The sequence below is a fragment of the Thamnophis sirtalis genome, unplaced genomic scaffold, assembly GCF_051295495.1.
Source record: "Thamnophis sirtalis isolate CommonGarterSnake01/CBP01778 unplaced genomic scaffold, rThaSir2_p1.2 scaffold_6, whole genome shotgun sequence".
Classification (NCBI taxonomy): Eukaryota; Metazoa; Chordata; class Lepidosauria; order Squamata; family Natricidae; genus Thamnophis; species Thamnophis sirtalis.
Window position 1 is genome coordinate 35,243,082 of NW_028261386.1, and position 126,516 is coordinate 35,369,597.

A 126,516-nucleotide genomic window follows, 5' to 3' on the forward strand; every position below is an offset into this window, starting at 1 on the left:
ATCCTGAACAGGGCCACCAGGCGACACTCTGCAAATGCAATAAGGATAGAGAAATAATGTTATTTTGCTGCTCTTACTTTCCACTTACTGCCAAGGTGGGTGTTAATACCAGCTCTTTGTTCTTCCCTTGTTTCCCTCCAGTGGTGTTCTGGTGTCTTTTAACCATTTTCAGAACCCGCAGCTCCTCCACAAACCACAGGGTGCATGGGTCAAGAGACGCCTTGAAGGTGCAATCCTGTCTAATGTTTGTACTACCCTTCAATTCCAGGACGTAACCAGAGCTTTGGAAGGCCCATTCAGCAAAGCCTGCAAGATATCCCACTGCTCCCTCTGGAAGATATTTAGGTCCATTAATCACCACTGCTCAAATTGGCCTGGCTTCCCTGCAGAAGAGGGCAGCATAAAAGAATCTCAAGGACACAGTGTGTGATCTGACAATGACAGGGGGGATAATGACAGATCCCACATTGCCATTGCTCTGACAAGAAGAGCATATATGGCATGTGATCCCTATCCTCAGTTGGGCTAGAGATTATTTGGAATAGGTCCATGGGTCACTTACAAGGCCAAACCCAGGGGTGGCAGATTGAAGTTCCTCAGGACCACAAATCAGGGGAATTCCACTGCCACCCCTGAGATGGCCTCCAGGCTCCAGTTGCTCAAGTGGGGAGGTTGCTATGCAGCAACTTGTTGTGAGTGTACCTACTTTTATTGAACATTAATACAAACAATAATAAACCAATGCCTATCACTTTATTACAACTATACTATTTAACAGTGCAGAAGAAAAATATGCTTATTGAAGCTTGGCATTTAGTTCCCTTGTTACAAATACAAGAACTTGCATATAAAAGATATAAAATACACTCCAAGAGAACGTCTCAAGTCAGGAGAGAAAAACTCTGGCTGAGTGTCAAAAGGTTGTCTGTATGGCATTACCCCAAAATCTACAATCACCAATCCAGTTCATGGGCCATACAACTTGATTAGAAATGTCATATCTGGGTTACAGCTTCCCATCCCTCAATTACACATGATTGTGACATGGAAATGTTTGTGATCAGTTGAAAAATAATAAGGGATGTGTCTGTCAGAAAAAGGAGACAATATTATTTCTTTTGATGAACAGAACATGACTCAAAAAACACATTGGAAACTTTCATTTTCCACTTATCTGCCACCATTCCAGAAGAAAAAGCAACACAGAGATGTAAGTACTTTGTAAGGATGAATATAAACAATTAAAAGATTATGGAAAAGATAAAGAATGCCTTCATCTGGATAGTTATATCTATAATTTTATCTACAGAGTGTGTGTTTGGTAAAACTCATACATATTTTATTTGGATTAATTGATAATTAAGACTGAAAGTAAACTGGAAGGAAGGACATGTCAAAATTAACTCCAGATGTTCTTGCCTGCACTACAAGAATACACTTGGTCATATGACCCGTGTATCTTAACCACTAGGTCTATGGGATGTCATCCACAAGGGTAAAAGAAAACTCTTACACTTCTAAATTAAAATAGCACAAAGAGGAAAGAGGCATATGCCAAATCTCATAGAATGAACATTAGTATAAGAACAGGAACCCACTGACCAGCAATGATAGAAACATCAATTTAAGCTCTGTTACCAGAATTGAAAGTCAAGTTAGAATTGTTTCTACTGCTACCTGAAACTGCAGAAGATACTGCTTCATGGAGAGGTTAAGTCTGAAGCAAGCCAATGAATGCATTCATGTTCATTAACAAGTAGCTCATAATTGGGGTTTCTAAAGTCACAAAAACATCCAGCACCTTATCCCAAAGCCCCAACAGAATTGATCCTTTACTATTCCAAGCATTTCTCTCTTTGCTTCTGTAGCGGTTTTTCCCAAGGTGGCTTGTAAAGCAAAATTATGTGAAAGGTATTACTCTTAAAATTATCAGTCATTAAAATACGTGTGAGAAATTAAAGAGCCAGCATTAAGGATGAAAATTGTAATTAAAAGGTCTTCTAAATGGCCTATAATACTAGAAGACTATTGGCAGGAAGAAAATTCAGTAAAGTGAGATCTTTCACTGCAAAGAAAATCCTACCAAACTGAAGATCAGTCGTGCTCCGTGCATGATCAAGATGGCAACTGGCAATTCTGAGACTGTGGAGTATTCCCAGAGCCACCTCTTTTGAAATCTCCAGGGGTCACCATAATGGTGCAAACCACCAAGCAAAAGAAGTGATTTTTCCACAACCACTTTGTAAAAGTTATTTGTTATAAATATGTGTAAGACCACTTTTACCTTTAACCATTGCTTCTTTAATCCATCCCTTGTTTTCCATCTCAAACAGCAAAATCCCAGTCCTTCCCAGTTTGGTAGTTCAACTGCATTAGTAACTGATCTATCAGTCAATTATCAGTATTATTTCTGGAATATTGGTGGTTATTGAAAGAACTACAGTACCTAAAAGGTAAAGCCCCCCCCCCAAAAAAAAACCCTACAGCCACTGCTAGAATTTTTCTATTGTATGTATTTAACTGCAATTTACACTTCAAATTGCTCCCTCACTACTTACTTTTTAAAGCAGAAATAGGTGTGGGTATTTGCCTGTCTTCTGACTCAGCATTTATCTGTTTAAGTGCAGCTGGACCTGAAGGTTTGTACATGATGTTAACTCATAAAATCCTTTCGTTTTGGCCTTGCATGTTTTGGGAACTTAGCCAATTGTGGCTAAATTCAGTAAACATGATAAATTAATTCATACCTTCACCCAAAGTGTGAACACAGCTTAAGAGTTGTTTGATGGGAGAAAAGTAGTTTGCCAATTAAACTCTTGCTTTGCATCTAAAAAAATCCCAACTTCAGTCCATAAGATCTCCAAGTTGCCATCTAAATGCTGGAGAAAAATCATACTGATCTACATCAACCATTGCTCTGACTAGACAGTTCCCTAAAAGTCGGGGGGGGGAGTTTTTAGGGCAGTTCCCTAAAAAAATAAAATAAAAGCTGTGCTGCATGAAAAGCTTCAACTGCATATCAAATTCTCATGCAGCAAGAGTGAGGAATCTCTGCCCCACCCTTTGGAAAGTCCAGGAACACATTGCATCCTCCATGACCACTGCATTCTTGGCTGTTTGAAAACCTATGATTTATGGAGGATTGAGCATCCCACAAATCTGGTTACTTTTAGGCAATCTTGAACAAACTTCAACTTAAGTATTTTTCTATTTATTAAAAGAAAATACTACCTGCCATTTTGCAGGCTGGAAACAATAAACAAACACATTTTGTTTTTGAGAAGTTGTTAGAACTGAGGTATTATCCCTAGGGAAATTCCTGCAATTTTTATTTCCTTGTCTTTCTCTCATTATATTATATTATTGAAAGAAATCTCTAAATGATTATACTTCAGACACATGAAGAATGATGGGTTTTATACTTACCCTACATTGATCACAATTCCCTTTTCTCTCTTTTGGCTCAGGTTTTTAATTTAGATGCTGCACAAGCAATTTAAAAGGTCTATTATCCTGAGAACTATTGGACAGCATTTGGCAACAGTGAAAAACAGAAAACTTAGATGCTGTCAGGATGCCATCAGGAAGCCCTATATCTATATTGGATATGTGTGTGTTTCTATACATAAAACAAGAGTATTCTTTTTAAAATAATTTTATTGATTTTTTTAAAAAAATAATAAAAGACAAGACAAACTAAACACAGAAAGGAAAAGAAAACTAAATAGAGAATAGAAAGAAGAGGCAAGAATCTTTGTTAAAATCAAGCTATACTGAAGATCATTCTCTCCTCCAATAAAATATATGGAAAAGTCTCACATTGGAGAATAATGTGCATCTGTATCAAGGAATGTGTTTATGTAGATAAACTTAAAATGATATCAGGAGGACAGTGGGTGAGTAGCCTCAATTGCTAACTGCTTTGACCTTGCCAGTTGCTGTCAGTCAGAATTCAGAAGGTTATCTGTGCCAGAATGGCTGGGGGGGGGAATTTGGGCAACTCTGCCTTAGCAGCTCCATAAACTGCTAAGTATAGGACTTTCCTGATCCTGAGATCCTGTAACTAAATGTGTTATTCTTAAAGCTAAACCCAATCGAAGAATATGTTCCTACTCTGAACATTTTCTAAGGGCTGTCAGTGAATTGTTGATATTGCAACTTATCTTGCAAAGAGAACAGTGGGGCTAAAAGGCAATCAGATCACAGGTAAGCTAATCAAAGGGTAATTTCTTATTTTAAAAACAATATGACTAGAACTACTAGAATAAAACTAGCCTTTGTTCAGTTCATCATCTCTTGATCCTACTTGCTTGATGGACCTCTGGGCCAATGTTTGGGAATGAGATAGCTTTGGGTATCCTGGTGGGAGTCCTGAGCAATATTCAACACCATTAATCATGGCAGCCTTCTGGCAGCCTGGAATTTTGTTCCACCTGATAGTGAGACTAAAGATAAATGTGCCACTTTCTCTAGTATACTGTGATGTGGAGGATGTATGGGTTGCATGTTGTTTCATGGCTTATTCCTGATGCATACTGCCCAAGCTAACCTTTGTCATGGTCTCATCAGATCCCCATTCAGAGGAAGAGGAGTTGGGAACCAGGACCATCAGACAGGGATGGCTCATCTCCCCTGGAATGTCTGGGGAGTCCAGGGGCTGAGGACGATGATGTCCCAGGTCCCTCTGGCATTGGAGGCAACCAGATGCGGAGCTGCCTCTCCTCACAGACACAGGGGAGAATCAGATGCAGATAGGCAGTGGTGATGAGAGGCAGCAGATCCCCTCTGATGAGGAATAGCTACCTCCCCCTCTCAATCTGAGGGCAAAGAGTAGAGCAGAGGGATTTCAAAGGAGGTCTGTGAGACTACTGACCCACCCCTTCTCACAAGAAACACCTGGCTTGAGCTTATTTAATCAGAGGTAAGGATGAGGTGTCTTTATTGGGAACAATTGTTTTGCCTTGCCACACACTTACCAGCCTTGGAAAAAAACACCTCTGCTTTGGATCGTGTTTCTACCCTGTAGACTCTGAACCTTGCCTTGTGGGTCTTGAACCTTGTTTAGACTTCTGGACCTTGCCTTGTAGGCTTACACCTTACTTTTGGACTATGGACTTCCTCCCTGCCTTGTAACTGGTTCTTGTTTTTGATTGTGGGACTATGTTGCACTGACTGTGGGTGGCTGCCTTTGGGAACGTTTGGGGTGGAACTTTAGCAGCTGCATCAGGGCATTTATCATGGGATAGCAGAGCAATAAATGATTTTATTGAAGCCTGCATCTGCCTAGGTGCCCTGCTCATAACAAGCTTCTACTGTGGTTTGAATTTCTACTCAAACCTGTTAAGTTGCAAGCAAGAGCAGGTAAAAAGAGAACAAACTAGGAATTGATAAAACCCACGAATGTTTTGTCATATGCAGGATGGACCTTGACTTGTTTCTGGCTTTTTCAATATACCGTAGCATAGTATGATCACAGCTTAACAGTCAGTAAAGTTTGATAGTGTTTCTCATGCTCTTTTCGATCTATTCTTCAAACTGCTACTTAAATTGGTGCTTTCCAATGAACTGCAAAGCAGCACCCATGTATAAGAATGAAACTCCAACATTTGCAAATACTGTAAAATGATAAAGCTCCTTCATTGAAGATATATTCATAATTTATAAGTATAATATTATAACATCATATATAACATTGGCTCATTGTGGATTGCCTGGTACTGTGGTTGATATTGGGACTCTTGGGACTGAGATAAAGTGATTGGCCCAGCCAGCTTTCATGCCTAAGGGAAGACTAGAAACTGGCTCAAATGAGCACCTTGACCACTACATACTGGCTCTTTCATTCTCATAAAAACACATACAAATACATGGATTAAAGGAAGGAAAGAAGGGAGGGAGAGAAAGAGAGAAAGAGAGAAAGAGAGAAAGAGAGAAAGAGAGAAAGAGAGAAAGAGAGAAAGAGAGAAAGAGAGAAAGAGAGAAAGAGAGAAAGAGAGAAAGAGAGAAAGAGAGAAAGAGAGAAGGAGAGAAGGAGAGAAGGAGAGAAGGAGAGAAGGAGAGAAGGAGAGAAGGAGAGAAGGAAAGAAAGGAAAGAAAGAAGGAAAGAAAGAAGGAAAGAAGGAAAGAAAGAAGGAAAGAAGGAAAGAAAGAAGGAAAGAAGGAAAGAAAGAAGGAAAGAAAGAAGGAAAGAAAGAAGGAAAGAAAGAAAGAAAGAAAGAAAGAAAGAAGGAAAGAAAGAAGGAAAGAAAGAAAGAAAGAAAGAAAGAAAGAAAGAAAGAAAAGCAAGCACCAGGACAACTCAATGAGGACATTATATACTGACTGTGGAATTATAGCTGATGTTCTTGGAAGGAGATATGGAAAACTGGGAGTAAAGGCAGGGAAAATAGAGCAGAACTTGTGGTCTTTTGCTATAGCTAGTCCCCTATACTGGGAGCTTTTTACTGGTAATAGTTTGCTGTGGGTTCCATTATGTATCCACAAACAAAAAAGATAAGCTCATTTCCATTCATGTCTCATCTAAGGAAACTAATACACGGTAGAGCTGTTTCAGAATTTGCCAGCTGGAGGAATAAGTAACGAGATATCTATTTCTTTACAGAAATTCTAATAAAAATATAGATCTCAGTTTGTCATTTAAAAACCAAATGTGAATTGTGTTTCTAACACATCCTTCTTGTTGCCTAGCCTCAAGCTTTCTTTGTGAAATACATGTATAATCTCATTACAGTGTTATTACACTTTCAGTTTTGATTAGGAATTTTTCAGTTCAGTCGGTCTGCAAGCCTGCAAACATGCTTGTGGAAGAAATTAGCAATTTCTTTCAAATCCACAATGATGCATTGCACCAATATGCTCTCAGTTTATAACTATAGAAAAGGGGAAATTAGCAAGACACTTTGCATGGATTTGCTGGAGAATGAATCGACACTTCTGTAGATAACATAATGGAACATGTCCTTAATGCAAGAATACAAATGCCTTTAAAACGTAAATCAGAGTTAATTATGCTTCCATCGATTCTTAACTGGGAACTTAAAAAGTTTTAATGCCACAGTTAAAAAACTGCCAATAAGATCTGACTTTGGTTTGTGACAACCTGCTGCAATAGCAGAATGATGATACATTTGAATGGTTTGCATCTCTCCAACATAAAATATGTTTGTGCTGCAATTTCAGAATATAAAAGTTCTATAGCAAAAGATCAGAAGTTCTGCTTTCAAAATTCTAAGAAAAGCCTTTTCTACTTAGATCAGTGGTGCATCCCAATTCAGAATAGGCCACCCCTCCTTGGATTCAACCATTGCATCAAACTATGATGTTTTCTTAACCATGGTTTTGCAATGGAGTCACAATTATGCTAATATGTGATCTTAGACTGCCAGAAACCTTACATAGTTTTAGACAGGGCCTTTCCAGACCTACCTAGGGATGTCAAGCACTGAAATTGAATGTAATGTAGACTTATGAATTATGTATCTCAGCAGACATCATTTGGTTTCAATCGCTCTGTGGTAGAGACCAATTCTTGGTGTTATCATCCTCTTTTATTCACTGCTAAGCAGCTGCACCTGAATTAGACCATTTAAAAGTCATAGAAATGTTAGCATTCTTGCTCCGAATGGGGCAGCTTTAAGGTGAATGTTCTCTCCCCTCCAGGCAGAGCCTCCATCTTATCATTTTTGTCACAATCTCTGCCTTTTTTTTTACCATATCCTCCAGATGCCCCTACTTCCCTCTCTTTCTTGTATTTCCCTTCTAGCAAATTTACTAGATTTTCTACAACAGTGTTTCTCAACCTTGGCAGCTGGCTGGGGAATACTGGAATTTGAGGTCCACACCTGTTAAAGTTGCTGAAGAAACATGGATACAAAAGTGAGTGCCAGGCATGAAAGGAATACATTGGCATGGCTTGTTTATATAGAAAGAGTGAATAAATGACTGAGTTGCAAAACTAATATATGGAGGAAGAGTCAATAGGTCAAGAGGGAGGGAAAGACTGAGAGCTTTTCTTGTATGGAGCTGAACTCTATACATTTTAAAGTTACTACGGTGGAGAAACACTCACTTAGATATCAACTTCCGCAAAGCCGTTAAAACCTGGCTGTTTCAACAGGCCTGGGGCTAAAGAGCTGTTGCCCCCGTCTCGAATGGTATGACTGTTGTGTGTTTTTAAATTATGTATTGTTATGTTTCGTCTTTTATTTTTTGTCTGTACCCCCCTTCCCTGATTTGAATTGTGAGCCGCCCTGAGTCCCCTTCGGGGGAAAAGGGCAGCATATAAATATAATAAAATAAAATAAAATAAAATCAACTGTTCCCGATTGTTCTCCCATCTTAGTTGTAACCAGATCTAATCTTGCTTAACTTCCAAGCCCAGACAAGGTCACCTAGGAGTTACTATTTGCTGAGATATCCCATTTGGTCTTTGGATCTAATTGTTCAATTAGGAAGTAGCAATTAGGAATATGGGAAGTAGTGATCCCCAATATTTTTGAATATGAAGTAAGCATTTTACCTTTGCACCAAACAATCCAGATTTATAGCTACACTAAAAATGCTACTAATTTGCCCACACAGACCTATCATTTGATCTCCCTTTTTTTAAAAAAAACACAGTATTTTTTCAAAGGGAATTGTATTTATTCTGTGCTGCATCCACAATCACCTCCTACACTGATAGCTTACTATGACAACTGGTCTTTTAAGCTTTGCTCCCTGTACTTCTTACCAACTAAAAAATGTGTTTACACAAAAACTGGTAACAGCTACCAATTTAACAGTCTTCAGATGGGGGTTATGACTTTACTCTAAATAGAGATGGGTGTTATTGATGGTCATAGAACTATCTCCCAGCAATTAAGAAGATAATCATTTTAGTTCAGGTTCTATGCCTTCTGAAAGTAGATTGTCTATGCTGCTTATGAGGGAAGAAGCATGAAAAATGGACTTTTAGATAGCCATATATAGTATATATTACATTTCTTGGGGGGGGGGGAGATAGTATATTTTAAAACAAAAATATATTTTGCCTATAATTATAAATGTGACCAATCTTCTGTTCCACACTCAACTACAAATCACATTTTTTTTTAAAAAAATGGAACGATAAATAATGAAAGTTTACTATGGAGACCAAGCTCAGTCTCGTTGGACTCCGAAACTCATGGGCTCAAAAGATACATGTCTGCAGTGATATATGAAGCTGGTTCACACCAGCCTGTGAGAGCCGACTAATATTTTTGGAATTTTTTCAAGCCAGTTGAACTCAATGCTGAGATACTCGGCGCACTATTGTCAGCTTGGTGGCTAGCAGCATCAATGGAGCTGGAAGAGCTAATAGTTAAATAGTTCTATTGCTTTTTATGAGCACTCCTAAAGTCTCTGGTGAGCCACTGTGAGAAACAAAATATTTGCCTCAGACAGGCCTTGGCAGCAGGGGTATTCTTGTATTTTTATGTGCCACCCCTCCAGAGATAATGTCTCCAGAGATTATGTCAAAGTTGCTATTTCTTGTCTTTGCCCACTATGATTTACAAGATATGTTTTCCATTTTTTGTCATCAAAATGTTTTCAGTTTTTTATATTGATTTCAATTGCTGTAAGCCTTCCTGAGTGACTTATGTGCGTTTGGAGGAAGGAATAAGGGGAAATTGGTGTGCAAGAGTGGGGGGGGAGGGATATACACACACATACACACACACACATAATTTACTGATTCGTACAAATCAAATGGAGCTTGAGCAATAAACACAGTAATTTTCAACACTGGATTTTTTATACAGTCACATACTTTGTTCAGGTGAATTTTTTTCAGAGCACAAAAATTTCAATATTTCCTTACTGAATTTTACAAAGCAGTTTTTAAAAATACTGCAGATATTTCTGAAACTTTCACCACTCTGCATCTCCAATGGCTTTGGAGAAAATGTAGTCCTTTCCCCCAAAGCACATCACACCATCTTTCAAGTAGAATTTCCATCTGTTCTTGCTTCGCTGAACCTAATGAAAGACAAAATATCAGCTCCCTCAGTCATGGCTTTGAAAACATTTGCATCCTGGTGATTAGAAGGTCCACTAACAGAAAAGATATTTTCTTTTATAAGCAATGAGAAAGTTACTTGATGTTCCAGTCCAATATTAGAACCAAAACCAAGGTGGGGCAAGTCAACAATGCAAACCTTACAGTAATTTAGAAACAAGAAAAACACTGCAGAAAGAAACCTCCGGTTATAATTCCAGTCATGATATCTTCTGGGATACTCTATTAATATGTCCTCCATTTTGGCTCCTGATTATGCTCATTTAGGTTTATGGGGCTGAGAAAACCCTCATACATTTTCACTGGGTGGCAAATTTTACTGTTCCTCTCAATTTGCTGTTCTCTCTCTCTCTCTCTCTCTCTCTCTCTCTCTCTCTCTCTCTCTCTCCCTCTCCCTCTCCCTCTCTCCCTCTCTCCCTCTCTCCCTCTCTCCCTCTCTCCCTCTCTCCCTCTCCCTCCCTCTCCCTCCCTCTCCCTCCCTCTCTCCCATAATGTAAGGGACAGCACTTGCATGATTTTCAAGGCAGGACCTCAAAAAAGTGCTGAGAAATCACATTAAAGATGCTTTCTGCCTTTCTCACAGACATCAAGCTACTATTCTCAAGATTCTCCTGGGCAATTGAGAAAAGTGTTACATCAGTTCACCTTGGTGGTGTGCATAGATTTTTTTGAACATCACTTGGGCCTTTATGAGTTACTCTTTTCCTCTCTCACTTAATCAGAATTGTCCCATCCCAAGCAAGCTTTTGGAAATAAGCCTTGCCAGCTCTGAAGCAGAGAGAAATGAAGCACCGACACCTGTTCAAACACCTGTTCATTTCTGTTATGCCAAGATCTGTTTTCCATTTATCTAATTCTTTCCTTATCTCCCCAGCCTCGTGTTATCAAAAATGTAGTGTGTCTAAAGGAACATGCCCATGATAACCAGTTATCTAGCATTATGGGGAAAATTCACACAAGATGACTAGATTTCTTAATGAATAAAAAGGTCCAATTCTTTTAAAGAACGGCAACCTTTAACCACATGGTTCTACTCAGTTTTCATTCTATTTGCATGGCTTTCTGAAACCACAGCAAGCATATGAAAAGATTTCAGCTGCACAATTCCATAAAAAGACAACATACAACTGAAAAGGTCATCATTCACCATAGGCTTGTTGTCACATTTTTTGCTGTAATCTTTCACTAGTTCATGGGCATGGGGATTAATAAGCATGCTATTCAATTATATAAATATAAGAGAGGATTCATATTAACGCAGAGTTAAGCAAGCATGTTATTTGGTTACTTCTATGTCAGTTTTTGTATACAACATATATTTGGGCACCGAACCCACAGAATCTATTTTTAACTACATGCCTAAAGTATAAATGTATTAGGGGCTTGCCCCAATCTGGCACTATGGAACTAGGTAAAAATATCTGTTATCGTCTCAAATTTTCCAACACCAGGAAATAAGAACTCCTGATATATTTGATGTTTTAAGGAAGGCTGACTTGAAGTCTCAGAGGTCATTTAAAAAGAAAAAAATACTTAAACGTACCTTGTCATATTGGCATACAATTATATTATCAGTGTCAAAAACATCAGGTGTTTCTTGCTCACTAACATCATCATCGGAATTTAAAGGATCCTGCAAAGAAACAAACGCCCCAGAAGTTTAACCTAAAAAGTTTGGACTAACATTTAACTATTTTATTAAAATAGAATGCACCTAACTGTTATTGTAGTATACTGCAGTACAGGAATAGAGAGAGCTATTATATAGGATATTTTAGTTCTTGCCTCTACAACAAGGATCAAGCAAATTCACAGAATTCTCTTGTCTACTTTGGTACCTAATGCAAAATCTGCAAAGCAGGGTATAGCTCAGGCAGCATCACAAATGGTTGCCAGACTCTACAAATGTACCTGGCACCAAACAGAACACATCACTTCCTCAAAGGGTCTGTTGTGCTTTTTTCAAGTAAAAATTCAGGAAATTGCCCTGCATCCGTACTATACCTATAGCAGCTATGTTGCAGCATGCACTTTACTGAACATTATATCTATTCTTTCAATTTTACAGATATTAAACAGAGCTCTCAGACAAAACTATTCTTCCCCAAAAGAACTGCTGTCTGCTTTCTTTCTATATAAAAAAGAACATTCTGAGGGTTTAGCAATAAATGACTTCAGATTACTTTTTCTGCTAATACAGTTCAGCTTTCCCCACTTTCATCCTTCAAAAGATGTGTGTCCTGTCTCAATTACTTCTCCACTCCCCTTTCTGCCTTCTGGAAGGTAAATTCTGTACACTTCATTTTTATTAACCAGGCTTTTGCACATTTTCCCAATTAAATGTATTTCAGCACCAATACTCAATATTTTAAAAAACAAAATGCAAAATTGTTTCTGTGGAACCAGGACAGGGAACAGCTTTGGGATTTGCAGGGATCAAATTAATCTATGTTGTGCACACACAGTTGCCAGAAGCAATAAGATACAAGTTATTTCCAAGAAGTTGCAAATCTAACTAAAAGAGAGCATACAATGAGTTAGTGTCTTGGCCAGAGATGAACACTGCAAATTTATAATCCCCCTCAAGCTAGATGATGTATAAACAATACATGTAGATTTCCCATTATTGTAACACAGACAGTCAACTTATGACCACACATGAGGCCAAAATTTATGTTGCCCAAAATTAATGTTTCACTTAGTTTTGCCCTCATTTTATGACTTTTCTTGCCATAGTTGTTGAGGGAATTGCTGCAGTTGTTATGTTAGTAGCATGGCTGTTAAGTAAATCTGGCTTCCACATTGACTTTGCTTGCCAGATCATCACAAAAGGTGATCACATGACCTTGGGACATTGTAGCCATCATAAATATGAGTTAGTTGCCAAGCATCTGAATTTTAATCACATGACTATGGGGATACTCCAATGGTCATAAGTATGAAAAATTGTCATGTCACTTTTTCAGTGCTGTTGTAACTTTGAGTAGTTACTAAACAAATTGTTGTAAGTCTAGGACTGTCTGTACACTATCTGCATGACACATGTATCCAATTGTGAGCATTAGATTTGAATGGAGAGATCTGTGTTCTCCTCAAGTCCTTCTAGGGAACCTTGAAGAAATTATATGAATTTAATCTACAGAATGGATGTTTTAAGATGTGACCTGATAGCCACATTCAAATAGTAATGAAGACCTTCACACAGATGACGTGGCAAATTAGTGCTCTATTGCTACAGAGAAAAGGCAACAATCTTGTGCTGGACTCCAACACCCGTTGAGGCCCAACCTATATGGTCAATCAAGGGACCATGGAAATTATAGTCAAAAATATTGGAGGGCTCCAGGTTGCCCGTTCTTGTTTAATAAGTTTAGATTACATGAAAGGAGATCTACACTTAACATTAAGAATGATGCCCTATTCATTAGTGGAAAAGAACACCTTCATGAGAGGTCTTTATAGCAGAAATAAGGACTTAGTAATCCATCAATGGAAGAACTGGATAGCTGTCCACTTTAATTCTGTTTTCTTAATGCAAATTAAGACTATAATGCAAAAGTGAAAGCCAATCATTCTAAACATTACGTTTTACCTCTTCAACAATATCAACTGAGGATTCATCAGCATCGCTGGTACTGTTGAGAGACTGATTGTCTGAAGTGCTATTTTCACCTTCCTCTTCTTCTTCCTCATCCAGGACTTTTAAATCTTCAGCATCAATTATACCCACAAGCTCCTCATCTTCTCCATCTCTTGGACTTTCTATTTCTGCTTTGGCTGAGAGATCATTTGTTCCATCTAGTTGAATGATTTCTTCAATGTCACTGGAAATATTTTTCTGGGCCAGCAGATCTGATTCCATTTGCACACTGGTATCTAACTAAAAGGAAGTGGGGATCTGAAAGGCTATGGAGAAGCATGCAGTCAAGAGATAACATCTTTTTAAAACTACACAGTACTTCCTGCCCCCACAACACATTAAAAATATCAAGACTGTTCAACTTTGGTAAAATAAATAGATGTTTTGCTATTGTTTTAAATGAGGATGGATGGATGATTTTATTATTATAAAATTTATTTATTATTTTATTTATTAAATTTATATGCCACCTATCTCACTCTGCAAGGCAACTCTGTGATGAACCTCATTTCACATTTCTATTCAAGCTATGTATAAATGAGCCGCAGTGGCACAGTGGTTAGTGCAGCACTGCAGGTTACTTCTGCTGATCACTGGCTGCCAGCAGTTTGGCAGATCGAATCTCACCAGGCTCAAGGGTGATTCAGCCTTCCATCCTTCTGAGGTCAGTAAAATGAGGACCCAGATTGTTGGGGGCAATATGCTGACTCTGTAAAAATCCTTAGAGTGGGCTGTAAAGCACTATGAAGCGGTATATAAGTCTAAATGCTATTGCTAAATACATTCTTAAAATTATATCTACACGCTCTTTAAGAAGTTATATTAAGAATCCTTTAAAATAAAATAAAAAGCAGCAGAGTTACCTCTTCAACAAAAGAGAGGCTGGTTTCATCAGAGAGAAGGGCAGAGTCATCCAAGTCATTGCCCATAATTATCAACTCAATTATATCATCAGGTTCTGGAGGCTGTTCAACATTCACAGACAATTGTCCCCCACCAGAAGATACGCCTCCTCTTGCTTCTCTGGACCTGAGGTTGTCTACTCCAGATGGCTTTGCAACAGGAACAGTTGTAACACCTATCTGGGAAGTCTGTAAAGAACTTGAGGGCTGCAGACTTACCAGGGTCCCTACTGCAATTTCCCCCTGACTTCTGGTGGCTTCTAGTGTGGCAGCAGTAGACCCAAGCAAGTCTTTATCCCCCATCTTTAGGTGCTGGGGCACAGGCGGCTTTGAGGTCAGCAAGCTACCATTGCTGGTTTCTTGAAGAGAAGACATATTTGCCTGTATAATATTGACTGGGGCTGGCTGAGGCACCAAGGATTGCTTCCCAACTTGCTGGAATATTTGTTGAAGTGGAGTCTGAATGGCAGTGCCTCCACCAGTAGCTTGAGTGACAACCACAGGCATGTTGACTTTATACAAGTGCCCTACAAGAAGAAGAAAAAAAAGCAGAAATTGTGGATATTAGGACTATGCAGCATTTTTAGATTTAGTCCATAAAGGTTGTTCAAAGCATGCAGGGGTGAAAACACACCCGCTTTTTTAAATAGCACTTCTTTTTCCAGGACAATGTGCCAGCTGCTCAAATTCAGGAAAAGACAGGGCTCCTTCAGAAAGAGTGCACTCTAGCACCTTTCAAGAATGGAACCTGAAACGCTGCACAGCCCTAATGAAATCACCCGGCCTAATGAAATTATCTGACAGCCAACCAGAATGTCAAGTGTTTATTTGTTTTATTCCATTTACTGTATGTGGCCGCCCAGCCTGCAAGCGAGAATGACTGAACAAATATGCAACTCTTTTGCTGCTCAGACTGCTACCTCCCTCCAACCACTATCGATCAACAGTTAATTCAGCTCTGTAAAGAAGCAGAAATTGATATACAAGCAGGGGTGGTTCTAGGGAGATGGAGAAAAGTGCTCCTCCAAACTAATAGTTTGTCCCCAGTCCTCCGTTGAAATTAAAATGGATTTTTTGTGTTGTGAAGGCAAATTTGGAACAAAGCTCATGCTCCTCAAAATGCATATTGTATATTGTATTGTATTGTATTTAATAGACTTATAAACCGCCCAATCCCGAAGGACTCCGGGATTGCCCCTTCTGCATTGCCCATCCCACTGATTATTTTCCTATTGCAACACAACTGTACACAGACCAGTCTCTTTGCATTTGAAGGCTGCTCATCACATTATCACAGTATTTCACATACAGAGAGAAAGTGTGCTTGCCAGCATAGTAGCCAAATGGATAATTTTGGCCCAGTCACTTGTTCAGTAAGTCCTAGATCAGTGAAGAAGCTTTCATCCTGCAGTGGACTGATTCAGGCTAATACAGTTACACACAATTACCTGCCCACAAACATTATTTATTAATTTGGCTACAGAGGAGAAAAGGAGAAGATGAAGAAGACGAAGACGAAGACGAAGACGAAGACGAAGAAGAAGAAGATGATGATGATGATGATGAAGAAGAAGAAGAAGAAGAAGAAGCAGAAGAAGAAGAAGAAGAAGAAGAATGCTCCTTCTATCTATCTGTGGATAAATGAAAGATTGTACATTCCCTCTTCAACAAATATTCCCTTTCTTGTTTCTTACATTAGTCTTCCGCAGTTAGCCACCTGCAGATGAGCTGAAATTCAGACTCTGCATGACCATGAACTCTAAATTTATGGGCAATTGAGGAAAGTTGCACATAACTACAGCACAAATATGACACTGCCTTCATCCCATCCTCAGCCAATACGTGAAAAAGTTTTAATTCATGTTCGGTTCTCTTGATATTAAAGTATTTGCATCCCCCTTATTCTTACACTGCCACAAAAAATATTTCAGGCTTCATCCAGCCCAAAAGAGAAAAAGGCTCCATCTCTTCACCAGTAATCAGCAATCAGTGTAGACCAGTGGTTCCCAAACTTGGCAACTTTAAGACTTGTGGACTTCAACTCCCAGAATTCTGGGAGTTGAAGTCCACAAGTCTTAAAGTTGCCAAGTTTGGGAACCCCTGGCATAGACTAATTCCAAGGTTAAATTCAGACCAACAGTCGTAAGCAATACCCCAATCAAGAAACTGCCAAAGAGCCATCAGTAAACAACCCAACCAAAGTAACACCACTTTCATCCATACAGACAGGCAAGACACAGAATATTAACTGACAGAAAACAGCACTCCTTACTAGCACTGATGATGTTACCTATTTAGGGTAATGAAACGTCTGCAAGAAAACAAGCAAGCTCCGAGAGTACCAAAGATCCCTCATTTCAATCCTGAGCTACAAATATTCTCCTTTATTGATTTTAGGCTTTGTTCCCCAGTATCTTGGAAGGAAGTCAAAGAAGGGGAAAGAAGCAATAGAAGAATAAGGAGAGCAAATTTCATTCCAGCCTTGCTGTCTTAAGAGTGGTTAGCTGGACGGATAGCACTTCAACTTAGCACTGAAAAAGTATCTTACAATATCCAGAGGGCCCCATGTTAGGGAAAGCTCCCCTATATGATTTCCCATTGCCTTAAATGATCTCTAAAGCAGGGAGATCAAACTCACGTCATAATGGCATCATGATGTGATGTATCATGACTTTTCCCCCTTTGCTAAACCAAGCGTGGGCGTGGCTAGAGACTCATCCGGCCTGCAAGCCAAGAGTTTGACACCCCTGCTCTAAAGTATCCAAACTACATTTCTATTAAGGCAGAATGCACTTCCCCTCTTATCTATTGCTTCATGTTGTGCTTTTGAACTTCAGACTGTAAGAAACTCGCACTGGCTAGGATAAAGTTGCTTTCCAGCATGCAAGCTTCTTTAATTAAAATATCAGCATCAGCATTAGTCTATCAAATCATTATTGTTATTATTTTTCCCCTGTACACACACTTGTCCACACTGCAGTTTTCCCTCTCTTCAAAGAATCGGGAAAGCTGAAGATTTTCATAAGGTGGGAGAATTTCTTAAAACAAGCACTTGAATTATAAAATTCATTAAGAGGGAACCAGAACAAATAATTAGGCATTAAGTTTGCAGAAGTTTCAATTATTAACATTAACACTTCACTATTTCCCTGTTGCATTCCCTTGGTAAGTTATTGTTATTGTTATTATACTCAGTGCATAAATTATGCTCATGGCCAGTGTTTCTCAACCTCAAGAACTTTAAAATGGGTTGACTTCAAACATCCAGAATTCCCCCAACCAGCATGAAGTCCACCCATCTTAAAAAATCCTGAGGCAGAGAAACATGATGAAGGCTATACCATTAACTCTTACCAGAGGTTGTCTGAAGAGTCACACCAGGGGGTATTTGGATAGGATAGCTAAGGCCAGGAGGCAGAGAAAGGACGGCCCCACTAGACTGGGAAGACTCCTAGATAAAAGAAAGCTTATCAGGAAAAATCATTCAATATCCAAAGTTGTAGTATCCTATCTCAGAGCAGCCCATGTACTGTTTCATTAACATAAATTATGCAAGTTTATTTTCCAAAGAAATAGGAAATCGGGCATCAAAGCTTTATCTCATGTGGCAGGAAATCATGTTCAATTCTTCTTTGGTGTTATATAGACTTCCTACCTCTTTTGGAGACCTTTTCCTTATCACTGTAAGAACTATAACCACCCAGGAGGTTTAATCCTGCAAGAGGGGGTTCTTCTGATATGAAATGCCAAACAATATTTTAATTCTGCATTTCTACACTCTAGTCTCTGTGAAAAACACTTTTTTCTTTTCCTTTAGAGATCTTCAAAAAAAACCAAAACCCACCCAATCATTTAAGAATTCTATCTCCATTAAGGAGGTTTTTTTTTCCTTGAGCACAGTTGCTTGAACATGTTTCAATCATTTTAGAGGAGCTGACTGGAAAATGAAATTTAGGGAAATTGAATTGATTCTATTCATCCAACAAAGAATCTTAGAAACAGAATAATAGGGTTGGAAGGGACCTTGCAGGTCTTCTAGTCCAATCCCCTGCTCAAGCAAGGGACTCTATTCTATTTTGGACAAATGGATGTCCAGTCTCTTCTTGAATTAATCTAGTTCCATGACAGCAAATGTATGGCACGCATGCCAGAAGTAGCATGCAAAGCCATCTCTTTGGACATGTGAGCCGTCACCTCGCTCTTTCGGGTTCTGGCCAGCTGATCTTTATGCATGCGGGAGCACCAGAAACCAAAAGAGAAGCCACCCGGTGTGCATGCACACACGAGGAAAACCATCCTCCAGTTTCCAGCGCACACGCACATGGAAAGACCAGGTGGCTGGCACGCTGGGACACAGAAGAGCAAGGGGAGAAGAGCTGCCAGCCAGGATGGGCAGGCTGGGGTTTCCCTCCCTCCCCACCCAAGCAGGCTTCTTCTGCAGCCCCAGCCCTCCAGCCCATGGCACTTTACACATGTCCATGGTCCAGAACGCCTGGCTAGCTCAGGTGCACAGGGCAGAGTTTGCTGGCTGGGCACCCGCCTCACCCACTGCTCCTACTGCAAGGGGGCGGTGGTGGTTCTCATGCTCCCATTCCCAGCCAAGATGCTGGAGCAGGAGGAAAAGGAGGTGCCACTATCAGGGAGGTGCCCCAGGAGGGCCAGAGGAGAGCACAGCATGGAGACGCTGCTGAGAGGCAAGAGGCATGCTGGCCAAGAAGCAACCAGGAAGTGGGGGCTGTGCTGTCTTGTTCTCAGTGATGGGCTGGGGGGGGAGTGCTTGATCCCAGCCAGAGTTGGCACAAAACTCTCCCGCCTGCTAGCCCCCCAACCCAACCACCGGGAACGCCGACTCTTACCTCCAAGGCCAGGAAGGAGCTCTGGCTTTCCAGTGGATGGAGGCAGCATTCCTCTCCCTGTCCAGGGCTGCAGAAGCAGGTCATAGGTGGGGATGTCCCACCACCCCAACAGGGACCAGGGGGGTGGGCAGGGTGGCAGGCAGGGGGGTGGGCATGGGGGTGCAAGGACCCTCGAAAGGCCAGGTGGATCCAGCACATTCACCCCAGACAGCTGGTCTTCGTGCGTGCCTGCATGGCAGAAACCGGAAGAGGTGCATGCACGCACCGGAAACAGGAAGATCATCTGCTTTTCTGATTTCCGGCACACGCACATGCTCCCATTTCACCGCTCAGTGCCAAAAAGGTTCACGCACACTCCCGTTTTGACAACACTGATCTAGATGCATTGTTTTATTGAATTATGGAACTGGAGGCACCATCCAATTGCAGTCATAAAAGCTAAAGCTGACCCAAGCCTCTGTAGCCTTTACCCAAAGACTTCCATTGAGGGAGGTAGAAGACCTAAATATTTAATTAATGGAAGTTCCCTTGAATATTTTTGAAATACAATCCTTCCTGCATGTGTGCGCATTTATATACACCTTTGCAGTTCTTACATTAATGAAAATAAGTATATAGCTTCAGTTCTCTCTCTCTCTCGCTCCCTCCTTCTTGGTGTGTGTGTGTGTGTGTGTGTGTGTGTGTGTGTGTGTGTGTGTTTCAAGTGCTTCACCACACTCATGATGTTTTATGGGGAGTCTATTTTGTAATCCATCCATATTTTCTCACAGTTTCTACCATCTTTTTTCTTCGCAGAAAAATAATTCTGCTAACCCTCCACAAGAGTGTATTAAAGTGCAAACTGTTTTATGCCAACAAATATACAGTTGAGCAACAAAGTTTGATCTACAGGTTGGTGATCGGTGTATAACTCTTTACCCATGAGAAATGCAAGAGACTGCATAATTACCAATTATTCTTATGCAAGCAACATTTCACTTAAAATTTTATGATGAAAAACATAGTCATGCATAAAAAGAGTAATACCAAATGAATGTGAAATGAAAGGCAGAGGAAAACAAAATCACATAATGACCAATTAATAACAGAGCAGGAAAATACCAAAATGAGATTTAACTTTGCTTTATTGACTTCAGCTAGGCCTTTGACTATGTGAATCATTTGAGAATATGGAATATATTAAAGTTAGGCAGGTAATTCTCAACTTATAACCACAATTGGGACCAGACTTTGTTGTTGAGCAAAGCAGTGGTTATCCAAGATGTCATGTGACCAATTCACTCAACAACTGCAATCCCAACACTCTCGGTTGTGGTTGTTGAGTGATCTTGTAGCTGTTTAAGTGGACAATCTCCCAGGTAAGGCGGGCAGGATGTCTCAGGGTAGTGGGGAAGGTTCTGGAAGGCCCTGCAGACACCGCATAGAATTTGGGGGGTGCTGAGGACAAGACTCTCCATTTTGGTACTGCAAATCCTCCCTGAGGTGAAGAGATTTATCCTCAGCACCCCCACAACTCATGTGTGTCCTGCATCAGGTCTCCCAGAGCTGCCTCCAGTCCCCTGGGGTGCCCCATACTTTTTACCTGGGGCTTTGTCCAATTTTGGCAGAAGGTATTTTCCAGCACAGAGACTTGTGTTTCCATCCATGGCTGAATTGACATTTTCGCCTTTTCTGAAATGTTAAAATTGTATGGAAATAACAAAGTTACATACTAGTTCAGCTGCTACTGCTGGTGTTGTACAGTTAGTGAACTGACGCATTCGTCTGCCTGCAGTAACACCTAAAGGGATATTATTTAAATAAAAGATTAAATATCATTAAACATTTGCATTTTTCTTGAATTGTCTTTTCAACTTCAAGTACTTCTGATGTAAATTTGTAGCCTTATCGTTTCCCAGCAATATTTATCTATTAACCAAATTTAAATTGTTGCCCATCTCAAATGAATGCCCACTACTGAGACCGGAGTCTGAGAACAGAATTACACACATTTATAGAGGTTGCCCATATAAGAAAGTGCTTCTCTTGAATGTGTAAAATGCACATTTTATATACCCTTGGTGCATGCATTATAAACAAGGCAGACTGACATTAGAATTTGTACTTATTGTTAAAAGAGAATAAGCTCAGAAAAGTTTCGTTTATTTGTCATACTTGACCAGCATTAGAATGAGACCACTCATTCTAACTATGCTTTGTTATAAAAAGTTACTATAGCTTAGAAGGAGAATGAGCCAGATTCTCTGCTTTCCCATATCATGATAGTATTTATGATTTGTTTAGTCTATTCAACAGGCAGGAGGAGTCAGCAGGAGTAAACAAATAACAAGCAAGGAAGACTTCAAAATTCAGGCTTAGTCTGATGTGCAAATACAGCCATTACAAGTAACACTAGATTTGAAAAAGGAAACATTTCACTGAATTATTTCACCATTAGGTTCTGGCTATATTTTTATATCTACAAGAATATTTCTATTACACAATATATCAGCTGGCCACATTCTGCAGGCCAAATGTGGCCTCCAGTACCACCTCCAGTATCCAAAATCACTGCATTGAAATTCAGTGGCAAATTTGCTTTTATTCTTCTTTTTTTCATTTTTCTTTAAAAGAAATAACTTTGTAAATATTATGTTCTACTTATCTTAATGCACATTTTTAAAATAAAATATAACCCTTAAAACTCCAAACATAGAAAGCCCAAAATGGTCATCCCCACCCCCATCAGGAATGGCACATTTCTTGCAGCCCTCCAAACTCAAAACATTTTTTAAAGGCAAAAGTAGCTCTGGCAAAAAAAAATTCTCCATCATATTGTTAGCAATTAGCAATGAGTTTGATTCCTATAATTTCCCCTTAAGAGACACCGAATGATGTTGAACTTTGTATTACGTATGTCTGAAAAAGGCAAATTATTCTCTATTGTTTCCTACTCATCCCACAGCAGAAGATGCTGGAGCTGAATTGATGTCCATGCTTTCATACTGAGCAATAATTCCTCTCTAAGAGAGTCTTTGCTGAAAGAAATCAGTCATCAACCTATATTCTGCAGGGCTTGGAAGCTGGACGGAAGATGCAGAGTGAACTGGGACAGAACATGATTGTGGTGGAAGAAACCTTCAGTTGCTTTAGACTGCATCACTTTCATTTCCCAGCGCTGCAAAAAAGAAAAAAAATTAAAACACAGAGACAAAAATGGAAAAAAGATCAACCAAAGTCCTGTGAATTTTCTTCTTTTTTCATATAATTTATATTAAAAATGTTAAAAATGAGGTAAAATTTAACAATAATCAATATAAAGAAAAGAAATAAAGGAAAAAAGAAAACAATGGAAAAGCAAAAAGTGTGAGAGGATGAAAAGGAAATAGAAGTCGCTTCTGATTTTCTTCACAGCAATTACAACTATAAATACTATACAAAATTACATCGTACACTATGATTACAAAAAAAACCACCTCTTTTTTATATCTTTCTTTCTAATCATCAAATCCATAAGTTCATTTTTTCTGTTTCATGCAAAATGTCTCTAAGGGGGAAACCTTATAGATATTATGGGAAGCAGGCAGTTGCTCAAGTAACCACAGTATACACCATGTAGGGTTTTAAAGGTAACAAGCAGACCTTGAATCACACTCATCTTCGCTTAGTGTCCACAATCAAGACCAACAACACCATCACTAAATACTGCAGGCGTGAAACAGAAAATCACGTAACTGCAATTACAATCTCATTTCCATTCAATAGTTAAGTAAGATATCATGTGACCACGACTTACAATTTTATTGCCAGCTTTTCCAATGACTTTGCTTGTTGGAAGCTAGTTATGACAGTGACAGTTGTGAAAACTGTGTTCAGACAGTTTTCATGTCGATATGGGATGCCGAAACATTCTTAAATGTGAGAATTGATCACAAAGCTATTTTTTTCCCACTGTAGTAACTTTGAAAGTTTGTTAAACCGGGCAGTCATTAAGTGAGGATTACCTCTATGGGGGCATACCAAGGCATGCCTATTACTACTCATGCCACTGCATTCTGGATCAGTGGAAGCTTCAAGAGTAGCTGGGGCTGGGTGGCCTTCAAGAGCAGCCCCATGTAGAGCATATTGCAGCAGTCACAGCATTAAGGTTTGAATGAAGGGCATCCAATTTAGGAAAGGTGCAATTGGCGCACCAGATGAAGTTGTACAAAGGCCTTCCTGGCCACAGCTGACAACTGTTCTTCAAGCAGAAGCTGGGAGGTCCAGGAAGACCTTTAGACTGCATCCCAACTCTAAAAGGGAAGTGGCATCCCATCCAAGGTCAGAAATGGAATACCCAAGATCTGGGCAACTCAAACACCCACAATCATTCAGTCTTGATTAGGTTGAGCCAGAAATGGTTTCTCCCCATCCAAACCCATACAACCTCCACTATGCTCTCCTGATATATTTGTCAATAATTGTTAGTAACATACTATAAAATGTTTATTCTCCTTTGGTTTTGTCTCTGGAGGAAAGTAAACCTTATTGGCAACAATACTGTACTTTTCAAGGAAATATGGGCACTAACCAATTCAATTACTTTCTCCAGTAGAATTTCAACAGCTAAAAGAAGAACTTACATGACAACTGAGATATAGGGGGAAAATATTCATTCAGCCCAGAATCTAATGGTTATGAAGCTTATAACCCCAAATGTATATTGTTGGAGAAATGTTTTCATCATTCCATTATAAGAAAAAATATGACTCATCTTAGAATCCCATGACAGACAGTAGTATTTTCAAATGTTCAACATGGACAAAAACAGTGGCAATTGAAGAACTGGGCACATCTACCAAGAACAGGTATGTGATTTACTTATTACCAACTAGAAAGGATAGAAAAGATAAGATCGGCAGGAGAAATGGATTTATCAACAAACCCGCTTGAGCTCCTTCAGAATTTGTTCATCTACACCTTCTTCCAGAAAAACATCTCGGACTCCTTCAATCACATCATCAATGACCGATTTGTAGAATTTAGGCTGTACAACAGAAAGAGATGTAAGAAGAGAGCTGCTTCTGGGTCCTATATTCCATTGAGATAATACATCTAAGAAATAAGGATTGGGTGCAGAAACAAAAAATCTCAGAATGCTGTCTTTTGTTAAGAATAAATGGGTCAAAAATAAATGGGTGCTGAATGGAGATTGAATACAAAAATTCAGTGACCAGCACAATGGTCTTAAATTAGGGGTGTCAAACTCAAGGCCCAGAAACCCCTGGAAACAGTGAAGGACCAGTCCGCGATGCTTCTGCCAGTGAAAACAGGCTCTCGAGCTCCATTTTTAGCTGCCATGGCCTCCTGCAACCCAGTGAAAACAGAATTACTGTGCAGCCCTCCCAAGCTCTGTTTTCACTGGCAGAGGGTTGCAGGAGGCCATGGCAGCCAAAAACGGAGCCCAAGAGCCTGTTTTCACTGGCAGAAGCACCCAACAGTAGTGACATCGAGCCAGCTACCCTCATCCTGGCCACACCCACCCAGCCCCCCCCCCCCCCGAGGTCAAACACAACTCTGATGAGGTCCTCAATGAAATAGAGTTTGACATCCCTGGTCTAAATGAATGGTGCTATGTATAAATTGTTTTAGCATGCTTCTTTTTTTAATCTTGGGCCTTTAATTCTTTTTTGCTTAGTATTTGTTACTCCTTTTCTGTAGACTGCACAATTATCCCAAAAAGAGAATAGTTTTATGAGTATATTTATACAACACAATGATGCCTAGTCCCAAAGAATACACATAGTCATCTAAAGAGAAGTTCCATAAGAGAGTTTTAAAACCCAGGTCCAGATTTCCTCCCTGTTCCATTCCCAATTGTGATGATAACAGAGAAAACAGAACAGTTAACATTCATGTGATTGTCCTCAAAAGATATCTGTGCAAATGCTGGCTTGCTAGTGCAACTCACTCAGAAAAAGAGGGAGCAAGCTGAATCATGCACAGACTGAAGTTTTAAATATTCCACCTGGCCTTATTGTACAATATGTTGTTCATCCTGTCAACAAAAGCCACACCCTCCTTAAAATATTAAGTGAAAAAATCATTTATTTTTCCTTTCTCAAAATGTTTTTTAAATGTAATTGCATTATCCAAAATGAGGGAATAAGCAACAATCACCTTCCTTTTTAAGATGATCTCCTTATCAAAACTGGCATCTGAGGTGCAGGCAAGTTCTTGCCAATAATTCTCAAAGCTCCTTGTTGTGTGGGAATAGAATAGAATAACAGAGTTGGAAGGGACCTTGGAGGTCTTCTAGTCCAACCCCCTGCTTAAGCAGGAAATTCAACACCACTTCAGAGAAACGATTATCTAATATCTTCTTAAAAACTTCCAATGTTGGAGCATTCACAACTTCTGGAGGCAAGTTGTTCCATTAATTAATTGTTCTAACTATCAGGAAATTTCTGCTTTGTTCTAAGTTGCTTCTCTCCTTGATTAGTTTCCACCCATTGCTTATTGTTCTACCCTCAGGTGCTTTGGAGAATAGCTTGACTCCCTCCTCTTTGTGGCAACCCCTGAGATATTGGAACATTGCTATCATATCACCGCTGGTCCTTCTTTTCATTAAACTAGACATATCCAATTCTAGAAACCTTTCTTCAGATGTTTTAGCCTCCAGTCCCCTAATCCTCTTTGTTGCTCTTCTCCGCACTATTTCTGAATGGGATGAATTATATACTAATGCCACAATAAATAAATACTGGCATTTTATAATGTTAACTGTGTTGCAGTTTTTAAAATCTGTTCTGAAATGCAGTGCAAATTTGGACTGATTATGTTTTGCATTCAGATCAAAACTATATTCAATTTAGATCAGTCATTGTGAAAGATAGCAAATTAATTTAAGCATGGGCTTAGTTTGATTCTTTTAAGTATTCACCCATAAAGCAGTCCTTCTGTTAACTAAAGCTTTCCAACTAGATTTCTTCTATGTTTTTTATCATTTATTATTTGGGTGAACAGAAATACAAGGCAGGCACTAAATTATACACACACAACTTCAAACAAGTAATTTGAAGCAGATGACCTTTTAAAGAAACAATGAGCATTTTTGTGAACAGCAGGTATGTGTCTGAACTCTAGATTTACTGAATCAAAAAACAAAACATTTCAGATACCTGCTTCATGTTATTTGGAACTGTGATAATCTGAAGGTCAGAAGTACCAGCCAAAAATTTCAAATCTGAATTCAGCACTAAATTGTGAGATGTTCTAAGGTAAATCATTATGGCTCAACATACTTTGTTATAATTAGTGAAATAATGTAGCATGAAATTCTTTGATGCTCAAAACAGAAAGTACATTACATTAAATATTATTCCTCATTTGACTTTCAGACACATTTCTTGTCAACTAAAGAATTACTATCTAACCTAGTCAATTAAGAAGATGGCTACCCTTCAGACTAATTCTAAGAGGGTTACCGTGTTATATTTTTCCAAGGATATTGTTTCAAAACTCATTCTACACTTATCCCCAAACTACTTCCAAGTGATGGGTGGGACTGATTTACTTCTGAATGGAAGGAGATGCAGGCCACCTGTAGCATCATTACGTGGTGGTCAGATTACTCAGAGCAGGAGCCCTTGATGAATCAAGACCTAATCTAGCTCTTTATCCTACTCAAGGCATCTTCATAGGCAGCCACTACTACTTATAGTCACCTAGGCATCCCATTATCTTATCTTGTGAATAGGAATCTAGAGGCCAACTGCACAAGTCTGAAATACTGTTGCTTATACCCTATCTATCCCGTTTCACAGGCTTCTCAAACCAGCTGGGCTGTGTGTCATCATCCTGTTTTATTTAACTTGTTCAAGGATTTAGTCCTTCCTCTTCAGCAAGATGGGTTTTTCCCCCCACTCACTTACTGAGGCCATGTAAAGGATAGCAAATACATTTGCTAGTATGCTCCGTTTAGTATTAATCTTAGTTGTGATAGCCTATAAACCCAGCACTATTATGTACCTCCAGAAAATAGGTTTACTGTATTCAATAGCCAGGAGACAATCAACACAGCCTCCTCCTGCACTGAGCAGACCCTCCTGTCCTGGGGAGGGGGGGCGGTTCAACCTGGGCTGGCTTTCAATCCACTTTTTTTGTTTTCCTTCTTTCAATTCCCCCTCCACCCCACTTCTTTCACTCTCACCACAGGGTTGCCGTGAGCCATGGCTTCTCGCTCTCTCCTCTCCCTTTCTCTTTCTCTTGCGGCGCCTCCGGTCTCCGCCGGTGGCTCCATGGCGCGCTTAAGTGGCCGTCGGGGCTCCCAACGCTCGTCCTCGCGCGCCCCCTGGCGTTTCCCCAGGCAACAGCCACGCCTCGCCAAAGTCTGGCGTTTTCGCCAGTTAGCGAAGCAGAACTTTGCGGGAAAAGTAAAGCGGGGTTCAGCAAGAGCCCGAAAGGAGGATTCCTGACGTGAGAATCCAGTGAAATAACAATGGACAAACATCAAATACTTTCGAGAAAAAGAGAGCGACGAGGGAAAGGCTCTGGAACAGGTTGGTAGTATCAAATTATCTCCCTCCTTTATGCCAGGGGTGTCCAAACTTGGGAACTTTTAAGACTTGTGGACTTCATGGCTGGCTTGGGAACTGAGTGGCTGCAACGTCTTTGAACTTATTCTGGGTCCATTGACCCGACAGACGACTATCCAGGATGAATTACTGCCTGAGATCATTTTTGAGACTCCTGTCCTAGATATAAAGCACCAGTTATCTTCCTTCTCAATAGTGTATGAAATGTTGCTTTTAGGTCAATTTGGAGAGCAGTATTTTAATTTTAATAAATTTGGAGAACAGTACTTTTTTAAAAACAAGTGACTTGAAGAGGTACACAGGTGCACCTTTACCTGCATTGGGAAAGCTTCACCTGACCAACAACCACTTTTTAGGCTAGCTTGTTGCGGAAACCCAGTTGATGTGGATCATTCATGATTCAAGGTGTCATTGTGTCAATACAGTCGGATAAGACTAAGTCACATGCTTGTGGTGGTTTTTCTGGGAGGCTGGGAATCTGAATTGAATATTTTGCATTCATCCTTCATCCCTCTTTATTGCCATCCTGTGTTGTCTGGATTTTGGCAGCCTATGTATGCTAGTCCTAATTGTTTTGGAGCTGTCAACACCCACAATTTTGCTAAACTACAATTCCCAGCATTCCTTACTACAAAAAGGTTGGGTTGTTGAATCTTGGAGTTCAGCAGCAGCTGGAACCTCACCTGTTGCCTCTTCCTGTAAGGCATAAATTAGAAGAAATTTGGGGAGGAAATTTCTGTAAATTGTGGAGTTTTTGTAATTCTTCTGGAGAGTTACAGCTTTTCTTGAAATAGTAGACACTAAAGCAGCACTAATTTTGTTGCTGATTTTTAATCTGAGCAGCCTCAGCCCGGATTTCCAATATACTAGGCATGTAAAGAAAAAAGGGAGGGTGTGCTTACTGCCTTTTGCCCTTCTCAATATCAACTGGAGGGAAGACCACTCCTCAATCACAGCACATGGGCCCCCTAAGGGGACATTTAAAGGGATAAACCCTGTTCACTGATTTAGCCATATCACAACTCAATTTTCCTGCACTTGGGATAGCTAGTGGCTAACAAAAGGCTCTTCCCCCTGCTCCCATCCCAACCCCTGGGATTAGAGAGTTGGGAAAATGAAGAGCAGTGGATCTCCCTCATTCACCTGACTGATAATGGGGGAGGCTGCCTAGTACCTAGGTTGGTTCCTCTTTCAAAACCAAACTTCCAAATCAATTGGCTTGGAGCTATGGCAATAAAGGAATCAGCCCACACCTGAAAGCCTAGAGGCCATAGGGAAAGAGGTGTGTCAACCAGCTTAAAGTGGTCAACAGGCACTGATACATAGAGAGTCACATGCTGCACAGAATGGTCAATGAAGTGCACCAAACTTTACCCACAGCAAAAGCTGTGTTGGAATGGGGGGGGGGGACGGACACTAAAGCCACAATAGTCAAAGATAATCTCAGGTAGCAATGCTATAAAAAAGAAGCTTGCCCAGACATTTGTACCAAGGTTAATGACAAGGATTGATTGCTAGAAGTTGTTCCCTGTCCTGCCTGGATATGCCAAGCAATAGAAATAGCAATATCACTTAGACTTATATACCACTTCATAGTGCTTTTACAGCCCTCTCTAAGCGGTTTACAGAGTCAGCATATTGCCCCTAAAAATCTGGGTCCTCAATTTACCGACCTCAGAAGGATGGAAGGCTGAGTCAACCTTGAGCCAGTGAGATTTGAACTGCAGCTAGCAGTCAGCTGAAGTATTTTTTGTAAGTGAAATAGCATAGGACCGTGATGGTGAACTTATGGCATGTGGAGCCATATCAGCATGCATGCAAGCCATTGCCCTAGCTCGGCTCCAGTGCACATGCGCCCGCTGGCCAGCTGATTTTTGACTGGCCCGTCCACGCTGCTCTATCCCTCCCAAGAATCTCCACACAATGCCAGGTAAGTACAGTGCTCATACAGAGCCTCTGGGAGGCCGTTTTCACCCTCCCCAGGCTCCAAGAAAGCCATGTGTGCATGAATGGGGCAGTGGGGGTGAGTCACATGTGCATGCACAGGGGGAACAGGGCGGGGGAAGATTAAATTATGGGTGTGGACGATAGTGCGCCCGCGTGCTTTTGGCAGCCAAGGCGAAAAAGATTCACATTCACTGGCATAGAAGATGTCCTGAAGATCATCAGTGAGGTACTTTAATGAATGATACTTTTTTTTTCTGTGAACGTATCAGATCCTGTTTTAAAGTATGCTAAAATACTTTTAACACTTCTTGTGATAATAAATTCCAGTTACACATTATGTTTCCCGGTGCAACTTTTTGACTGGCCTGCAGTCATTTTCAAAGCATGAACAGAAGCATTGTTTCATCACAGCCCAGGTGAAGCAATCCACAGTCACTCTGGGTTCTCACCTGGCTGCTACAGAGGGAGATATGAGATTGAAGCAGGTCAAACCCACCTGCTCTTTTGAAAGACGAGTTCCTTTGGCCACCTCTTCTACTGTACCCCACTGTCTATAAGTCTTGTGTGGTGTATACAGAACTTCTACCAGAATGTATTTTCTCCCTCTTCTTTCTTTTTTCCCTTTCTTCTTAGACTAAACTCTAAGGAATTATCTTATGTGTGCTTGTACATGTTCTAAACTATAAGCCACTCTATGAATATCTGATTGAACAGATTAGTCAAAAATGTTTTTAATAAGGATTGTGGGTGTGAATGCAACAGAAATAACACCCTGATTTCAAAAATAAAACTGAAAATTGCTCTGAATAAACTAGACCAATCTTATAATTTACTTAGCAAGGTTTTCAGCCACTGGGTAGGGTTGGGAGTCAGTGACTGGTCCAAGGTCAGCCAGTGGAGGTTACAACAATTGAAATAATAAGAGTTCTTATGGAGGAGGAAACTAGGGGAAGCTCGGTGTTTTATTTTTACTGATAGTATTTGGAGAATATGGGTCAACAACACCATGATGAATTCTATAGATTCAACATGGATAATAGCTAAAGTATTGAATCAGAATCAGAATAGAGCTGGAAAAGACTTGGAAGTCTTCTACTCCAGCCCCTGATCAAGCAGGAGACCTTTATAACATTTCAGACAAGTGACTGTCCAGTCTCTTCTTTAAAACTTGTGAAGCACCCACAACATCTGAAAGCAAATCGCTGTTAGGAAGCTTCTTCTTAATTCCAGATTGTTCCTCTTCTTGATTACCATAGTTTCCAATCATGTTTCTTGTTCTGTCCTCTGGTGCTTTGGAAAATAAATTGAACCCCTCCTCATTGAGGCAGCCTCTCAAATACTGAAATACTGCTATCATGTTCCCCCTAGTCCTTTTTTTTCCTCTAGACTAGCCAAACCCAAATCCTGCAACCCGTTCTTCGTGTGTTTTAGTCTCCAGGCCTTTAATCATTTTAGTTGCTCTTCTTAGCACTTTTTCCAAAGTCTCAACATCTTTTTTTGTATTGTGGTGACCAAAACTGGAATACACCACACAGGCTTTACTCAGGCTTTATAACACAATACTTTAAAAATATACTTTATAAAGATTGAGGAGATTCAAGTCTGTCCTCAGCCATGAAAGTTCATTTGGTAACATTGGATGAGTCATTACAGGTAGTCTTCAACTTACAACAGTTTGTTTAGTGACCATTTGAAATTACAACAGCACGGACAACAATGCTGTTATTACCATTTTTCACACTTATGGCCATTGCAGCATCCCCATGGCCATGTGATTTACATTCAGATGTTTGACAACTGGTTCATATTTGTGACGCTTGCAGTGTCCTAAGGTCATATGAACACATTTTGTGACCTTCTGACAAGCAAAGTCAATGGGGAAGCCAGATTGACTTATCGTATATTTCGGAGTATAAGACGCACCTTTTTTCCTCAAAAAGGAGGCTGAAAATCTGGGTGTGTCTTATACATTGAATACAGCATTTTTGCCTCCCGAAGCCCCACCCCTTCACCCAAATGGCTGTGCATATCCTTATGGAGGCTTTCAGAGAGTTCCTGGGGGCTGGGGAGGGCAGAAATGAGCAAACAACAGGCCATCCCCCCCCCAGCTCCCAACAGCACTCTATAAACCTCCATCAGGCTATGCCTGCAATTTTTTTGACAAAAAACGGGCCCGTTTTTTGCTCTCCCCCCCCCCCCCAGGAGCACTGTGCAAGCCTCCCTCCAAGGCTATTCATGCCCCCTGGGGGGGGGGAAACAGGCCTGTTTTCGCAAAAAAACGAAACGTTTTAGGGAGATTTGCAGAGTGCAAAAACCTTTTTTTCCTTTTAGAAAGCTCTTTACTTAAATTTTTAATTCTCTTTAATTCTCTTTGAGAATTACATTGAACAAGTGCTGTGCCAGCAGAAACAAAGTCTTAGGTGCTGCAGATTATCAGCGATTTCCTTCTCCAGCACATTGATAAATACACCTAGAAACATCTACCTATCTACCTATTCTCGCTCTCTCCCTACCTATCTACTGTATTTCTTTCTATATGTATCTCTATTTCTCTCTCTATCCCTCTACCTACCTACCTATACTCTCTCTCTCTTCCTACCTACCTACTCTATTTCTCTATCTCTATTTCTCTATCTATCCCTTTACCTACCTACCTAACTACACTCTCTCCCTATCTACTGTATTTCTCTCTCTCTTTCTTTTTCTATCTCTCTATCCCTCTACCTACCTACCTACCTACCTACCTACCTACCTACACTCTCTCTCCCTACCTACCTACTGTATTTATCTCTCTATCTCTCTCTATTTTTTTCTCTCTCTATCCCTTTATCTACCTACCTACCTACTTAACTACTCTCTCTCCTTACCTACCTGCTGTATTTCTCTCTCTTTCTCTCCCTCTCTATCCCTCTTATCTACCTACCTACTTTTTTTTTAATTTGCCTCTTCAAAACCTTGGTGCGTCTTATACACTGAAAAATACTGTAATAACACTTACTAATTTAAAAACTGCAGGATTCACTTAACAAATATGACAGGAAAGGTCATAAAATGGAGCAAAATTCACTTAACAAATTTCTCACTTAGCAACATAAATTTTGGCCTCAATCTTAGTCGTAAGTTGAGGACTACCTGTATCTCTCACCCCAAGATTAACTTCAGAGGACTACATTGGTATGGTGATAAACTTGGAGAAATCACTGCAAGACCCCCCCCCCAAAGGAAAGGCACAATATAAATGTAATAACTAACCTAATTTTGTCAAAGCAGATGATGATTGCAAGAATTTGGATGCGACGCACATTTGAGAGTTGCCTTGAAACAGCTTGTGTAGCTATTTAACACATCGCCCTCCAGATAAGTTGCACTTCAGCAACCTTGATTCCTAGCCAATGACAAATACCATGTGAAATACATCGATCAAACAGATTGCAAGGAGCAGCTTCAGCTGCTTTAATAATAGTCAGGTTTCCTGCAATTGACCTGGGTTTGTTTGTTTTTTGTTATTGTTGTTGTTTGCTTGCTGGCTTCACTCTTCCGTGTTATCTAAATCTCAAATTTCTTTTAACTTATGTAATTTTTTTAGACCTTTTAAGATACTGTGTTTAGTACTCTTATTTTGGGGGTATTGGTTAACTCAGTATTACTTATCTATTATTCAGTCTTGTTTTGAACTGACCAACTGCATGGGTTTTTAAATGTCTTGTTACCCACTCTGGAAGCATTTTATACTCAAGGATCAGAACATAATATCAGCTTTCTGGTCCCCCCTCCCCCCCCCAAGAATCAGTCAGCACCTTGTGAACTGCTAAGCTGTTTAACTGTGGATTCTTTGTGGAATTCTTTATAAGTTCCCCCACACATTCTGTAAAATTGTGCAACGTTTTAGGTTTCCTTAAACAAGTGTTTCTCAACCTTGGCCACTTGAAGGTGTCCGGACTTCAACTCTCTGAATTCCCCCGCCAGCGAATGAGTTGAAGTCCAGACATCTTCAAGTGGCCAAGGTTGAGAAACACTGCTTAAACCTTCATAAGCTCTCTCTTTTCAAGATGTGTGTGGGGAGGGGATAAGGTCGCAGTCAATGTTGGTTGGGGGGCAGAGGTCGACCCCTAGGCCCCTGAAATATGGGGTGCCGCAGGGTTCGGTCCTGTCCCCCCTCCTGTTTAACATCTACATGAAGCCGTTGGGCAAGATCATTCGGCGGCACGGGATAAAATACCACCAGTATGCGGACGATACCCAGTTGTATCTGTCCGCCCCATGCCAACTCAGTGAAGCAGTTGACGTGATGTGTCAGTGCCTGGAGGCTGTTAGAGTCTGGATGGGGGTCAACAAGCTTGCGCTCAATCCAGACAAGACCGAGTGGCTGGTGTGTTTCCCTCCCAAAAATTGGCTAAGTATTCCATCGCTCAGGCTGGGGGGTGAAATTCTACGCCCCTCAGACAGGGTTCGCAATTTGGGAGTCCTCCTGGATCCACAGCTGGCCTCAGAACATCATTTGTTGGCTGTGACCAGGGGGGCATTTGCCCAGATTCGCCTGGTGCACAATTGCATCCCGACCTGAACCGGGAGGCACTCGCAACAGTCACTCATGCCCTTGTGACCTCAAGACTGGACTACTGCAATGCGCTCTACATGGGGCAGCCCTTGAAGAGCATTCGGAGACTTCAGCTCATCCAGAATGCAGCCGCGTGAGCGATTGTGGGTGCACCTCGGTACACCCACGTTACACCTATCCTCCGCAAGCTGCACTGGCTACCAATTGGTCTCTGGATATGCTTCAAGGTGCTAGTCGTCACTTATAAAGCCGTTCATGGTATTGGACCTGGGTACTTGAGATACCGCCTGCTGCCAATTACCTCCCAAAGGCCCATTAAATCCCACAGATTAGGCCTCCTCCGGGTTCCATCTACTGGCCAATGTCATCTGGCTACTACCTGGGGGAGGGCCTTCTCTGTGGCTGCTCCGGCCCTTTGGAACGAACTCCCCGCAGAGATTCGGACCCTCACCTCTCTCCAGGCTTTCCGCAAAGACGTTAAAACCTGGCTGTGCCAGCAGGCCTGGGGTTGACGAGTTCCCTTCCCCTCTTGAATCGTGTGACTGTTGATTGTCTTTTTAAATTCTCTTTGTACCTTGTTTGTTGTATTTCCTTCTTGCTTACCCCCCCCCCTTGGGTTTGTTAGCCGCCCTGAGTCCCTCTGGGAATAGGGCGGCATATAAATACAATAAACCTTCAACCTTCAACCTTAAGCAAGAAGATTCTTAATTCATCGCCCTTTGTGTAGACCCTGACTGCTTGTGAGATTCTCAAAATCATCTTGTTGGACTAGTGAGAGGAACAGATGTTCAATTTATCAACTTTTATCAGCAGCAAAACTCCTGTTTTCCTGTTAAGAAGTGAAATATGCTTGCACAAAACTCCTGCATTGTCAGGGCTCATTAGCAAGAAGCAATCAAGTGTCATTTCTTTTTTTTTAAGGCAGTCATTTCTTTACTTGGCATAGGTGTTTCCTGCCACATCTGCCACTTCCTCAAAATTGGAGGTGCAATGCTGCCATCTGCCAGCCAAAGAGAATGATGTATATTTTCTGTGCAAAGCAGAAGCCTCAATTTAGTTGTTGATTTCAGCTAACTGAATCTGAAAAATAGGTTTTTATTTGTTTAAAAAAATAAATCATGTAATTACATAGCTGCCCTGTATCCTGAGGCAACAATAATAAGAACAGTGCAACAAATTGAACGAGTGGGACAGTCTTCCTGTGAAGCAGTTCTGCATCGTAATCACATTTTCTAAATGATACTGTCCAGAATCAAATTGGGTGGTGCTGCTCGTTAATTCTGGCAAAGCGTGTACTTTACATCAGTAGCCATAACCATGAGCCACAGTGCCATTGTGGTTAGAATGCAGTATTGCGGGTTGACTTTGCTCACTGCCGGGAGTTCGATCCTAACTGGCTCAAGGTTGACTCAGCCTTCCATCCTTCTGAGTTAGTAAAATGAGGACCCAGATTGATGAGGGTAATATGCCAACTCTGTAAAGCACTTGGAGGGTACTGTAAAGCACTGCAAAGCAGTATATAAGTCTAAGTGCTATTGCTATTGCTCTTCATAGCTGAGAATACACATTGGACCAAGCTGTGGTTTTGTTTAATCATGGTATATTGAATTAATTATGGTGGTTGATTTTACACAATTCACCATAAATTTGCAACCTTTACAAAATACAATACAATATTACACCTAATATTTTAAGCCACAATGAAACAATACTATATAATTTAGTATAAATCTGGTAGCAAGGAATTGATCACAAAACGTACTAACTAAAAGATTTACCAGCTGCTATTATGAACACTGTAAAGTATAATACCTAGGACCTCAGGAGAATATTCTTGTCTTTTTTTTTTTTTTTTGCATTCTGCATGAAAAGCATCCATCTCAAGCATAACCTCTAAGTCAACAACAGAGCACGAAACTGTGCAAACATGTTGAGCAAATATCCCTTCTATGGCATTTTTCAGATTCTTCCCCTGCTTTTTTTGATTGGCAAAATCCAATTTTCTTCAGCTTAGAGGTTCCTCCAATATAGCAGGTACCTAGTTAAATAATAGATCAGAAACTACCATATTAGGAGAGCCTAGAGTTCAAGTTTCCAGATGATATTTTGGGGGGCAACCTGGTTTAATAATAATAAGACAGTTATTTGCCAAGCTTGCATCTGTTAAATATGAAAAAAGAGATTCTTTCAATATACAGAGCCACAGAAGTTATAACTGGCTTATTTCTACAACATACTAATCTGGGTAGGTTTGCTTTTGGTAGTAGATTTTGTAATTGTAATTCAAAGGAGTGATGTAGCATATACTAATCCAGTCCATTTGATTAGTTTATGGGTTAACTTACTGTGCTAATACAGATATTGGGTTGTTGGAAGGAATGTCCATCTGGGTTCAGTTCCAAGTGGGAGAAGAGACACTGGAAACATGATGGCTGCTTGGAAAGATGGTTTAATGGTGGACAGGATCACATGCTTTAAGATCTTGGGCAAAATTAAAAAAAGGAAGAGATGTTCAGTTTTATGCCCTCTCTGGGCTTTTGAATTTGAGCTTGTATTCTGATTGGTTGTCAGACGCCCATGGGGCCATACAGGGGCAACTCTGTAGGCTGTCCTGAATCCCAGGCTTGATTGACTCTTGCTGGGGGATGATGTAATGAAAGGGCTTTGAGATTCCTATTATGGCTCTGCCTGAAGGAGATAGAGCTTTGTTATGTAGAATAGATTGGCCCAAGCTTTAATAGCCCTTTGACTAAGGTGACCAGACATCATGATTTCAGCATGACAAGCATGCTTTATAACAATTTTTCCCGTTTCCCGCTGCGTTTTAAAAAAGTCCCAATTTTCTGGCTTCATGTTGAAAGCCCAGTGGATTTGCTTAAGAAATCCTAACCAGGGCAAGACAAAAGACACCCTGTCTAATCCCTCTCTCTGTCTCAGTACTTTCATTGAAGATATTAAAACGTTAAAGCAACAAAACAGACCTCCCCCTCCCGCGCCGCTTTTTACCTCATTTTATAAGAAAAAAATGATCTAGTACCATAGAGCTGCAGGAAATGGCTAGAGAGGTTACTTCCTGGATTTTCCAGAGGGGAGGGGCACGGAGCTTGGAGGACTGCTCTGAAAAATGGTGGCATTTTTCCCTGACTAATTTCACCATTTCAATTTGCTTAGTTCTTTGTATTAACATCTACATCATTCTGGGTTTACTTGGAGTGCAAGCCTGCTGGTAAGTGGGTTTTTTTCTTTTATTTTTCAATGTATTTTAAAATAATATTTTATTTATTGTGCATAGGATTTATTAAAATAGTTTTATTCTGTGTGGATTTAAGTTAAGAACTCCCTGTTATTAAGCTTTCCTCAATTAATCTCTGAGTAGATTCCCACCAACTTAAAGATCCCAAGGGCACATCTTGGAAGCTACACCTTTGCTTAGTTTATAGATGATGCCTTTCCTTAAATATGAAAATAAATACATTTATTGTTCAAATGTGTACATCTCAATAGAAATGACTCTCAGGGGGGACAACAATCCACTAAAATAATAATATAAAACAGTAATTACAAAAACAGGAGCAACTGTTATGAAAATTATTATTAAAAAATAAAGAATAAAAATGGAGTTATTAAGTATATTAATTGCAGCAACCACAATACAATACCTTGGTCCTTTTTTTCATTAAACTAGACATACCCAATTCCAAGGAATTAAAAGACGCTTGCTCCTGGGGAGGAAAGCTATGGCAAATCTAGACAGCATCCTAAAAAGCAAGGTGACCAGATTTTCAGTAAAGAGGGACACCTTTGACTGGGGGTGGGGGCTTGATTAAAAATTTTATACGGAGCAACAAAAATTTTCGTACAACGCAAAAATAGTATTGTAATTTTTTTTTATTTCAACATAACTACAATTTACAAATATAAATTGTAACTGTTGCCAAACATCAAAATTTTGATCACGTGACCATGAAGATGCTGCAACGGTCGCTAAGTGTGAAAATGGTCGCTAAGTGTGAAAAATGGTCATCAGTCACTTTTTTCAATGCCATTGTAACTTTGGTCACTATACCACCTTTCTTGCCACAGTTCTTAAGTGAATAACTGCAGCTGATAAGTTAGTAACATAAGTGAATCTGGTTTCCCCATTTGACTTTGTCAAAAGGTGATTATATGACCCCAGGACACTGAAATCATCATAAATATGAATATGTTGCAAAACATCAAAATTTTGATCGTGTGACCATGAGGATGCTGCAACGGTCGCTAAGTGTGAAAATGGTCGCTAAGTGTGAAAAATGATCGTCACTTTTTTCAATGCCATTGTAACTTTGGTCACTAAGCCCATTATATCACCTTTCTTGCCACAGTTCTTAAGTGAATAACTGCAGCTGGTATTTTGTATTTTGGATAGAATCTTTTTTTTAATTGTCTTAGACTATTTTAAAAAAGATTCTATCCAAAATACAAAATACTAGCTGCAACTATACACTTAAGAACTGTGGCAAGAAAGGTGGTATAGTGACCAAAGTTACAATGGCATTGAAAAAAGTGACTGATGACCATTTTTCACACTTAGCGACCATTTTCACACTTAGCAACCGTTGCAGCATCCTCATGGTCACGTGATCAAAATTTTGATGTTTGGCAACAGTTACAATTTATATTTGTAAATTGTAGTTATGTTGAAATGAAAAAAATATTACAATACTATTTTTGCGTTGTATGAAAATTTTTGTTGCTCCATATAAAATTTTTAATCAAGCCCCCCCCCCCCGGTCAAAGGTGTCCCTCTTTACCAATCTGAAAATCTGGTCACCTTACCTTTGACAAAGATGGGGTAACTGAGTTTCTGCCTCCCCTTTTAGGGGAAATAGTCTGCCCTTTTAATATTTCCTAAAGTATTTCATTTTTCTAGTAGATGGGTGGGTGCTAACTTCCTACAGGGTCAATTCAGATATCTGGTTAAAATAATGCAATGGTAGACTGCACAGGGAAAAAACCCTGCTATCAGAAAGCTGCTATCTCATGGTTGAGACCAGAGCTCTGAAGTGAGGATATCTTGCAAGGATCTCTCCCACTATAGGGATAAATCTTTTTAAGTTTCAAGTTCTAAATTCTAGCAATCTCTTTGCAACGAACATATGAATTGTTAATTCTTTGTTCAATCTTTATAGAGATCAGCAAATAGAACTATATTTGCACAACATACTAAACCACAAAAAAGCCATTTTTAACCTAGGCTTCATGTAGACCCAACCCTTGTTGTTAGTTTAGGTTCAGGGTATTATGCAAATTCCACACTGGCTCAAGTAGACCAAGCTTCAGAAAGCCAAACAACATGTTGCCTCTGTTCAATATGGTTTTAAGTCAAATATTTAGTCTGCAATCTGGTGTTATTTATTTGCGGATAAACTTTATTAAACTTAAGGGGTTATTTCTGACTAGACACACAGCACTGAGAGACAGTATAAGCAAGAGAGCAGGCTGTTTCTTATTAGTTTGGTTAACAGTTAATTATATGCAAGAATAAATTGTTCCTTACTTAACTACTGTCTGAGGCTGAAGTTAAAAGGTTGAAAGTAAGAATGGGATTCAGAGTGAGAAGCTTTCCCCATTGGTCATATCCAGGGGCTGTTCATTTTTAATTATTTCTTGTTTACACTGTGCTTCAGAGCTAAAGATGATTTATATTTAATGTCAGCTTTTATTTTTAAAAAGATAAATATTGCTGTTTTTGAGAGCTGTGATCCATTTAAAAAATGCAATTCTGATAGATAGCTGATGCCATCGTCTGGTTTAAAGAAGTACTGCTATAAACTTAAACGAAGCAGTTGATTATTAAAGAAAGCCATGTCTTACATTGCAAATTTAAAACAATTCATTCTGAGTAATTTGCACAGCCCTAAAAGAATATCTAAACACTTAAATCAAGGGGAAACATGGTATGATCTCAGCCTGTTGTCCCTCCAGTTGTGGCCCGCTTCCAAAAATGTTTAAATGTAGCCTCAAACCACAAAAAGATTGCATATCACTCCTACAGTATAACTCTTTTACAAACTGCAGCAGTGGTTGTTTTTTTTCAAACTAGGCAACTTTAAAATATGTTGACTTTAACTCTCAGAAGGTTGAAAGGACTAAATTAAAGTCTCTCCCTGGGGAATTCTGGGAATTGAAGTCCACACATGCTATGTTTGAAAAAACACTGATCTAAGGTAATCAACAGTCCCTGACTAGTCACAATTTTTACTGTTGCCAAATTGTACTTTAATGCCACGACTTAAATAGCCGATTAGAAACACACTTGTGGCCATGAAGAGTTATTAACTTGTGGTACTGAAATAATTATTTGTCATGCTTTGGTTTGTATTGTTATGAGCCATAGTGGCGGTGGTTAGAATGCAGTATTGCAGGTTAATTCTGCTAACTGCCAGCAGTTCGATTCTGATTGACTCAAGGTTGACTCATCCTTCCATCCTTCGGAGGTCAGTAAAATGAGAACTCAAGATTATTGGGGGCAATATGCTGACTTAGAAAGCGCTATAAAGTGGTATATAAGTCTACGCTCTTGTTTTGTTTTGTTTTGTTGGTCTCTTTAAGCCAGCATTGACTCTTGGCTAACTGCCCAGATTAATCCATGCAGTTTTCTTGGTAAGATTCTTTGGAAGTGGTTTGTTATTGCATTCTTCCTAGGGATGAGGCGGAGTGACTGGCCCAAGGTCACCCAATTAGCTTTGTGACTAAGGAGGAATTAGAACTCATTGCCTCTTGGTTTCCGGGTTGATGTCCTAACCAGTACACCAAGCTTGCTCTCACATTGTCATGGTTACATGCTTTTAATTCCACTTTATTTTCTTGTACCTACAGTACATCTATTCTGTGGAGTTTTCTGAATATTATTCAAGAATATTCCCATAGAAACAGTAATTACTCCAAAATAAGAGAAGGTAGCAGCTGTGGCCAGGTGGGGTTTTCCTGTACCAGGAAATTTTGCTCCTGGTCACTCCTGGATTAGTTGCCCCTCCAATCAGACAATTGCAACAGGTTGTCTATGAGGCTGCATGAAGACCATCCAGAAGCATTAGTTGGTCCAAAATGAAGCAGTTGAGTAATTATGGCTGCAGCTTCTTATGCCCCTGTGACACTATCCTATTTGAGCTGCTTTGGCTCCCAATAGGCTTCTGGGTATGATTCAAAGTGCTGGTTATAAGTCCTACATGGCATAGGACCAGATTACTTGTGGGACCTCCTCCTACAAGAACTGTCCCAAACATTCTCAGGGGAAGGGCATGCTCCAAGTTCCCTCTTTTAAACATTGGTGTCTCATGGGAACTAGGAAGTATGCCTGTTCAGTGGTTGATCCTGTTCTTTGGAATGATCTCACCATATATGATGGGCCCAAACTCTGCTTGCCATTAGGAAACCTATTAAGACATAGCATTTCCCCCCAGATATTTGGGTCCAATTGAGTGGAGTCTTCTTTTAGTTGTTTATAATGTTTATCATTTTACATTTTATATATTGGGTTATTTTTGTAAAGATTATGGATATTTTTTATTGGCCATTTTTTGTTGCATCTCATCCAGAGACACATTGTTTGTGTTGGGTAGCATTATAAGCAAAGGTAGTAAATCACCTGTCTTATATATCTCCAGTAGGTTTCTGTGACTGAGAATGAACTTGAATCTGACTCTCCCTGGGAACATTCCTAAGGCTATTTTGTTTGTTCCATTGGTCAGAGGCTGGTGATGGGGTGACATCAGCTGAAAGAGTAGGTCCAACATTTTCAACTTGGTATTTGGTATTGGAGCACAGCCTCTCATTTCACAGAAATAAGTATTTCCATAACAACAGCAGAATAAATATCATTCGCAGCCAAATTTCTGAGGTACAATCTGAGACTGTGAGGATTGCAAAAAAATGGATAGGTCTACATACCACCTACATTTACTTGATCTATGTAAAACCTCCATGTACAGGTAGTCCTCAACTTACAGCAGTTCATTCAGTGACCATTCAAAGTTACAACAGCACTGAAAAAAGGGACATAACCATTTTTCACAGTTACGGCCTTTGCAGCATCTCCATGATCATGTGATCAAAATTCAGATACTTGGCAGCTGGTTCGTATTTATGACTCTTACTGTGTCCCAAGATCATGTGATCACCTTTTGCGACCTTCTGACAAGCAAAGCCAATGGGAAAGCCAGATTCCCTTAATGACCAGGTTACTAACTTATCAACTACAGTGATTCACTTAACCACTGAGGCAAGAAAAGTTGTAAAATGGGGCAAAACTCACTTAACAAATGTCTTGCTTAACAACAGAAATGTTGGGCTTAATTGTGGCCGTAAATCAAGGATTATCACTACTGTGATTGAAAACTGGAGAAATAGAAAGGGAACACAACTTTTGCATTTGGGGGGGGGGAGTTAATGGCAATTCAATCTAGATTTTAGCAAACTGGGTATTAAGTTCCACTAGCTATTTCAATCAGCAGGAATCAACTCAGTGATTACCATTATACATGTGAGGTGTCCAAGCCTTGGACATGTTTCTCCAGCATTGACTGGTGATCATTCAGTTCTCAAGAGGGAAGGTTGCCCTAGCTTTACTTCATTTGTATCAATTAATTTAAATTTTCTTCTCATATTCTTTAGTTTTTGCATGCTGAATCCTGTCAGAATGACACAGTATGAAATGCAGCAAGAAACCAGAATAGAAAGATTATAGTCTTTATGCAGGATTGAATGTAAACATGCAATCTTATAGTTGCAGATGTCAATAGGAATTTCGTGTGCCAGGTTTGTCAATCAGCACACAATATGCATTCCACAATCATGGTATCGACAAATAATGGCAGATTAGGTTTTGATAAACACACTGCAGGAAAGCCAACTTCTGCCAAATGAAAATCATGTCTCAATAAAGAATCAGAGGAGGAGGAAAATTGCTGATAATTCCTCATGTGATTCAAAATGTAAATATAAGACTTGGTTTATTTTGCTCCTGAGCTCCAAGTGATACAGTTTCATTTTTGAAAACAGGATATTAAAATCTATGGGAGACAACAGATAATCTATTTACCAGCTATTCAAAATGTTTATATCCTGTCTTTCTGCTATGAATATAATATGTTCCCCAATCGTCACATTATTTAATTGTAAATACATTTAGGTATTCCTTGTTTAGCAACCACAATTAGCACCAGTAACTCCATTGCTAAGACCCAGTCACTAAGCAGAAAATCACATGACTATGATGAACTTACTATGTCACTTCCCAGTTGGTTGTTAAGTGAATCACCATACTATTAAATGAAACATCATATGATTGCAACTTGCAAGTTTACTTCCACATTCTCCATTAATTTTGCTTCTTGCAAGCCAGTTGTTCAGCAACCATTCAAAATTATAACAATGCTGAATGAATTGTACTTATAATTGGTCCTTGGAGTTTCACAAATCACAGCATCCTCATGTTCCTTGCTGGCTTCTCACAAACCAAGTCAGTGGTGAAGCTGATCAAAACTTGAATGAAGTTGTTTAATAATCCACATGGTCCTTGCATAAGGACAGCAACTAGGACTGCTGGACTTGCCCTCACTAAGTGAGGCGGTTGCATATCACGCTTTATGACCACCTTATTTATAGTGTTTATAGAATTTATAGTGACATAAATTCCAGTCCAAATTGCTGTTGTAACCCGAAGACTACCTTAAATATAAAAGGTTTAAGTTGAATTAGAATTACATGTAGTATGTAAAATTACCCCCCAAAAATTCTAAGTATAACATAACAATAGCAATGCAAGGAGCAAATTTACTTTTTCATACACCAGAATGCAATGTAAGAACAAGTAAAAAGGACCAAAACGGAGATTTCAACTTCTTATCAGTGCTGAATAATTCAGCAAAAGTAGAGGTGGGATTCAAACGATTCGCACCAGTTCAGGCAAACTGGATGTTAATTTTGCATCCGGGTTACCGAACCAGTTGTTGCAAAGACCAACTGGCCCAGCCTACCCCACCCTCCCAGGAGTCTCCACGTAGCCTGTTCATCATGCCACGTAACTGCAGGGCCCACATGGAGGTTTTGGGAGGGTGAAAAATGGGCCTCCCGGAAGTCCAGAAGCAGGCCCATTTCTGACCCCCAGAGCCCGGAGGAGGCTGTTTTGCCTCTGTCCACCTTGATACAGGTCCAAATAATCCACCTCTTTGAGGACACTCTGTAGTTGGTTCTGAACCACTTTTCTACCTTCCAGTTCCAGAGAACTATTATCCCTCCAAGTAGCTCAAAGAAACCAGGAGACACAAGGATCCCAAAGACCCAAATGAGGCCTACCTGGCTTGTATTCCGAAGACTTGATCAGGCACTAAACAGGAATATCCCCTCTGTAAAATGTGCTCTCCCATGTTTTAATTACTGCCCCAGACATTACAGAATATGAAAGCATCTTTGTGTGAGGTTGGGCCATAAGGATCATTATGGATTGTTGCTCACTTACTTTCCCCTATTGAGTAACCCCATCCCTGCCTGTGCCTAAGATGGAGATGGTATTCTCCAGGTTTATAATTCTGGGGGATTCCAACTTGCTATCTTTGGAACAAGGATCTGAAACTGCACAGAAGGTCATGACCATCATGGGAGCCAAAAACCTGGTTCAACTCATCCATGGCCCTACTCACCAGGATCACACTTTGGACCTGGTGTTTCTCTCAGGGCAGTGGCATCATGATATGATTTGGGGGGATGTTAACATCAGTCCCATGTCATGAATGGACCACTCCCTGTTGACCCTCGAGTTCTTAGCAATTGCCCCTCACCACAGCGAGTTGGGGCCTAGTAGAATGACTTGGTCCAAGCACTTTATGGACCCTATGAAGTTTCAGAGGAATCTTAGGGTTTTTCCTGAAGCTTTCAGCAGATACTTCTTGGAATATTTCTTTGCTGCTTGGAATGAGGAGGTGGTGGGGGTGTTGAACTAAATTGCACCTGGACAGACTTTCTGTCTACATGGATCTCAAGATGAAGTGACACAAGAGATGCCTAGGACATCATTGTCAGAAGGCAAAGTGTGAAGCCGATCAAGCATATATAAGAATGTATATTACGATTAACCTTAAGGAAAGAAGAGTAATGAAATGCAATTCCTTCTCTGTCCTTATTGCATCGGTAGACAGCAGCCCAGAAGCTCTCTTTCAGGTGAATAGGTCCCTCCAAGTTAAGAAGGAACGTGGGCAGATCCTCTTATCTGGAGGAAATCAAGATAATGATCTCAAAGAAGTGGACAGGTGTTTGTGGCTGTGAGCTCATCCACTTGTATCCTGGACAGATAATCCCACCTGGTTGGTTAAAGCCTCCCAGGAGGTGGCATGGGGCTGAGTTCAAGCAGTAGCTAATGCTTCTTTGCAGCAGAGGGTACTACCATCTACCTTGAAGGAGGTATTTTCTGAAGAGGACATCCTTGGACCCAGATGTGTTAGATAAATTTCTTCCAATCTCAAATTTTCCCTTTGGAGGTAAGTTTGTTGAGAGGATGATTGGGAGCAGTTTCACGGAAGCATATTATCCGGGCTCCTTTTCAACCTAGGTTCAGGCTGGGGTTTACATTTGCTGTTGACCTTTGAAGGGCCTGGGGTGGGTGTGATGCAACTGTACTAGCTCTTCTGGATCTCTTAGTAGCTTTCAGTACCATCCATCATGGTTTCCTTCTGGTCATGCTCTGGGAGTTGGGAGTGGGAGGCACCATTCTGTGGTGATTCTCTTCCTTTCTCTGTGACTGATTCCAGTCTCGGTTGGTTGGTGGGTGAGGAGAAGTAGAGCCCGAGACCCTATAGTGTGGAATGCCAGTGAAAACAGCTCGGGAGGGCCAAGCAGTAACTCCGTTTTCAGTGGCAAAGAGTTGCAGGAGGCTGTGGCAGCCAAAAACAGAGCTCGGGAGCCCATTTTTGTTGGCAGAAGCACTGCAGGCCGGTCCTTCGCTGTTTTCAGGGCAGCCCCAGAAGCCAGATCTAAGTACCTTGTGCCACCAGTCTTAGGTCTGACACCCCTGGTCTAGTTTATTTCCTTTCGTGTGTGTGTGCGTGCAGGCATACAGAGGGGGAGGTTACTAATAAATGGAATATCCTAATTCATTCTATTGATTTCTGAGTCTCCCAGAACTAACAGGACAAGCAGGACAGGCAGAATGTATGTTTGGTAGCTCCAGAAACATATGCTATTGTGCTGCTCTGTAAAAGTGATCAGGTACAGAATCCAAATAAAGAAGTAAGTGTATTGTATTATGTAATGTGAACATTTAATGTTTTTGCAGTTATAATTTTCTATAATAATTTATCCCGCCCCTAACATCCTAACTCTATATACCTTTGTAAAGGTGGGGAAGGGGGGGACAGAAAAAGCTGCAGTTTGTTTGTTCACCACCAGATGGTATTATAGCTTCAATACCTAGATTCTCAAGGCTGACAGTTTGACTTCAAATTTACATGCATAAAAAGTGGACTAGGGGAGTAGTAAACAGCACAGGAAGAAAAGAGAAACTCTGACACCTCATGCACTCATTCTGCATTGCTTTTTCATGGGTGGAAAAATGGAAGAGTTTTCTTTCTATTCTGAAAATGTGCAGTTTTCTTAATTAGTAGTGGGAATTTATCAGTTTCATAACCGCCTTTTTCTCATGGAATAAATTGAGTTTTATTTTATTTTTCTCGCAGGGCCCTTTCCCACTTTTAAAAATTATGGAGGACCCTAAGAGCTCTTCTAGATATTGGTTTTTTTATATATCTATATCTATATCTATCTATCTATCTTACCTTACTAAGAAATTAAATTTAGACTTTTGCTTCCACTACTACTTCTTATTACTGTTTGATGAGATTTTAATATTGTATTATTTTTCACGATGATTAAAAAAAGGAAATGAGTAGAAAATATGACATCCAGAATTTTAATCAAGTAGGACTTCAATGTATATCACAGATTCTGATTATCTCACTCTTCTACTCTCAAAGGTTTATAAATATGTCACTTCCTGATTCATATGGAAATGATTTTGGATCCAAAAGAAACATCCCTGGATCTAGACTGAAGCTATATAGCTCCTCGTGTGTGGATCAGGTTGCTAATGTCATCTCCAATGCTCTACTTTGTAAATAATAAGCCATAAAAGGGTGGAGTTTGGAGAATATCCCCACAAAAGTTTAAAGTAGAATAAAGCTATATAGAACAAAAATGATTTGGTAAACAGTATTAAAAACATGTCTTTGAGATGTGTGGGATCCAAAACTCCTGTTCAATCGTAACTCAAAAAAATGCAGCATATTTTATATATGCAGTTAATAGATTTGCTTTAAGAAACCAGAGATATGAGATTTCCTTTTCACATTTTGACATGGTTATTTATAAGCTATAACCAATTCAGATCTAAATCTTGAAAAGACCTCTTTGAAAAAAATGTTCAGGGCTACAGAAAGATTCAGCAGTGAACTGATTGATGATTGTTTCAGATCTTAAACGAGGGCCCACAAAGCCATATGCTACCACCAAAGGCATTTTGTTTCTTCCAATACTGCTGTAGATAGCACCTGGGTAATCAGAGGCTTCAGTAGGATTATGTACAACAGATCTCAATGCCATCAGGTAATTTAAAACATCTGCTGTTTCTGTGTCTTCAGTGGGAAAACAAAAGTAAAGTATCAACAATTTTTCTTGAAGTGAAAGCCAAAATGGTAACGGGCATCCAAAAATGTTTGACAAAAAACACATTTTCTGATGAAGGAACCTTTTTCCTACTTACAGGTGTATTCAACTCAGCCTGTTGTGAGGCCTTGAATGGTTTTAAGTGGCAAAAGGAGAAGGTGATGTTGGCTTACGCTGGAAAGATGCTTATTTGTCTCATGGAAAAATAGGTTTTGGTTCTATTTTGAAGCATCACTGTTATTGCAAGTTATGCAATTATCAAGTTGAGAATGTGCTGATTTTGAAAAAGGCTAATGACAGCTTGACCAATCACTGTTCTGCAAAATATGTACTGTATTTGAACTCCCAGAAAGATAAGAGGCTCTGAGTCATCTTGTTATTGCAATCTGCTTTCCAGATCCTGACATTCCTTCCATCTGTTGTCTCTAAAACATAAGAATACCACTTTGGTTTGCCTTCCTTGAATATTGGTAGAAGTCTCCAGAGAAGAAACTGTTTAAAATTTGGAGAAATTTCCGAACAAGATATGGTTAGTATGGTAGTAAATCCACTGCAGGTCTCAAAGAAAAATGAACCCTGTATGTAGAAAATGGTACAATGCTATATTTTATTATTTATTTAGGTTGACCAAAGGTATGGTCTCTCCCAATTAGAGATTATTGTATCAAGAAGTTGTCCAAATACAGTGGTCTACAAGGAGAAACCTCAGAAATGAAAGTAGTTTAATTTTACCAGAATTGGGTCACCAATAAAGGAAAATTAAGTCCTGAGTATTAATTGGCTCCAGTTTCCAAGATACAGCTTCAGGTCAAACTAATTCAAAATTACGAGGGGGGATGTGTGATTATGCTCCATATTATTTTATTTTATTGCAAAATGTGATATAGCAATGAGAATGGTGCCGTACCAATCATTATAAAGTCAGTTTTTGCATGAAAAACTGACAAGCTTAAAATCAGATTAAACAAAAAGATTCAGCTTTATTCAGTATCTAAACTACACTTTTTTGGCTTTTCTCTTGTGAACTGCAGCAGGATTATCCCTGGGGAGATAAAAAGAAACATTTATATACTTCTATGTGATACCATTTTCATTGTTCTGCTGTACTTTGTTCAGAAGTTACAAGGCATCATGACCATTACACACCTCCCTCCGGCAGATATACTTGCCTGTGTATAAAAATCTTGAAATATCTTGAAAATTTTAGCCCACCAGCACCTTTATCACCTGCTTTCTAATTCATCTAATCAAAATATGTAAAATTAACATTTTATCTTGGAAGTTGATAATTTTCCAAAATTTGTAGACCAATGATATCAGAGACCATTCTTTCCCACCATTAGGCTCAGGAGGAACTCATTAGGTTTCCTGAAGAAGCTGGAAGATTGAAAGGGAGGACTGAGTGTTGGAAGTGAGCCATCATACAATAAATTCTGAGTAATTTCCTGTGGTAATTAGTTGTGGAACACACAGATATTTTCACCTATTCAGGGAAGTTGATGCATGGACTAATTCCATACAGAACTTGCAATAGTATATACTAGTTTTACCTTTTCACATGTAGAACTGTTCTCCAGTAATTCTTTAACTATAAAAAATATTCAGTAAGTACCAAACCACATCAGATCTATAGTTCAAATGTTGATAAGACTTTCAGCATCAAACCATTCTTCTGTGAGTAGCAAGGCCTGAGAGTTGATACAAAATAATGAGGAATTTGAACATAATCTATTATGCACCTCTGAGAACACATATACTTATTATTTGACTCCAGAATCTGTTGGGTATCTATAGTGTAAGTCATCGCCCACATGGATAATTTAGAATCGTTAAATATTTTTACCTCCTTTGTGGAAAAAGCTATGGAAAGATTTGACCTGAGGCTGATGTCTTGGTTGATTCATCCCAAAATGATTTTGTTCTCTTGAGATCTGGAAACAGATTTAACAGCTGAACAGATACATGAGAAGAAGCTTTTGAAGCATTTGAAATCCCAGGACAACTGATAAGGCCTTTTCCTTACCTTTGGTTTCCACTTACGTTTCCTCAAATAGTGTATCATAGAATAACTTGTCTTGTTGAATGACCTAGAATGTATTGCACCTTTAAATCTGGAATCAATATTTTATTATTTCAGCCAGAAGTTTCTATATACTGTGTAAGTATACAGTATAAGATGGTTGAGGCAGAGCTAATCTCACTAAGTTTTCTTTTATCCTTCTCTGAGGATCAAAGTGACTATGAGGTCTCAGAAAAGTGTGTATGTATACACACACACACACACACACACAAAATATCTGAATATTTTGGTGCATTTCCTTCCAATACTTTTGAATTAGCATGACTAAATGCGTAGATAAAATGTTCCTTCTTTGTTGTACACCATACCAATTTTCCTCCAAATTATAGAGTAAATGGTATTGATTTTTTTGCCCATAAGCCCATTATTCTAGTGTGATTACTTCTTTGAAGTTTGCATCCACTTTATCATACAATTTTTAATTTGTTTTGTCTCCAAGTCATATTTCAATAAGAATATGTCCCCTAATAGATTGACTTGATTATGTTAAAGTATTCTAAATTCTGCCCTTTTTCTCAAAGTCCATCCTTTCTTGAGATCAGTTTTTTTTTCTTCCAACAATCAACCATCGTGAATGCTTATCTTTACAGAAGAGTTCTTACTGTGACTTTAGTCTGTTTTTCAAGTCTGAGTACAACATATAAGCATATGTGATTAAATCGTTCTTACTGTACTTGTTCTTTGAATAAAAAAAATCTAACAATAATGCTAATGGTGAAATTATCAGACATATCCTTGTTTTTAGATGATTACATAGTTTTAATAAATTTTGCCTTACCATATGCTCCTTCACATACTTTTCTTGTTTCTTCACCCCATGAATATCTATGAAACCTATTGAACTAAATCAGTTCCTACAACAATTGATATTCTGCTGTTTAGGGATTTTATCTATTCTGTTATCCACAATGAACAGCTCACTTGATAATTCAAATCCACCTCCTCCTTTTGAGTCTTGTGAAATTTGAAACTTATTTATTACGGTAAGCATCTTAATATTAAATTCCATGACATATTGAACTGGAAATACAATATAAAATATGGTTTCCCAGATTAACTGAATTTAATTTAATTTTAAATAATATTCCCTATATTTAGCATCTGCAGCAAGAACAAACATGTTATGTGAAATGAAATGTGCTGTTATAGTTTTATTCCAAAAAGAGTTACATGAACAAAAATAACAAGTGGGAACAGTTAAAATTAATCAGAATGCAAGCAATATAAATTAAAACTGACACTTCTTAGCTTCCCAAATATTCAGTATATATACCTCAAGATTGAAAACAGTGATGAGTCCTTTTCCCAAATATCCAAGTATATCTAAATAATAAATTTTAAAGATAAATTCAAAATAGCCCAAAGGGTAAGCTGATCATATTAGGTATAGCTGTTTTCCCTTAGAATCAGGTGCAATCCACTCCACACTCCTTAAGTAAACTCTAGCTCATCTGGCAGAACAAAATAACATTTTGCTTTTCATATGAGAGACCTTGTTCTTCAGCTTTTATGAAGAACAAATGAAGACTTTTTTTCCCAATCTAACATACGTTCTTGTTGGAGATTCAAAATATTACAAAGCAAAACCATTTTCACCAATAGCCCAAAGGAAGGGACAGTTCAAATTATTGCAGTGCTTCCCCAATATTAACAACTTTGGAAGGAAGCAACGGATTAGCTCTCTATTTTTTCCAACCGCACTACCCTGAAAAATATCTATATTATATTCTAGTAAATCATTTCCCCCACATGTACTTTTGGGTAGCAAAAGAACATATTGAAGTACTTACAATGTAAAAGCTTCAATTTACATTAAAAGTTCTAAGTTCATCACTGAATCCACCAATTAATATAGCTGGGCCTGCATCTTTTTAATGAAAGTTGGAAGAATAAACAGGATTATGCAGACAGATTTTATCTACGTCTTATAATTCTAGACAACACCAAAAGTTAAAACATTTGGATGCTAACATAAAAAAGTTTTGCCATCAACTGACTTTGAAGTTATATAAAATATGGCCGTTTTCAACATAGTATGTCCTTTGGGTTGAATGGCAAAAGGTTGTTTAGAATTATATAAAAATACAAATAGAATTTACTGCAGTCCCAGCAATTACATGACAATTGCAATGAATAGCTGTATTACCTCAGGAAAACATAAAGTCTGCCTTAGGGAGTTGCAAATTATAACTGTGTTCAGTTTGTTTCCCCACAAACTCTGAAACAGAATCAACATATAGTATTTACCTTTATAATGTTATAGTTAATATATTAAATGTTTAGAAAGCAATTGACAATTATGTACCTAAACTTTTTACATGACAATTTGAAAATTATGTACTGAAATCCATTGCTTTATTGTATTTAAATTTTCCTGCTTGCATTAAAATATTTCTCACAATCTCAAAAAGAATCCAGATTACTTCTCTCTTCTACTGTATGTCACAATCTCCACCCTTATTGGGATCTTCTCCCTCAAGTCTAATCCATTTCTTCTCAATTTCAACCTGTAGTATGAAAGCAAAAGAAATGAGATTAAGAAATGCTTATATTATTAGTCACATTCCTATCTAATAATAACCTTTTTCTTGAAATAAAATGTAAATGGAATATTAAAAGAACATGGGAAATAAATATACAGAATACAAGAAAGCTTGTTGCTGGATACTGACTTAAGACTATCCCATCTCATTAAAAATATAAATAGTAATAAAATAAAAATAATAGTATCTATCCAATATAACACCAGCAGAAATTTGCATGGTCCACTTCACTTGTTTTACCCAATCAATAGACTGCCTATATTATAAATAAGCCCTGCTTACAGTAAATATTTAGGATAAAAATGTAATGAGTTTTGAAAGCAGTCACAGAACATTATTATTAAATCTAAAATTACAGAAAAATAAAAATAGTTGAATGAGTTCATTGATGCAATCTTTTGTGCCATAATAGAGAAAGAACAAGGGTTTTGAGGCATCTTTGCTTGCTATAATTTAAAAACTAAAGGCCCACATAAAGCAAAGCTTATACTAGTCTATGTACATAATCATGCCAACTGGTTGTTTCCTGCCATTCTATATGAATCTACAATGATTACCACTAACTTAATACATATTGCCTTGTCTCAGTCATGACCCTTGTAAGTAAGCAGAGAGGCAAGTCTTAAATCATAACTAGTTTCACATTTATTTTTTCTGGCTGGTATAATAAAAAGTTGTCGGCAGGTCATATGATAAGCCAGTTGCTCTGGTAGATAATATGGGAAGTTGTAAGACAGAGACAACCACTGGAAAGGTTTGTGCAGCTGGAGAATCAAGGCAGTTGATACAACAGGGTGCACTGACAACTAAAACATTTTATATGTTATCTAACACAAGCTTTTTGTGGGTGCTGGATAAGGTTTCACAGGATAGTAGTTACATTATCAGATGCATGCCTAGCAAAAGACATACAATGAAATAAATTTAAATATGATTGTGGTAATTGTGGGTTGGCAGGAACAGAAAGACATTACCTGACAATTATAACATGCTTTCTGAATCACATGTTTCTGAGGCTGTACATCCCTATCAATTCCCCATGATTTCACTTCAGTTCCTGAGGCACATGCATTCGCGACAATGAACTGCACCACAGCAAAAGGGCACCAATCAGAAGGGATTTCTTGATCTGAGCCAAGTTCTAGTTTGAAAGACAAACTGTGCAGATGATCTGGATCTTGGAAAGAAAGAGGGGAAAATATTATAGCAGCGCTCTATAAAAACGGCTGGCTGAAAGAACTATCAAGCCATTGAAGTTTTTGGAAGGACTAGGTAATGCAATTCTATGGGATAGTTAAGTAGTTTGGCAGGAAACAACAATAATAAAGGGTGATGAAATGGGAGTCCTCTGGAATATTAGCTCCAGTCTTAAAATTTGATCTGTACCATTTTTTAACCAAAACATAATATAACACTAGCAGATAGAATTCAGGTTTGTTGGGCAATCATAAAAGAAGAGCCCAGCATACCAAATATTTGATAGTGAAGTATTAATTCTGGCAATACAGTATATTCAATATATTCTCTGTTCAAAAATAGTTTAAAATATCAGCTGGAAAATATCTTTGCTGCATTTCCATTTCAAGATACAGAATTACCTATTTCCATCTTACATTAAGTTAAACCTAAAAGTATTCATTCTTTTGCATATATTTGAAGACCTATAGTAAATGCAGTTATCGTCTGATAAGATTTCAAATTTATATAGCTATTTCTAGAGGAACCTGTTATTCTATTCTATCCATATTTTTGTTTTTCAAGGCTAATGCATATTTAGCCACTGTATTTTAAATATATACTTGTAACCACTATGGGGAGAAGTGTTCTTGGATCCAACTCTTAAAATATAAATACAATAAAAGATTTCCCCAAAGGCACATTCTAATGTAACTCTAGAGATCTTTAAGAAGAAATGTATAAAACAAGTTTGTCAATCAACATAGCTTTTATAAAATATACAAGGTTGTGATTTGGCAAACTTTACATTTTGCATAAGTGAATAGAATAATTCAGAACTTGAGATTAAACAAGCAGAAACAATTATATACAGTACATTCAAAACATAGCCCTATTTACACTAAAATGGTACCTGCTATATATTGTCATACTCACTGATAGTAATGGAAAAATGCTAACCAGAATGAAATAGGCATGGTCTTATATCATCTCTTTTATTTACTTGACCATTCATTCTGCCACTAATATCTTATTTCTGTCATATTAATAAATTACTGAAATAATTCAATTCAATTCTCTTTCAGCATTTATATAAATTAATTTTATAAAAATCATTTACTTGAGTTTTTATCTGGTAGTCTGTCAATTTTCCACACAATAGCTCTATAGGCACTTTCATACTTGGCTGTTCCAACTGAGACATGAATAATGGAGTCAGATTCAAGTTCATTTAAAGAGCCAAGGCAAGTTCTTCTGTTCATTTTTGCTTTCAGGGATCTCTGTCTTTGGAGGTTCATAGTGCAAAGAGTTTTGTTCCATTGCAAGGGAACAGGAAAGTGAACCATTACATTCTCACAGTGTTTTGTAGGATATGAATATGCTGAAGACATGTTTATGAAAGCTTGCAGTTCAACATAAGCTCCTTGAACGACTAACAAGGCTTTCACGGAAAATGGAAGATCCGATCCATTATATTGTGTCCTATAACGCATTAGTTCTACTCTACAGCCATCTGATGGTGTAAATTTAATTATTCTTGATTGCTCAAATTCTTGTTTCTTCACACATTGATGAAAGTGATAATCGTTAATTTTGATCCATTTTTTCTTATTGTCTGACTCAAAATAATGTTCATCCCTCTTTTGAAGCTCCAAGTCATTTAGTGTCACAAAGCACTCAGAATTACCATTCAAAAAGTTTAATGAATAAATATGAGTTATGACAGCTGTTTCAGTTAACCTGTCTTCTGCTTTACTAATTGTCCCCCAAAAATTATCCACTATTTCCAAGATCATTTCTTGTTCTTCATAATGTCTCTTTAGTTTTGAAATAGCAGGAAGCTTCATTAACTCTTCCTCAACTATCATTAGGAAGTCAGTAAAGTCACCGTAATCAGTTGTTCCTAATTTCAGCATCTGTTCGATTTCTGCTTCATGAACCACTTCAGTTTTAGGGTACTTCTTTTTCTCTGTATATGTCACATATTCAATTTTCACCGTATGGATTTTCCCAGAGATGTTGCAGTTCTCTAACTTTGGTTCTGAAAGCCTGCAAAATGGTTGCAGATGGAATATTTTGAAAGGCTTTTCAAGACCTTTTTCATAATACATTTCTAGGATTCCTCCTGGTAAAACTCTAAGGTAAATAGGACCCCACTGCCTTGATGACATCATATTTTTCTTTTCAGGAATCCTCAGCATGAAAGGCCAGCCATCTTTTCTCTGGCTGCTAAAGAGACTGCTTGGAATAAATGAAGAAAGGCCATCTGTAGTGCACATACATGGAACTGGTCTCAAAGCTCTTTCAGTGTTTGAAGTTTCTGTTTTCAAGTGTTCAAGCCTCTCACATATATAATTGAATGAACCCTGGTTTAAGCTTTTCTGGTCTGGCCAGCTTTTCTTCCCTTTAAAAGAAAAATCTCTTTCAAAATCTGACTCTTTTCCATGTCCACGTAAGCTGGACAAAGACACAGTAGATGAATCTTCTGACCAAAATGGATTGGAGAAAGCAGACTCACTTGAAACATTCTGAAAAAAGGCTTGTGAGCCTAAGGAATTTTCCAATTTCTTTGAGTGTTCCGGATGCATAATTTGTGCACCATATATTGGTTTCAGAGTAGAAAATTCTGAACTGGGCACAGGCTGAGATATTCCAATCAACTTTTGAGAAGGTGGTTCAATCAGTGGGAGATGATCAACATTGGATGACAATTCTGGAATAGGACTAAGAAAATGAGTTCCTGGTTTGGGAAAGCAGGGACTGATAGGATAGTCCCTGGTGGGTGTACAGAGTGGAGAATTACTGGGAGGATCAGGGCTGTAGTAGTAGTCACTTATAGGAGATGAGAGAGAATTACAGGTGATGGAGGACAATTGGTTTGAAAAATCTTGCATTTTAGGCAGTGCAAGTTTAAGCCCATTTGCTCTGCAAATATTATCATTTTCTCTTGCTCTCTGAGGAGACTGGGATTCATCTTCAAAAGTAACCCAGTTTGTGGTATTTGCAGTAAACATCTTGCTGCAGAAATCTGGAAAAGCTGAGCAAAAGTTTCATTTGTAATTCATCTGTTAAAAAAAAGGAAAAAAGCAAGTAAGAAAAATACATTTATTGATTTATTTATTTCAATCAGTGTAATTTCAGGTTCAGAGACATGAATTATTAGAAGTGAACTCTTAATGCCATTACACAAAAAATGCATATTTTGTGTTTAAAAATACCTGTTATCAATAAATACATTTGATGTGCAATTGCTAAAGATTGGATGTCTAAGGGGATTCTCAGTCATCCAGGTCATTGTTGTCCCAAAAGTGCTTTTTTTTCCCAAGAGACAACTGGTTTTTCTGCTTTTCCTTTTAAGACATTTTGCTTCACATCCAAGAAGCTCCTTTGGAACAATGACTGGATGGATAAAGGAACTGGAGATCCCAATTTTGTCTAAATTCTCTTAAACATCAGTATTTTTAAACATTTAAAAATGTTAAATCAGTATTTTTAATAGATTTTTAATTATGGCTTATTCAAAAGGAACAACAGAATCACACTTACTTATCCTATTGCATTTGTATAGAAAAAGAATCAGTAAATCATAATGGTTTTGGAGATGAATAGTGCTACATTAAAAGTTGCATTTTTCAATTATCCTAAAGTTATTGTCTTCTGGGAAAAATAAGAATATCAATTAATTCGATTTAAGGTACTTTAAAAAAAACATGAAAACTGAGAGTTAGACAACAGAATTGGCTTCTTCCAGCTCTCCTTACTACTAAAAGAAAAGTCTTTCAACAATGTATGGCCCAATTATTCAAAGGATTGAAGATATGATGTTATTTGCCACTTATTAAAGTTGCTTATAAACATGGATTATATATGATTATTACAATGCAGTATAATTTATACATATACATTTCTTAGAGGAGCTTATAAATATGAATAGAAAAAAAAGAATAATCCTCTTTATATTGGAATATTTCCTCAAAAAGGAAGCAAAGCTTATAACAGTGACGCAGCACTTGGTCATAAAAATGAAACAATGAAAATACAATAATATTCTATTTAGATGTTAATTAGCATGGCTGTTAGAATTTTACATTTGTACAATTTAGCAAATAAAGTATAAATGAAAAACTTGATGTTTTTGTTGTTGACTTCAAAATTCCTGATTTAAATAACTCCGATAAACTCCAATTCATTGATCTTCTGCACACACGTCTGAAAATATACACTGCTCAAAAAAATAAAGGGAACACAAAAATAATACATCCTAGATCTGAATGAATGAAATATTCTTATTAAATACTTTGTTCATTACATAGTTGAATGCGCTGACTACAAAATCACACAAAAATTATCAATGGAAATCAAGTTTAGCAACCCATGGAGGTCTGGATTTGGAGTTACACTCAAAATTAAAATGGAAAAAAACACTACAGGCTGATCCAACTTTGATGTAATGTTCTTAAAACAAGTCAAAGTAAGGCTCAGTAGTGTGTGTGGCCTCCATGTGCCTGTATGATCTCCCTACAATGTCTGGGCATGCTCCTGATGAGGTGGCAGATGATCTCCTGAGGGATCCTCCCACACCTGGACTAAAGCATCCCCCAACTCCTGGACAGTCTGTGGTGCAACGTGGCATTGGTGGATGGAGCGAGACATGATGTCCCAGATGTGCTCAATTGGATTGAGGTCTGGGGAACGGATGGGCCAGTCCATAGCATTAATGCCTTCATCTTGCAGGAACTGCTGACCCTCTCCAGCCACATGATGTCTAGCATTGTCTTGCATTAGGAGGAACCCAGGGCCAACCGCACCAGCATATGGTCTCACAAGGGGTCTGAGGATCTCATCTCGGTACCTAATGGCAGTCAGGCTATCTCTGGCGAGCACATGGAGGGCTGTGCAGCCCCCTAAAGAAATGCCACCCCACACCATTGTCGGGCCCTCATACCACCCTCATGGAGTCTGTTTCTGACCTTTTGAGAAGCCACATGCACATTTCTGGCCTGCTGGAGGTCATTTTGCAGGGCTCTGGCCGTGCTCCTCCTGTCCCTCCTTGCACAAAGGCGGAGGTATTGGGCCTGATGCTGGGTTGTTGCCCTCCTCCGGCCTCCTCATCTCCTGATGTACTGGCCTGTCTCCTGGTAGCGCCTCCATGCCCTGGACACTACGCTCACAGAGATAGCAAACCTCCTTGCCACAGCTCGCATTGATGTGCCATCCTGGATGAGCTGCACTACCTGAGCCACTTGTGTGGGTTGTAGACTCCATCTCATGCTACCACTAGAGTGAAAGCAGCACCAGCATTCAAAAGTGACCAAACTATCAGCCAGAAAGCATAGGAACTGAGAAGTGGTCTGTGGTCACCACCTGCAGAACCACTCCTTTTATTGGGGATGTCTTGCTAACTGCCTATGCTTTCCATCTGTTGTCTATTTCATGTGCACAACAGCATGTGAAATTGATTGTCAATCAGTGTTGCTACCTAAGTGGACAGTTTGATTTCACAGAAGTGCGATTGACTTGGAGTTACATTGTGTTGTTTAAGTGTTCCCTGTATTTTTTGAGCAGTGTAGTTCATAAACATAACGACCATAACACTTATTTTTAATCAATGCAAACTTTCCAATTTTTGAAGACTGTAACATTCAAATTTACGCTTGCCAAAGTCCAAGCCAGGATTTTTGGAAGTTAATTAAAGAAACAAATAAGTAGTGAAAATATTACTGAATATTTTAAACAGGTTATAAATAGAATAGAAAAGGATACAGGATAACTCATACTCATGTTTATTGTGAATATTTGAGTCCTACTCCTCTGCATACCATTACTTTAAAAATTCACTATAATTATGCACATATAAGTGTAATCTTACTTTTAAATGGCTGAATATTTTATTAAACATAGCAATATACCAGTTTCCTGCTATTTTTAATTACAGTACATGCTTATTTGTTTGCTGGTTTGCTGTAAATAAGTTTCTTCTTTATGTACATTGTAATAAAATATTTTGCTTTCTTTACTATGAAATTGGTAATCTGAATTTTCATTTTATTTAAGCCATTAGCACAGCAAAAGTATATTTGATAGGATGATTTCATCACAAATATAAGGCATATTTTAATGTGCTTAACTGTTTCTTTTCTTTTCGTATTATTTCCATATTTCTCTAAGTAGTCTAATCTAATAGGAAGAGGAACATGCCCGAAAGCAGTTCAATCATAAACAACAATCCATTCAGGATTTTGGAAACGCTACTGCTCAAACCAGATAAGTGTTTCTTGTTCAAAAATGGCAATTTATTTTATTCCATCTTCATAATTCTTATTTTTCATTCAGAACACTCAAAACAGCTTCTTTGAGACCAAAATATTATGTACATCTCTAGCTTGGAATCTCTTGGATTTCACAAAGCTCCTCAATGTCAAAAGGTCCTCTGAGAAACAGATGGAAAATACATCCTCAACCGGAATGGGATATCTTGCCATGGCCAACTCACCATGGGCCAACTTGCAGAACAATTTAACAATTCAATGTAATTATTTAAAATAAATAAACATTATGTTAATTTTTGTCATACTGTCCCTCCTTTTGCATCCTTTCTTTAATTATACTATTCCACCATTTCTTTGATATTAGTGTAACTCTTATCCCGCAGAGAGTTGTCCCATGACGTGTTAACCATGGCAAGTTGTCCCACAGTAAGTTGTGTGACAAGTTGGCTATGGTGAGTTAACTGTAGTGAGTTATCCAGGAGTTGGCCACAGCAAATTGTCATGGACCCTCTCAACTACTATCAGGGAAGCTCAGTTATCAGTAGTGCCCAATATTATCCATCCATCAGAAGAGTGGAATCTGCTAAGAGAACGGATTCTCTTTCCTTTTCAAAAAATAATCTAGTGGTTTGGAAATTTAGCAGAGCATATCTGAGCAAACAAGGTAGGTAGGAAAGGAAATTCTCTACAAAAGCAAAAATGCACGTACTCCAGAAGTAGCCCTATACTTTCAAATGGTTGTGATACTGAATTTTATTATATACAAAATACTGATTACACAGCATGATCACAGTGATAAAAGAAATAGGTTTACCTAGCATGTTGGTTAATTTTTCTTAATTTGAGATAAATGTAGCAATATGGGAATGGGTTTTGGTGGTGTAAGTCCACAAAATCTTGATCCAGATGGTCTGCACTTCATATTTATTGTTCACATGCAGTTATATTTCATTTGGTTTCCTCTGGAACATACCAGATATATCCTCACAATTTAATGTTGAGACGTAGAATCACTTCATGCACTGCTGATTGCTTTTAAATCTATGTCAGCTTCATAACATATTTTCTTTTATGCCTACATGTTAGGTCATCTTGCTATGAATTGTTGGTAGTTCTACAAAACAGTGTTGATAATCATTTCAAACTAGCCACTCATTCTTAATTTGAAATGCATAAAAAGGCCATGAGATATACTTTTCATATATGAAGAGAACCAATGTTACTGAGATAAAAAGTTGGAAATATGACTGATACTGCACAAAACCTTAAAGCAAATATTTATGTCCCGGTACTAGTAGTCCTCAATGTATGACCACAGTTGAGCCCACTTGAGTGAATCTGGCTTTTTCATTGACTTTGCTTGACAGAAGATTGCAAAAAGTGATCACAAAGGGTTATTATATCATTATTTCACAATTTTATCTACTCTAGGTAACCCTAAACTTACAACCATTCATTTAGTGACCATTTGAAATTACACTCAGATTACAAAGAGTTACTTTTGACCATTTTTTATACTTACAACTGTTGCAATATCCTCAAGTCCGGCTGCTTGGTTCATACTTATGATGGTTGCAGTGTCCTGGGATCATGTGGTCACCTTTTGCAACTTTCTTACAAGCAAAGTCAATGAGAAAATCCATGTTCACTTAATCATATTAGTAACTTAACAACTGCAATGAATCACTTAACAAACGTGGTAAGAAAGGTTGTAAAATGTGGTAAAAGTCACTTAATAAGTATTTCAGCCACATACATTTTGGGCTCAATTGTAGTCATAAGTTAATGACTATCTGTACAATGGCTATCTAAACTGTATTACCTATCTTCCAATTAGCAATATAGCACTGGGGATTGAAAGGGACACTGTGGCTCGATGGCTAAGACGCTGAGCTTGTTGATCAGAAAGGTCGGCAGTTCGAATCCCTAGCGCCGCATAACGGAGTGAGCTCCCATTACTTGTCCCAGTTTCTGACCATGGAGATGTCTTCAGACAGTGCTGGTGGCTCTTCGGCTTTGAAACGGAGATGAGCACCGCCCCCTAGAGTTGGGAACGACTAGCACATATGTGTAAAGGGAAACTTTACCTGTACTGAGGATTGAAGTTAGCCAATTGTACATGCAAATCTGTTAAAAGTATTTTTTTAGCAATAGTTTACTTTGTTCCAAATGCTCAAGATTCAGAGGAACAGAATTCTTTTATGTTATGATCTGAAAAAGGATTAGACCTTTATATGCATGTATTAAGTAAGAATGAAATGGCAGTCAGCTTGGAATTTCCTGTTAGTCTGATTTACATTCCAAATATTACTGAAGTTCAGTTTCTGACTGCACTATGCAATGGCAGACAAACTATTTTTATTATTTTTCCTTATCATAACTATTTATAAAGAGAACTAATGCCATATTTTTCATAAAAAAATTAAAAGGATAAAAACATTTCTTAAAGTAGAAACATAACCAGGGATCTCTTGTGACTCAATTTCCCAAACATTACACATATTTCCATTTTTTCTCACTTTATAAATGATGTTATCCTCAAGTATCTTATTAGCATCATTAGAGTGTTGATTTCAAATAACAGTGTTTTTAACTTAAAAAAAAATCAATCCATACACATGATTTGTTATTTTTACAACAACCGATATATTTATCTAAAGACTAGAAATAGGTAAAAAATTCAGGAGCACGGAAACCAAACAAAATGGGTTATAGAATTTTCTCTCCACCATTTTTAAATATAATGCTTGTAGAATTTGAATACATAATTAATTGAAAGCAATCACAGAGATCTTGAGATCCAAAACATCCAAGGTACTGGCAGATGTGATTTAACTTTTTCAACTGACTAATTCAATCCATAAACTACCTAGAGTTGCTGGAGATTGGCCAGCCTATAAATTTAATAAATCCCTAATTTAAAGTAATTTTCTTGAAAATTTGTACAGTATGTAAGTATTATACATGGATAGCGTTGTGTTTTGGACAAGTATAACATGGAGATATAATATACAATTTAAGTTAGGAAAAAAGAGGCAGACATATTACTCCAGTGTTGTTTAAATACAAACGAGTACCCAACCTTAGTTTTAACTATACTAGTTTAATTATGGTACTGCAGCTAGATGAGTAATGTCTGAGATATTTAAAATAAAGTTTGCATTTATTAAAAACCAAGTTAATACTTTGAGGAGAAGAGTTTCAAAACCCAACAAAACTTTCCAATTTCTCCCTCTACTTATGAAGTTTATTTTTATTTCTTTATTCTTGTTATATAGCCACACATTTCAAAACAGTGACTTTGGGCAGCCAACAATTATAAAAGCAATTAAAATGTATACAAAAAGAAATTAAATACAAATAGCCACCAAGAGATATAGAATCTAATCTATAGTAAGAAATATAGAACATATTAGACAAAATAAATACAGCTAGTCCTCAACTTATGACCACAACATTTATGTTATTAAGTAAGAAATTTGTCAAGTGGGCTTGTTCCATTTTACAACTTTTCTCATCACATTTGTTAAATGAATCACTGCAGTTCTTAAATTTATTACACAGTTGTTAAGTGGTTTGACTCTGCTTGTCAGAAGGGCACAAAAGGAGATCACATGACTCCGGGATGCTGCAACCGTCATATATATATTTGTCAGTTGTCAAGCCCCCAAATGTAAATTACATGACCTGCATCAGTCATAAGTGTGAAAATGGTCATAAGTCACTTTTTCAGTGCTGTTGTAATTTTGAACAATCATTAAATGAACTGTTGTAAGTTGAGGACTACCTGTATAGCTGCATAACTGCTTAAATTGCACAATACTAGCAAATAGCTTGCAAGTTTTTTGATGCCTAATTCAAACACTGGACTGGGAAAAAGACAGGGTCCATAAATCCTTTAGCCTTAGCCTTTAATCCTCCTTTCCAAAAACATTTTCTTTAATATTATATACTATATTATATTAATTATATTTGTATAATTATGTATGTGTGTGATTATATATAATTATATAATAATTACATTAGTGTAATATAACAAAAAAGTATAAGCAAACATTTTATAAACATGTTCAAGCTGGCTTCAGAAGAGATTGTGGCACTTGTGATCATATTGCAAATCTACACTAGATCATGGGAAAACAATCTCAAGTATATTAAAAGAATATCTACATCTATTGCAGTCTATTGGCTACAAGGCAGCCTTCGATTTTGTCTTTGATCATGACAAGCTGTGGAGAGCATTAGAAGAGCTGGAAGTGCCAACACATCTGGTCAGGCTGAGGCACAGTGCACAAATCAGGAAGCCACTGTGTAAACACCATATGGTGACCCTGACTGCTTAAGATAAAGGAGTACGGCAAGGTTGCACATTACATATATATACATACATATATATATATAAATCTTTTTCAAGACAAAACTGAAGAATCAAAAATTGGATTGAAGGATTGAACAATAGTTGACATGCTGATGACACAACTTTCTTCTCAGAAAACAAAGTTCGTCTGAAACATCTGATTATTAAAAAAAAAAAAAAGCAAGAAAACTGGCCTCTTTTTGAACATCAAGAAGATCAAATTCATAACCACTCCAAGGAATGGAAATGTCAAAATAAAAAATTAATGATGGAAGAGATCAAATGTGCGCAATTCATTTCCTAGGATCACACATTGATCAAAGCAATGAATGCAGTCCAGAAATAAATCATTGAATCATGCTGGATCACACAGCAATAAGCATAGATTTAGTGGCAAAAATCAAGGACATGAGCTTGGCAACTAAATGGAGATTAGTCCACACTATTATATTCTCCATTAGTCTCTATGGTTGCAAAAGCAGGACTATGAAAAAACTGGACAAGAGAAATATTGATTTATTTGAGTTGTGGTGTTGAAAAAGATCCCTATGCATTCCTTGAACAGCAAAAATGCCAAACAACAAAGTACTGGAGCATATAAAACCAGACATATTGCTGGAAGGCAGAATCACAAAATCCCGCCTTCCTTATTTTGGCCATGTCATGTGCTGAAAGTCACTGGAAAAGGCAGTTATGGTCACAATGGTCAGCGGTAAAAGTAAATAAGGCTATCAAAAAATGATGGTTAGATATCATCAAAGCCAACACCAGTTACAGCAAAAAACAACTAAAAAAAACCTGTACAAATTCAGAAAATGTGGAAAGAGTTGGTCTATAAAATCACTGATAATCAGATACAACTGAACAGATAGCATCATCATTATAATCTATAAACATTCTTGAGGATTATTTATGAAAATATATCTGCCTAGTTCTTGACTCATCCACAACTTTTGAGAGCTACAGAAAAAGCAATATACGGATAGTCATCAATTTATAACTGGTCACTTAGCAACTGTTTGAAGTTATGGACTTACCTTGGGACTACTTACAACACAGATTTAAAGTTCTAATGGTCACTCACCCCTACAGTCATGTGTTTAAACTTCAGGTGCTTGGCAACACAATCATATTTATGGCCATTTACAGCATCCTGCAATCATGTGACACTGAGCTTCTAACAAGGGCAAACTAACTGTGCCTGTCCCAAGCTGAAGAAGCTTCTTGGATGAGAAATGAAACATCTTCAAAGAAAAACCAGAAAGTCCAGTTGCTTCTTTAAAAAGGTCCTTTGGGACAACCATGACCTGGATAACTGAGAATCTCCATAGACATTTACAGAAACTCTGCTTGCATTTACCATCTAATCTTATTCAGAAACTGGACATTTCTCTTTTTCAAAATTACAATTTAAAAGATATTTCCTATACCTATTTCTCTAAAACTTCTACCTTCACAATAGTTTATATTTCATTTTATTATTGTTGTTGTTAATGAATCTCAAGGGTAGCCTAAAACTCTTTCTTAGATATTAAACGTCTTACAGTTTACATTGGCAAAAGTTACATGAATTTGCTTTTCTAGGCTCTTTTATGGTTTTTGCCCAGATTCTTGCATAATAAGTACTGGGAAGAAAATATAAGTTGCTAGCCGTCCCAAGGTTTTGCCAAGCACCACTTCAAGACATGGTGGTTAAAAAACATCATGTATTTGTTAGATAGCAAAGCTACCATAGACTTTTGGGGGAAAGGCTGCCACAAACACTGAAAAGCAGAAATAAATATCAGTACTGTAGTTCAAAACTCCAAGCAGTACCTAATAATAAATCTGATTTAAAAACAAGGAAATTGGCAACTGAGTAGGAATGTTGAACAGCAAGCAAAATACAGTCATTTTTTCCATCCCTTCTGACTCTTTTAACCACAAGAAATCATGTCTGACAATAGAAAATGCTGACACTTTCAATTGCCAAAAACAAAATAAAACAACCTTTAACCCAAGCCTTTGTCCTCTCATCAGCAAAACAAACATTCTCCATTATTATTATATCAAGAATTAACTAATATTTAAGCAATCAAGCCTATCATAAGACATTTGAAGAAATGAAATTTCCAGAACGTCTTTTCTGCAGCATTTTTCATAGCCGCTGTGTTCCTGCAAAACTCTGCAATGGCAGCAACTACATTGTGGTTTGGTTATTTATGCCAATTGAGAATTTAGGCCCAAGATTTGTAACTTGATCATCAGAAATTGGCTTTGTGTAGCCACAAAATTGTTTCTTCACCAGCCCAGCCCAACACCGTGTTACCATTGTCTATGAGACAGAATAAAACTAAGTTTAAAAGTTTGCATACTACAATTTATAAAAATCACATTTAGAAAAAAAAATCTAGGACCTCATTCAATTCATAATGTAATCAAGAACAGTGTAAGATTTCAATTAAATTGAATTGATTTACTCTAATTGGATCTGCTTTTGCTTCACTAGATAATTAATCATGGTATATTTAATGTTGCAACAAAAACTACTCTCACAAATGTCTTACCTTGTTCGCCCAGCCCAGAATTCTTCAAAATAATTATGTTTGATAAATGGAATGTACAGTACCATATTTCTAACTATTAAATATTGGAGGGAACAGATTATACCTCTTACATTTGAGGCAGGCAGTATATATATTTTTGCAAAATTTTAATTCCCAATAGATTTTATGTTGTTTTCTACTACTGTATTATTGGGTCCCTTTTCCCCTCCTCACAAAATATGCTCTTTGCAACCGAATGCATGTTTAATTTTTAATTGCCCAGATTATTCCCCTTTCATCTAGACTAGAGGTGGGGAACTATGGCCCCTTTATGACTTATGGACTTCAGCTCCCAGAATTCCTAAGTCAGCATGGTTCCCCACCCCTGATTCTAGATCAAAAATACAACATGTAAAATTAAGAGATAAACTGAGAAAGAGGTTTTCCCAATCCATCAGTATTTCAAATATCCTGTCAACCTTTGAATCTATCCATGCCTAAAGGAATAAATATATATTTTATTTAAAAGACAACTTTCTTAGAAACTATACACGCACATGCACAAGCATCAAAAAAAGATAAAACCAGAAAACAATAAGAATAGAAACCAGGCATCACAACCAATTCCCATCAATATAGCCAGCCCCAGCATCTTCGGGCTCCAACTCATCCTGTTTGAGTGGTTGGGGGAAGAACCAGGACTTCATTGCTTTCTAGAAGGTCAACCATGTGAGTGGCTGGCAGATCATAAGGGGAAGAATGCCACAGAGCAAAGGTTGACATGGAAAAAGCATGCTTCATGGGTCCCATTAGATGGTAAAAATTGAACGGGACCTGGAGCACGAGTACTCTATTTGAACTGGTGAAACAGGCAGATACCCTCAGGGAGTTTTTCAAATAACCTGGCACCATGCCACATAGAGCTTTAAAGATGATAACCAACAACACTGCAACTCCAAACTAGTTGCTAACTTCAAGGTGGTCTTCAAGGGCAGCCCCACGGACAGCAGGCTACAGCAGTCAGCCAAGTGGCCAAGGCATGAGTGACCATGAGCAAGACCACCTGGTCCAGAAAAGGAGACAATTGGCAGACAAGATGAATCAATGCAAAGACTACGCTAGCCATGGCTGCCACCTGCTCCTTGACAAGTAGTCATGTGTATAGGAGATCTCCCAAATTGTCCAACCCCTTGGTCCAGTATCATTTCCCCCATCTGGAGTATAAAATGACACATCAGGAGGCCATGGAAAGTCAAAAGCAAGCTATTGCATCTTGCCAGGGTTGAGCCAGAGTCAATCCTTCCCCATCCACACCTTCACAACTTCCAGGGTCCGCACTGCAACATATCAACTGCCCAGCCCAGGGTATATATATATAACTGGATATTATCACCATATAGCACTGATTCAGTAATTCTCTGCAGGGATGACATCTGGGTGTTTCTATGCTAATTGATGAGGTTAGGAATCAGAAATATTTTAAGCTGTTTGTCACAGAAGGATATTGTTGTTGTTTTTTAGCCTTTTCAAAGTGGTATATTCTGCAAATGGAATAAAGTAGCTACAGTTACCTATAACAGAAATGTGACTCAGTGAACAGATCCTAAGCAAAGAAAGAGAAAACAATGTGATTTTTTAAAGACATTCTTGGATAAGAAATACATTTTGTTAATATTTTAAAAAGTTCCTTGGCACCAGATCAAATTCTGTTTAAATTCTTCAAAGTAGCATCTTTTTAAACAAAACAAAAAAAAAGAAAACAAAAGGCACTCACTGTAAACATGCAGTATTTGATGTACAAGCATTTCTCTATTGAAAGAACAACAAAATATAAAGAAAGACCAGGAATGCTGAATGGATTTTGCAGAACTATATAAATTATAGACTGGTCCAGTTCCTTTTTGTGAATAGCTACATCCCCATGGCAGCCATTTTGTGAAAGCCAGGCCCTTATGGCAGTTACTTTATGTTAGTGCCACTGAAACTTTTTCAGAATTTTCCATTTTTAATAAGTGGGGTCAGGGTATAATTTTTCGTGTTACAGTGACATTGATAAATATTACTTTTGGACTACATCAATTTTATCTTTCTGGACTGAAGCATAGAAACAAAAATCCAGAAGGCAAAAAGAGGTCCACCAGATGTTCTGGACTACAATTTTCAAACCCCAACTGACCAGAATGTCAGTCTTATGGAACTGTTCTTCAAAACACACAAAGGGAATCAGATTGCACAAACTGCTTCAGTTAACAGTATTACCTTTTAGCTCTTAGGATGAAATTCTGCCAATATTAGGGCCATAGCAGAGTTGGTGAATAATAAGAATTAGTAATGCCAGCTGTTCTAGATTTAACTGAAAATAAGAATGTTCAGGAACAAGAAGTTAGGAAACGCAAGAAGTCAACAAGCTGGTCATTTACAGAGAAATAATTATTTAGTTAAAGCTGCATGTATCCCTCCCCTTACAAATATGACCGCTCTGGTTAACAGAGAGAATAAGATATACATCCTGAACCAAGAAGGATTTAAGTCAGTATTTTCAAACTTCGCAGCTTTAAGATGTGTGGACTTCAACTCCCAGAATTCCCTTGCAAGCATGTTGGAAAATTCTGACTAAGTTAACAGGCATTTTTCCAAAGGAATCCGATGCGACCAAGCCCAGAGGGAAAAGGCTACTTTGTAGCAGCAGAGCGGTTTCTACGAAATTAGCCGAGAGGGCTTCAGTCCTGTCTCCGCGTACTCTTTTTACACGGGCTTTGCTGAGCTGGTCCCGCGGTCCTTCAGCACGAACGTGGCCGCCGCAGTTTCTGGACTTGGAGCGCATTTCATCAAGAGGCCACCAAAGGCTCTTTCTCAAGGCTAGCGAACTCCAGGGATATTAACGCACGATACAGATTATAAAAAGGGGAAATATAATCTTGAGGTCAATACAAGGTTTTCCCTAATTTTCAACAAAACTGCCCCCCCACTACTTTGAAGGAGAGACACTAATCCCGCCCTCGAGTTTGCCTAGTTAGTTGCCCCTTTCTCTTTTTATATATCAGCTCGCCCATATAGACAGACGCACAAACGGGGCATCCTGCATCCCCTTCTTACCGGCCTGAGTGTTAACCCTCTGAGGTCCGCAAATTGGGTGCCGGACGGGAAATTAGGAGAGCTTCTGCCGGCGAAGAGGCGAAGGAAAAGGAAAAGGAAGAGGAGGGAGAAATCAGAGGCTGCCTCCTCCACTTCCTCACCAGTTGGCCCGGTCCCAAGCTCCGGCAACCCTCGGGCACCACAAGGGGTCCAGCGGCCGCCGACCTCCCCTCCGGCCAACCTGTCTTCGCCTTCCGCCCCGCGTTTCGCAACTGACGAGCGAGCGAGCCTCGCTGCTCCCCGGTAAAGGCGAGCCGAGCGCGTCCCGCTAACTCCCGCGGGGCATCTTTAATCGACGTGGAGGGAGGCCAGCCTGGGCGAAGAGGAGGGTATCAGCTAAACCCCGCCTGGCGTGTTTGGGTCTCCATTCCCTGCGCAGGCGCTATAACTTTCAGCCGCGTGGAAAGCATAACAAGCCTTGGGATAAGCAAGCAGAGTGAGAGTGACTCTCTTGGGAGGGGGAGGGGGTTGTCAAACAAATCACCCTGGACCAAATCATACAGCGGGGCGTTCAGGATTGCCAAAAATAGGAGAGGGGGATGCGGCCTGTTCGTATAGAAAGGTAGCACTCAAGGGAGAACGTTCAGCCTTGTTTTTCATCAAATGGGCTCGTTGACTGTACAGGAAAAGACACATTCTTACATCCAAACACCAGCCCCTTCTCTTCCCTTATCAAAATTTTAATGACCAGAAAGCTACATTTAACTGAAATGACCTTTATTTCCAGATGAATAAACAGGCATAAGAGTGCAGTCCAAATTATTTATTGAAACTGATAAACAGTTGGACAACTAATTTAATCTGCTGCACTGGCAACCTTGAAAACTCATTGAGGTTCTAACTATGTTGTGTCCTTTAAAAGAACCAGAATTATCTTTAAAAAACTATATGCACACAACTCTTACAAAGCCTCCATACTGAAAAAAAATACTAGGGAATACCACAACAGTAAAACAAAGTGGGGGGGGGGGGAGAATAGAAACAAAGTAGCAACATTGTCTATCTGACTGACATACACAAACACATGTTGTTTTCTCCCTTTTTTTTTCTTAGTTTACAGTAAACTACCATTTTCCTTGATAAAGAGATCTTCTGTTAAACTTCAAATGTTAATTGGCAGATCAGAGTGATGGCCGGTTATAAGTCTTAACAACTTAGCTTCTTACAAGGAGATCAAGTTTACAGGAGTTTTTTCTTCCATTTAATGACCTCTCCAGCTTCCAACTTTCCTTATTTTCAGAAAGGGGACACACACACACACCCTTCCCTCATAATGGATTTTCCATCTCAGTACTAACACTCCCATTCCCCCTGGCTGAGCTAGGCTGAAGCCAATCCAATCCAAGGTGTTCTGGTATGCAGTGAGTATTTTCATTGAAAAATGCAAGCCAATCTATGATGCATGGAGGAAGAGGTAAAATGGAAGTAGGTGGAGATCTGCTTGACCTGAGAGAGCTGCTAAGGAACTGCTTCCTTTCATTCCTGTATTCAGTACCTGTTTTGCAATGTTTACCCTTTAGGCAAACTAGGAACCCAGTTTCCATAGGGACTTTTTTCTTTCCTTATCTTTTTCTCCTTTGCAAACCTGGTTAACTTAGAAGGATCTAAGCCCTGAAAATTGTGTCCAGCTTGTCCAGTTACATGCGTATAACTGAAAGTACAATTTTAGCCTTCCTCAATTCCTCTCCTGTGGGATGCTCTTCTGAAAAGGTCATTCTACCACTGGATGTAACCAGTGCAGATGTGACTTAAATATGCAGACACATTTTTCCTCTTCTATCCTTTTGGTTGACAGAGCTATGGGGAATGCTTTAATTTGCATGCTTTGATTTGGCACAAGAATTATTGACATTGTTTTTTAGACCTCTTAGCAATTCATTAGACTTACCTAGTGGTGGCATCTGGGTTGTTAAATCTGGATCACCAGTAGATGACAGCCATAAGAGACTCTTTCCTCTCACCACAATTTGCTGACTAGTTGATAGATCAGTCATTGTTTTGAAAAATTATGTGGATGCACTTCACAGTTGAATGCATCTCTCACACACCAGACTCCTAATCTGAACTCTGACACTTATACAGTGGCAGCATCTACTGCACAAATCAATTGAGTACTATATTGCAGTTAAGATAAACTTTTTACTACCTTCTAATGATGATTATCATAGCCTATTAGCCAGGATTTTGAGACCATTGATCACATTTAGAGTTTAATTGGTTTGTTCTTGGGAATTTTAGGCACCACTATTTCTTTTTGTGTCTTTAAAATCTGGGGTTCTCCTGAATTTATGTATTTCTACCCTAATTATGTGTGGAATATAATAGCTCTGCCCACCATATAAAACAATTGAGACTACTATTGCACATATAACACTTACATTTTGGTTAGCTGAACTTAACAATATATTATTTAAATCCATTTAAATAATTGATAGACCATATTTCAACAAAAAGTAATCCTTTCTCCAATCTCTCTATTAAGGAAAACCAGTATACTGCAGTATTGTCTAATATTAAATTGGGGCAACAGATTATAAAAAACAATTATCTGCTAACCAAAGTCCTAGAAAATTATCATTAACATTTAGTCATTTTCAGTTTTTAGTTTTTTTTCATCCCAATACAGTAACAAATTACAAAAAATAATTTTTTAATTGTGTTCTTATCCCAACAGTTTAAGAATACTCCACTAGCTTGTCAAATGTCAACATATTTTGGCTAATTAATCTATTCCTTAAATGTTGCAAAAATAATTTAACTGAATCTCTATACTAGTGATCAAGAATTCCTTTCATATCCAGACACAGTGGCTCTTCCGTTCTCATTTGCAATCTCAAATTCCAAGCTGAGATAGAAGCAAAATGGATTTCTAGGAATTCTCAGCTTCTGCTTCTTTGTCCAGATAAGAAAAGCAAACACTTTTGAGATGTTGCAGGACACTCAAATTGACGAGAGATTCAGCATTATGAAATAAGCATTGTGCACTTTAAAATATATAAGGTTCATATTTTCTTCCTGAATAGGTACATGGAGAACATGGGTGCTGCTCCAGTGAATTTAATTTTTTATCTTAACTCTTAATAGCACAATAGGTTTAAGTGCATTAATAGTGGCTTAAGCAATTTCAGGATTTGATACAATACAAGGATTATTGGACTGTGCTAACAGTTGGATCTATAGGGTACATTGATATTATGTGAATGCATGTTAAATGGCTCCAAAAGTGTTTCATACAGATATTAAATGTATGGGGAAAATAGGCAAGACCTGTGGCACCCCACAGAGAAGGGACTGATGGGTCTCTTCACCTGTTTGTCTGTCCCAAACTATGAACTGGAACTGCCCATTCAGGAAGGAGCACAGTATAAAACTACTCCTCCTCTCAAAGTGCTTAAGTATACTAGAATCAGTCATATTGACTGCTGCTGACAGCAAATAGGATGTGGAGGGCCTCACTCCCTCCATTTAGGTCCGAAGAAAGAATATCCACTGTAATGACTACAGTAATGTTATTTTGGTTACATATCTAATCTGAACCAATACTGGAACACATTCAGATCATCTGCTCTATTACACATTTTCTCTGCAACTGTCACCCCACTTTGTCTTCAATGATTTCTTCCCCAAATATACTTCTTCAGGAGCAGGTATACCACTACCTCCTCCAAGATGGCAGATACCATCCTTTCTCCCCCAAAGAAGTATTAGTCATCTGTCGAATCCAAATGCAGACATATAGTTGCTCAAAGGAACCAGGTGGGGCATGGATCTAGCCCTCAGGTGGCAGAGTTCTTGATGCAAAGGATCTTACCACTTCTTAAGAATTCCCAAGACCAAACAAATACACAGATAGCCATGCAAGACCTTCTCTAAATCTCTTCATAGAATTATGCTCATGAGCAGTCTAGACCTTGACTGAATGTAACTTTTATTGACAAAATACACAGGAAATATGCTGTGTTTGCTGCAGGAAGGTTTTTCCTTCTGTCCTTCATTAAGAGAGTCATCTTAAACATAACACAATTTTGTCACTGAAGTAAGCCCAGACAAGTAACAGCACTTTGCCACACTAAATCTGGATTGACACCTGTACTTAATTCATATTCTAATCCCTTGTCTTATACCACTGCGACTTCAAGCATCACTTCTACTACTTGATCTCTCTGGATTCATTGGTAAACTCAGAAATTTGATACAATCAACAGGCAATGAGATCAGTTGATGCCTTTGTTATCTCTAAATTCCAAAGTTGAACAAAGCATATGGAGGACTTTCTGCCAACTGATTGGAAAATCCTCAAGCAGCCAACCAGATCCATTAGGCATCTCAGGCAGACTTTGCTAATTGGCTCCATCATTTGGAGAATTCACAGATCTCACTAAGCCATTGGTTGACCAAGAAGTGATCTGGATGAAAAATGACTGAAGACAATGTCCTCCTCTTTCAGATATGCTATCTATTGACAAGCAGTACAGTAGGCAACCATTTTGTTTCAAAAGCATTCAAAGGCTTTTACTTTCGAAGAACAAAACATATCCTTGAAGAGCCAGTGTGGTGTGATGATTAAGATATGGACTAGAAACTAGGAGAGTGAGTTCTAGTCCCACATTATGCATGAAAGTCTGCTGGTTGACTTTTGGCCAGTCACTTTCACTCATTCCAACCCACTTTATAGGATTGTTGTTGTGGAGAAAACAGGAGGACTGGGTATTATATATTAAGGTGGGATAAAAATCAAATAAATAAATACATTTTCATGTATTCTCTTAGCCTCCCCCCAAATTTTCTCCCTCAAATCTCAAAAAAATAAACAAAGTTACAATTCCAGAAACTTTTAAAGGGTGCTTGTGGTCCACAAATTCGACTTGTGACCTCATAAGAATTGTGACCCAGTTATTGTAGAAAATAAATGAGGGATAAAACAAGCTATGCTGACCATGATAAATAAATAATCAGCAAGTTGGGAGGTTAACTGAGCTCTTGTCACTGTGACTATAGCCTCCTGACCAATAATCCCTCAGAAACTAACTGAAGCAGATGAAAGATCATTCGCACTAATACGGTTATGTTTGTGTTTAGCCATAAAACTAGGCATAAAAGTGCATTCCAGCTAAAAAAAATCTACTTTTTCTATGACATGAGCAAATAAGAGGATTGTGTCCCTACATAAATATGCATAAGAAAGGATTAAGCAAATATATGCTACAACATGAAAAGGGCTAACAATATTACTGCTTTGTGAGTTTAATATAAATTTCTTTATGGGGTTGTTTATGCTAGTTTTATCTAACCTATTTTATATCATTCTAAATGAATTAAAGGCAAAAATCAAGAAAGAAATCAACAAAGTAGCAATAGACATGCCCCCCCCCAATCCCTTTGGAGGTATGTAGTACAATGTTTCAGACTTTACATATTTCATGAATTCTTCCACTGTATTGTACTAAACCATTTGATTACAATTCTAAACCAAAGCTTCCCATGTTCAATTCCTATATAGAAATGAACAAGAAATAAAACAAGTCAGCTGGCAATAAATAAAATAGCTCCCAAATTGCAGATGTGGAAATTGTATGCCTTAATGTAGGACAAAAGATATTAAATAGGTAAGGATAGGTAAAACCAGGAAAAGAGCCAATTCAGAAATTGCTGCAATGTGTCCTTTTGCCCTTCAAAACCACAGTGCATATGTGGTTCATGGTATAAAAAAACCCCTGCAAATGTAAATCAGCATACTGTGAAATTGCATGGTTTTCTCTCTATACACGAGCTTTTCATTAATCTTCCTCTACCAGATGTTTTCTTTTTACCCAGCCCCCTTTAACAGCTGCCTTACTATCTTAAAGGCTGAGAAAGAGATAACAAAAGGATTTCAGGAATCAGCAACATAATATGAAAATAGCCAAGGTCAAATCAGTCAGTCATTTTAAAATCTATTCTCTCTTAGTTCATATTTCAAACTAAAGATATTATGAATTTTCTAGACAGTTTGGGGTGATTCAAGGGTAATTCCCCTTTTACAACCATCAGTTTAAAATTTGTTTTTAGCGGAAAAAACATTATTTTCTTCAATGCATAAAATCCTTCCGTGTTTCCATTAGTCAAGATTTTTAATATTTGTTCCAGACACTGTAGTACAGATATATTCTTAAAAAAACATAAAACATGAGATATAAACTTACTCAAGACAGTGTTGTTCAATATTACATCGATTGTGAAATTGTGGACCACTACCACCCTCCCAAAAACTTCTAAAGGGAATATTTAACTGGCAGTGTATTTATTCTACATTCATAAAGCACATTGACGTAGTTTATTTAATACAGTGGAGTAACCTGATGGTAGAACAGCTATCTCTTATAGGTTAGTAGAATTAATACAGTAGTGAATGTTTCTGTGAATTCCTGGTTTGATGAAACCCTTGCAAAAAAAAAAAAGTGAATGGAAGTATCAGTATATTTAGATGGCAATTTCAAATTCCATACAGCAATCAACCAAGGATTGATTAGGCCTCTAATAGGGCCAGTTAAGACTTTTAGAAGTCTGCTAGAATTTGAAAACAAATATTTCTATAAAGTAGTAGTGTGAATCTCAAGATTCAAGCCAGCATTCTCAAGAGGACTTGAACAAGATAGAGAAAATAACAAACGATGATGTAAAAACGTAGGCAGAGATGCAAACACATCCTCAAATCTCTGCATTGCACTTCTTAGGGTGTATTCTTGGTTCATCAAATTCCACAGCAGTCCTTCTGTACACAGCTTTACTAATTCAGTAACTTATTTTATCTTATATACCAGCTTTTATCTGATGACCTTTTCAGTGTTTTTCCTCTCTGCATCTTATTCCAGCTGGCTTTTGTGTGAAAAATAAGTAAGACAAACAAAGATAAGAGAAAGGTCCATCACAATTTTACATTAACTCCTTCTCTGACCCCCTTTCTCTCCTTCATTTCAAAAGACAACTATTGTACATGTTCAGTTCATTACAATTAATAGGAATTTGTATTAGTCACATTGTATTGAATGTTTCAGTATAAGCATTTTGCGGCTGCCTCTCTTAGAAAATCTAAAGTCATTAGAGACATACTACACTAATTGTACAGTTGGACAATGCCAAAAAAAAGTCTTGATGTATCTGGTTTTGTTGGTTATTTCTTGTAGACAAGAATGGATGAGCAGGACTGAAGGAAAAGACAACTACTGCATTGATGCCCAATATGTTCATCTAGTATGCATCAAAACATACACAACTGAAGAAGTTTGAAGATGGAAACTAAAACCTATCTGAAGTGTATGATAAAAAATTATGGTTAAGTTCTATTCATGCTATCCGTACAATATTCATTTTCCAGCCCATTTTTCTGACCACATCAAGTTCAGTTTTGCTGGCTAACAAAGCCAGTGTGGTTTCAATTTTATGGACAACATCAGAGCCTAAGCTGAATTACAGCCATATCCAGGCAACAGGTGATTTGACCAACTGAAATCCAGTCCCGGCATCGATATTTTATTTGCAGCAGCATAATTGTAAATACAGCTAGCCAACCAATACTATCGGCTTTTGTTCTTCTTGGAATTTCCCTAGATCAAAGAAAAAACAGACATGATAATTTAAAAATGACAGAATGCTGCTGTATAACTACATTGGATTCTGTACTTCCAGCTCAATTTTTGAGATGGCAACAATTATGCATGGCTTCTTTTAAAGTTTTTTAATAATTTTTTTAATCAACTTTATCAAGAAACGGCCTTTAGGGGAAAAATTCACCATTTACAAAAGCCACAGGTTTGAAATTTTAGTTACAAGCCAGATTTTGGAACTTGGGAAAACAGCAAGGAAGTTCAGATTCCATACATGAAGAAGACTGCTGAGAAGACAACTGATATGCCAGCTAGATTGGATTCATACAACAAATTTGCTAGTGCATCTTCCAGCTAGTCAAATGGTGATTTTTTTAAAGTCACTTTAATAAATGGTTGCAATTTTATTTCAAAAATTGTTTACCACAAAAACATATCATAAACAAACATGTAAATAAATATGAAGTTTATTATTTAACACATTTCAGAAATGAAGCTTTGCTCATAAGACACTCTGGTTATTTGGAAGAAAGGGAACTCTCTTCATTAGTGAGAAATAACTTTATGATTTGGGAGCTTAATTGATTACTTTCTTCAAGAATTTCATAGTACTGATTTCTAACAAATCATTGTATGGTTGCTGGCTTGATTTCATGTTCATACTGAGTTTGAATTCACATGAATCTTGATGTAAGGTTCAAACTGATCTAATGCTATGTAAATTGTCAGGAAGCATTCTATTAATAAAAGTAGTAAGTAACCAGTAATTTTAAAATTAGAAGGCAGAGATTTTATTCAGACCTGAAGGGTTATAATTAGCCTTCCTATAACAGAACTGCATGCATGTTTTCTCATTCTCGTCTCATCAAATTAACTCACAATATCGCCATGCCTGAACAGACAATTGATTTATTTCAGCCCAGAAAAATGGCATCAATTGTCAACAGTTCAAGATTTAAGATAGACTTTGTTATCAGAATTCCTTCTAAATGGAGAGGTCAAGGAGTGAGCCTAAAATCATCTAACTGTGCTATGACTCACAATTTTAAAACTCAATAAAGTCTTTGTCCACTCATTCAAAATAGACCCTTGCTCTATTGCTCTATTTTTCTTATTTCAGTGCTTTGCACTTTCTACTGCTAGGTATAAGTCAATTTCTTCACTTATTCATCTCCTCAAAACATGTATCTTTAAACTTTTCTTCATCTCATCTTAATTTAGTGCCTTGTTTTGTGCTATCCATCCTGTTACCCTTTATTCTAAAAATGGTATCTCTTTCCTGATCACATCTGAACACTTAATGTAGAATATATTCCTTATGAATGAAACTTGCACCTTGGACACCTTGGACATAATTAAACATTAAACCACAGACAATCTTTATTGCAAAATAAAAACTCTCGTTAATTTTGCATAATTCACAGAATCTATAGTGTACTCATCTGTGTATCTTCCTTGTGAGGCCTAAGGCATTTCCACAGATCATTAAGGTAAATATCCAGAAATGCACAGAACAATACAACATTCCAATAAATTGCACAAGAAACCAAATATCACTCATGGCATTGAGATTACTTACTTTGTTAGCCAGTTTTAATGTATCTATCTCTTCCCGTTGTTTGGTTAAAGTTTCATTCATACTGCAAAGGTGATCACTCATCATGCTTAACTGATCTTCATAGCTTCTCTTGGTTGTTGTCAGTTCATCCTAAAAATCCAGAGAAGGACAGCTTTACGTTCTGTCCAACATTACAAAACAATCATGTATTGCTGCAATCAGTACACAGCCTATAAAACAGGGGACACACAGAGAAAAAAAACAGCTTCATATTCTAACGCTTATTGTGATTTTGCATTTCCTTTAAGATGTTGATCAATTCCTGTTTTAAAGAATTATATTGGAATTAAGCTACTAGAGGGATGGCAAATAGCACTGAAGACCAACCACTTTACAACTGGAACTCAATTTTTTTTACCTGAACAACACATAACAACAGGCTTGGAAAAGAGACTCTAACATCATCAATTTACCCTGCAACACACACATACCCAGTGATAAGAAATTCAGTGCGACCAAGCAGATTTTTAAAAAATCCAACCAACAGAACTGGATTGTGCATTGGAGCTGGGCAGCTATTAAAAATTATGATAAAATAATTAAACTTTCACTAATTGGACAATTCTTAAAACCATAATTAAAACTGCAAAACATTTTTTTAAAAAAATGGGTTACATCATTATTAAAAAATTATATAAAACTTGCCTGTAACTTGTTGATATTAAGTCTTGTTGATTTCATTTTTTCCAATGATGATTCTTTTGCGTTCTCTGCTAGAGTAAGCCGTTTTACAAGTGCTCGGCACTATTAAAAAAAACAACACCACAGTAAGTTAAGTTTCCAACAACTGTAGCTAGAGCATAGTACATATGCCCCAGAAATGCTGACTACTTGATCTCCTAATAATGCCTCTTATTCTTCCTCCGTTTCCCCCCAATTATGTCAATCTTCTTGTTGATAGTCCATCTGATCCTACTGCCTCCTGTCACTTTTCCTTAACCGCCTTTCTCAATTTCTAGCTTTGGATACAGCCCAATACTCTTCTGCCCAGGGGTGGGTTCCAGCTGCTGCTACTGCTGGTTCGCTCAGGGATGTGCTGTGCGCGCATGCACAGTACAAAAAAAATAATAAAGAGAACCGGTTCAGGGGCATGGAAGGCCAAGTTACTACCTACTCGGCCAAACCAGTCTGAACTGGTAGGAACCTACCTCTGCTTCTGCCCCCCACCCAAGTCCACTACTTTAGGTTACCTTTTGTGTCTCTTTTTTGTTATAATTCAATAACAAAAAGTTTTGATCTATGCTGGTAGTCCTCAACTTATGACAATTGACCCCAAAATTTCTGTTGCTAATCAAGACATTAAGTAAATTTTGCCCATTTTATGCCTTTCTTGCCACAGTGGTTAAGTGAATCATAGCAGTTGTTAAGTTAGTAACATGATTGTTAAGTGAATCTATTTTGCCCATTCACTTTGTTTGTCAGAAGGACACAAAAGGGAATCACATGACCCTGGGACACTGCAGCCACCATAAACATGAATCAGTTGGAAGGAGGAGCTGACGTCACAACGACACGACGTGCATCTTGGAGCTCCAAGATCGCAGTCGATACTTTTGCCGCTGGACAGCCCTTTTGGACCTAAACCATCCCGAAGGGGGAACAGGGAAGAGTATGTCCTGCTGATCTCAGGGACACCACAAAGTCTCTGATTGATTCAGGAGAATCTCTTTTTGCAGGTGATAGAAATGCAGCCATCAAAGCTGCTGAAGTTGGGACAGCTCCGGAACGGGAGGAAAATGGAAAGACAAAGTGTGTCCATCTGGTGAGGAAATATTATTATAAAAGAGATTACCCCCAAAAAAATTTAAGCTAAATTAAATTTGAAAACAGAAGAGAACAAGCGGCGAAATTAAGCTACACTAGACAGTGTATTATCCTTTTTTAAAATTTTCTTTCATGAATGGAACTTTTGCAAATGTTTCCTATTCTTTAAATTGAACTGATTAGTTTTTCTTCTACTTTTTATATTCTTTTTTTATATACCTATGGATTAAAATCTTTTCCTTATTTTTATAATGCTGGATTGGATGGGGTTTTTTGCTCCATTTAAAAATTTTGTTTTCTTTAAGCCTGGAATATAAAGAAGATATAAAAGGAATACAGAGGGCTATAATAACAGAGGGAAAGGAAGTAACACTGCCACTTGGAAGCTTGGAAGGCTTGGAAATATTGTCTTTTCTTTTTTCTCCTTGATCATTTGGCTTTGCATTTCAAGGTTCCTCAGCTTGTTTACAGAGAGTGATCGTGAGAAGACCATGGGTTATTTATACAGGTGCTCTTCGGGAGCTTTATTGGCACCTGGAGTGGAATGAAAACAAAGCCTTGTCTTGAAAGATTATAAATGAACTTGCTTTAAATTTAATAAAAAGCTTTGAATGCCAGAGTGGCAGTATTTACAAGTTGGAAGAATGGCGCAACATGAAAAAGAAACCTTAACATTGCAAAAGATTATGTTTGAAATTCAAAAATTAGAAGTTACAGAAAAAATTGAGAAGAGATTGGAAAACATAGATCGTAGAACAGTAAAATTTGATGGGAAAATTGAGGATGTTCATCAAATGAAGAAAGTGGAGATCAGAGTTCTAAAAACAAGAAAAAAATAAACAAAGAGACAAGAAAATTGTTGATACTGACAGTGAACTGGGAGCAGCTGCCCGGCAACCCCAAAACAATAAACCCTCCCTCTATAATAAGCCCAAGGCCATATTTCGTGAGGCAAAAGAAAATAAGACCCTGTCTTATTTTCAGGGAAACAAGGTAATTACTCATCTGCCTCATCATTTTGACAATGCAAAACCTTTCCTTTATCCCCGTTACTGGTTTTCTAACTATTCCTAATTGCATAAGCTTCCTGACTTCAAAATGGGAGTCATCAACAACATTCGGTTTAAGGAGTATAATAGCCACTATATAATAGCCAACAGGCAGAAGACTAGCAGAATGCATCCATGAAGACCAACTAGCAATCAGAAAACATGATGAAAACTCCTTATTTTCTTTCTGCCCTAGGAGAGAAATATCTGCTTCTACCTAAGATTGAATTCTGAGTCCTCCGAGTGGGAAGGGAGTGTCTTCACCACTTGGCTACTACATCACTCATATTAACACCAAGATTAACACTAAACCAAAATCAAGTAAACAATACCCCAATCTAGGAACTATCAGCACAGGAAAAAAGCATGGTAAGCAACAGCTAATCAAAGAACCACAAAGAACATTCTCACCAATGCTGACAGGGCAAGCCATTGGTATAATCCCACTCCCTTCTAACACTGATGATGTTAGCTAGTTTGATAATGAAATACCCTGAAAGCTCAGAGAGCACCAAGGACCCCATCGTGACTTCACCTTGTAAGAACTTCATGGTCTTCCTATTTATAGCCCAATACATTTCTTTATATGACTCTACAGCTCCATTCTTTCAAACATCTAAAACATTTTCTTTTACTTGTTTTTACTGCTGTTTATAGTTGGAACGCCCATGTAGCAACTTCCCTTTTTATGTCCTGAAAAGCCATCTTTTCTAGGTATTCTTTTACTTGTCATCCTTGTCCTAATATTACTTTATAGCTAAAGCAAATTATAGCACAATCACATCTTATTCTCCTGCTTACCAGAAATAAATGGCAAGGAATTAGCCAATGAAAAGACCTCTATAAGAAACAGAATATTTATTATAACACTAAAGTCTGATTTTCAGAGTAAGCAACTTATTGCTCATTTACCTCCGCATGAAAATGTACAGACTTGCTATCAGCAAGCTGCAGCTGAGATGTAAGCTCTATTATTCTTGCCATATAGTGGTTCTTTATCAAATCTTCTCTGGTATCCGCTTCTGGAATCTTCCAAGCAAGAATGTGGGAAAAATGTAATTGTTTGTTCAAGTATGAAAAACATCACAAATCAAACATGTCTTCCATTGCATTAGATGCCCGTGAAAACCATAATTCAAACAAACAAATTGTGGAGTTGAAAAAGTCCAAACAAAATTATGAAGCGATGGCAACAGCTCATTTATGAGGAATGTTTTTCTGGGCTAAAAAAGGCAAGATTGAATGAGAAGAGCATTCACTGAGATTTATAAAATATGCAATATACAGAAAGCAGAGCCTCAAATTAACTGACTGGTGAAAGAAAAACAAAGCATTTCTTCACATTGCACATAGTTAAAATATGGAATTTAATTTCTCGTATCTTTAAAGTTAGGCAACAATATCAGAAATGGTTGCAGAAATAGTATTAATAAAACTAGAGCAACAAAAGTAACTGCCATTCAACTATATTGAACTGTTTTCATAATCATAATGGCCCAAATAATTTGCATTATTTGATATTCTAAATATAACATATAATATTAATGCTGTACCTCTTCATTTCCAGTGGTCACTGTTAACATTCCAATCTTTAAAAGAAATCAGGACAAGGTTAATTCAAAGTAGTAATGTATTGTTTTAAAATCATTTATATACAGTAGAATTTACTCTTTCTTACTTCAGTAGAATCTTAACTAGAATATGTTCTAAATTTTAAAAGTGCAACTGTGCTTTCATCCATTTCAAAGGATATATTGGATAAACAATATGCCTAATTCCATCCCACTAGAATCTATGGGCTCAATGAGGTTATAAAACATTACAACCCAAGATGCATGGATTGTTTTCCTTAATACTGTGTGTTAAAAACATTACATCAGAATTGCAAAAGTATCATCACCAACAAATGCTAAAAAAAGAAAAGAAACTCTGAAGCACTAATTGGCATAAAGCATCAGGTTACCAAGTGTCTAATATATACAATTAAATAATCTCCCGTTATTTATTACAGAAATGTTAAGCCGCATAAAATTTGCTTAAGGTAAAAATGGATTAGCAGAAACAAAATCCAGACTGATGATAGAGCATTGTACTTCTATCAGAAAAATACTGGCATACTGACATATTACCCACTGGGATATTTACATTTGTTAGCTATTGTCCCGTTGTACTCTTCCTTCTCTTCTGGTCTTCAACATTCTTCAGATTGTGCACACAAACTCTTCAGAAGTACAAACCTAATCTAGTTCAGGAACTGCTCTTTACTAAAAACAACCATCTTCAACAATCTACCTATTCCGTTTCTGTTCCCAAACATTTTCCAATAGCAATCCAATTCTTCCCCTAGACTTTTGACTGATCCTTTTTAAAATGTCATTGTGGCATCCAAATGCTAATTTCCCCAAAGTGCTAATTAATAAATCCATTGTTTCATGATAAACATCCATGAAAAAATTACCATATTTCACCACCTCAGTGGCATGTAATACACTTACCAAACTTGTACTTTGAACTGGCTCTCTCAGTGTTTTTTCTGCATGATCATCCTTCTCTTGTTCCACTGCATTTAACACAAAGGAATTTTCTGTGGTTGCTTCAATCAGCTGGTTGCCTATGGAAGTTCTGGCCTTTTCAGATACTTTTTTATTCTCTTTTTCTAGCTTAATTTTAGCTAGCTGGGCCTCCAGCATCCAATGCTCTTTTTCTTGTTCCAATTTTGCAATTTTTTCCAAACTCTGCTGGACCTGGGAATAAGGAAAATTATCACCATGAAGCAAACTACCGTATTTTCACCCATATAACCCGCCCACGCAAATAACCCGCCCACGCATATAACCCGCGGGTTTTCCGAATCGTGTAAAATATCTTCCGTATACCCCGCCCACGCATATAACCCGCACACGCATATAACCCGCACACGCATATAGCCCGCCCACGCATATAACCCGCGACGAGTAAGAGAGAAGGGAAACAGCTGAGATGGGGGGGGAAGAAACGGAGAAACAAGCCTGCGCAAGCTGGGGAAGAGGAAAGGAACGGAGGAGAAGGAAACAGCTGAGATCGGGGTGGGGGAAGAAACGGAGAAACAAGCCTGCGCAAGCTGGGGAAGAGGAAAGGAACGGAGGAGAAGGAAACAGCTGAGATCGGGGTGGGGGAAGAAACGGAGAAACAAGCCTGCGCAAGCTGGGGAAGAGGAAAGGAACGGAGGAGAAGGAAACAGCTGAGATCGGGGTGGGGGAAGAAACGGAGAAACAAGCCTGCGCAAGCTGGGGAAGAGGAAAGGAACGGAGGAGAAGGAAACAGCTGAGATCGGGGTGGGGGAAGAAACGGAGAAACAAGCCTGCGCAAGCTGGGGAAGAGGAAAGGAACGGAGGAGAAGGAAACAGCTGAGATCGGGGTGGGGGAAGAAACGGAGAAAGAAGCCTGTGTACCGGTAAGCCTCCGATCGTGTAAAATATCTTCCGTATACCCCGCCCACGCATATAACCCGCAGGGGGGCGCTGTGCATGTAAAAACCGCATATAACCCGCGGGTTATATGGGTGAAAATACGGTAATTTGAGCTACAGTTGGGGGGGGGGAGTTGCAGTGGACAGTTTGAAAAATAATTCACTTGGAACTGTAAATTGCAAAAGGAGGTTGGAGGAACAGAAAATATCAACAATGTGCTGCCATGTGGTCTGTAAATTTCCAAGTGGTTTGCATTGAGAAGTCGCTAGCAATCATAACCTCAAGAATAAAGAACAAGGCCTTGATTCCAGTATTGTGTGCCTTTCTATTCCCTCCTTAAAAGGGAAGAGTATAGAAAACATTTTAGATAAATCATAGGCAGTCATTGACAAGACAGCCAGATTTTTATGAAGCTGTAATGTTCCCTTAATTTTAAAATTGACCGTTGTCTTACCTGAACGGTCCTTCTATGGGTGCTGCGAAGGGAATCCAATCATGGGTTAACTTAGCCTTCTAGCCTTGAGACTGAGTATGCAAATATCAAAGTTACGCCTCCTCTGACTGGACTTCCGTTTCCTCTCCAGTTCTTTTACGAAGTCCACCGAAGGATCATTATGTCAATCCTCAAACAAGCCGCAAGTCATCCGGCACTACAGAGTCAAGTCCAGTCAGTAACAAGTCAGAGAGTCACATCAAAACGGAGCCCTGACCAGCCGAAGCTGCGGGCGGGTTTGGATTCCCTTCGCAGCACCCATAGAAGGACCGTTCAGGTAAGACAACGGTCATTCTCCTGTGTGCTGCTCCGGGAATCCAATCATGGGATATATCAAAGCAATGAACTCCCAGGGCGGGAGCTAGGCTGGTCAGGCTCCTCCGCAGACGGAAGGACCCTTTGCAACACTCTCCGCCCAAAGGACGCCTCGGCCGAGGCGAAGACATCAATCTTGTAGTGGCGAATAAAAGGCGAGGGGGATGCCCAAGTGGCCGCCCTGCAAATCTCTTCTACAGACGCTTGCGTCGCCCAGGCCGCTGTGGTGGCCGCACTCCTGGTGGAATGAGGAGTGATTCGCCTTGGAACCGGTCTGGAGTGGGAGTCATACGCCAACGCAATACAAGCTTTCAACCATCGGCCGATGGTGTGGGAGGACACCTTCTGTCCCATTGAAGATGGCTGGAAGGAGACGAACAGGGCCTCCGATCTTCGGAACGACGCCGTGCGCTTCACATAGCGACGAAGAGCCCTGCGAACATCCAGATGGTGCCACTGACGCTCCCGCGGATGAGACGGGTGAGGACAAAAGTCCGGCAGGACAAGTTCTTGAGTTCTGTGAAACAACGAGTTTATCTTTGGAAGAAAGGTCGGATCCAAACGAAGCACTACCTTGTTCGGGTGGAAGATGCAAAGATCCGCACGAACCGAAAGGGCTGCTAGCTCCGACACCCTCCTGGCCGATGTTATGGCCACCAGGAAGGCCGTCTTGAGTGTCAGCAAGCGGAGGCTGATGGAATGTAGAGGCTCAAAGGGGGCAGCTGTAAGGGCCCTGAGAACCAAGGTCAAATCCCACGTGGGATAACGATGTACCGTCGGCGGCCGTAAGTTGGAAGCACCCTTAAGGAAGGTTCGAACTCGCGAGTGCTGGGATAAGGAGCGGCCTTGGCCACCCCCGACCACCGTCGACAAGGCTGTGACCTGACGGCGAAGCGTGTTTGGTGCCAACCCCTTGTTGAGGCCGGACTGCAAGAAATCCAGAACCTGGGGCACCGAGGCTTTGATGGGATCGACCCCGGTGCGTCGGCACCAGCGGCAGAAGGCCTGCCAGGTAGCCTCGTAAATACGGGTAGTCGACGGGCGACGGGCCGCTTGAATTGTAGAAATGACTTCGTCCGAATAGTGGAGGGCCGCTAGCATCTCCCGCTCACGTGCCACACGGCTAACTGCAACAGCTGAGGGCCCGGGTGCCGGAGAGCCCCTTGGTGGAGCTGAATCTTGTCGTCCGGGATCCTCCAAGGACGCGAAACGGACAGATGGACGAGGTCTGCGTACCAGGGACGTCTGGGCCACATTGGGGCGACCAGCAGCACTTCCGCCTGTTCTGTCAAGATCTTCTGAATGACCGACGGAAGGATCGGGAGAGGAGGAAAGGCATAGAGAAGGCCGGCCGGCCAACGGCTGCGTAGAGCGTCTACTCCCTCCGCCCCCGGAGTCTGGTATCGGGAGTAAAACCGGGGAAGTTGTGCGTTGTGCGGGTGAGCGAACAGATCCACCTCGGGCAGGCCGAAGCGGCGAGAGAGCTCCTGGAAGAGAATGGGGTGGAGCTGCCACTCCCCCTGATCCACAGTCGCTCTGCTCAGCCAGTCCGCCTGAGTGTTGGCTTCGCCCGAGATGTGCTCCGCCCGAATCGATGAGAGTCTGGGCTCCGCCCAATGGAACAACCTTTCCGCTTCCAGCATCAGAGCTCTGGACTGCGTTCCCCCTTGGCGGTTGATGTGAGCCTTGGAGGCCACATTGTCGGTCAAGATTAACACATGGTGATGAGATACAATGTCCCGAAACTCCAGGAGAGCCAGACGGATGGCCCGCAACTCCAGCCAGTTTATGCTGTTCGCCAGCTCCTGATCCGACCATCGACCTTGGGCCACCTTGTCCAGGGCATGGGCCCCCCATCCGAATAAGCTGGCGTCCGTTGTAACTTGAACGCGGTCCGGCTCCTTGAATGGACATCCCCTGAGGAGCCTGGACGACATCCACCAATGCAGGGACCGCCTGGCCTTGCCCGGGAGCTGCACCTTGATGTGGGAATGACTGGTATGCGCTCTTTGGAAGGGCAGCAGGAACCACTGGAGAGGACGCGCATGGAACCTGGCCCAGGGCACCACGCTGATGCAGGAGATCATCTTCCCTAGCAGTTTGGACAGCGACAGCAGCGGTACTCGCCGATGGGATAGCGCATGATGCGCCAGGTGGTATATGCTCTGCCTTCTTTCCGGGGACAGGAAAACCTCGCACGACATCGAGTTGATGGTGGTTCCCAGATGAAGGAGGGACGTGGTTGGGCGCAGGTGGCTCTTGGGCAGATTGAGGACAAATCCATGGTCCCGCAATGCGTCCATCGTGACCCGTAGGTCTCGGAGGGCCTGACCTCGAGAGGACGACAGCACCAACACGTCGTCCAAATAACAATTGATGCGTATTGGAATTGAACGAAGGGAGGCTGCCAATACTGCCAGAATTTTGGTGAACGCGCGCGGGGCCGAGGAGAGGCCGAATGGCAAGGCCCGGTATTGATAATGACGGCCGTTGAAGTGAAACCGCAGGAACTTCCGATGTGCCGGATGAATGGGCACATGGAGGTACGCTTCTTTGATGTCTATGGAAGTCATCATGTCGCCTTGGCGGATGGAAGCCAATATGCTCTTTAGAGAGTGCATTTTGAATTTTTGGTATTTGATATACTGATTGAGCTGTTTCAAATCTAGGATTGCCCTCCATCCCCCGGAGTTCTTTGGTACTAGGAACAAGATGGAATAAAACCCTAGGCCTCCCTGCCCTTTGGGAACTTGCTCTATGGCCCTGATGGTGAGAAGATGACATATCTCGGTGTCCATAAGGCGCCGCTTCGACGGGCACCTGGGCACAGGGCACCTGATGAACCTTCTCGGGGGGATGGATAGAAATTCTAGCGTGAGACCCAAACTCACTACTTGAAGGGCCCAGGCGTCTGACGTAAGCTCCGCCCACCGGTGGGCGAAGGCCAAGAGACGTCCTCCTATGGGCCCTGCCTCCTGCGAGTCAGCGGTATCTGCGAAAGGAACGGTTGCCCGCTCCTCGGAATGACCGTCTACTCTGCGCCTGACTCTGCTGGCGCCCCCTGTCTCTGGCCCCGGCTCGGTCCTGGCCACGGTCCTGTGCCTGGGAGAACCCCCTGGTATAGTTGGGGACATAGGGGGCAGAGGTAAACCCCGAGTCCCCAGACCGAAAGGGCTGCCGTCTACCATAAGGCTGTGGCCTTCTGGCCACACGGGCACTTGTGGAGGGAAGCACCCTACGTCTGTCCCGAGTCTCAATGAGAATGGGATCCAGCACTGAACCAAACAAGGCCCCGCCCTTAAAGGGCGTGGATGCTAGACGCCACTTGGATTTGATATCAGCTTGCCAGTGGCGGAGCCAGAGCAAACGGCGAGAAGCCACATTGGAAACCACGGCTCGGGATGCAAACTTTGCCGCGCTAAGGGTGGCATCGGCAGAAAACTCTAGGGCCGCTATCAGTTTGGTGACATCCTGATGGAGGCGCAGTTCCTCCGGATCCAGCCTTTCCTGTAGTTGTCTCAGCCAAACTAAAGAAGTCCTATTAAAGAAGGAAGCTGCAGTGGCTGATCGCAAGGCCCATGCTGCTGCCTGATGGGTCTTGCGAAGGACCGATTCGGCCTTGCGGTCCTCGGCCTTCAATCCTTCCGAAATTTCAGAAGGAATTAACGCCGGTGAAGCAAGAGCAGCGATGGGAGCATCCACTGTGGGAAACTGCAGGAGGGCCTCCAACTCTGGAGAAGATGTGAAAAGCTTCCTATCACCAGACCCAGGGGGCTTAACTGCGGTCGGCTCATCCCACTGCTTTTGGATTAAATCAAGAAAAAGCTTGGGAGATGGAATAAAATCTTGCAGAGCCACCTGCTCAGCAAAGAGCCGCTCGGTGGCATCCAGGCCCACAGCAGCACTTTCTGCAGAAATTGCCTCCCCCATGTGGGTGGTAGTCTTGGCCTTATATAGCAGGGATTTGAAAAGAGTGTGCCTGAAAAGCCCAGGGGGCGGAGGCTGGTCCACAGGAAGGCCCTCGTCACCAGAGAGTTCCCTATCCTGGATTTCACCTTCTTCCACTAAGGGAGATTGTGCGCTAAACACAGAGTGTAAAGGGGAAGGAGGATCAGTTTGCAGAATGGAAGAATCCCCTTGTACTGCTTGGGGAGCCAGGCCTGAGTAGGCCAGAGTAGGCCTGGAGACCTGGGATCTACGCGCTAATTCCGCATCCACCCCTCTGGAAATAGCCTCTGAGATCATGCTGTAGAATTCAGCAGAAAGGCCCAAATCCTGGCCCTCCAGAGGCCTGAGGCCTGCAGCTGTGGGGGTGAACGTGGCAGAGGGCCCAGCGCGTGGAGGTGAACGAAGAGAAGCCCCACTAGCCTCCGAAATAATTGGGGGGGAACGAGGCCCGAAAGCCCCTACCTCAGGAATAGGGCCCTGGGGAAGCTGAATATCAGGAGACCAACCCTGCTCAACGACCCTCACCGGAGACCCAGGTTGCTGAATCAGAACCGGAGGGGAAGAAATAGGAGCCCCAGATGCCTTGGGGGGAACCTTGGCCTTGTCTTTGCGCTTGTGCGACTTATCCCGAACAGTAGATGAGGCTCGAGGCCTGCTAGTAGAGGCCCTGGTCGCGGCCCTACTAGGCCCAGGGCTGGCCCCTCCCTCGCCAGGGGAGCGGGGCTCAGAAACTGGCCGGACAGTACCTTGCAATACCGATTGATCAGCCATGATATGAATTTGAAAGAGCTCAATCAGCGAAACAAAGGAATGCAATTGAAAGCACTCGCCAAGAACGCCACGTGGAAGCAGAGACCAAGAGAAGCGACCTCCTCCCTGAGTCAGCAAACTCGAGTGAGGGAAAGGGGAGGGGCGGAAGCAGTGCGCAAACTCAAGCGCGCGGGCAAAATCTGCCTTCTCATCCCAGGCGTTACTGCGCATGCGTGAAAAGCGCTTCCAAATAAGGTCACCGGCATCAAAGGCGCGAAATTCAAAGGAACCGCAGGGGAAATTCCCAAACAGCCGATTCATGTAATCCTCCGGCAGCCGCTCCAGCGAGGGCACAAAGGAGGGAGGCGGGGAGGGGGGGAGACCCGCTCCGACAAGCCAAAGCCTCGGATCTGACCGCGCTCGCGGGCGGGTGCTATCCGGCGTGGAGAGCAGCGCTGGGAGACTCAGCTTCCTTGCGCGCTGATGTTAAGGGAGGGCAGGCGGAGAACGCCCCACTCCAGCTGTAGCGATCCGATATCCCTTTAAGGGAAACAGCGAGGGAGGAATCGGCTGGCAGCAATCTGCCGCTTTACCTCCAATCCAGCAAGAAATCCACAGTGAACCAAGTAAATTCATCCTTAATCTTGAAATATTAGCAATTAATCAAGAGAGCGTTGAAAATAAGTCTCGTAGGCTTGACTGAGTAATAAGAACTGGAGAGGAAACGGAAGTCCAGTCAGAGGAGGCGTAACTTTGATATTTGCATACTCAGTCTCAAGGCTAGAAGGCTAAGTTAACCCATGATTGGATTCCCGGAGCAGCACACAGGAGAAGTAAGCATATGATAGTAACAAGTTGCACAGCTGTGTACGCAAGCCATAGCAATTCAACTGCAGAAGAAACAGATGCTTGTAATAGCTGATTAGATAACATTTTATAAATCACAACCAAAAAGACATTATTTGTTTTAAAAACCTTGAACAGTATGATTTAATTAAGATACAAGTACATTAGCGTGATCTCTTTCCCCAACTATAACAAGTTTTGGTTAATGGATTGTTCACTCTAGATAATGTTTTGCAGCTGAGAAAGAGTGTGAAGTTATTCTCCAAAAGCCACAACAGGAAGTACATTTTGGACTGTACATTCCCATCTATTTACTAATTTCCTTTTTTAAATCAATCCTTCTGATTACTGCAAACTGAATTATACTTGAAAACTAGAGCAGGATTTCATAAATAATGTTCAGTCTTTTAACTGCTGTTTACAAGTGAACCCAACACTTTTTAGTTTGAAACGAATTTAAAAGGCAATTTATGTACCTCATATACATAATAGTGCTATGAACTACTAGTACACATTCATACTACAGCCTGATTTCAGCTACACAAATATCCCAAAGAAGGTATTAGATGAAGCAAATGCAAACAGTAAAAAAAAAAAAAAAATCATTGAAGTACCATATTTCCATTTGCTGATCTCTGGGCCAGTAGTGGGTTCCGGACCCCGGTGCAGCCGGTATGTTGTGCACAGGACAGGTGTCCTAGACGGGCTTGTGCAATGCACGCACATGCACACGCCACCACCCTGCAACACGCAGAGATCGCACGGGTGCCGCACACTGTGCGCGCGTGCACAATGGGCCGGCCGTCTTATAAACAGCCATGGAACGTGGGTGGGTGTTCTGACCCCCCCCCCTGGCCTGTGAATAAACCAGAACACAGGCTTGGCTGTTTGCCACTATTTAATTACGAAGATAACAAATCCTTTGGCTGAGGGCCCAGACAACTCACATTCAATAGAATCGCTTGGCAGCAACTCAGATAGTTCAAATGAAGCAACGCAGATAATCCCTAACGAACAGACACGGTTAGAATACAGACAGATTTTCTCCACTGCTACTTCGAACGGTTGTTTCCTGCAAATGTCCCCTCCCAATATCTCACTTATAAACTCTCTTGGGAGGGGCCCATCCACAAACACCTGTGCCTAATTATCTTCTATCAGTATGCCTACGGAGTTGCTGCTTGCGTTTCTTAGCCTTTCTCAATCGAGCATCAGGGATAAACTGCCTGATTTTCCCCACTGCTCTACGCCTCAGGCTCCTCCTGGTGGCCAAACAGCCTCTCTGGTCCCTGCTCTGAGTCTGAACCCTGCACAGGATCCTCCACATCTTCCATGGCAGACTCATATGGTTCTTCGCTATCCAAGTCCATCAGCAGCCCAACCGGATCCTGCTGGGCCACAACAGGCGGGTAGGTGGGACCAACGAGCCACAGTACCGGTACGGTGGCAGCTTCTCCCAGCTACTACCGGTATGGCCATAGTGGGTTCCGTACCGCCCGGAACCCACCACTGCTCTGGGCATAGGGGGTGGCAGAGAAGGAGAATCAGTCTATATTCGCATCTAACATAATCATCTATCTATCTATCTATCTATCTATCTATCTATCTATCTATCTATCTATCTATCTATCTATCTATCCCTATCTATCTATCTATCTATCTATCTATCTATCTAATCTATCCATCCAATTTATTTGCTGCCGATCTTGTGGTTTGGGTGATTCTGTTGGTTTATATCAGCTTCAATGGCATAGCTATGTTTTTAAGGCCTTTCTTGAAGTCCCTCTCTCTGTTACATTTTATACAGATAGGGTAATGTACAACAGCAGATAAGCAAAGTGCAGGTCTAAGTATTATAAAACAGTGTTACTGGGCTTTTGCAGAGAAAACTAGTTTGGGGAGGAAAAGGTTATAAAAGAATCTGTTTGCTATTCTGCATTTGGACTGAACTTATACTGCAGGAGAGGTTCAGAAACCAAGTTCACTCTCCCTTTATTATAGATGTCTACATTTAGATATCTAATAGTACATGTAATAAATGAAGATGTCTCCCCAGTGCAATTCCCAAATATGGGTGCATATGCTGTATTTTGAAGGGGCTGCATATCAGATCACGAGTACCTGCTGTGCGAGGCCTTCTCTGCTCTCGGTGGAACTCAGAAGAATCCTGCGATTGGCCAAAGCCTCTTCATAAGGCACTGAATCAGGACAAGTCTGGAATAAAACAAATACCTTTTAGTGAACCGGGCTAGGCAAGAATATCTTGTTTTTCATCATTTTTCCCCTTGTTAACAAAAAAAGACATTCCAGATGCTTTCACATCCTCTAGGGCAGATGTCTGTGCCATTATTCTTAGCATTCCACAGTGGAACTTGGCAAAAATGGAAAACCTTCCTTGTGCTTCTCCTCTATATAAAATCGTACCTCAGCGCAATGAATTAAATCAGGGGTGTTATTCTGAAAGAAATGGTATTAAACTACACCCGGTAGAAAGATAGCAAAGACTGCAGGAAATGTTGGGAACAGGGGGGAGATTATGGCTGTATGGGGGAAAAATACAATGACAGCTGGCCAAAGTGATAAAAGTCACAGATGAGAAATGTGTTTTTTTTTCCAGCTCCTTGCTACTAACAAACACAAATGAGAGTGTTACTCTTGCCAGTTTTCTCCATCCAGCTAAAAGCAAAACATGAAAACACCGTTCATTAAATTAGTATTTATAGCAAGTGAGACTTCATGTCCCTTGTAGCACTTCACAAGACAAAAACACATGAGAATTCAAATAGAAATATTTTTAATCAACCTATTTTATCTTATCTGTGAATGTACTATAACTAATTCAAACTAACAGGCTGAGGAGATACATGATTAGGGATCTGAATCCTTCCTGGTGCTTATATATTTTGCATGTGTGAAAATTTCTCTTTCCATCAATCTCCCCTGTGATGTGTTATTTCTGTTTTCCTTATCCTTTTTATCATGATCTTCATATTGTAAACCCATGGGGTGGGACAGTCTTGTTATAAGCAGCTGAGCTCCTATTTAAGGAGCTGAGAATCTTTTCAGCTGAAGTAGTAGACTATGAACAAAGACATAATTATTTTTTTAAAAAACTTTTTAAATAAAAAAATTGAATATCTGTTTTAGTATCCAGCACTTTATATTCTAATAACAGACATAAATTTACCAATTATAAATTTAAGCATAATCCTGAATTTCTTTCAGTTTCCCTCACAGGCTAACAGCAGGAAGCCTATTACAACTCTCACGCTCATCCATCAATTTTCAGCCTCTGCAATCTCTGAAGCGGCTTCAAACTAGCTAATATACCACTGAGTAACAAAAATGTTTCCATCTCTAACAAAGAACCTCTTCATAAGAGGAAAATATTTCAGTCCCACATGAAAGGACTTTTTGAGCCCACCCAAGGAATCCAAGTTGCTGTTGGTGTATCTATTGTATGTGAACAAGCACAAACCTTCTTCAGAAGTTTTATGTAGGCAGCTGCTTTCTTCTTATACTGAAGCATGCACTCAGCTGAGAGGGGGTTGATAAATGCCATTCCTCCTTTAGGTCCATAACTCAATGATAGAGTGAAACTATCTAAATTATTGCAGAAGAATGACGCAATCTAGACATAACCAAAAAAAAGGATGATATATACTGGTCTGCTTTGGATATAAAATTAAACCACAGTTTAACCTAAGTGAAATAAATAATCAGATGATAGCTTGTCAATTCAAAAAAGATGATGGTGACTAGTCACAAAACACCCAAATCCCAGAAGGCCAATAGATGAGATGGCCATTGCCTCCTTTAAGACAACGCTGCATGGACACACAAAAACAGCACTGGGTTACCTACCAACCATTTTTGTATCTTTAAACTCCATAGGGCCTTGAACTTTCTATGAAATATGTTAAAGGTAAAGGTTCCCCTCACACATATGTGCTAGTCATTCCCGACTCTAGGGGGTGGTGCTCATCTACGTTTCAAAGTTGAAGAGCCAGCACTGTCTGAAGATGTCTTCGTGGTCATGGGACCAGCATGACTAAACGGTGAAGGCACACAGAACGCTGTTACCTTCACACCAAAGGTGGTCCCTATTTTTCTACTTGCATTTTTACATGCTTTTGTAATGTTAAGTTGGCAGAAGCAAGTAACGAGAGCTCACTCTGCGGTGCTAGGGATTCGAACTACTAAACTGCTGACCTTTCTGATCGACAAGCTCAGCATCTTAGCCACTGAGCCAACCTGTCCCTATTGTGAAATATGTTAGAGTTTGATTTTGCAACATCAGCATCCCATTTAATTAAAAGAACGAAACTAGTAATAACAATAGTGGGGGTTAGGGTTAGGTAAACGTGTAGAAGTTCCAGTCTAGATGTATTGAACTTATATTCTATTTTTAAGGATTTTTAATATTCTATTTTTAAGGATTTACCACATGAATAGTATTTCTCAAAAAATTAGCCCTAGTCACAGTATAATATAGTGTTCTAAATATATCTCCAAGATGACGGATAAACCTCTTTTTTAACTTGTTTTTTTTCCCCTTGGTGCCTTCAAGTTAGTGTCAACGCCTGGTTACACTACAGTTGAAGTTACTGCAGTTTTCTTGGCAAGATTTTGGAAGTGGGTTACCATTACCTGCTTCTTAGAGTTCAGAGGAAGTGACTGGCCCATGGTCACCCAGCTGTTTTTGTGCCTAAGGTGAGACTACAACTCTAGGTCTCCCAGTTTCTAAACTGAAGCTTTCACCACTACTGGCTCTCCAAATAAGTCACTGCTTGAGTTGAAAACAAACTTTACCTTGCTTGTTACATTAGTTAATGCCACCACAGAGGATAAGATACAATCATTGGTAGTGATGAGTTTCTGAGTGGCTATAGGGAGCTCATGTTCCAAGGTAGCTTTTTGACTGAAGTGCTTAGAAATATCTAAAATCAAAAGAAATTAATATGTATCGGTTATGCACATAAATCACAGCACCGTTACCTATAAGATTTGTATTCCATCTCAAGAGAGTTCACATGGAGATTTTCCTTCATTGTATTCCCACAAAAATCCTGTCAATACTCATGATTGAAAGTGAAATGGAAATCTTCAAATTCTCAGTCTTAACTGTTACATCACAAGGCCTCCATTCCTTTGAACCTCTCATTCTAATCCCATTTGAAAATCTTGCTATTGCTTTTACTTTTTTCTACCCAAGAGTATTTTTATAAGAAAATACATCTTACTTCCTGCTCACCATTATGGAGACCAACAGCTCCCATATGTTGCTGCTCAGTAATCAATTTTGTTTTGTTTTTTTAAACAGGCTTTCTTGCCAGAAAAAAAAGCTTCTAATGTAATTGCTTCCCTCACCACCTCATTTCCTTGAATCAAGGTGAACTACACAGCAAGTTCAATTGGTCTCACCTTTCATAACTTCATGAAATCCATTAAGAGCTGAAGCAATGCATGTAAACACAGAGTTGAAGTTCGTTCGAACCAGGTGGTCTGCTTTTGTGCCTAGATTGTATAAACAGCAATATATTGAAATTTGGTGACAAATACAATATCTAAAGAAGCATGAAATGGGAAGAGAAACACAGAATAGTATTGAGTAAACAAATCAAACACCTCTTTTGAAATAAACCACAGACCTAACTTGGTTAAACTGTGTAATCAATGAGCCCAAAAGGCAGCAACATCCAATTATAGTTTTTTTCTGCTTATTTATTACATTTATACCAAGTTCAAATTTCTTCTTTTAAGCAGAATTAAGATGGCACAGAAAAACCATCTGAAAAATATGATGTGGAATTATATTATAAAATATTCAAATTAATTGCATTTTTATTGTCTAATAATTGTCAGCACACAATAAAATTTCTACCATTCAGATTAACAATTTAAACAAAATTAGAATCACCCAACTGAGTGAGAACCCAAATTAGTGAAGTTTTAGATCAATCTTACTTTAAATAATTCAAATCATTTCATGGGATTGATTTCAATTATTTTCCTTCATCTATTACGTGAGTTATTACAGTGAAAGATACAAATGTTGTATAGGCCAGCTTCTTTGGGTCAATTAAGAGAATGAATTCAGAATCTGTCTTCTTTCTTGAATAAGTCACATTTCATACACCACACTGAATCTTGAATTGTTGTTGTCCAAAGCCCACACTTACTGGGTAAGGCTAGAAGACTAATGTATGTATGCAGCTTCTCAAAGATTGCCGTCAGCTTCTTCATATCATTTTGCAGGTTCATATTCATGGCTCTTAATGCAGCTGTGCAAAGAGAAGATTCACACTCTTCTTCCAAACTAGGAACATATGAATTTATGTTTTTGAGAGTGAGTATTATGATGGTGCTTTGATACTTTTTAAAAAAAAGTAGAAAAAAAAGAACATAAGAAGAGCCTGCTGGGTCAGGCTATAAAACCAATCTAGTCCTGCATTCTGCATTACACGGTGACAATTGCATAGATTTGGACAGCATAAAGCCTGAAAGAGTAATAGCTCCTTTCCACTATCACTTTCCAATTAAGCATGCTCCTCCTGAGTAAACAAACATCAAAATCAGTAGTCATTGAAAGATTGATCCTCCATAACTTTTTCAGCCTTCATTCAAAGCCACTCATATTGACTACCAATATCAGAAGTCTAAGCAGCAATTTCGATTCGATATTTAAAAATCATTTAATCCCATTATTATTTTCATAAATAACTCAAGGTGGCAAAGATATCTAATACTCCTTCCTCTTTCAGTTAATTTATTTATCATTAAATCTATGACTAATCATGATTAATTATAAATGATTTAATTATGTGTGATGTGAAAACTTATTACCTACTTGAGCCCTGAATCTTTCTGTTTTAGGTTCAATGAATAACTAAAAATGCTACATTGTCTAAGCCATGAATAAATTTATACAATTCTATCTTTCTTGTCTTCCCTTACCCACTTTCATTTAAGATAAAGAGTTTTTATAGTCTTTCTTCATACTCCAGCCTCCTCCTAATAATTTTGGTGCTTCATTTGTACAAATTTTTAGTTCAATAATATTGTTTTCAAGATTTGGTGGTAGCAACTGTACACAATACTGAAAGGATAGTTTCATCACAGATTGCAAAAGAATAGTAATCAAAGGTAACTGCTAAACATAACTGTTTCTTACTAATTCCAAACATGGAATTTGCGTTCTTTCTTTTTTTAAATAGCAACTGCACAATGTGCAGGAGTTAAGAAAAGAATTCAAGGTAGGCTGGACTTAAATCTCTTGCAGGTGCACAGGGACTTATGACATGTTAGGTTCAGCCTGGTCATCTCCTATAAATCCAAATCATTGATGTCAATGCATCTGAAATGCACCAATCCAAAGAAAGCAAGAGTGCATTAGGGTGCACAATGGCTCCCAATTGCTCACTATTGCAGCCTTCACCAACCTGACTGTCTCCAAATGGAACTATGACTATCAGAATTCCCAACCAGTACAGATACCATTACATCTGGAGAAAACAAATTAATGCATTTCTTTTAAAAAAAAAGAAAATTTGACATTATAAAGCAACTTTGACGGGGCATGCCCTGACACATTAGATTCTGATGGGTATTCAAGCATCACATTTCCTGCTTAATCTTCCTTATGACCATTGACATCACTGTAAAGAGGAAGCGCAATCAAGTTTGCTTGTTTCCTCTTGCCCTTCTCCCGAACTGGTGGAAAAAAGATCTGAAAAGGGGTTTGTTTTCTATGTATCTGCTTTATTTAAATTGCTTTTGGGGGGAAAATTTTGATAGTACCTTTTCAACTGATAAGGAAGAATCTTCCTGAGAAAGTAGACATAAGATGTTAAGTAGTCAGAAAAAGTTTTTAATTCCGTAGTTGTTTCCTTGCAAGGAAAAAAAAAGAAGTTTTAGATATTTAGTACCAAGAAGCTTTAAACAAGCAGGTATAGCAACAAAATAACAATATTACCAGCACTGTGATGGTGTCTTCTGTGATGCTCTCAAACAAGTGCAGAATTCCTTCCTCCAGTGGGCGAATGTAGGATGCATTTTCATGAAGATACTGTGAGAACTGGATGCAATGAGATCTATTAGCTGGCACTACTGCAACATCTTAGTTATATTAACATTCAAGGGTTAAGGTAATCAGAAAGATTTTGCAGTTGATTTTGTACTGCAACTTGGAACAGGGGAAAAGGAGATGTGAAGGTATAAAGGTATGTGAACAGCTAACCTGTTCAGAAGCAATTTAAAAATTGAAGTTATTTATACAACAGAGATATTTTAGAAAAGTTTTATGTTGAAAGAAAATAATTACAATCCTTTAAATATTTCAGAGACTCATTGTGGCCAAATGGTTTAATGGTTCACAGATTAATTTGGTCAAACTACTGAAGGACAGAGTTTAATTTTTCATCAATTACACAGCTTCAATCATTCCTAACCACAAATAGGCAACTTGCTCTACACACAATACCTTTTCCTGATACAGAAAAAAAAGCTTTCCATAGTTTGATCACTGTTTCATCAAATTCAACATTGTTTCTAGTCGAAGGGTATTCGGAAGGCACTTTTCTTTCCCTCTTTATAAACTTTTATTAAGTTCCCTTTTAAATAACACTTTTCTAAATGAAGCAAGCTCCAAGTGATTCAGTAAGAAAGTGAAAAAACATCTAGAATATTAATAAATGCCCTTTTCTGGACCTCTAGTCACTTTCTGGGTAGTCACATCCTTAAGTCAGTATCTTTTAGCATTCCATCAACAACAGTATCCTCAGTTATCACCCACCAAATTGATTATTTTAGGGCAAATACTTCCCATGGTTATATTTATTTTTAACTCAAAAGGCATATGCATATTTAAAACTACAAGTGCAGGGAAAACTCAGAAATAAAATTCAAAAAAACAGAAGCCCTAAATCAAAAAATCCTATACCAAAACATAGTTGTACTGTACTTGTCAAGGTATAGAAAGCTTAGAAGTAGCATGTTATTTATCTGTTCATTATATTTAATGGTATAAAATTCCCCTAATAATTTTACCTTCTGATTTAATGGTGAAATTGTATCTGTGGCCGAATCAATGGGGAAAATCTGAATTCGCTGCTCAGTGTAGGTGTGGAAATTAAGGAGAGCTGTCACTAAATCCTGGATAAAGGTCAGAGCTTGACCAGCAAGATCACGAAGTTTCAACTGTAAAGTATAGAGAACCAAGATACAACTTTATAAGAGCTGTTATTCAACAGCACTCCCAACTGAAAAATAGAAATGCCAGGATGATATTTAAAAGACCAGATATACAAAAGCTCAGTAGCATTGAGAATTGGCATGTCAAATTAGACATGGAGTTAAATGTAAGAAGCATACAAACAAAAAGTAGATCATACCCTGTTTCCCCGGAAATAAGACCTCCATGGATAATAAGCCCAATTGGGCTTTTGAGCACATGCGCTAAAATAATCCCTCCCCCTAAAATAATCCCTCCCCAAAAATATTGCAACACAGCAGCAGTCATGAGGTGACCATGCCCGTTGCCTCCTGCACCTGAAAAATAATAAGACTTTCCCGAAAATAAGGCCAAATGTTTATTTCAGGGGTCAAAAGAAAATAAGACCTGTCTTATTTTTGGGGAAACACAGTATAAGTGACTTTGCTCTTCCACCCTTCCCTAATATCTCTTCTGAAGATACTTTCCATGTTAGAGTAGATTGTGTTACATAAGGTTTCATTGGAGTTGTTCCCAAATGAGGTGGAATGGGAGCTGACACAAGAACTTTGCCATTGATTTGAGATGACAGTCTTACAACACTACTGTTAGGAATATAATCTAACGGTTGGGTTGGCAATATATAAATCATGTAACAATGCTATACCTGTTTCTTTAAATCATGCTGTAAAATGTGATTGGTTGCTGTTTTCCTCAATTGGCCGTAAGAGGGAACCAGAATGACTGTTAGCTCTCTGTTTGTTAGATGCTGGGCTGATCTGATCTGAGTGTTTTGGAAGCTGGCTGTTAGAAAGTGCCGTGAGCTATTGTAAGTTTTGCAACTGCTAGCAAACTTTGAGTACCGGACTGTTTATATGTTTATGGACTATGTTATTTGGATTATCCCTTAACTGAAAGACACTGATGACTGACTGTCTTATGCGTGTATGACTTGGAGTGTTTGATGGACTCTGATACCTATATTTCCACGAAAGTAAAAGCCTATTTAAACTGCAGTCTCTCTGTATGCTGGTTTGTGTGTTCTCCAACAAAACTCTCACAATGCTTCTCTGAACACACTCGCTCTCCCAACGGGGAGCTTATCTAACAACTATACTCAATATCGTATCTGCAAGATACAGTATTTATTTATTCTTCAGTTAAATACAGCATCTAGCTAATCTTGATCTCGAAAATATAAGTAGCATGGACCTGATTAATACTTTGTTAAGAGATCATAAGAAAAAGCCAGATATGTAGGGTAGACTGGAAAGTTGAAAAAACATAACAGACAAGAGTAATGCAAATGGACGTTATCAATGTACTCACCAGAAATTGAGTTCAGCTCAACAACTTTCTATCTTTTCATGAAAATAGATCAATCCCATAAACTGCAGTTCAAAATGGGGGAACAAATTCTGGCATTAAGTGCTCCTGCCCTGCAGCTGTCCTGCTGCACTTCATTTCTCATTTAAAAGGAATCAAGCAGAGTTTCCGGTCTCTCTTCTTTTAAAAAAACATTTCTACTGTACTAGATATTACTCAGAATCTGAAATCATTTAAACATACTTAATGGAGAATCTGCATCACATATGCAGTGATTCACAAATGCCAAAGAAATGCACATTTCTTAATTTAAGTACCCTTAATTGTATTACTCACTTGCCTGCGTCGATTATGTAATGGCACATTCAGAGCATTATACTGGCTAGATCCTACAAAATAATCAATTCACAGTATTAAATCAAGTATATTTCCTCTGACCACCTTTTTTTTAAAAAAAAATGTTAGTTCATAAATCATCCAAGAGTGGATAGTATCTTTACAACCTGTACCAGTAACCACATTTTAAAATGAAAATAAAATAAATATATAAATACTTGTAATTAAACATTTATTAAATTGGAATAAGGAAACAATCTCAGCTTTTCAATTTTCTACAATTTTCCCCTTTATTCAACTGCAAATGCAATCAATTCAATTCAATACCTACTTGTATCATTGAAAGGTACTTTTTCACTTATAATTTGTAAAGATTCATCCAATCTGCTACTCAAGTCTCTATGAAGATGCTGTAGCTGCTGCTGGCTAGGAGACAAAAATAGAACATCAACATTTTATTCTTTGTTCATTTTCTTAAAAAGTTGATAAAATAAAAAAGTATACTCCCAATATTACAATTCATTAAGAAATCAAAACTTTTTATTAATATAGTTCTAATTAGTATTATGCTATTAGTACGTCATGGCCCCATCGGAGCCCAGTTTGGAGGACCTTGCCCTGTAAGAGTGCTTCTACTCTATGGATTTTCTTTGTAATATACGGGCTGTTGTTTGGGGGACTGAGGGAGACTGCCTTCCGAGTAGAGTGGGCTGTTTGTTGGAACACTTACTGAGAGCAATAAAGGACTTTCTAGAGGCCTGCCTTTCCTTGACCGCCTAGGTCATAACGTACCGTATTTTTCGGAGTATACGCCGCATCAAGATTTTGAAGAGGCAAATTTTTTAAAATACATTTTTTTTGCACTCTGCAAACCTCCCAAAAATGGCCCATTTTTCGCAAAAACAGGCCATATTTTTTTTTCAAAAAAAGGGCATGAACAGCCCTTAGGAGGCTTATAGAGTGTTCCGGGGTGGGGGGCAAAAACGAACAAAAAACGGCCCATTTTTCGTGAAAATAGGTCCGTTTTTCGTCAAAAAAAGGGCATTAGGAAACTTATAGAGTGCTCCTGTGGGCTGGGGTGGGGAGGGCAAATTTGAGGGGGGGAAAGCCCATTTTTTGCTCATTTCTGCCTTCCCCAACCCCCAGGAGCTCTCTGAAAGCCTCCTACAAGCTATTCACAACCATTTTGGTGAAGAGGGAGGGGTTTCATGAGGCAAAAAATGCTGTATTCAGTGTATAATACACACCCAGATTTTCAGCCTCTTTTTTGAGGGAAAAAGGTGCATCTTATACTCCAAAAAATATGGTAGTATGACATTATCGATACAGGTCATCCTTGATTTACAACAGCTCATTTAGTGACTGTTCAAAGTTACAACAGCACTGAAAAAAGTGACTTATGATCGTTTGTCACACCTTCAACCACTGTAACATCTCATGATCAGATGCTTAGCAATGATTCATAGTTATGATGGTTAGTGTCCAGTGGTCATGTGATCACCTTTTGCAGTCTTCTGATGAGCAAAGTCAATGGGGAAACCAGATTCATTTAATAATGGTGTTGCCAACTTAACTGCAGTGATTCACTTAATGACTGTGGCAAGAAAGATTGCAATATGGGGCAAAACTCACTTAACTCTCTTGCTTAGCAACATAAATTTTGGCCTCAACTGTGGTTATAAGTTGAGGATTATCCGTATTAGCAGTGCAACAATACTGCAGTGCAACAGTACAGTGCCACAATACAAATATTCGCATCTCCCTAGCAGTTATATATTCAAGTACATTACAGCAGTACTTTTCGGTCACTTGTTATATTACTGTAAAACCAATGCAAGACCTTAAATCAGAGTGACTTTTGACCAATTTAACGGTTTTTGTTTTGTTTTGTGAGGTACAAATATGATCTTAATTACAATGACCAAAAAGATTCAACAGTAACTTGAGCACTCACCTGAAAGCAAAAAGCAGGGTTTTATCTATCACTAGCTCATATGCTAGTATATTATTTTTACATACTCTGATTTGGCAGTAGATTTTTGGTGTGCTTCATGAAGTCAATGCATACGCTCACCCAACCCAAAAATCGTACAGGACTAAAAGGCAGTAACAGTAAAAGGTATATATACAAAGTTTTAAAACTAACCCTATATGTACTTAGGTATGCATTTAAGTTTAATGCTGGTGCTTGATGATCAAGGTGATAATAAACAGTACTCATTTAATTAAAAACAAGTTTCTCTAGGTAGACATTAATAGTATTTAATCTTAATATCAAAAGCATACCACTCTTCTGTTCGACCTCTGCAGTCCTTGGCTTCCTTCTCTAGGCTTTGAGATTTGACCTAAAAGAAAAGGCAGAAGAAAGATCAGAATTAGCAGTATATATTTGCACAATCAATTCTATTCCAAGATCAGAAATTAGCATTAAAGAGCACCGTATACTAAAAAAAATTAAACTATCAACAAATATTTTTTTAGGAAACTAGACAACTGAAAATGTCATAGAATGAGAGAAATGAAGGAGCAAAAAAGCTGTATGCAAGGATCATCATCATCTTTTAACAACCCCATAATCCTTTGTGTGGTGGAGTCTGGGCAACTGAATGGAGCAAGCAGAGTGTTTAATGGCCAGATGCCCTTCCTGTTGCCAAAGCTGTATGCAAGGATACAAGGTTCATTCTGGTCTCATCTGAAATTTAAAACATACAATTCTAAAACTGTCACTAGTTGAATCAAAAGAGCAGAGTTCTACAACAGGGAAGTTATAGCTTTAAACTTACTTCTAACTTGGCTTTATCATTTTGCAGCTTTTCTATTGTATCCATATACTTCCGAGTAAGGCCATCCACCACAGCTTGATGCTGTGCAGTCTCCATCTCTAAAAATTCAAGTCTGCTTCTCAGCTCACCTTCTAAGCGCTTATGTTGCTCATCTGCCTCAAAGAACTGAAATGAGAAGGGCAGCAAAGTTATCACACATATTAAACTCAGTCAATAGCTGCCAGGATAGGCAAATTGCATAATAAATGTTGGAAATGCCATGAAACAGAAGGAATAGTTTAGTATATATGGTACATATTTTTTTAAACTCTTTAAAGTATTGGAAAGAAATATGCAGCATCATTCAGAGAAATTTAGAAATCAAATCTGAAATGAAACCACAATTTTTCTTACTAGGCATAATTCCAAAACATATGAAGAGAAATGGTAATTTGCCTATTTATCTCATAAATTTATCTCATAAATTACCGGTATGTGTTTCTAAGATGCCCTGCTACTTATACAGATAGTTCTCTGTTAACCAGAACAACTGTGTCCAGAACTTCCATTGCTAAGTGACACAGTTGTAAAGTGCAACATCATGTGACCATGTTGCTTAGCAACAGCAATTCTGGCACTTCTGGTTGGCGTTGTTAAACAAATACTGCAACATTATTAAGCGCAATGGCATGTGGGCACCATCTGCAGCCTCCTGTTGGTATTCCCATTGATTTTGCTTCTCAGAAGCCGGCAGTGAAGGTTGCTAATGATGATCATGTACCCATGAGATGCTGCAATATTGGAATTGTAAGCTAGTTACAGATTATGATCATGTGACTATGACCATCATAACTGCAAGCCATTTTGCCAGGCACCCAAATCACAATCTCATGACTGCAGGGACATTGCAACGATTGAAACATCAAGGACTGGTCATAAGTACCATTTGTTCAGCGCCTTCATAACTAGAATAGGTTGCTGAGCAAATGGTTGTTAAGTGAAAATCACTGTACTGACACAAGCCAAATCATTTCACAGCATGGTTGTAGAATTGAATCATTTTTGCCTAAGTTGTCCTGATGTTATATTCAGTTTCATGTTCTAACTGCTTTATTTTAAGAATGAAGAAACACTAACCCACAAGCCTAATCAAGCTTTCAAGACCATTTGCCCAGCTTATTGGTTAAGGTTTTTATTTATTTAATTTATACGCAGCCCATCTTGCTGACATGTAACTCAATTGAGGTCCTTTTTTTTCATTCAAAACCATTTATTTCAGAAAGATGTATTTGTTGGGCCTGGAAAAAATAATTCTGTCAGCTTATTAAAATCAACAAGAAGATAAACTTGCAATAACATTACTCAGACCAGGTGAGTGTGACTGGGGAGGGATACAACTTTTTCACTCAACAGTGCCCCACTCTTTCCTTACTAATTTCTGTCAAGAATGTAGTGTTTGGATGGTGCATTAAACAGAGCTACCTACCTGAATATGTAACCTCTCATTTTCTTCTATCTTTTTTTGAAGATCTTCACCAAAGACGTTTTTCTGTTCTTGACTCAACTGAGGTACAGAGTCACCACTTTTCTAATCAAAACAAAATATGCTTGTTTGCTGAAGGCTCTTTTCATATCATTATTTCCATGGATTTTTACAATAAAATAATTAGTTAGCTAAGAATTCTAACATGGGAGAATTCTTAACTATTTACATTACTACATTTATAGAATATGCTAGAAAACCTGTTTACTACGTACCTTGTTCTTCTTGCCTTTATATTCATTTAATGCAAGTTCATCTTGAAGGAGCTCTACTCTCTTGGCCAACTGCTGATTTCGAAAAGTCAAACTATCCATTTCCTGTTGTAGCTTCCTGAGTGATTGGTCTTTCATTTTCATTTGTTCCTGTATTAAGATAAAATGTTTCATCACACTGAATTCTAGCATCGATTGATTTTAACAATTCCTTGTCATATCCAATGTCTTCAAAATACCATAGAGAATCATGGTGTTTTATCTAAGATTACTAAAGGTAGTTAAGTGATGTATTCATCATTTCTGTATGGAAGTAAAGTATCAAAATAATGTTTATTTGATAGATATAAAATATATTTATTGCATTGACATGTTGCTTTTCTTTTTTAAAACCTCAATGTAATTTATATGGGAGTGTCTGTCTAATGTCTCCATAACAACAATTCTATGAGGCAGATTGGAATAAAAGATCCTGACTGGCCAAAGGTTATTCTGTAAACTCTTCCATCAAATATGGATTTGAATCTGGGACTTCTTGTTTAAGGCTAATACTACACTACACTGACACTTTTACTACTGATACTTTGGTGGGAGTTTAAAAAAACAGACTTTCAATAGGTTCCATGTATCAATCAAAACAAGCTTAATTAAGATCAACAAATGAAAATGCTTCTATATGGAAATTTAAGAGAAGATTGTTTTGACTGTTGTCAATTCTGTGATAGATCTTCAAAAAATCAAAATGTGATTTTTGTCCATCCCAAAGTGAATGACAGTTAGCATTTCTCCCACATGGATTAGCTTTCACTATAAACCCAATTCTGCCACAAGAAGTCAAGAGATCTTACCAAAAGAAGTGGTGACAGATTTCACAAAGATTAAACTAAAACTCTCTGTGATACAATTTATTTTTAAGATGAAAGAATATTTCACACATTACACATCAGCTAACTCAGAATCATAGACGACTAGTAGACAATGACCAGCCCTATTGAGAAATGTTATTTTTTAGTCACATTATTATTCAGTATTTTTAAGCTATACCTTTAGAGCTGCTGAGTTTGCCTGCTCATCCATTACACCCTTTTTCAATACTTGATTTTGAGCTCGAAGCTGCAAACACAGAGATAAATTATTAACTCAGTTATGAAGCAATGTGGTCTTTGACATCCTTTAGGAAAATATTAAGCACTTTTAGCAAAATACAGATACCCAAGAAAGAAAGAAATATTCCAAAACAAATTTAAGCTTTGGAAACGTCAATTAACAATTTGTTTCACAGCCAAGGTGAAACAGCATTTCTGCACAAACATAATTTGGGCCCATAAACCTGTATACCTATAGCTAAACAAATATTTGAAAATTATCTATATAATTGAATAGCATTGGTCCAAAGAGGGTCTCAGTAAACAAGCAGTGTTGAAGTAAAAGGATTCCAACCAGAGTTCTTGAAATATAACCCAAAGTGCTATGATTAATCAATGAGCATGTACATTCTTTTAATATTATTTATTACATTTATAGCCCACCTTTATTTTTTTACAACTTAAGGCGGTTAAAGTATAAAGCTCTTACCTTCTATCCCCCCCCCCCAAAAAAACACCATATGAGTTAGATTGGGCTGAGAGAGACTATGACTGGCACAGAATCACCAGTTTTCCAGAGAAAACTGGTTAGTGATTCTGGTTATGGTTATGGTTTCACCAACCTCTGCTCTAGTATCTTAATCACTACACCAAGTGAAGTCACAATATAAGAGACTGGATAAAAATTCTAATTTAAAAAATTCACATATTAACATTTTATATCAGTGTTGTGCCCTCAATAAAATGCTACATATTTCATTTTAACCCAAGCTAGTTGTTGGCTCTTTTTTTTACAATACAGTATTAACGCTCTTCAAACCTTTCTTTCCCAATTCCTATCATGTGAACAGGTTATTTATACGATCCCAGCCTTCCCTAAACGGGAATGAAGGTGGGATGATGGAGTGGAGGACAAGAAGGCTGAATCAGATAAAAGGAAATCCTCAGGCTAGAATCTTTCACACCAGTTGCTCCCTGAATTGATTTAAACATCAGGGCGTTGAATGCATGCAAACGAATTGGCTAAAAAGCTGCGTTTCCTTCCTCGATTGAAACAACAGACAGAGGAGACAAAAGATATGCCGGCTCAACATTTCAAACAGAAAGAGAATGGCACCAAGTCTTTCTTGATACCTAGAAACGACAGGAAGGAACACATTATAGGAGGCTGAAATCACTGGCGGCGGACCGGCACTTTTCAGGGTCTCGGTACTTAGAGGAGTTGGCACGTGCCAGTACCTTGGAATATTCCTGCGCTAGTTTCTGGTACTTCCCTTGCAGCTCGGTAGCTGCCGCCATGACTGCCCCTGTGTACGAGAAGCCGCTACCCGGAAAGCGCCCCTTCGCCTGCTCCAACCATTGTAGGAGACGTACTTCCGGGTGTGGGCGGAGCGAACGTCAAGCATCGCCCATCCCGACCCCGCCTAGCGCAGCTCGGCTGTCCACCATCTTGAGCAGCTCTTAGCTCAGGAGCCGATCTGCCTTAGAGCGAAAGGGCGGGGACTGAACATGGCCCCGCCCCACTTTCTCTGGCAAGGAAAACGGCACGACGGACGGAAGGCGGGGAAGGGGGGTGAAATGTGCGCATGCGGGCTAGTTGCTCCTTACAATGGCGGTAGAAGGAGGGGTGGTTTTTTTTCCTGTTTTGGGCAGTTTCGAGGCGGTTCCCTGCACTTCAGTTTAGCATTTTCGTCGTAGCCGCCGTTTTATTTGTCCCCAAGCAACAAAAAACAGATTACGCCCAGGAGCTTTAATTAATGTAGATGGACAGATTACTTAGAAAAAAATTAAAAAATGGTTAAAAGCCACTCGTTTTAAAATGTATGCGTGTAACCAATTAGACTAATGCAATGCAGGGAAAGGAAACGGAAGCGTTGCATAGCAATGTATATTGTGGCTCCGCTGACATCCTAGTTCTAATGCCTGGGGGAGGGGAATCTGGGTTTTAGTAGCCTTCCAGAAAATTGGCACTACCCGAATCTCGGGGGCAGAGGCAGTTCCATAGGGAAGTTGCTTTGACAGAGAAGATATAGATATATACTTCTTCCTTCAAGATGGCAATATTTGAAAGAAGGCTCTTGGAGCATGCCTCCCCCTCCCCCAATCATAAATCTGGTAAAATAGGCAAAAATTGACCACACTATTTGATGGTTGTGCTGCCCCAGCAATATATAGCTAGTGTAGGAATTAAGAACTGTCTCCTTTAAGAAACTACCTCATGGGAAATGTAGGCCGAGACTGCCTTATGAGAAATGTAGTTCTATAACATGTGATCACATCTATGTTTCTGATTGGCCACTGGGACATTTTGCCTATGGGTAAAGTATATAGCCGGTCAATTTGAATGCCTTTGTGAACCGGAATAGTAGTGTGTATCTCCGTGGGAGTAAAAATATCTTTTTACAGTGATGGGACAGATTATGGAAAGTCAGAAGTATCTTAACACTGAACTGTAAGTTTTGCTATTAAGAATGCCTGATAATAAACTTGATCTGAAAGAGATTCCTAAGCATAGAATTAATTGCATGCCCCGAGCAAGCCCACAATGGCAACGCCTAAGGCAGAACAATGGACTCACAAGTAAATTGGCATGTCCCATGTAAGAATGTGAAAGTAATAACTGGTATATTAGGTTGAAGCAGAAAATACTATATATAGGAAGCCAGTGCAACTTGGAGCACCCAAAATGATATTATGGTGGTGCTGCTTTCTGCACCAGATGAAGTCTCTTGAGTGCTCTTCAAGGGCAGCCACATGTAGAGCATGTTGCAGTAAGCCAACTGAGAAATGACTATGGCTGGGTCCAAGATTAGCACAACCAACGCACAAGATGAATCTATGCTGCAGCTGTGAACTGTTGTTTCAGCAGTGAGTTTAAGAGGACCCCAGATTGTACACCAACTTGCTCTAGTGCAGTGCTATCCCATGTAGAGTTAAACCCAAAGCCACTTGGTCTTCCCAAGGTTGAACTACAACCAGTTATTCCCCCGCCTAGAAGAACTAATGAAGCCAGGGGTGGAAATATAAAGCTATGTATCAGCATATTGATAATGGCATTTTACCCAATGCTAAGGAATGTCCTTGTCCATAAGTTTCATATAGTTCAGGTCTGCACAGTTTGTAGAGGGAAAAGGACCACGTTGATAATTTAAAATCATTGCTGACCATTGGTGGCCAATCAGCTGTTTCGCTGCTAGCGAGTGTCAGCAGCACTGGAGCAGGCAATGGTGGTGAGACTTGGAAGTGCTAGGGATGCTTGGCAGCACATCTTTAAAGACAGTGTCTGCAGTGGAATTTATTGATTTCCTTAAAAACACCAGTGGGTCACAAAAGCCTGCTTGATAGGGTTCACGTGTATATGTAGGGCTGATATAGATATTAAATAGGAATCAAAGGAATATTGGCAGAGAGAAAAAAGATTGTTCCACAATTTCCTCAGAAACTTTAACCATAATTACAAAGATTTGCCATCAGAAATAATAATACGCTATGTGATCATGTAATTATATCTTCTCCATCACAATTATTGCATTAGCAGAATGCCCCATCAGCATTTTTAGGAGTTTCACCCTCTCTTGTGGGAGGCAAGAAGCAATAGGATTTTTGTGCAGGACTCTTGAAATATAGGATTTTGCAGCTGAAATTGCTCAGATTTGTTCTGGCTGGTCATCATGTGGGTGGGTTCAGAAGACTGATTGGTATGTTTTTTACCAGGGTTCATTTCAGCTTTTTGAATCCAAGGAATAGATAGGACGATCTGTTATGTGAGGGTTACATACCTATCCTTGCTGGATTTTAATCTGTGTATTTTTTGCATCTTTTTACTGCTCTATTTTGGAGTTATGAATCGTTTTCGCCATATGGAAGTCAGTGGGACTCTCCCCTGTGTAGTGAAAGTGACCTGATTTGATTTACATTTACACGGGATTTTTGCTACAAGGATTTTGTATTCTAATAATTTTTAAAAGCTCTGGTCTTACCTCTTTTAACCTCTAATGGGAACTTCCCCCTTTTACTATTCATTTTTTTATTGTGGGAAACATTATCTCATTCTTTTCTGTTCTGCCATACTTAAGTTAGTATATCTATTCCAGTTCTTGAGAGCAACTATTTATGTTTTGTTGTGAAAGCTCAGCTACAAGAGCGGTTTGGACTATATTAAAATTTCAAATAACAATAAATTAAAGATTCCAAATATATATCATATATTCCTTACAACGTCTATAAAAAGAGATAAAATTAAGGCAAGAGCCTGATCAACCTAATGTTAAAGCCCTTTGGGGAGCCTTTGGAAAAAAAAAATTTCAACTTACAAATTTAAATTGAAAATGGAGATAAAATGTTTAAATTAAAAATGATTTTAAGTGAACCCAAGGATGGCATTCAGATACAAGTAACAATAGCTAAATCAGGCTTACAATTGGATGGATTGGAATCCAATTTGTAGCTGGCAAATTTGAAGGAGGAGGAGCTTGGTTTGAGAATTGCAGGCTTATTGGAAAAGACTGAAAAGGACATAGATTGAAAAGATTTGGAGATGATAGAATTGATGAGTGATTGGACTTTCTTAAGATTGATGGAGAATGGACATTATATTGAATCAAAAAACAATTATCAAGAGATGCTACATTTCAACTTGTAGGGAAATTATTTGAACAACAAACGCTGGAGAAATATTTACAACAGATTTATGAGTTTAGGGGATGAGATGCAATTGTTGGAAAAGATCCCAATAAAATTTTTAAGGAAAAGTTTTATCATTAAGAATCAATCGAGGATATTTGATCAGAGATAACTATTGTAGCAGTTTATGGTAGATCAGAAGCAATTACTATTTCTGAATTAATTATCTTTGAGTTAATTACAATAATCTCTAAATTATCTCTGTTAATTACAATAATAGATTGTTAAGAGAGGACTTTGAAGTTTGTTGTTGCTTTTCCTGTTAACTATTTTTTATATATAGTAGATTGATGCTAGGTCAAATTGGTTAGATAAACAACTGTAAAAGTTCATAAATTATGGGCCTGTTTTGCAAGGGGGGGAGGAACTGTTATCCTTGAAATATATTTGTATTCAATAAGGGGCAGCAATCCCTGTGTTTGCTTTTTTAAGCACTTTTTAATGTCTTGTTTTATTTTGCTATGTTCTTGAATTTTTGCCCTCTCTTTTCTTGAGTTTCTATTTTACCTTTGTGAACAAAATAAAATATTTATTGGAAAAAAATTTCCCTCAAGCTTTTCACATTTCCAACTCTGTTTTGAAATACATCTGTACATTTTTGATAATTTATCTGGTGTTGTGTACCAAATTTAATACAATAATTTTATTTAAAAATTTTCTTAAATGATGACCCACTGTTATCTATTAGCAAACTAGGTGTATAGTATAGGTCTTGACCTGATGCCTAGATGTGAAGCGGCAAGTTGTCTTTTAAAACCTTCAGAGTAAAAATGTTGTTTGTCCTGAAACAATTTGGCAATTCTGCCAACCCATTAATAACTCTGAACAGGCAATAGGTCCTCCTGTAAGAGAAGACCAACAACTTGCTGGGATCCAGACAACACATACCCAAAGGATTAAGGTCTGGTGAAAGAAACCAAGAGTGACACAAGTAGTGACTCCAGAGCAGTTTGTTGTTGCTTGCCTATAGACAGGAATCTTGCCAGACTAAAACACAAATCTATGTAACTATTAGACAAACCCTATGAAAGATTAGAGAGAGTCCACCCTGTCACTCTTTCTACATGCCAAAGATTCCATGCTGAGCTGCCTCTTTGTTCATTAGAAAAGACCCCCTTCCTCTTGTGACTGTACTACATTCCATCACAGGAAAGCAGTCAAAACTAAATTCCTTCACAGAAGGTTTTAATTAATTTTAATGAATCATTCATTTAAATTGGGTGTTGTTGCTTAACATGGTGAATACTGTGATAGTACAGTGTTGGTTTTATTTTGTTTTTCTTTTTTAACTTCCAGGAGTTCGTATGGAATTGGTGATATCTATAAAAAAATAAACCCAGGGAATGTTTTTAGATCCAACTATTTTTATCAGAAATTCATAATTCTAAAATGAATTGCTAGGAAATCTTATGCAATACAAAACTGCAGTCTGATGAAAAATATGATACAGTAAGAATGCATTGGTTATTATTTTCTTCTTGCCCTTCCTTCTTCATAACATCTCATGTCTGAGAAGATGTCAAAGAATTATTAGGCAGAATATAAAAGATAAAATGTTCAAATCAAATTTGACTCCTAGTGATTTAAATAAGTTGCAGGCAAGTACCTGTTCCTATTCTTGGCACGTTCAGAGCATTGCACAGTCCAAATCAATACTGCTATAATTTTCCTTATTTTTAAGTCAGCATATAAGCATACTCTTTTAAATGTTCAGAAAGCACTCGTTAGTTCAGGTTCCATATAGAAACTATTGTTAAAAATACTGCGTGGTTCCCTTATAGATGAATTTTTGGTGATAAGGAAAAAAATAGAACAAACAGGGAGAATATAAGATTCTGACAAATGGAAGATATGTCTATAACTTGCTACATCTTATGTATGAAGTAGGAAATTAATATAAAAATGTGATCAAACATTATATAGAAAATGTTTGTAGATGGTATTAAAAGGCAGAAAATTACAGTCTGCCCATGAAATACAGTAACATGAATAACAGTTTATTTCAAACAGTAATATATAGGATTATAGCATCTAAAGTTCTGGTGAAATATAAATGCTTGATAGTGAATCAAGTTTTCATTTTTCAATTTATTTTCAGTGATTCTGAAAATCTAATCAGTAATCCCAATCCTAGATTGATTCATTAGGGAGAATTATTTCATGTAGTAATATGGAAGCCCATAAGTACTACATAGAGTTATTGTATTTCACAAGCATAGAAATATGCTGTGATATAGCTCACAAATACACTGTAATTTAGTGATATTTAAAATTGAATGCTGCTTCTAAAGGGTGGTCACTGAAATTATTGCCTAACAGTCACAGCTTCTCAGATGGTATTCACAAAAACTCTTCACCTCCTTACATTACAATCCATGAAACCTTTGCCTTCAGTGTTGTGATTTTGTAATACATTTATTAAATATATGTAGTGAGATGCCACATTTTGCACCTTAGTGCTTTCTATTGGTTAACTGGAAACAGGAATTTTGTTTCAATAACCGATGCCCAACAAGCCGCCCTAAATCGGAATCAATGGCGTGCTGTAATCCGTGACGTCCTGCCCCTGGCCTTCACAATGCAACGGTCACTGCCTTACGGACGTTGACATTTACGAAGATTAAGTCTAAGTCTAAGCTAAAGAACTGAAAAACAGTAATGTAAATTTAAATCCCATAAAGATGCGTTCAAAAGAAAACAATCCCCAGATAGTTATATGTATCTAAATAATGTCAGAACATTAAGACTCAACATGATACATGTATTTATCTGTTATAAAAAAAATAATTAATTCAGACTTACATAATTCAGCCATGAATTGTTTGCTTGGCCTCCCAAGATTCTGAGACAGATTTTCTTAAGGTTTTAAAATTGAATATTTTTAAAAGTTTAGATTAATTGTCCTAGCAAATGTCCCTTATCAAGCAAAGTCTATTAACTTTAGATTGTTATTTTGCAATCTAGCTCCTAGGTGCAGAATAGTATTGGAGTTAAGAGTTTAGGAAGTAAGTTATAGCTCAAGAATGCTTAAGCATTTTAATACAATATGTTAGTTAGTTCTTTAAAAGTTTTTAAAAGCTTGCTAGTAGTAGATATGATAGCACATCCAATTCTTGGGTGCATGTTGAAAATGTCTAAGAAGAGGCTTATGGGAAAATGACAAGATAGCAAATATTAGTCAAGCACAAACCATGATTTGCTATTGGGAGTTAAATGAGGAGCAAGTGTGATGCTAAACTTTTTCTTAATCCTGATATATATATATCAAAACCAGTTAAAAGCAATTTTAAAAAATAAAAAAGGTAAAACAATATCACAAGGAGGAAAATATTGCATAAAATGTAGCCAACATGCTGGCTGCCTATTACCAGGGCATCCCCAAGATTGAAAAGATTGAAATTGAAAAGAATACATTTTGAGGGCTTTCCGGAAATACATGAGGAGTGGGGTTAAACTGCTGCTGCATATTTAAATCTTCCTGATTAAAAGTAGTTAATATTTACTGTATCCTTTTGGATGAATACTATAATTTTGTTATTTATTTTTGATACACTAGGGGGAGCTTTAATGCTGCATTTGGTTTGTAATTTATAATTTACTTGAATAGGAGAGAAATACTGGATTTTTTTGTTTAAGACTTTATATAATTTTAAAATACAAATTATTTGTAAATGAACAAAAAGCAAAACATAAGTCTTCTTGTTATAAAAGTATGTTTTGGGGTTTCTTAAAAAACTTTGGTAATTATAATTGCCCTTGAAAATATTTAGTCCAGTCATGATGAATTTTTGAGGCTTAAGCATGTACTCTTCACAAATGTAGCAGAACGTATCAAGGCTGTTCCAATATTGCTGAGACATTTCTGCTGTCATTAATCATCCTATAGAAAGTCGATAATTGACTTAACTTGTAAATTACATGTACTGTACATAGACAAATCTTGAAACAATAGCATCAAAATACATGGAAACTGATATTAATGAAATGAGTAGCATCTGTGCATGCAAACTGCTTTTGTAGCCTTTCCAAGAACCATCCAGTTCTATAAATGTTGTGTTCTGGATGCATGGCTGGACATGCATGAAGTACATAAAGCACAACACAGGCAAAAACTAGTAAACTTTATATGTATGTATGTATGTATGTATGTATGTATGTATGTATGTATGTAGTCCTCAAATTGTAGCCATTCGTTTGATGACTGTTTCAAGTTGCTGTGGCACTGGAATAAAGTGACTTACAACCATTTTTCATGCTTACAACCGTTGCAGCATCCTATGATCACGTGACCAAAATTTGTATACTTGCCATTGACATGTATTTATGATGGTTATAGTGTCCCGGGGGGGTCATGTGATCACCTTTTGCATTCTTCTGACCAGCAAAATCAATGGGGAATCCAGATTCACTTAACAACTATGTTACTAATTTAAAAACTCTAGTGATTCATTTAAATGTGACAAGAAAGGTTAAAAAAGGTGGCGCAGTGGTTAAATGCAGCACTGCAGGCTACTGCTAGATCAGCAGGTCAGCGGTTCAAATCTCACCGGCTCAGGGTTGACTCAGCCTTCCATCCTTCCGAGGTGGGTAAAATGAGGACCCAGATTGTTGGGGGCAATATGCTGACTCTCTGTAAACCGCTTAGAGAGGCCTGAAAGGCCTATGAAGCGGTATATAAGTCTACTGCTATTGCTATAAAGAAAAAATGAGGCAACATTCACTTAACCACTGTCTTGCTTAGTAGTGAAAATTTTGGGTTTAATTGTGAGTCGAGGATTACCTGTATAACATGAAATTACAAAAACAGATTTCTATCAAACAGTAAATGATAGTTTAAACTACTGATTACTTTCATGATTACAGCCAAAAATCTGACCCAAATGTGTTTAGGAAGCAAAATCTTTGCTGCCCAGTGTTATCAGAGAGTTATGATATCGTTTCTTATGAAAAAAGGGCACAGTATTATTGTTACATCCAGAGCCAGATGGGGCTAAACCTCTGCCCTGTGTCTCTTATCATGCCACAGTTTATCCACATTCAGCCATATTGTTTTTCAGAATATATTATTTTCTACAGAAATCTAAATATATTTAATTGAAGAATAAAAATCAGAATATTTTATGAAGACACACGTTCTAGATATTCAGGAGAGAGAATGATAACTCATCCTGAATTAATGAGAAATAGAGGTAAATTAAAGGTGAAAACATTTTTTCCAGTTTTTCAGGCATAAATAAAAGCTTAGAAGAAGTGAGACAGTAACAGGTGGAATGTGAAAATCCTGAACATTCATTGCATTACTCACAAAAACAATTTTCTTTTGTATATTTTAGTTCATATTATATCTGAAATTCTGCCTTTTAAAGTCATTCAACTACTACTACTTTTAAATTCACTCATATTTCTTTATTTAAATGCCACAGTTGATTAAGACTTGAAGGTTTCTGAATTAAAAATGAATGACCAAAAGGAAGGAAAATTTATATTAGGAACAGAAGTAAACAGAAGTAGAAAAATATAGACAGGCCATTTTTAACCAACAAAAGCAGAATCAAACATCCAGAATATTTTTTCCTAAAGTGAAAAAAAATTACAGAATTCACTTCTGAACTTGTGTGTTCAATTGGATCAGAATTGCAGATTGAAAAGCAGGTTTAGCATAGGTATTCAAACAAATAAATACTTCAAGGGACAATTACCTTCCTCAGAATCAGAATTTATATATAAAGTAAACTAATATCTGGGTGTTTATTTACTTTGAATATCTGCAGAGTTTTCTGTTTTGCCCTCTTCAAAGGAAAGACATATATATCTTCTTGATATCAATGTAGAGTAAGCATATTGGTCATTTTATCACAACATAAAAACCCTAATCTCTCCCAGTCACTAGGCTTCCAGTTTGTGCCTGCAGCGCATGATAGTTGATCTATATTGTGAAGATCATTTTAGCAGTCTTCTCAGCCATTGCAAAGGAAGCTAGGAAGTTATCACTTCCTCTTTCACTTCCCTTTTCTTTGTTTTGCGAGCTGAAACAACAAGACATTTTACAACAGTCTACAAACAATTTCAGGACAGGAGTGAAATTCAGTAATACAATAGATTGTTCCACATCATTGGTCCTTATCATGGAAGCCACAGAAATAACTGTTGATGTTAGATGCATCATGTTGGGTCGGGAAGAACCTGTAAGAAGAGCCTTGGGAAAAAAATCTGGAAACAGAAGACAGATTACAGAGGAGGCAATCTAGTAGGCAACTTGGACTCGGCTTTGTATACTGATACAAGTTTATTTATATTTTTACAACATAGAAAGATTAGCTTGTTCAATTAACACACAAGTTTTGTTTCAAGCACTGCTTACATTCAGTTACAGCATGTTAAGATCTCTTAGCTCACTCTGCCCAAATGTGAAAAGAGAGCCTGTATTGAAATACTTTCATGTGAAATAAAACTGAGTTGGTTGGTTAGTGGGCTGAATCAGTTTGTAGAGCAGAAGTTGCAGTGATGGGATTCACTTATCTTCCCTACCGGTTTGCAAATGTGAGCACGCACTCAAGCTCGCTTCGCTTGCACACACGTCTGCGCATGCACACCGCCTTCTGTGCATGCGCAGTGCTCATGCATTACATCAGGGTGGGTGGGTGGAGCCTCCCGCAGCCGTCCCTACCAGTTCACTCGAACCGGAGAGAAGTGGCTGAATACCACCTCTGAGAAGTGGTTTGAAAAATATTAAATAAACAAAACTCCAAACTATCCCAAATTTATGATTTAACTCCTTTTTTTGCATCTGTGTTTTTATGTTTTCCTAGACTTGCAACTCCTGCTCAACGAACAGATGGCAGTCATGGCTAGGAGAGCCTTTGCACAACCTTATTTTGTGCACAAGTTGCACGCTCTCCTGGGTCAGGAGGACCTGTACTCAAGTCATTCAAGCCTGGATCATCTCATGCCTGGACTACTGCAATGCATTATACATGGACCTGGGTACTTGGACCTGGGTACTTGAGAGACCGCCTGCTGCCAATCACCTCCACTAGACCGATTAGATCCCACAGATTAGGCCTCCTCCGAATTCCATCCGCCGGCCAGTGTCGACTGGCGACTACCCGGAGGAGAGCCTTCTCTGTGGCTGCTCTGACCCTCTGGAACGAACTCCCCGTGGAGATTCGAACCCTCACCACCCTCCAGGCCTTCCGCAAAGCCCTCAAAACCTGGTTGTTCCGACAGGCCTGGGGCTAAAGAGCTGTTGCCCCCGTCTCGAATGGTATGACTGTTGTGAGTTTTAAATTATATATTGTTATGCTATTGTTTTTAAATTTCTTGTCTGTATCCCCCTCCCCGGTTCAAGTTGTGAGCCGCCCTGAGTCCCCTTCGGGGGGAAAGGGCAGCATATAAATTTAATAAATCTAATCTAATCTAATCTAATGGGGCTACCCTTGAAGAGCATTGAGAAGCTACAACTGGTGCAGAGTGAGGTGGCACAGATAATCTTTGGATCCCGTAGAATGGCCCACATTATACTGCTGTTCAGTGAGCTACACTGGCTGCTGGTTTGCTTCCAGGTGCAATTCAAGGTGTTGGTTAATTACCTATAAAATCCTGCATGGTCCATATTATTTACGGAACTGCCTCATCCTGATAGGACGAGCCTGCAATCTGAGCTAAAATCCTACACCATGTGCAAACTGTACAACTTAAACATCAATAAAAAACGTTTATTTCTACTGTTCAGATAGGTATATAAGAATTTCACAAGTGGCAGTTTTCATCAGGCTGGGGTTGGGTACAGCCATTTTTGGAGAAAGAGTCATTGTGAGTCATCAAAGGCCATCAGCCAAAGCTGGAATCAGACCTCTGGATGCTGATGACACCAGGCTCTGAATTGCTGCTTTGTTTCTCTTATCATAGCAACTGTAGGACTGGATCACATGTGCTTTTCCTGTTGAAATTCTCACAAATCTATTAATGAGGCAATACTTTTTAGAGCTCTTCTGACCTGTCTATTGTTATTTTATAAAATGAGGCAGAATACTTTAGGTGGAAGAAGAGAAAATGAAAGAGAAACAAAGATTATTGAATTTAAGAAATATGTATTAGGCTTTTGGCAACAGAGAATCAGTTTGGTGTAGTAGCTAAAATATCATGCCAGAAACCAAGAGACTGAGTTCTAATCCTGCCTTGGGCATGAAACCAGCTGGGTGATCTTGAGCCGGTCACTTTCTCTCAGCCCTAGGAAAGAGACAATGGCAAACCACTCTTGAAAAACCTTGCCAAGGAATCTGCAGACTTGTCCAAGGAATCTGAGAATCAGACATAATTGATAAGAAGAAGAAAAATGTAGAAATACCAAAAACTGTAATACAAAGAACCAACAATAATTTTAATAAAAATTAGGAAGTAAAATATTATTTTAAAAAGAGATGCCTTGCTGATATCTGAGATGGACAGCTATATAAATTCAATCAATCAATAAAATTTAATATAAGATAGAAAATGTTCCCATCTCAACGCAGAGCATTCTACATACAAATTAATGTTACTAAATTCATTTTTCCACATTTTGCCATCAACTGTCAACATTATAATTCTGTGAATGCATCATTTAGTAGTACACATAAGAGTCTATAAAATAGGAATGATTTTTAACCCTACTTGTTAATTATTTCTGATCATCTAAAGGGTGTCTGTTTACTGCATGTTCATCCAAAATGGTTGGAAGTGAATAACAGCATGTTAACTTGCCTGATATGCTCTAGATTCTAGCTTGCATAGAATATCATGTGCATGCTTGGAATAAAATGCTTAGAGTATGCTGGGCTTTGATTGTACTTACTGTATATACTCGAGTATAAGCCTAGTTTTTCAGCCCATTTTTTGGGCTGAAAAAAGCCGCCTCGGCTTATACTCGAGTCAGTGAAAAATTTGCCCGAAATGGAGGAGAAAAAGGGGCGGGGCCATGCCGCTGGGTGACACTCGTGAATGGCCCAGTGCCCCTGTGAGTTTCCCCTCCCTCTGTGTCAGTTTGCCGCGCAGCGCGCACCGCACCATCCCCCCTCCTCACGTTCTAATGTAATGCAGGGCTGTCTTACGATTCCCCTTCCTCCCCCTCCTGCCGCTCTGCAACGATGTCCCACCTCCTCCTTGTTATGGCAAGCAGCCACATAGCGATGTCCCACCTCCTCTGGTACAGTGATCCAATGATAGGAATCACTGTGCCGTGTGTCATAGGAGGTGGGACATCGCTCCCGCGGCTGCACGGGACATCATCATCACAGCGGGACATCAACATCATGAGGTGAGTGAAGTATTTCATTGAATACACCGCTAGTTTACTGTTTTTCTTTGAAATAAATATTCAAAAACATTATTGGTATCTATTTTTATTTTTGAAATTTACCGGTAGCTGCTGCATTTCCCACCCTAGGCTTATACTCGAGTCAATAACTTTTCCAGTTTTTTGTGGTAAAATTAGGTGCCTCGGCTTATATTCGGGTCGGCCTATACTCGAGTATATACGGTATATCGGATTATGGAAACTGATTGATACTGTCTTTACTATTAGTTATGAATGCTGCATGTATCACACCTACAACCAAAGCTCTTAATTTAGCTTACACCTTTTTGGATTACTAAAAAAGCATTAATTGAAAGCTTTGATTCACCAGCATCAGGATGGGCAGCAAGGTTAATATCTATGGATATATCTGACCATGTCAGATAGAAGGTGGCAACTTGTAATATGATAGCTAAAGAGCACAACTTAAAAGAAATGAAAGAGGAAAATAATATGCCACTTGTCTAAGAAACAAAGGGAAAAAAGAATTAAAGTGTTATGATCTTGTTATGTTGATTACAAAATGGAAGAAACCAAGAAAATTAGTTTCATTAACAAGCATTAGTGGCAGATAGCTTCACATTGAGCCAGAAGCAAATTTCCTGAGAACTTCTTCCAATATCCTCTGGCAGTAACTGTACTTAATGTCAAACCACTATGACTCATCATCACTGGTTGAAAATTCTGTGTATTTCAGTCTCAATACATCTAGAGAGTGCCCAGCTGCTTTAGAAGACAAAGAATTTTGGATGCAAGGATACATGAGATGGAGTGGGACTATGAAGCCCTATCTTGCCTTTTCATCAGCCTAATTGCTAGCATTTCTTAGTAGTATTTCTAATATTCTTCTCCCAACCCATGTATCTAAATTCTATCTATCTATCTATCTATCTATCTATCTATCTATCTATCTATCTATCTATCTATCTATCTATCTATCTATCTATCTATCTTACTCTAGGTGAAATGAATCCTGGTTCTTCTAGAGTTAAATCTTTAAAATTAGGTCTTGCTGAAAGAAAGCTGGCTTGGTTTCCTAGCAACCACTGCATGGGATGCTACTGTCATTCACTGGATACTTCCCTGGAGAGTCAACCTTCTGCTCATACAAAACAGGTTATGATTGGGTAAAGATGACATCACACTATCTGACAAGAGATACAAATTGTTCCAAAGGCATCTCTGAACGCAATGACTTTCAAACTCATTCAATAAGAAATCTTTTTGTTTTAAATAGCTTTCCGTAATGCAATGATCTCTCTTCAAGTTTTGGACTACAGTTGCCTCAGGGTCGAAGAAAAGCTTCTGGATTCATAAAGCAAAATTTCTATAAAGGTATCATTCCATCCTTGAGAGCCTTCTTTACTTTAACTAATCTTAGCAAGAGAATCTGTAAAAAGAAAGGTTAGTGAATAGTTGTGACACAACTATTATTGGTTACATAAGAGAAGTACACAGTGAAAGAATATTTTTCAGACATCCAATTTGTTTTCACCTTTCAGGACATTTTTGAATGATACAAGTCCTGTACAAATGTATGCTAAAGGGGGCAATGTATATGTAGACAAAGCCATACTTTACTCCTTAAACCAAGTTGTGTTTCATATGATTATGGATTAAAATTATGTGAAACATAGACACAGACTCCTCTCTTGCAGGATATAAATATTTCCTCCCCCGCCCCCCAAAATTCTAAAACATCTTTTTTCCAATCCGGAAATTTTCCAGATGTGATGAACTTTATTTCCTACAGAAAAATGCTGCTGAATTATGGGAGTTAAAGTAGAACGTAACTGCAAGGCACCAGATTGGGGAAGGCTCTTCTATAAGCTTCCATATTGTTTAGGATATCCATGAACCTATCTATAAACTACCTTTCTTCTCTTCTTTCTTAAGTGAATGCGACTTCACTTAAATTAACAGACATTGGTGGCAAGTTGATGTTGAGAAGCTAATGTATACAACTTAGTTTTCATAAAATGTACATGTAGTCAAGTAATTGGGATGGATGTTAAAGCCTTCTCCAGCATTCAGAGATGACTGACTTTTTAAATTGTAGATTTGACAACGTGCATGAGGAGGTTGCTTAACTCTGGATTTCTCTAGTGTCCATCACAGGTTATAGCTGGGCACTCTCCTTTTGTGTGGATGTTGCAGTGTTGATCACCAATATATCCATTTATAAAGATCTCAAAGGAACGGGACTAGGAAAGCATATGGCTTAAGAACAGGGACATTACCACTGCATTACTAAAAACTTTAGGTGGCCATCATTGCCTTTAAAACATGTATTTATCTTACTCATCTTTACTTCAGAAATTTGAAGTGCTAAATATAGATCTTAGTCCACCCATTCTAATTATCTTAGCAGCAAACTTGTAAAATAGGATAAGCAAAGTGTAAATTACTGACCCCAAATCACTTTGCAAGGTGGGTTGATTTGAACTTGTTTCCCAGTTCTAGACCAATACTCTATCATTGCTCACTGCTTCCTGTGACTGCATACCGTAATCTGACACAGCCAGCTGAATTAACCATGTTAACAAATGTAATAAAAAACACTGAAGGCTTTTAGTATTAATCTAACTCCAAGGTTTCATCATTTTACTTCTCCTTCTGACAATCCTGTGTTCCTCCATGAGTAACAAAAGCAAGAAGCAGCACAAAACTTTGACTCTAATGGAATGAAATTTCACCATATTGCAGGAAAAAGTGAAGTGATCCCTTGAATGACAATTGAAACCATCAAGAAATCACCAGATGTTCTAGCACCTGTCACCTTCAAACTGTCTTATATTATTGAAACAAGTTTTAGAGGGAAACACATTTCTTATATGCATGAAATTAAAACCATAACTTTTTGTGTCTGCATGCAAGTGAATAGTGGCTATTTAGTAACTGCAAGAACAGCAAATGACAAAAGTAAAGGGTCAAGAAGCACGCAACCAGGATTTACCTCCCATGTGGGTGTCACACGGTGGCCAATATGCAAAATTTGGAAAGTCCAGTTCACCCATCTTAAAATTTTGGTAATGGGTTGGGGGGGGGGGGCTTTGAGTCATTGTTGACTCCTGGCAACTGCTTTGAAAATTCCCTGCCATTTTCTTGGCAAGATTTCAGAAGTGGTTTGACATTGGCTTTTTCTTAGGTGAGAGATAATGACTGGCCCAAAGTCACCCAGCTCAGTCCCCCACCAGGAATTCACAGTCTCCTGGTTGCTAGCCTAGTACCCTAATCACCACACCAAATGGTGTTACCTTTCTATGGAAATATAAAATATAAGTTTTGCTCTATTATCCAAAAGGCAAAGAAATCCATTACTCCAAAGTGTTATAAAACAAAGTTTATTTTGAAATACTTTATCATAATGAATTGCATCTCTTTGGTAAAAATAAACTCCATCAACATTTTAATTAATAGAGGTTAGCATACAAAAACATTTTTAAACCAGGTCAACTACTAAACGGGGCTCAAGGAATTTCAGGTTAGAAAGGGGTTAATCTACTGGCAGAGTTAGTCTCAGTCAACCCAAAAAGTTGCAGGGGCAGGTAGTGGGGAGAAACAGCTAATGTAGATTTTTTTTTTAAAAAAAAAGAATTGCTTACTTTGATCTGAAAGCATTCTTACAATTTCCATTTTTAATAAATAATAGTTACAGTGAATTGGCAATTGTAAAAGATCTATCACTACAAGATGGCAATGTAATACTTTTAAATTATACACTTTAAGTCTGGAAAAAAAATACACTTCTAAAAACAAATCTTTTCTTGGCACTGGCAGTTAAACTGTAGAGAATGTGCTTTTTCAAATAAATGGCAGGTACAAGATTTTTTAAAAATACTCTATTCCTTTTTTTCAATAAATATTTTGACTACCCCTTCATTAGCATTGCAGGGTGTGCTTTGCTTTTACTGTCGTATTTGCTTTAG

At 38.8% G+C, this 126,516-nt stretch overlaps 3 protein-coding genes and 2 long non-coding RNA genes across 6 annotated transcripts; 2 read left to right on the forward strand and 3 right to left on the reverse strand.

Moving 5' to 3' along the window:
• Positions 1 to 9,832: 9,832 nt before the first annotated feature.
• GTF2A1L (general transcription factor IIA subunit 1 like) lies at positions 9,833 to 21,827 on the reverse strand. The gene is made up of 6 exons (XM_087717564.1): positions 21,153 to 21,827; positions 17,939 to 18,035; positions 14,546 to 15,111; positions 13,635 to 13,922; positions 11,586 to 11,675; positions 9,833 to 10,002 (listed from the first exon to the last, which is right to left on the reverse strand). Exons 1-6 carry the CDS (start codon positions 21,198 to 21,200, stop codon positions 9,895 to 9,897), a joined length of 1,197 nt encoding a protein of 398 aa, XP_087573690.1. The 5' UTR covers positions 21,201 to 21,827; the 3' UTR covers positions 9,833 to 9,894.
• A 5,993-nt stretch (positions 21,828 to 27,820) lies between these two features.
• On the forward strand, positions 27,821 to 56,315 carry LOC148044939 (uncharacterized). The gene is made up of 3 exons (XR_015696920.1): positions 27,821 to 27,959; positions 48,593 to 48,724; positions 56,183 to 56,315. It is a non-coding gene; the product is annotated as an uncharacterized LOC148044939 (long non-coding RNA).
• On the reverse strand, positions 51,414 to 70,664 carry STON1 (stonin 1). Of its 2 annotated transcripts, none has more exons than XM_087717562.1 (4): positions 70,242 to 70,664; positions 55,115 to 57,059; positions 53,793 to 53,995; positions 51,414 to 52,782 (listed from the first exon to the last, which is right to left on the reverse strand). In XM_087717562.1, exons 2-4 carry the CDS (start codon positions 57,006 to 57,008, stop codon positions 52,708 to 52,710), a joined length of 2,172 nt encoding a protein of 723 aa, XP_087573688.1. In that variant the 5' UTR covers positions 57,009 to 57,059; positions 70,242 to 70,664; the 3' UTR covers positions 51,414 to 52,707. The 2 variants fall into 2 exon arrangements, with proteins under 2 accessions (XP_087573688.1, XP_087573689.1); XM_087717563.1 differs by lacking the exon at positions 70,242 to 70,664 and adding an exon at positions 61,786 to 61,874.
• A 6,505-nt stretch (positions 70,665 to 77,169) lies between these two features.
• PPP1R21 (protein phosphatase 1 regulatory subunit 21) lies at positions 77,170 to 109,954 on the reverse strand. Its single transcript, XM_014057010.2, has 22 exons — positions 109,810 to 109,954; positions 108,530 to 108,598; positions 107,489 to 107,635; positions 107,217 to 107,318; positions 105,752 to 105,916; positions 105,255 to 105,313; positions 103,300 to 103,394; positions 102,969 to 103,021; positions 101,144 to 101,293; positions 100,071 to 100,172; positions 99,896 to 99,984; positions 98,278 to 98,414; positions 97,520 to 97,612; positions 96,908 to 97,035; positions 95,574 to 95,726; positions 94,217 to 94,309; positions 84,790 to 85,038; positions 83,848 to 83,883; positions 83,207 to 83,323; positions 80,127 to 80,225; positions 79,443 to 79,571; positions 77,170 to 77,863 (listed from the first exon to the last, which is right to left on the reverse strand). Exons 1-22 carry the CDS (start codon positions 109,867 to 109,869, stop codon positions 77,834 to 77,836), a joined length of 2,355 nt encoding a protein of 784 aa, XP_013912485.2. The 5' UTR covers positions 109,870 to 109,954; the 3' UTR covers positions 77,170 to 77,833.
• A 1,023-nt stretch (positions 109,955 to 110,977) lies between these two features.
• LOC148044941 (uncharacterized) lies at positions 110,978 to 120,981 on the forward strand. The gene is made up of 2 exons (XR_015697145.1): positions 110,978 to 111,022; positions 120,063 to 120,981. It is a non-coding gene; the product is annotated as an uncharacterized LOC148044941 (long non-coding RNA).
• The last annotated feature ends 5,535 nt before the right edge of the window (positions 120,982 to 126,516 follow it).

Excerpts from the sequence above, each read along its gene's own strand:
- GTF2A1L (XM_087717564.1), bottom strand. The coding sequence starts at position 21,200 with ATGCGTCAGTTCACTAACTGTACAACACCAGCAGTAGCAGCTGAACTA. Across the intron at positions 18,036-21,152 it reads CAGCAGTAGCAGCTGAACTA|GAGTCTTCCCAGTCTAGTGG; the intron begins GTATGTAACTTT and ends TCTTTTATCTAG. Across the intron at positions 10,003-11,585 it reads TTGTATGCCAATATGACAAG|GTTCAGCGAAGCAAGAACAG; the intron begins GTACGTTTAAGT and ends GTCTTTCATTAG.
- STON1 (XM_087717562.1), bottom strand. The coding sequence starts at position 57,008 with ATGTTTACTGCAAATACCACAAACTGGGTTACTTTTGAAGATGAATCC. Across the intron at positions 53,996-55,114 it reads ACTACCAGATAAAAACTCAA|ATCCAGATCATCTGCACAGT; the intron begins GTAAATGATTTT and ends TTTCTTTCCAAG. Across the intron at positions 52,783-53,792 it reads AAGCATGTTATAATTGTCAG|GTTGAAATTGAGAAGAAATG; the intron begins GTAATGTCTTTC and ends TTCATACTACAG.
- PPP1R21 (XM_014057010.2), bottom strand. The coding sequence starts at position 109,869 with ATGGCGGCAGCTACCGAGCTGCAAGGGAAGTACCAGAAACTAGCGCAG. Across the intron at positions 103,395-105,254 it reads AGAGGTCGAACAGAAGAGTG|CCAGCAGCAGCTACAGCATC; the intron begins GTATGCTTTTGA and ends TTTGTCTCCTAG. Across the intron at positions 103,022-103,299 it reads AGTACCTTTCAATGATACAA|GATCTAGCCAGTATAATGCT; the intron begins GTAGGTATTGAA and ends ATTATTTTGTAG.